Source organism: Miniopterus schreibersii (genome assembly GCF_964146895.1).
Source record: "Miniopterus schreibersii genome assembly, chromosome: 18".
NCBI classification, from domain to species: domain Eukaryota; kingdom Metazoa; phylum Chordata; class Mammalia; order Chiroptera; family Miniopteridae; genus Miniopterus; species Miniopterus schreibersii.
The window spans coordinates 20,581,993-20,726,171 of NC_138121.1; the positions used below are offsets into that span (position 1 = coordinate 20,581,993).

The 144,179-nt window shown below is 43.4% G+C and overlaps 1 protein-coding gene across 1 annotated transcript; it reads right to left on the reverse strand.

The window, feature by feature from the left end:
* Positions 1 to 1,687: 1,687 nt before the first annotated feature.
* Positions 1,688 to 115,939, reverse strand: ADAMTS18 (ADAM metallopeptidase with thrombospondin type 1 motif 18). The gene is made up of 21 exons (XM_081118571.1): positions 115,856 to 115,939; positions 68,391 to 68,677; positions 66,104 to 66,297; positions 65,757 to 65,840; positions 64,017 to 64,176; positions 62,559 to 62,664; positions 59,445 to 59,582; positions 56,644 to 56,797; positions 52,240 to 52,335; positions 44,274 to 44,422; positions 38,536 to 38,708; positions 34,498 to 34,628; positions 33,563 to 33,686; positions 32,376 to 32,620; positions 17,231 to 17,366; positions 14,740 to 14,866; positions 11,524 to 11,728; positions 10,068 to 10,253; positions 8,040 to 8,252; positions 5,668 to 5,815; positions 1,688 to 3,508 (listed from the first exon to the last, which is right to left on the reverse strand). The coding sequence occupies exons 2-21, from the start codon at positions 68,650 to 68,652 to the stop codon at positions 3,393 to 3,395; spliced, it is 3,147 nt and encodes a 1,048-aa protein (XP_080974697.1). The 5' UTR covers positions 68,653 to 68,677; positions 115,856 to 115,939; the 3' UTR covers positions 1,688 to 3,392.
* Between the last annotated feature and the right edge of the window lie 28,240 nt (positions 115,940 to 144,179).

The window sequence follows — 144,179 nt, forward strand, 5'->3', positions numbered from 1 at the left end:
TAAGTCTAGTGCCCACCTGACCCCATATGTCATTCTTATAGTTTTACTGACCACATTCCCTGTGCTGAACTTTAATCTCTGTGACTATTGAACTGCCACTTTACACTCCTTAACCCCTTCACCTTATTCATCCATTCTTCCACCCCCTCTCCCATCTGGCAACTATCAACTTTTTCTCTATCTATGAGCTTGTTTCTGTTTTGTTTGTTCATTTATTTAGTTTTTTAGATTCCACATATAAGTGAGATCATATGGTATTTGTCTTTCTGAGACTTATTTCACTTAGTGTAATATCCGCTAGGCTCATCCATTATTCTAAATGGTAAAACAGGATTCTTTTTTATGGCTGAGTAATATTCCATTGGACTGCTGCTTTATCCATTTGTCTGTCGGTGGACACTTAGGTAGCTTCCATATCTTGGCTATTGTAAATAATGCTGCAGTGAATATATAGGGGTGCACATATCTTTTCAAGTTGGTGCTTTGGGTTTCTTCCGATACCTAGAAGTGGAATTTCTGGATCATAGTTCTACTTTTAATTTTTGAGAACCTTCATACTGTTTTCCAGAGTGGCTGCACCAGTTTGCAACCCCACCAACAGTGCAGGAGGGTTCCCTTTTCTCCACATCCTTGTCAATGCTTGTTTTTCAATGACTTATTGATAGCTATTCTGACAGGTGTGAGGTGAGATCTAACTGAGGTTTCAATTTGCATTGCTCTGAGTCATGATGTTGGGCATCTTTTCATATGTCTCTTGGCCACCTGTATGTCCTCCTTGGGGCAGTGTCTATTTAGGTCCTTTGTCCATTTTTAGATCAAGTGGTTTTTTTATGGTGTTGTTTTTAAATATATTTTGGATGTTAACCCCTTATCAGATGCACCTCCTCCCATTTAGTAGGTTGTCTTTGTACAATGAAGGGAACCATCAAAAGAATGAAAAAACTTTTTAGTGTGATGTTGTCCCATCTGCTTATTATTTATTTGCCTGATGAGAAATACCCAAAAAATATTGCTAAGAGTGATGCCAAAGAATTTGCTGCCTATATTTTCTTCCAGTTTTATGGTTTGGGGTTTACATTTAAGTCATGGTAATCCATTTTGAGTTTACTTTTGTATATGGTGTGAGAGAGTGGTCTTTTTTTTTTTTCCATACATCTGTCTAGTTTTCTCAACACTATTTATTGAAGAGAATGTCTTTACTCCATTGTATAATCTTGCCCCCTTTGTCACAGATTGACCATATAGGCATGGGTTTAGTTTTGGGCTTATTTAGTTTTTTTTCTCTCTCTCTTTTTTGCAAAACAATTTTATCGGAATGACTTTCAACTAGGAAAAAAATAAAATAAAACCAACTACGTTTGTGGTAAGTTTATCTAACTAACTTGGATGATTTCCATAAATATTTACATGACCATTAGAGTAGAAAAAAATTTAGTATCCTCCTAAGGTGGCAAATATCATCTATTTCACCCCATTGTTTGATAGTTTCTGATTTTCTCAGACACAGAAAAAATCATCTCTAAATATTTCTCAACTTTTCACTGAAAAATTAACATTTATACAGTTAAATCACCTTGAAAATAGCTGACTTCTCACTAATTTATTCAAGAACGTAACAAGCTTCAAAGATAAACAGAACACTTTATTATAAAACTTATAAAATAATTAAATATTACACATATTACACATATATTTTGACTTTTCTCTATAACCCATGGTTCTATTCAACACTTTTCCTCAGAATTAATATCACTCAGAGAAGCAAGTGAGAATAACAATAGGCTATTAATTAATAAATTAATTTTTCCATAAAATAAAATGATAATTATATAAAGAAACAAATAACTTGTAAATTTTCAGAGGGTGGTGATGTAGAACTCTTTTTTTCTGATAAAATGACCACTACTCTAGGCCAAGAGAGTTGAGAGAATATGCTAATCATTTCTCTGATTTGCGAATGCATGTTTTTAATTAGAATGGGAACAAAGGATGCTCTAAATTTAATAAACCACTGTCTAGTTGGTTGTGCTGAGCTAGCAAATCCCTGTTTGAACTGCGACCGTTTAAAGCAGTAAAACTGGGTTACATTCATCAAAAAACTGAGGAATGGAGGAGAATGATATAAATACGTCTTTTATAACCACATCTCAAAAAAATTACAGAAGGACCCAGTCTTGTAAGTTACTTTGGTTTTGGCAAAATAGTATGGTGTTTTTGCAATTGAGAACAATTTTAAGCTCATTAGTGCCAACCAACAGCTGGCTTTTGAAGACTGAAAATATCATCTGAAAGACTGTAAAATACTCTTATTCATTGACTGGTTTTGTCATATTATGATTTATTAATATTAACATAGCAGGAAGACAGATGAATTTCTCTATTGCCACTATTACTTTTTTCTTGTTAACTAAATCCTCGGGCAGATTTGAACATGTCAGTTGGTAGGGAAAAAACCCACAAGTGGCCTTTAATTTTCCAAGCAGCTCTGGTAATAAGTAGGGAGCATTACAAATAATGGTCTCCTCTCCTTCAACACTGCTATTTCGCTATTTAACTCCTCCTACATTTTTACCAGAAATGAACATTTCACCAATTCTGATTCCCAAAGAGCAGACTCGAGGATCCTGTCTAGCACCAAAAAGTTACGAGGTTGATATAATGTGTAGGGCATCACTATTTACCTTTCTTATGAGCTTTTTTTCAGAGCGTGCATTTCAATTAAGTGGAGATCTTAAATAGCCCATGTTGCCCTGTTTTTAGAATATTCCTTGGAATACTTTTCAAGTTGTGAATTTTAGTCTTGGAGACTATAGGCAGAATATACTTTAAACAAAATAATAAAAACAACACACACACACTAAATAAACATAGCACGAAGCTTGCTAGTCCAGCAGCAAGCACTGTCATGAGCACCATTTGGCTTCTTGAGTAACTCCTGGTTTGGGGTGTCCAGTTGCAGTCGAACTGTGAGCTCCAAGTAAACGTTCCATCCGTGTTCAATTCCTCCAGCTCTGTCTGTGACCCGAAGTCTTGAAGGTCTTTCTTAACCAGATGTCTTTGGGACACATCCCCCTTTGAATTTAAAAGGGTGCTATGACAGAGTTGACCAGATTCTCACTTTGACAAAATTAAGACGCTATCAGTGTGATTCATCACTTCTTTCATGGAGCAGTGCAAATCAACATGGTTTTTATTTTTTGTTTGTGAGTCAGATTTGTCGTCGCTTCCCATTTTCAAGTGCTTCAGAGTACCATGTGCTTTGGGGAACTGAAAAACAGGCCTCTGTTCTTCAGAGCTGGCCCCTCAACACTGCAAACCTCTTGTTAGCTGCTGCAGTCCTCGGCCTTTGACCTGAAAGGTGAGACCCTGGCCCTCAGGGGCTGGGGAGGGCGTCAGCTCTTCCTTGTGCATGCCTTACAGCACTGTTTGCCGTAAAATTTGTGGTTGCAGACTCCGTGTTGAGGGACTAGATTACACCAGTTGAAGAAATCTACACAGGATGGATCCTCTAAAATGAGAAAACGTATTTAGCATGTTAGGGAAAGGCTCAGTCTCTTTTCTTACGGGGAAGGCCTGCAGCTCAAAGGCCTTGGATTGACCTGGCTGTGCTTCTGAGTGGTTCTTCTTATCCATTAGGGCTTGGTAGGAGGGTGGGGGGAACAGGATTGAGACATTAAAAGGGACTATTGGTAAAATTTAAACAAGTGGGGGAAAAGTGGATGTTAAGAAAAAAAGTCATATCTAGCTAGAGATTATCTGATTCTCCCCAAATAGCCTGGGAGGTAGCATTTTGCACCCAAGGGAAATCCCTAGAACAGCACATTCAGAATCGCCTAAGGATCTTGTGAAACCACTGGTTCTGACTTAGAGGGTCTATGCTGCGTGCTGGGGTTCTATATTTCTAACAAGCATGCAGGCAATGCTGCTGCTGGTCCATGCAAGTTACTTTGGGGAACAAGGAGCCTAATTATGGGGAGTTGGGACACCTGGTTTGGAGGCCCAGCTGCAACACTGTAGGTTTAAGTAAATCCCATAGCCAATCTGCAACTAAGTGGGTTTAAGTCAACACCAGTCCTTTCTAACTTTTGTTTAAGTAGGAGAACGGATGTGATTATTGACTAGAAGCAGGACATTGTACACCAGGGCTTCCTCCCCAGAAGGGCCTCATGAGATACAGAATGCACATGATTCTGTAAGTAAGATGTTATTTATGTAAACATACATACATGTCTGAGGAGTTAGGGCCAGTCATTTTATGGGATTCTCAAGGAGTTTTGACTTCAATAATATTTAGGGTCTACCCTCGACATGGATATTCTCATTCAAGGCCGGGATGGTTTCCCCCCCCTCTATGCAAGCCTTAAGTTGCCTTTACCTTCAGCTCACCTAAAACCACACACATGTGGCTCTCCACTCTGCCTCTGGTCACAGCATGCAAAGCTCACAACTTGTAGCCTTTCTATGATTCAGCACTGCCTAAAATTCCCTTTTATACACACATCCCACCTAATAGTGACCCCAGTGATCCTTGGAAAAAATTAAGCCAGTTTCTGTAATGCTTCTGCCCCAAACTCTCCCATCAGCTCTCAGAGTAAAAGGTAGTTCTTGCATTGGGGGACAGAGCTCCAGGATCTGGTTCCCTCAGTCATGAGTAGTTGCGTCTGGAGCCATCTGACTGAAGGGTGGAAATTTGAAATCGCTGATAGTGAAGAAAGATGGTCTGGGAAAATGTGACCATTTGCTCAAAATGTGTGTAGTTTCCCCCCATAAGCTTTCTGCTGAGAAAGGCTGCAGGTTTGTAGAATTCCAGCATTGCCAAGAGGTGACCCGACTGAGCAACTGCTATATCACTAGCATTTTGGTCTTGTGCAAGCCTCAGATAAGATAGGGGAGAGAGCAGAGGAAGAGACGTGATGCTAGAGCCTGGAGCTAAGGCTCTCTAAGAAGTAGATAAACAACACTGTAGACAGAGATGGGAAGTGAGGACTTGCCACAGTCTGATGAGCTTAAGCCAAGAGACTAGAGAGTCTTGGAAAAAGCTGTGATTACATGAAAACTCAGCAGGTACATGATTCTTTAGCCCAAGGAAATCTGGTTAGGCTGAAAAATATTTCGTGATGTTTGAAATAAGTTGGGATAGTTCATTGAAAGGATTTCCCATGAGCACTCACTGCACTTCGTTTGAACTAAGAAAGCATTCCAGCTGTAGTCCTAGGACAATACATAGTCACTGTAATGGACTGTAATGTATCTGTCTTCTCAGTTAAAATGTGAGCTCCTCGAGGGCAATTCTTGTTCACTCTTGCAAGCCCCCTGATTACTATAGCCTCTGGCACACGTATTTCCTTTTTCATGTGTTTGTTCAATTAAACTTTAGTTTAGAAAAATGGGCTCACAAGATTACCATTTCTCCCTTTCGAAGTAAGTTAATAACTAAAAAGCCTCATCATAGAACAAAATGTTCCCTGCACAGAGATCATGTTGAAGGGGAACTGCCTGGATTTGATTTGTCCCCTGTGTGCCTCCAAGGAGTGCTGCTCACATAGACTTTGATGCGAATGGCACCCCCTAGAGGTGTGGAATATACAAGCTGCACAACCAAATATGACGGGGTTTTGAAATCTCTTAAGACTAGTAAAATTGACAGGAGTGTCTGGTCCTTTTTACCTCTCTTTTCAGGAGCTGGGCAAAAGTTAGTATTACAGGCTCGTATCACTGGAGGTTTCTGCCGGAGCAGACAACTTGAGGAAGGCCGGCCCTGCTGAACACAGTGGACGGATCGGGTCTGGATCCCTCCTCCACAGGTCACCGTGCACTACAGAAGAGGGACAAGAGGGAGGAGTCAGAAACACTCAGCTGGACGGTATCCGTTTAATGTCAGTGATATCGAAGAAAGAATCTCCATGGCATTTCCAAGGTGCCTGTTGATAACATGAATCGTCTAGAGCCAGGTACACGTGCTTGCGGTCCACAGTCTTTCTAACATGTGGGATCCATCTGACCCGATTAGAAAGGTCTTAGGCTGATATGATCTATCTCACCCAAGAGTGTGTGTCTCCCAGTTAAGTGACTCGTAAACAAGAGAGCTTCCAGAAACACTGAAGCTGCCGTAAGAATGCAGAAACAAATGCAGACACATCTAGGCAATTAATCACAGCAGTTAAAGAATTCTGAGTAATCTCTGCAGATGCCGTCGTGGAGGGGATGGTTCAAAACTAGGACAGCAGGAGAAACGGTGCTCAGACAGCCCTGTCATGCCAGCCAAGTTCCTGGCTAGCATGGTGGGTAGGGTGCTTCCCAGGAGTCAGTGCTATTGCTGTGCAATTGGAATTATTTTTAAAAATAGATGACTAACAAGGACTGTTAGTGTTCTTTAATTTTCATGTGTCTGAGAAACATTTTCTTATTAAGTAATATGTTATCAGGGGAAAAGACAGCTCTTTAAATTGATTTTGTTTTTTATAATTCACTGTATTATCATTTTTATTTTGTTGCAGACAGGTGAAGACTTCATCTTGGACAACCATTACTATATAGACTGGTATTTGGGATGAAAAACTATGTTCGGGTGGAAAGAACATGTATGATTGTCATCACATCATCTAAACCAGGAGTTGGCAAACTTTTAGGCATTATGGGCCATTTGTTGCAATGGTTCAACTTTGTAGGACAAACAGGCAGGGGTCAAGGAAGCAGATTTGGCATGCTGGCAGCTCTTTACTGACCTAAATAATCTTATAAGAATCAATTTCCAAATCTGTAAAATAATACAAATTTTAAAAAGCAATCCATAGCAATAGGTATTGCACCTAGTACATAGGTAACCACATAGGTCTAGTGCCTAGCCAATTAAAGATATCAAAATCATGTCAACTTCCTTTTCTCCATGTTTTACTTCTCAGATCCTCCCAAACACACACAGTTGACTCTTGAACATGGGTTAGGGGTGTTGACGTGCTCTGCAGTTGGAAATCCCCATATAATTTTGACTCCTCCAAAACTTAACTAGTAATAGCCAATTGCTGACCAGAAGCCTTACCAATAATATAGTAGATTAACACATACTTTGTGTTATTTGTATTCTTATGATAAAGTCAGCTAGAAAAAAAAATGTTATGAGGAATATCGTAAAGAGAAAATAGACCTAGTGTTTATTGAAAAAAATCTGCATATAAGTGGACCTGCTCAATTCAAACCCATGTTGTTCAAGGGTCAACTGCAGACATACTTGTACCCACACGCACCCCTATGTTTCAGGGTGAGGCGTGGGCAGCACCCCTCGAGCCAGTGAGTTCTTTGGAGAGCTGTGCCCAGCCTGTTGGTTGGAATGCTGCAGGGGCCCAAACAGAGCTTCGAGTTCCTGAGGACATGCTGCTCTCTCAGGCTTAGCATCACGTACTCCTACCAATGAGAACCAAACCAATGTGACCAAAATGTCATCTAACATCTGCTGAGCTGAAAGAGCTGCGGGTCCTTGGCTGAAATGCCTGACTCTGAGCTTTGCCTGCGTCATCCACAAAGTAGGGCCAAGAATACCCACCAATAAGACCATTGAAGAGATGCAGTGAGAGAACAGCAAATGCATGTAAGGTATTTACAGCACCGTGCATAGCAATGGTTTGACAAACGTTAGCCATTTATATTATTCGGAAACAAAATAAGTACCAAACAAGTCAAGACTGTGTGCAGCATTTCTAGAATGTAGAAGATGCTAGCGGTGGATTTAACAGCAACCGCAAACACTAGCACTATGTCACGAGCCAGGTACTAAGTGCTTGATATCTTATTTACTCATGAAAACAACAACAAACCTTGCAAGATGTTATCCTCTCAATTTTTTGAGATGTGAAAATTTGCGGCTCACAGATTATACATAACCAGCCCGGGCCCCACAGGGGGTAAAGCTGGCCCAAGAACGTGAGCCCTTTGTTCCTGATGTGTGGACAGGTCTCGAACAGCGGCCTGTGGTGGCCTGCCTCTTACTTTGCCTCTTACTTTGACCGCGCTTAAATGCAAGCCTTGTAAGTGTGCGTGCTCACCTGTTGCCATGGCGATGAATACCATCCAGCTGCCACATTGTACACCGGCCGGGCTGGGCAGGCCCCTCGGTTGCAGGTTTCTTCCAAGTCCAGGTTTGGTTTCTTAATATTGCGGCACCTTCGCTCTGGGAAAGTTATCAGCTTTCCCTGGAAGGCCTTCTCGCTGCACTTCATTTCCCTCTTCCTCACACCCAAACCACAGGTCACGGAGCACTAGGAGCCAAGAAAGCAGGCGTCAGTGTGCAGAGCTCCAGCCGAGTCTGCTGAGCAGATGTGTTCCAGCTAAGGCCGCGCGGTCCACGTGGAATTAGGGGGACTGGGTGACGGCAGGTCAGCCACACGCACGCAAGGATCCCACGGACATGGCACCAAGTCCCTCGTGTTACAGGTGAGAAAAGCAGCCACAGGGCTCATCAGCGCCATAAAACAAAACCAGGCCCTGCCCCTTTGGAGGTCAGTGAGGCAAAGTCCAGACAAAGACAAGATGGCAGAGGATGGGATCAGGGTCTCTGGGAGGCGTTTATTTGTATGTCCAGGTCTACCTGATGCCTAAAAAGCTGGGAGTCTGTGCCAGGGAGGCAGGACACAAAGATGACTTAGGGCTGTTCTCACTCAGGAGCCTCTATTTTATTTCTCCTGCTGCTCTCGCTGAGAGAGAACCTGGTGTCGTGTTATGGCAGGAAAGAGAGAGAAAGAAGGGTGGAGACTGATGAAATCAGTATGAGAAAACTTGTTTCTGTTTTAAACATTATTTTGGGATAAAGGGCAGGGCCTTGATTAACTGAATCAATAAGAATGGGTGTCAGTGTAACAATCATAAGCAGTAAAGGATGGCGCTGAGCCTCCTATTTACAGCAGCCCTATGAGGCAGGGCAAGTGTCGGCTCCATTGTACAGACGAGCAAACTGAGGCTTAGCCGTGGTACGTGCTAAGCCCGAGCCCACAGTAAATCCTGAAAGCTGCCTTCCAATGGGGTAAGCTTGATTCCAACCCAAGCATTTAGCCAGTAGGACTTTAAATGCCTCTTAAAGAAAGAGAGATGGATATATTGCCCTATCCTTGTCACTCAGGCAGGGTAAAAGGGCCTCGGCAGAAAAGAGCCGGTTGAGATAGATAGAAACCCCTCCTGTGTTGAGCCCCACTATTGACTTTTATTTCTCAGCATCTGTCTTCCTCCGCAGACTGAATCCGAGAGCAGAGACCTCGTCTCACAGGTCGCCGGAGCCCACTTCTGGCTTCGCTCCTGCCCTCGTGTTTCCCACGCCAGCAATCTCGGGGGCATCTTCGCCTTGCCCACGTATCCTGAAGGTACCAAATGGCCTCCCTCGGATCCCTCAGAGGTATCCCTTCTCCCCATCGCTGAAACGCATTCCCCTTTGGTCTTAATGACCCCAATGCCCATGCAAACGCCTATCCTGCCTCTGCCCATTTTGCATCGATTCCCCTTTTCTCTGAAATGAAAACCTGCTTGTTCCACTTCGTCAACATCTTAATTGGCTCCCCGATGTTTAAAGGATATGTTTTTAGTCTGTTCCCCGAGGCCCTCATGCTCTGTCCCCGATGTCGTTTCTGGCTCCCCACACCCGGTTCCCTTCTTATGGAGTGTGGATAGTCTCTCCCTGTGAGGGGCAACCTTCCCCCAAGCCCACCTCCACCTGATTCCTCCTTGTCCTCCAGGCTCTCACTCCCTGGAAAGTCCCTTCTGACAAGGATCCCTCCTGACGTCGGGTTAGGCACTTCTCAAGCTGAGCCATGGGGTGACAGACCCCATGCCAGCTCTCTGCGTCCCTTACCCATGTTCCATCCCAGTGCTCTATGGAGTCTGGGACCTCCGCTGCCTGATCAGCGCGAGGGGTGCTTTATCAATATTTGATGATGAAATCAGGTGGGAAGAACAAATAATTAGAAGGTACCTGGTATATGTGTGTCGAACAGGAAGAAGCTTTGAGCATCCGGATGCTGGTGGGTAAGCTGAGCGTTAAAAACACACCCAAGACCCAGCCCCCAGCAGCGCATTCGAACTCCTACCTCGCTCCATGAAGAGACGACCCACTGCAGCCGGCTGTTCTTGGGGCACCGTCCCAGGACGCAGCCCTCCTGCGAGTCCGGCCTCGGGCTGCTGGAGCACAGGCTCTCGGGGAGGCCCTCTGCCGCGGAGGGGCTTTTGCACAGGACTGCCCGTTTCCTCACCCCTCGCCCGCAGGTCTTGGAACACTTGAGATGAAAGCAAAACGCCATTGGCGTGCTAGTTTCAAATGGCTTTCAAGTTCTCAGATATACTTGGTTTTTGTAGTCAAGAAACAAAAATAAAATACTCTCAAAATCTTTCCGTGTGAAATCTGGGGTAAACTCCATAAACGAAGGCTTCTTTTCATGAAGAACCCCCCCATTTCCTCTATCCATGCACAGCACACACACTTGGCTAAAACAGGCCTTTGAATTCTCCCTTTTGTAAGTTATAACTCCTAATCGCGAAGAAAGAGCGCAGACTCAGCCCCACGCACTACTTAGATTTACCCTCTGCGATAAATGAACGTTTGCCCTCATTTTAAAAGTGCACCTAAGCATGCTCAAAGACGTTCTCTCCCCCCAACATCAGAAAACATTTTCCATAATGTCCTATCATTAAGAACACAAAACCTTTTTCTGACCTCTGTTGGGGACATGCTAGTGCACTGCTGCATTTACCCTCCACAATACAATGTGCCCTAAAGGGAAGCATGGCAGAAATGTGCTCAGGGGCTGCTACCTGGCTTCCTACTTCAGGCGGTAAAACCTGAATTTTTTTTATTGCCTAAAATTGGCTCACCATCTGTGGTTTAGCAGAGGTTGGGCTATTATGCAGCAGAGTTCTCACCCTGGGCACAATTGGGGGAGCTGTCCAGTCCATTGTAGGATGTTTATCTCACCAGTAGTACCCCCGTTGTGACGATGGAAAATGTCCCCTGACATTGCCAAATGCCCCGCCCCAGTTGAGAACCTCTGAGCTGTGAATGACAGGTGGTTCTACGTTTCTTGCACCTTTACAACCTTGGACCTTTCACTGGGAGTTTGTGACAACAGCAAACTTTAGGCCCAGCTCCTCTCTGTAGTCCTTTAACCCGCCTCTGTCATGGAGGCAAGAGTTAAGTACCTTTTTAGGCCTCAGTTTTCGTATTTCTTTTTTCCATTTGCTTTGGAGAATTCAGTAGCCAGTTTCATCTGCCAGTCCTCTGACTCTTGAATCCTGTCTAGCTGGGCTCACTAGTCTAGCTTAACTGTCCCCCACATTCTAAATTCTGGACTTCTGAGGGTCCCAAACTGCAGGTTGCATAAGAATTACTAAAAACGTTCATTAAAAGGCCCATCGCATTAACTCAGTGTGGTTCTCTTGAAGGTGTAAACAGCTGAGAGCCTCTTGGGAAGCAAAGATACCACCTATATTTTTGTCACCTTCGTTTTCCATGGGGAACAAGACCAAAGACTCGACGTCTGTCCCAGTTACCTGAGACCAGGGCCCGAGGCTCCACTCGGGAGGGCAGGCGTGGCTGTTGCAGACTTGAACTTGAGTGGGCGTGCTCACTGGGCAGAGGGAGTGCAACACTGCCGCCTCCTTCTGGAAGGGCTTCTTCTGCACACACTGGATTTTCCGGCTCTGTTGGCCCCCTGCACATGGCCTGCTGCACACGCTCCACTCGCCTGGCTTCCAACTGCCAGTGAAAAGCAAAAATTACTTCCAACGAAGCTGAGACTTTGGCTCATCACTTCCAAAGCAGTTACCACAGAGGATTAACCACCTGATGAAAGCCTTAGGCCAATTTTAGAACCAATAAGGGCAATTCACGCTAACTCTTCTTCTATAGATTTTGAAGCCCACATAAGTATGGTCCAGTTAGAGGGAGTCACTTAGTCACCACACAGTGCCGGGGAAAAACGCATTCCTGCCCTCTGCAGGGGAAGAAGCGTGTGCCATTTGGAAATCTGAGCAATCCAGCCATTCGGCCAAATTTCTTGGGATCCTAACTCTGTGCCAGGGACTCTCCTAGGCATTAGGGTTGGAAAAAGGAATGATGCAATGTTCTTTCCGTTAAGGAGCCTACAGCACAGCGAAGAGGCAGATATGGGAACAAAGACAATGCTTTCTGATAATTGCCACAATATTAGTTGATATATAAACTACAATGCTGATTAATGGAAGTGATCAATGAGAGGGGTGCGTGTGTGTCTGTACGTACCCGTGTGCACATGCAGGAGAGAGGGGTGCATTCAGAGGTCTCACGGAAGAAATTTCTAAGTAGGCAACTCTCCCAACTATTTTCTGCTTAGTCTTAAAACTTACTGATGGGTCTTTATTCAAAAATTACCAGACCAGCCTTTTCACAGCCGTCTGAGGCTTGGTTTATATTTGAACGGTAATCAACAGAAACTATTAATCCTTTTCAACAACTACTTTTGATTAATTGAAAGTCTATGATTTGAAGGCCTAGCATTAAAAAGATCTATCAGATAGGACATTTAATACATTTGAGTCAGAGCAGCGATGTCTAAAACTCGGCTTGTTCTACCCGTGTTCGAAGAATCATTTTAAGAAATATAACATCACAAATACGTTCTTGTTACATCCTTGCATTTCTCTCACCTTTCCTAGTCCTATAAATTTTATCTCTAGCTTCCCCACAAGCCTCACGTGGGAAATGAAAGACCTTTAGCCTGGAGAGTTTACCACATGGGGTCTAGGATTATATGTATTCTAAAACATTACATAGTCCATATTATCTTATTAAAGGAAGATTGCATCAAATAAAAATTCCTTATTTTGCACAATTATTTGTATCGTATACTAAGATGTAAAGAAGACATATGTTACAACATTAGTAGCTTCAACATCTGTCTATAAAGATGGCATTTTAATGTCTACCAAATTCAAGTTTCTTTCCTTTATGTGGCAGAGATGATGATTTTATAAAAGTGCTAGAAGAAGCATAACACACATAGACTTTCTGCATGACCTGTGTGGTTCCCCACATCTGGACCCCAGGCTGACTTCCCACCTATCCTCCTACCCTATGAACCCCGACCTCAGATCCCAGACCCCACGAAGTCCATTCTTCCTTTACTGCTTTCTTATGTAACTTTTGTAATAGCATGTATCTCACTGCATCTTATTACTTCTTTACACTCCCATCTCGTCCATTTGGCTGGGGGTTCACTGATGGCAAGAACTACAAGTCATTCGTCTCCATACCCCAGTCCTCGCTCGGGGCTGGCGTACAGTAAGTACACACATGACACGACTGCTACGTGGGGAAAGAGTGGAGTTACTGCAGATTAATTTCTTTTTCCTTCTAGCTCTAACAGTCGGAATCTGAACTTTATTTCTAGTATATCCCTAAGGACGAATAGTCCCTGAGAGTCTCCATGATTACACCAGAAAATAATGAGAAATAAATAATGGGGTGAAGAAAGAAGGCAACGAGATCCTGCCCGTGTCACTGCTCCAACTTGGCTACTTTTCAAGAGCCAGTGAACCTGTTACTGCACAGAGTATCGTTTCTACATGGAGCCATTGGGGAAGTCCTAGGAGTTCGACAGGACCGAGGCTCTCCCCCTTTTCTTGGATGTGTATGTGCATGGAGTCCCTTTCGTTGGCTGGCTGAGCTAACTAATGATGGGAAGGCGCCTTACAGTAAGAAAGCAGCAGCTTGTATTCAAGCATACAATTCCTACAGGTACATAAACACACACACCTCCCACCCACAGGAGAGAGGACTCCACAGGGGTCAATAATACTGTCTGGTAATTGCATCTTAGAACCAGGTATTTCTTAGCAAAAGGGAAAAATCCATAAAAGCTCCAAGTTTGTTTCTTTTTTTGTGTTTAGGATACAGCTGGTTCCAGATTCTAAGAGAAAAACTGGGCTGACTGTTGGGCACATGGGATTGGTAGAGAGCTAAAGCCCCAAACAATGATGACAAATACATGTTATGTGTATAAAAAGATTGTGTAAAATCATTGCATTACCACAAAGCAAACACTACTTATTAAGATGACCCGAAACACTGGTGAACACAACCTTGCTTTGGAAGAAACTCTGTTGATTCTATATAAATACATTTGGCAGAAGATAAATCACACAAGAAAAGACTCCATTTGGTTGGGAAGATGACTTAAAATTATTGTTCAAACAATAGTGTGGCTAAAATCCATCCAGAAACAAACCCACTGGGCTCCCCATCGGTTACCACCATCAGAAGCGGATGACCGCTTGGGCTCTTACCCCTTTCCTTTTACTGTGTCTTGCTACTGTGTAATTTGCATTTGGGGTTTCATGGCCTGCACAATATTATGCTTTTTAAATTCTTAGACAACTATATAAAAGTTAAGCACACAACCACATGTAAATTTTAACTAATATACAAATCTGTGTCAAATATCTTAGTGCAGAGAAGAGGCGTCTCTATGTAAAGTCATAAAAAACACACCACCACCCGTATCCTAAGGTTAGGTTTGCAGAGCCAGAGTTAAATGAATGTCTAAAGCAAATTTGTTTTTCAAGTTTTATATTTTAAACTCAACTACCTTCTATTACTTTTTTGGGCATTCTATCTATCTTAAGATCACTTTTGATCAGAAGCATTGAGCTGTGGGCTTTAATTATCTCGTACCAACAATAAAGGCAGAATAAAGAATATAACCAGAAAGACATTTCCAGATGACTTACTAGGCAGGGCAGGAGAAAGCGTTGCATACTTTGGGTTCAGTTGCTGGCTTGGTTCTCGCATTGCAGAATGAGGAATTGACTTGAGTATTTTGATCTCGTAAGCAAATGGCCTTTACACTTACGTAACCTAGTAAGACATCAAAAAGTTACAAAGTAAAAATCACAGATAACCAGCTCAATTTCGCTTCCAAATTTAGCTTCTGATTTGCCAGGGTTCTGATATTTTAACTAAGTTACAGAGTCCATATATTGTGCAAGACCGCCTCCTTTGGGTAAAATCTGCAACTAATTTGAATCCCATTTCCCCCCAAGGTAATAGTTTTCCTATCTTAATAATTTTAATGTGTAGGTTCTTCATTTTCAAGACTGCTGTGGGTTCCAGAACCACACAGTGAGACACACGACTCTTTGAAAACAGGGCAGCTGGAAGGGAAACACCCCACACACTGTAACTCGCACTGCACACATCAAATGGAAATGCTCTTCAAAGGAAAACCATTGGTGAGCTACGCGTGGAAACTAAGATTCTGCTTTTCCATGAAGCATCTTCTACTTTCATAGAGTATGATGCATATTTAAAAAAAAAAAAAAAAAAAGCGGAGCTCACCGAGTATGTACCTATTTGTACCTGTCAGCTAGGCCTTTGGGTTTGTCCTAGTGGCAGCCTGCGCCTCGCCTGCCGTGTTCATTTCAGGACCGCTGTTCATTTTGTGAGCAGCTATCTCTGCCAGCTCCCCAAATAGGAATTCTGCCTCCTCTTTGAATTGTTTGTTAATATTTCCACGGTTCTTTTCCTTACAATGAATCTGAGAAGCAATGCGAAGTCACTCCTGCTGTTCCGAGCAGGTTGAAGTAGACCTGCCTTCAGGAGGCACATGACAGAACCACCCTGGGGTCCCCTGAAGTTGAGAGCTTACTTCCCCAGGACTCATTCATTTGAAGGCTCCTGCTCCGTGCCTCAGGCACCGCACGGCCTGGGAGTCACGCAAGGGGCTGCTAAATGGAGGCAAGTGGGACCCCACAGTGCACTTCTCCAGCACCCTCCCCTCGGCTGGATTTGCTCCCTGTAAATGGAAAATGGATCCAATTCCTCTCCTTCCCAAGGAACTGTGCTCTCTCTGGAACCTCAGGGAGTTACTGCAAATGATCTCAAAGAACATGTGATGTCTGAAAAACCGCTCATGCTCCAAAACTAAGCAAAAGAAATGCAAAGGTGCATGTCCACAGCAGTGATGTTCAGCTGCTGCGCTGCAAGAATTTCTAAAACATGCCCTACCTGACTCTTCAGTCAGGGGCACTGACCTCGGTTCCCTTAGATTGTCAAATAAAAAAATGACAACAGCCAACACAATACAGCTGTCTGGTGTGAATGAATCAAGATTATAACTTTTTTTTTCTGTCAGATCGGCAAAAAAATGAGATATATTTTTTGGTGTGCCGCAGAATTTTAGTAATTAGTTTATGTGTGCGGTGAGATGAAAAAGGTTGAAAATCACTGGTCTGAGGCATGGTTTCTGTTCTGTAAAAATAACAAACAGAAAGGTACATACGGCACGTGTCCGAGGAGGTCAAACACATGTTTTTTATGTTTGTATAATAGAGTAGAATAATATAGACCAAAGTATTTAACATTGGCTGTTGATGACTAAGAGGTTATGGGAAATTATTTTTATTCTTTATAACATATTGCCTTTAAAAATGTTTCTTAATAAAAACATCTTTTAGTATTTTTTGAAAAAGTATTTCCTCCTATTTTGTTAGCACGAGCACCTGAAGATCAGGCCTTCCAGACATAAGAATCTCTTCACGTTCTACATTTCAGCTCTGTCTTGGGTTCCCAGGAACCCACTTTACTAAGTGGGATGGCAGAGTTAGGAGACCCAGTCACCAGGCGCTCTGAGCATGAGGAAATGAGTGAACAAACAGGTGACGTTTTTGGATCTCGATAAAATGCCAGCCTTCTACTTGCCGAGGGCATAACTTGTTTTCTCTTCCCTCCCGAGAGACAGCCGACCTCCCCGCCGAGGCGATGGACGGGCACAGCACCCGCACTGCGGAGCTGCCTGGAGTCCGCCTCGCGTGGGCTCTCGCCTGTCACCACCCTACCTTCTGTAAGTCCCAGGGGGAGGTTTGTAACAACAGAAAAGTCATGGCAGGGAGCAACTAAACTGTAAGCTGAGAAATTTTAAAAACATACAAACACATATAGCTGTTCTTATATTTATAAATAAACAGATTTTGTATCTTTCCCCCTGCAAGTGTCTGATGTATAACTTTTGAGTCCTGGTTGCGGCTGACTTGAATTTCTGAGATCCGTTCCTTTCCGCACGGGAAATCCTCAGGTAGTACAGTAACATTTGCTCTCTGCGGTGATGGTTCCCATAGAAGACAGTTCTGCTGCTTATTCGAACCACGCAATTGAAAGAGGCCCGCGGTGAAAGAACCTGCTTTAAGGTGGGACGTGGCAGATGGGAGGGAGAGAGCAACCTACCTCCCCCGCAGGAGGCGGAGCACGGGGACTGCACCGTGCCCCAGGCGTGCGTGGGCCGGGCTGGTGGTGGCCCACTCGCGGCCTTGGGAAGCGCGTACCTCCAGGCGATGCCGGGGTTTTGGCCTTGCATCAGGACCTGGGCGGGAGAGACAGGCGGAGATCAGGACAGGGCGCCTGCAACTCCAGGGAGCTCGCCCAACATGCTCAAGATGTTTGTGCGACATTCGGACCTTAAAGTTGGTTCACATCATGGTTCCCAAGTATGTTTTATGTTGATTTAAAGTTTCCCCGTGACACTTAAAAATGTGTATACCATATCATCAAAACTTTGACTAAGATAAATGCTGCATAGGGAAACATGACTTGACATTTGCCATAAGCCTGCAGCCTTCAACTCTACGTAAACATTTAATAAAAAATAATTACATTAATAAAACAAAAAAAGTTTACATTATACTGAAGAAGGCTATATTATGAAGTCTTAATCAAAGAGAATGTGTCTGTTAACTACGTACCAGAATGAGCAGCAGATAAGACAAAAAGAAATATGAGAAGTAGGGATTGGTCATATATATACATATATACATATATATACATGTATGTATATATACACATACACACACACACACACATATATATATGCTTTCTCCAGTGATAGTTCCCATATATATGGATGTAACCTTAAAAGGGCAAGAACTTTGGCTAAATCTGATCCTATAAGACCTGACTACTAAAATAAGAACAATCATTTACTGGCACATTCTAGGTGCCAGGCACCCTGCTGAACTTTTTTCAAAATATGCATTATTTCAAAATATCCCTCTAACCACTTTATAATGTAGCTGCCTATTTTTTCATTGGGGAAAAAACACACCAACAAAACCTTGTGGAAGTCACATGGGTGACTAGTGAATGAGCTTAAAACAGAACAACTTGGGACCTCCAACAAGGTGTATCTAAATACTGCCACATATCACCGTGTTTTTGGTGTGGACAAAACCACCAAAATTATTTGCCTCCCTTCCTGATTCTCTTTTCTTAACTATTCCTCTCGTCTCTTCTTTCAAGCTCAAAGCATGAATATAAATAGCTGCTCGTCTCCCCCATGAGTCTTGTGGAAAATGCTTTACCACCAGAACTGGGCATTCATGCCCAAGAAGCAAAGCAGATTTCCAGTTAAAAATAGAAACCTCTGGCTCTATCTCTGTCTGGTGGGATCCCACCTCAATTTAAAGTTGGGTGGGTGGCCGCTGTTCAAGGACCTCCATTAACCCAGACCACTCCTTAGGATGCTACAACATGGTTTCTACATTGCTATTAGCTTAAGTGTATCCAGGAATACAATGGCTTACTGGAGAGATTCCATGGCGTGGACATAATTTGTTACACAACAAAACAAATCTTGGTGCCTCCCAGAAACAACCAAAATGGGCCTTTGTTCCCCTCACCCCCATCCGAAACCAAAACCAAAACCAACAGGTAGTACCATTAAAATAGACAAATGCCAAATTCTCATTAGTGACCAGTGAAAGCCTTCTTAAAGTCGAGATCCTAGGAGAATTTTAGTCCTGAGGACCTTTTTAGTCTCTGCTTTTCTTATTTTTGCAGCTAAATCATACAACTGTTCTTAGAACCATGTGTTTAATTGTGTTATAGCATTTCATATATTTTGAATACATAGCATGCTCTCCTTATTTGAGATTTTTGCAGTGGTTCTGTAAATGTCTTTGTGTGCTATTAAGTAAATAGACACTTGAGGGGTTTTTCACGATCAAACTGGAATTTTGAGAAAAGTTTTACCTTCAGAAGATAATCTTGATGCTCACTGATTTCTCAACTCAGTTTCTCCTTCAATTAAAGTGGTTATCTCAAATGCAACACTGTGGATTGCTACTTTCTTTATGCAATAGGAATGCGGAGATCTTGTAGGGAAGAAAATAATGCAGTGGACCACGTGTACACATAGTAAAATGCAGGAATTGCCTGAGAGTAATAGTGAGCTAAGGCTCATGAGGCAGGATGATATTACAATACAGTGGAGTTGCATCGCACATGCATGTAAGGTAGGCATATTCAAGTGTAAGTGAGATCAAGAAATCCACTCACGTATCTCCCCTTCCTAGGACCACACATCTCACCCATTCAAACTAGATCCTGACCTCTACTGCCATAGGGGAAAGTGACCCCTAATGGAAATGCAAAGAAAATCAAACATTAGTTCTTGCTTTTGGGATTTCAAGGATTTACATTCTGGTGGTTTAATAGTGGCTTAACACATTTTCAAAGGGCATTTAAAATATATTCTACTTCCATCTTTTAGATAGATTGTAGAACTTAAGCCATACATGGCATGTGGTTTTACTGTAAAACATTTTTAAATGTTCCTGTGAACAGCAGGATGAGTTTAAGAAAAACAAACAAACAAACAAGACTGTGAAGATCAAAGTGTCATTGCTACTGAACAAACAAAACCAACCAAGATGTCAAGTGTCCCCAGATCTCCAGGAAAGCCAACCATAAAAAAAGTATAAAAATTATCTTGCTACTAACAAGAGAACTTAGACAATCTCTCCCTGTAGGACCTGCTTCTGCATCTGTACCCACAGACTCCTCCTCTCCTGTTGCCCAGGATGCTCAGTCCTGACTCTGGGTTAGTCCAGGTTGGCCTTCACCTTCTTAAGGACATCACTACTACAGTTGCCCACTCTTTCTTGAGCCTTAATTAAGTTTCCCTGTCAATCGGATCATTCCCGTAATGCATCCAAATGTGCTAATATATCATCTCTCATCTTAAGAAAAAAATGATCTCCATATATCCCTCTGGCTCTTATCCCATTTTTTCCCTTTATAGCAAAAATTCCTCCAAGAGGTGCCTTTACTCTCAGTCTCCACATCTTTCCTCACTAGTCCATGATTTTCTGCCAGGTGTCCCTCCCCGCCACACCGCTGAAACTGCTCTTTCGAGAACACCTTGTTACATTGGGAGTCCATAGGCCTCGTCTTACTCAACCGATTACCAGCATTGGACACAGTTGATCGCTTCCTGTCTTTGGCCCCAGAACCCCATTTTCTCAGTCTTTTTCCTGACTCACTGACCTGCATTTCTAGTCTCCTTTGCTGAATCCTCCTTACCTCCTAACTATTCAATATCAAAGTGCCCTCCGACCTCTTGACCGCTGCTCTTACTTACCTATACTCGCCTCTCTAGGTGACTGCACCTAGGCCTGTGATTTTTAAATAAAATCTACACGTTGACCACTCTCAGATCTGTGCCACCACACCAGTGCCTTCCAATCGAGCATTCTGCAATGATGATAATACACTATAATCCTGCGTTGCTCCCTATGGCAGCCACAAGCCACATGTGGCTATTGGGCACTAGTATGCTAGTGTCGTTGAAGAACAAAACTTTACATTTAAATCATTTAAAATGTAAATTTAACACGTGTGGGCAGTGGCTACCGTACTGGACAGTAGAGCTGTCGACGAAACCCGCTTTCTGACTTCCCTATTTATAGATTCAAGGCCTACTTGGTATCTGTCCCTGAATGTTTAAAAGGTGCATCAGCCCGGCCAGGCGTGGCTCAGCGGTTGAGTGGCGACCTAGGATCCAGGAGATCAGGGTTCGATTCCCGGGCAGGGCACGTGGCCGGGTTGCAGGCTCGATCCCCAGTCGGGGGCGTGCAGGAGGCAGCCAATGACTCTCTCATCACTGATGTTTCTATCTATCTCTCTCCCTCTCCTTTCCTCTCTCTGAAATCAATAAAGACATATAAATAAATAAATAAATAAATAAATAAATAAATAAATAAATAAATAAATAAATAAAAGGTACATCAACGTCCAACACTGAATTCTTGATTTCTCCCCCGTCTTCCGAATCTCACAGAATGGCAGCCCAATCCTTCTTATTGTTCGGGCCAAACCTAAAAGTCAGAGGCACCTGGATCTCCTCTCTCCCTCTCACACTCCACAGCGAATCAATCAGGAAACGGTGTTACCTTCACTTTCAACAAACCTCAGGTCTGACCATGTCACCTTTTGTCTAGGCTACTGTGGCTGCCCAGATCTAAGGTTCTGTCACCTCTTCCGATTTCCACAGTCATGGCACTCACTAGATAGGAGAGGCCTCGTCTGCAGTGGAAGACATGAGGCAGGTACACACAGAAAGGACACAGTGACAGTTACTTACGAGGCCGAAAACAAAGTGCCACACTCCTGCCAAGAAAAACCCACCGTTGCTGTGAAATTGGGGGCGGGGATCACAGGAGTGAAGCTTTGTAGCTGTCATTTAATTAATAAAGCATGCTGGTGGGTGATTTTGGCAAACACACAAACAAACAAACAAAAAACCCCACAAAACAACAAAAGAGAGCTTAAGTTTTCTTTGAGGATTTCTAGTCACCTCAATAGGACAAACTTTTATGATGAATTTCCCATGTGCCTTCTCTCACAGCTTGAACAAAACTATGTAAAGATGGCCTGAAAAATAAAATTATTGAGCAAAAATCAAGAATAGTAGCAAACAAAAAGAGAGACAGCCTCATAGATGGAGAGTAAGCAGACAGCTCTGGTGGGGAGAGGGTGTTGGGGGTGGGGATTGAGCAAAAAAGGAAAGAGAGAGGGAGGGAGAGAGAGAGAAAGCACATGGGCATGGGTAGGAGGGGCGCGGGCCGAGGTGGCAGAGGGCACAGAGGGGACAAATGGTGATGAAAAAGAAAGTATAGTAGCAAACAGAGTATTTAATAGCAAGAAGGCAACGGATCCATTCTGCACTATGAAGGTAATAAGGAGTTTACTTTCCCAGCCAGAGCCAGAGAAATAACTCACACAATTTACTGTAATTGTTCAAAGGATCATGCGACTTTAAATCACTAACTCACAACACTCGTAGAGCTATCGCTGCATTACTACTATAGTTTTGTAGCCAATGGCATAAAGGATCTGTTGTTTATCGTTTGTTTGTTGAACGTATCAATGCATGCAGTGAACGCACAGTGGCTGCGAGGCTCTCCACTTTAAAATTCAAACGGCTCGAGGCCTGACTAACGTCTGCGCAGCTGTAAATTCACGTCGGGAGCTGTACGGATGATCGTGTACGCGAGAAGACAATATTTGTATAAACCGGCAGAATGCCGACTTCAGAATTTATTTAGCAGCCCCTCCTACAAGCCCCTTAAAGGTAGCGATTATTGAAACGAATAGATGCGGAGACCAAATTATAAAAGATGAGCATTTGCCGATTGTAACATATTATTTGCTTCTTGGTGGTAATTAAGGTGTATTGAGGGGAAAAAGTGACAAAGAACAGGACACGCAGCAGTAATCTTCTCTTACTTTTTCCTATTTCTCCTATTTCCTTTGGAAGCAGACTGTCCATTTGGCTAATAGAACAGAGATTCTCAAAAAGACTGGACTTTAAAAAATTATGAAGAATTTCAAGTTGGTGACAGCAGAGCATTAAACCAGGCACAGGGCCCTTCTGGGCATGAGGTCCTGTGTGACTTTGCAGGTCCCACATCTGTGCAGCCAGCTCTGTCCAACCTTAAGGTGGAGGTTTCCTCACCTGCTGCAGTTTGCAGACACAATTTAAAGGCTTCCAAATGCCAAATGGCCCTGTGGTCGAACGACGGCTTCGCCTGCTCTTCCTAGAGGAAGGCTATGGCCCCAATTTGCTGTGTGTGTTTATACTTCAGAATGACCATGACCATCATCTTGACCACAGACAGTTGGTCCCACCAAGAATTTGGGAAGTGGGAGGACCTTGGGACGGTGCGTGATAACCGCGTAGCTGAGGTTCTAACCGCCTCTGTGAATGCCGAGGAACACATCTGGGACAATACGTAACTTGAAAATAATTCCCATCACTCATATCGATTTTAAAACATTTTCAGCGACCTTGTCAGGAGCAGTCCATAACTTTTCTCAGTACTAGGGGAGAAGACGAATGCCCTGCAGGCCACGGGAATGCCACACCGCCCCTCCCCAACCTCCGTCCCGGCCCCACGTGGCAGGAGCCCTGCTCCCGAGCCACCCCTCGCTGCATGTCAGACCGAAGCCGCTCTGCTCAACGCACAGCCTTGGAAAGACCGCCAGCGATTCAGTCTACTTAACTGGTCTTAGTCCAGAGAATTTTCCAGCCAACTGGCATTGGGTCTCTAATTTACAGCTGGCAAGCAACCTCCTTAAATGCTTCCAGGTCCTCAGTAGAACTGTTTAATGTCTACCTTTAACACACGAACCACCTGACTTCAGACACAACGCTCAGCAGCTTTGACCACAGGGTGCAGAGTTATAAAATTTACAGCCTCTTAAGTTGGAAAACCACAGAGGGGGGGCTGGACTCTACCAACTGCCCTCTGAAGGAAGGGGTGCAGCTTCTGCTCTGGGCACACGGAGCTAAAACAAAGGACACATTGAGTAATCTTGGGTAGACAGCCTTCTTTCTTCTGCCCTCATGTTTAATTTTTAGTGTTAAAACTATAAATGACTTCGACCAGCTTTGTGCTTGTTTCATTATTGAGGCCTTTAAAACAAAAAAGAGGTTATCCCAATCCTCCCACGGAAATCAGAGTTAGGCACAGGCAGGAAAGGCCGGCTTTTTATTTAATGCATGCTCGGAAGCTTGCCCCTTCAGTCATGCATCTGATTGCTTACAAACTACTACTAGCAGTGCTTATTGTGTGCTAGGCAAAGTACTGCACATGTGTTTTCTCATTTAGAGTTGATAACATTAGGAGGAAAGGACAGTGCTACTAATATTCCAATACTGTAGATCAATAAACCAATAAACCAATACATGGCATCATGAAGCCAGTTAACAGAAGCACCGGACTCAAGTCTCTAATACTGCCTGACTCCAAAACTCAGCATCTTAACTCCGGGACACTGCCTCCCCAGCTATGAAACAGTGTCTAGGGCTCTAACTTAAAATTCTAAAACCTGTATCCGCTGTTGAAAAGATTTTATCTCTAGGATTCAAGGCATACTGTGCCCTGGGCGTTGTGCTACTGGCTTTCAACCCAGAGCAGTTTATTTCTTGAACATGCTAATATCTGACTCAAGCATCCAGGATTTTTAATCTCCTAAATCCATTTCCCCCTGGGCTTATTTAGATCTGTTATTTAACCACTGTTTGAACAACTGAAACACAACACACGTTATAGATCGGCCCTTCCCGGGAAGTCACGAACTGCACCGTCCTTTACATGCGGACCGACGCTCCGGAAGGGACACGTCCGTGGTGCGGGTTCGTGGCCGCGCACGTTCCTGTCATTGTTGGACGCCCCCGCGACGCGACAAGCCAGCCAGCTGTCTTAGCCTTCCCGTTTGCGTCAAGGCTTGAAGAGCACGGCCGGGTGTCATCATTGCTATGAGGTGTGAGTGAGCCAGATTTGACAAGAGACGGCAACACAGACACGCAGACGGGGACTTGCAAACGCATCTGTCAGGCAGCTTCAAAGGTGCGGTGGACACGCCGAGCCCCGACGGCGGCCCTGATTCAACTCCTCAGCATTCCTCAGAGTTCAGCGAGGAGCGAGGCGGTCCCCCCACCCGCCACAGGAGTATGTGCCTGAATTCACCGGAGCCTGCCCTTCTAATAGCAAATGGCACCCTCCCGACAAGTGACGTGGCGTCGCCAGAGCGCCTCTGAAGTGTCCCCCGGAGCCCGAGTTTTAGCTCATCTGCTCTGAATTATTCCTCCGTCTTGTTTCTCTGCCCCTTTTGTGCGGTGTCTGCGCTCAGTCCAGGCTGCTTGGCTAACCTGCTTTCCCTTCCAACCGGGCTTATCTAAAGGCTCATCTTCACTCCTTTCAGCTCCCTTCCCCGGGGGGGAATTCAGACGGCAGGGTCGGGAAGAGCTCAATGAGAGGGCAGTGCTGCTCACACACTGTCATCTGGCTGATCTATGTGCCCGTCCACCTGGTCCCCGCCACTCCATCATCCCCGTTTGCCGAAGAGCGGAGGAAGTTGTTTATTATAGTAATTTTCTTTAGATGTCTTTTTCTGCCTTGAAACTGGCCTGTCGTTAACCTATTTCTCACTTGCTGTCATTACAAAGGCTGCTTGTCCTTTTCAGCCTCAGGATTCTCCCTTGGAACACTATTAATTGGGAAGGGAGTTTCAAAGAGTTAAACACCCCTTTTGTCACCAGAGAGGAGAAAAAAAATCCTTAAAGGAGAGCTTTTATTTTTAAGACTTTTTTTTTTTTTAAAAGAATACTGTAAAAACAGATGATCACATTTCAGTCTTAGAATAGCAACCTGTGTTACCATGTCACTCTGAATCACCGCTGATCACACAGAGGTGAAGTTAGTTTATAACGAAACGCTCCTGATGAATTCCCTCACCGGCCCTCCCGCTGCGAGGCCCTTGGATAGAGAAGGTGACTCATGCCGGGTTTTGGGTGTGCGAGAGACAGAAACAGAGAGAGATGGAGCTGGGGGAGAGAGAGGGAGAGAGAGGCGGTGGAAGGAGAGAGCGTGTGGGAAAGAAGCTGGACAGGGATATGGGGATGAAAGGGGGGATCAGCTAGCAAAAGGGCCCATCTAGTCCCTGCCAAAGAATGCAGCATCTCTAAGTGGACACCTTTGCTAGTTGTGAAAAAAAGAATGTGTTTTTAATTATTATTGTCAAGGCCCCCTAAAAGTACATATTAAACAGGCCTTTTGCATGGTGCTTAAACAAAAAAAGAGCCAGTGACCTTATATGACTATATCTTATCCCCAAATAGAAAAAAAATTAACTTTTCAGCCACACTCAAAAGCCCAGCACATATATGTCGACTTCAGAGTAAATAATTTTTCAACAAGACGTGTATGTTTCAACTCTGATCTTCAGTTTTCACATTTCTACCACTTCAAAATTTAAGTCCAACACACACACACACACACACACACACACACACACACACACACACATTAAGTGTGGGGTGTGGAAGTAACATAGATTTAGTTTTCCTTGGTCTTCCCAAACCCAATAGAATAAACAATGCACTGGTCTATACATGATATCCTACAGACAATTGAAACACAAACTGCCTTTGAAATCTTTCAGATGACTGACAAGTGCACTAGTTCAATGAGAAATTCCTTAGACTTTATCCAGGCTTATGTTGCGTGGAATGAGTCGAATAAAATATGTGGCGCCTGGCCCGTGTGCCTCAGTTGGCTGAGCATTCATCCCAGGCACCAAAAGGTCGCTGGCTCCATTCTCAGCCAGGGCACATGCCTGAGTTTCGGGCTTGATCCCCAGTAGGGGGCGTGCAGGAGGCAGCCCATGGATGGTTCTCTCTCACTGATGTTTCTCTCTCCCTTCCTCTCCCTGAATTAATTTTAAAAATGTGGAAATTATCTAGTTTATAACAATGTATCTGCAGTGACCTCAGAATGTGTATGATTGCCAGGTCAATATTGACTTCTTTTGGTGCTGGGGTGTGCACGTGCCTGGGCAATGAAGAAATATAATACAGGTTCTTTAAAATTAGCTCTTTTCCTTCAACTCATTTACATATATATGTGTATTTCCAAATGAGAATTTGATTGATGGACTTAAATGCACAAACATTTTAAGATCTAAGATAATCATATAAATCCCTGATGATCCTTACGAATTTCCCCTGGCAACCGAGGAAACCAACGGGGCCAGCACTGTTTCAATTGACATGCACCTCTTGCAAATGTGGAAACACGTAGAGCCAAGGTTCCGAGAAGAACGGATGCTTGTAAGGGAGGCTACATTTTAAAACTGGGCGGGCGCATGACTCAGGGATAAAAGTAATGGTCTGTTTTCCATTTAGACTGAGCTTCCCTATGAAGACGTTCTGCACAGCTTTGACATATAAACATAACCAGAAGCAGAAGACCCTTGTATTTGGTGTCAGGCCATGTGCTTTTCTCTTGGGGTTAACTGACAGCCATCAATTATTCCCAGGGTTGCATCACTCTGCCTTGTACTAGAAAACAATCAGAAATAAGCAAAAGGATCTTGGAAAACCACCACCCTGGGAGGGCAAGTTGCTCTTCTCTCAGACTGGGGTGAGTCTATTGTGAACCAACTGGTCAGCAACTTCTGTGCAAATTATTCATTTTGGGAAAGGCAAGCATTTTAGCAACCATATTGATTCCTCAAATGCAATTTAGGAGATCAAATTTCATATACTTTAAATGCTGTTCACTGTACTTAACTTTAAACTCTACCCAGTTCTAAGACTAGTCCTAAGAGATGATGAAATCCAGTGGTTTTTTAAAATGTGTCCTTTAGAAGTCTGGGCCTTTCAGAGAACTCCAGATTTTAACTGTGGTTTTGGGACTAGGAAAGAAATGGGGTAAGAAGAGGCTGGCCTCTGGGCCTGTCGCTCCTGACTTTGGTCAGAGAAACTCCTGTCACTTATTTATTGCCTCTATGTATGATTTTTCAACTTGGAAAGAAGATTCTACTTTTAAAATGTATAAGTGAATTTTATCATTGGATGTCCTTCATCCAGTAAGTATTTTTATGAGCACCTACGATGTCCCAGGTACTAAGCCAGCCCTGGAAGCTGCAAAGATAAGTCTTTTTGCTAACCTGGGGTCTCGGGTGCTATTAAAGTGCACAAGGACAGTGCTGTAGGATATAGTGGAAGACATTCGTTTACTATGAGTTTGGGGAAATCATTTCACAAATGAGAAAACTGGGACCCAAATAGTTTAAGTGACTCATGCAAAGTGACACAGGGAGGAGGTGCACGGTAACCCATATTGCCAACTATTTATTTATTTTTAAATCCTCACCAGAGGATATTTTTTCCATTGCTTTTCAGAGAGAATGGAAGGAAGGGAGGAAGGAAGGGAGGGAGGGAGGGAGAGGGGGAAGGGGAGAGAGAGAGAGAGATGGAAGGGGAGAGAGATGGGGGAGGGAGAGAGAAGGGGGAGGGAGAGGGGGAGGGAGAGAGAAGGGGGAGGGAGAGAGAAGGGGGAGGGAGAGAGAAGGGGGAGGGAGAGAGAAGGGGGAAGGAGAGGGGGTGGGAGAGAGAGGGAGGAGGGGAGGTGGGAAGAGGGCGAGGGAGGAAGGGAAATATCGATATGAGAGACATATTGATTGGTTGCCTCCCGAATGCACCCTGATGGGCCAGGGATCGAGCCTGCAACTGAGGTATGTGCCCTTGGCTGGAACGGAACCCAAAACCCTTTGGTCCGTGGGTCAATGCTCTAACCACTGAGCCAAACCAGTTAGGGCAACTGTCACCTATTTATACAGATGCTCCCTGCTCTAGACCATGTGCTTCCAAAACGTATGGGATCCACATTCCAAAACTCACTCTTTACATCCGTTAAAGACCTGAGGCATGATCTATGTCTTAGCCACTGTGTATTTCCAATGTCCAGTGCAAGGCATCCAACAAATGCTCAATTTTTTTTCCCCCAGGCATCGAGAGGAAGTAAGCAGAGGAAAATTACTTTGGAGGTAGTTACCTAAATCAATACAGACCAAGATGGTTGAAGATGGAAACTAGCGAAGATATTGGGAGGGTCTGACCAAGATATATCAACGAGACAAAAATAGGGACATGGTCCGTAAAATGCCATCCTCGCGTGTTTTGGCAAACACACCCTTCTGCTGAATTTCACACTATAATGAGAACTTTGTGAACACACAGATACTTTAAGTGCTTTCTTTCACAGGCTTATACTTTCTGTGGATGGAACAGCATTTTTTATTTTGGTAGGTTCCCACACTTTGATTTTCAGCATCCCACAGGATTGTAAAATGCATTCAACATTTTTATATTGGAGTGAACATATTTTTGGCTCTGAAAGTATTCATTTTGGTTCAGTTCACAGTTGTATGGGAAGGCGTATGAACTTGAACCTCTTTTAAAGAACACAGCCACGGATCACTTGGATACTGATATACAGTCTAGTTTTGGAAAAAATGTAATTTATTGCTTACTGTGATTTTAACTTTTTAAAATCACTGTGTTATATCGATTTAGGAGAGGTCTGAACACATGATAAAAACTGGCCTGAAATCTGATGTTCTCCCGAGAGGAATAAAGTGTAATTTAAATATTAAAGTCATTAACCCCAATATTTTTAAAAGATAAAATAGATGTAATACTAGGTCACTGGATTTGATTTTTTTAAAGCTCCTAACATATTCGCAAGTTTTGAATGAAACCATAACTCCTTTAAAAATACCAGTAATTCATGTCCAATTAATCAAATAAGTTTCCCTCTAGATTCCCTTTCAGACAGGTCACATTCCTAGGACATTAACTTAAGCTTTCATTGATTCTGTAAGTGGAGTGAGTACAGAAACTGTGGCTTTGTAAAGCAATAGCTAAGCAACTGTGACCTTACTCCATTGCAGTGAAACTATGATTTTTGTATCAATAGAGATAGTATTATAGTTCTTATTTCTATTCATATAGTAGTAAAAAAAATATTTAAAAAAATATATTACACGTATCCAGTTGGGACTGGGGAAGATTTTATGTTTTTATAACTTTATTTAGATCTACCCAATATTTTCCCTTATAATTTTTTCCCCCTAAGGCGCTGCTTATATTTGCAAGCAGATTGACGAACTTGACGAATTTTGGAGAACTCCATCATCAACTGGGGTCATTCTTCTAGTTCTCAAAAATAGCTACTAAACATCAGAAAAAAAAAATTGGATCTAATGAACAACCCAAAGATTTAATTTTCGCCAGGGCTGAATAATATAGCTGAATACGATATGGAGCTACACTTAGATTAAACAAAGCACAAGGGGAAATTCTCAGCCTGAAGCGGGGACGACCCTGAGTGACAACGTGTCGATCACCTGGTTAATCTGGTGGGCGCAGACAGCGCCTGGGGATATTTGGGCTCTGAAGATGAAAGCACCAAGCAACCCTGCCGCTCTGCTCTGCACTTTCCACCACTCCTGTCCTGCCCTTTGTTGTGGTTTCCCTACGGGTGACATGCGTTTAATGGCAAACCTGAAATTACCCACAGCACTGTCCACACCCACTGGCACGGCTCTGTGTTTATGAACAAAACTGGAGAAACAACAACAAAGAAGGGTTGCTGGTCACAAGGGAGCAAAACACACATTTCTCATGAGGCATGATCTACGCGTGGTTGTGAGTGCACATGGCTGAAGCCAGGAGAGGCACCTCACCCCACTTCTCCTAATATGTTATTTTTCAGCCACGAAACTTGTGTGAGCATTTGCTTAGAGATGGATCAAAGGCCTCCTAGCAAAACAAATGGAGCCACGTTGCTCTCAAACTTCAACCTTGCAAGCTCAGTATACCCCCCTAAAGAAAATATACCTTTTCTAGAGAAAAGTGAAAGATGTTTGTGGCCTAGATGCTGAATAGAGAAGATATAGAACAAACACACACATCTGAAAAACAGTTTGAAAAAAAAGTCCAGAAATCCTTAATCAGAGTGTTTGATTCTTGTCCCATAGGTCTAATGAATGTATAATTTCAGGGGCTGGCCTCTCTGTGGAGTTCCACCCACCCTAACTTTAACCCAATCTGACTAGGGGTTCCTAGGCTCATCCTCTGAAAGCCCTGACAGGGCAGCAAGAATGTTTTGTATGGATGGCTTCTCTCAGAGTTAGTGTTGTGAAATCTTTGAGGGACCTTCTATCAGAAGTGACAGGACCCAGTACCCCAAGTTCATAAGATAATGGGAAGTGAACGCATGGTCAGGATCTAGGGCCTGTGTTGCAAACTCAAATGCTGTACCCACTGGGGCTATAAGTTCTTTTTTCTTAAGAGATGTCAAAAATCTATATTTAAAAAAAAAAAAAGAAATCACCTTATATTAAAGCATTGACCCATTTTGTTTTAATATGCATATCTGGGAGCTGAAGCTGGCTTGTGGTCAGCAGATTGCTAACCACAGTCTGAGGTTTAGGTTTTAAAAACATATATGTGATATGCTCAGAAGGCGAAATGATGATCATGGTTACAAACATGTGCCAAGTACTCTGTAAGCATTGAATTTATCTGAAATAATCCTCACAACAGCCCTAATAATTAGCTAGTATTGTCTGCCCATTTTTTAAATGTGGGTATTAAGTGACACAGAGGTTAAGAAACTTACCCAAGTTTATAGCTAGTTAAGACTCAGAATCCAACGTTACAGGTGGTCATTTTTTAAAGCTGTCTTCTGCTCACTTTCCTTAGTAAATGCTTAAGGCTAGTGCCTTTAATAATAATTATTAGTAGTATTATTATAATTATTATAATTATTATTACTGAATTAAGCTACCATTTCCTTTAACTGAGAAGAGCAGTATGCTTGGACCGAGCTGGAAAACATTTGGGCTACGGTTCTGCTCTGCTTCTTTCCTCGCTGCGTGAGTTACGCAAATCTTTTAAGCTTTCTTCACACTTCATTGCTTGTTTTTCTGGCAAGTCGGTGAGGTAGGTTTCCTATCCCAATTTTATGGGTGAGAAACTGAAGCTCAAAATGACTAACACAAGTGCCTGGCTGTGTCCGCCCTCAGGACGTGGGAGCCGGTGTGACTTCCTCACAACCTCAGGCAAGTCACTTGCCTCGGAAAGCCAGTGAGCAGCCCGGTCTTGAAAAGTAAACACGTGGACCAAAGAAAATGTACCTGTGAGAACAGTCCTCAGAGCCACTTGCAGATGTGTCGGCTGTTTTCATGATCATCATTGCCCATTAATTCGTTTTCTTTTCTTACCTCTAAGAAAGCGACAGCCTCCAGAGGTAAGGTGGTGTGCTATGATTAAAACTTTCTTGTCGCTCAAGCAAGGGTTCTTTCTGCTCTACCCTGTGCCCGCTGGGCCAGTGGGCCCAGGTGGTGAACGCCACCATGGACTATCCAAATGACACAGACACGCTGGAACAATGTAGAACGTATTCCTACTCTGTGGACCCCTTAGCATTCGGGACAGCCGAGTGCAAGAGCAAAAGGCCGGCACCTACAGGTGAAGCTCACACATTCCCTTGGGGACCCACTGGATCCTTGCCCTTTCCCCACACATGGAGCTGCAGCCTCCTCCCCTTTGCACCCTGACATTTAGCCTGCTGGAAACATGCACCAGAAGGACTGGGGTTCTTTAAGCCAGCTCAAAGTGGGGTCATGATTATAAATTTGGCAAGAGGCACTGAGAAGGGAAGGACCAGAAGGGGCTTACTTCGAAGACCAGTGTCTCATTGGTGGGTCCTGGCGCGTACAGACGTTCGGGGTGGTTGAAGGGGCGCTGGTACTCAAACACCGTCCCCCCGAAGAGGAAGTCCCCGGGCCAGTCGATGCTCCAGCCCCCCGTTAGGTAATACTGCTGGTGGAGGCTTCGGACGGCGAGGTAACTGGAGGACATCTGCAGCTCCTGGACCTCGATGCTCCAGGCCCCTGCCGGAATGACGACCACTGGATAGTACTCTAAGTGGAGAGAACAGAACAGTCCTGTTTCCACTGAAAGTGACCAGAGAGATGCAGAGACATGTCGTGGCCATTTTTACAGAGTGAGGTTTTGAAATCATTAGCTGACATTCACTTCTACTCTTATGAAGTAAATGATCAATGATTTCATTTTCCAAGTGGTAGGAACACGAGAGAGAAGGTATATGTGTGGCTTTCCCAAACGGCCGCGTGTGGGCAGAAGTCAGTCTTCAAGGCCAAGGAACTCAAGAATGCTTTTTTATTTTTCATCTCCCTACAAGAAAGCGAGAGTCATGTATTCTCACGGTGATATTCAAAACACAGGGCCCCAAGTTTAATCTTACTCATGACATTCAGATAATTGCTTCAAATATTCGTCAAGCATGGTGAGGAGGTATTGTCTAAGTTTCACAGTAAGTTCTCTGTTTAACAAGTGAATGTGGGGCGTATAGCAGCCTGGTCAGCATATTAAAACTGCCAAGTAGAAGGGCATTTGGTTTTGTTTTTTTAAAAATATGTTTTTATTGATTTCAGAGAGAGGAAGGGAGAGGGAAAGAGAGGCAGAAACATCAATGATGAGAGAAAGTCATCAATCTGCACACCCCCTACTGGGGATCGAGCCCACAACCCGGGCCTGTGCCCTGACCGGGAATGGAACCGTGACCTCCTGGTTCATAGGTCGATGCTCAACCACTGAGCCACATCCGCCGGGCAGAAGGACACTTGTTTAACACAGCTCTGAGATGTGTGTATTGATAAAAGTCTTCACGTTAAAAAACCCATCTTTCCTCCCCAGCTCTTGCAGACGTGTCGAAAGCCATCATTTGCTGTGTGTCAGGTGAGCCAGCTAAAGGCTCAGCCACATTTAGCATCACTTGAACTTATTCAGTGACAAAAGACATGTCCCACCAGTGACAGCAATGAAACAGCAGCAAGTCTTACCATTTGCTTTATGCTGGTTGAGGTACAGGCCTTTGTAAAACTTGCAAGTGGAATTATCACCTTTGCAAACACCGCATGCATCAGAAACGGCTTTAGAGCCGAGTTCATGATCGCATCCCACTGGCTGTGACAAAAAGGGGGGGGGGGGTGAGAAAGATCACAGGTCAGAGAAGCCGGTGCCTACGAACAACCCAGAGGTTTATGGTTTTCTCTGTTTCCAGGACATTAGGGAGGAGGCTCGCTTTATGATTAAAAACACAGGGTCAAGCTTTGACTGACTCGGGGTTCAGATCCTTCCTCTGCCGTTACCAGAATGCACACCCAGGCAGCTGTTTAACTCATCTAGGCTTAGACTTTTCATCTATAAAACCAAAATAAAAATTCACCATTGTTACCAACGGCAGGGGAGCTTATTTGGGCCAGCTCTGCTACTGAAACCTGAAAATGCTGGACAACACCACCCTCCCCACCCAAGAGATCAAAGATCTCACAGTCAACTTAAGAAAGAAAGTAGATACCCAAGAAGAAAGGACAACTAACAGAAATAAATAGTAGCACTATTTCAAACACATTTGTGAGATCCTAATCACATGGTGAGTGTACTCAGTGAATACACTAAGTTTACTATTACACACGCTCTTTTGTCATTTTTATCGCTGCTAGGTAAAGTGGGCGATATCATCATCTCTATTCTATATACGTAAAAATGGAGGGGACAGGAAACTGAGAAATCAGATGGGGGCCACGCAGCAAGTAAGTGGGGAATTTGGGGAATTTGGAGACGGTGCTCACATCCAATGTGAGACTGTTGCCCTTTAACCCTGCGCCACCTGCTCGTCTGCAGACAGAATCTCTTGCCACACTTCTCACATTTGCATTTGATATGAGGAAACACACACATGACCAGACATCCCAAAGCAGAAAGGTTCTCTTACTTCACAAATCCCATCAATACAAACATCATTTTTGTTTGGGGAGCAAGGAGTTCCGTCTTTCACCTTGCTGGACATTGCGAAAAAAAAGTCAAAGTTCTCGGCCTTGCAGTACAGCCTACATCGGTCTTCCTCTAGAGGCAAAGAGAGCAAGATAGGACACGGTCACGAGGAAATCGTAGGTAAATGGCATGCCCGCGAGGATGGGTGGGATGGACTCAGAACGCTAGCGTGGTCAAAATGCAAAACGTTATTTACACAGTTTTGTGTGTACGTGTGTGTGTGCATGTTGGCGCATGTGTGCTTATGCATGTGGCTTTTAAAAATATAAATACCATTTATTAATCCATATAAAGCTGCTTTAAAATTAATATATAACAATTTTATTTTTCTAATCCTTAGTAATAGCCATGATACACACATGGGCTGTTGTAGCTACTCCCCTTGGATAGTAAATATCTGAGGCTTCGCAGGCCCTGTGGTCTGACAACTGACAATATGTAAATAAAGGAGTGTTTAAAGTTCCAATAACACTTTCTATTTATTTTTAAATTTCATTTTTCAACTGCAGTTGACATTCAATGTTATTTTATATCAGTTTCAGGTATGCTGAATAGTGCTTAAACAATTATATAATTTACAAAGTGATCCCCCCCCCCGATAATTCAGGTATCCACCTGGCAACATACATAGTTATCACAATATTATTGATTATGTTCCATATGCTGAACTTTACATCCCTGTGGCTATTTTGTAACTATCAATCTGTACCTCCTAATCCCTTCACCTTTTTCACCCAGCCTCCCAGGGCCCCCCACCTCTGGCAACCATCAGTCTGTTCTGTATCTGTGAGTCTGTTTCCGTTTTGTTTGCTCACTTATTTTGTTCTTTAGATTCCACATATAAGTGAAATGATATGGTATCTGTCCTTTACTAATAAAACTTTATGTTTTTTTTGTTGTTTTTTTTTTAAAGCAGGTCAGATTTGGCCCACGGGCCATAGTGTGCTGACCTATGATTTAGGACATGGCTTACTTTAGATATTTATTCAATCAATTAGGAAAAAAAAATTTAGGCGTGTCTGAAAAAAAGGCATATGGTGAATGATGTTTGTAAAACATACAGAGAAGAATCATACCATGAAAAGGAAGCCAATAAACTGAACCTAAAGGCTAAAACAATGTAACTTTCATTGACCATTAAGTTTCTGAGAAGTTTCTGGTATCAAAGGCAAAAAGAAAAAGTATTATACTTATAGAGCTCTTATTATCGGAAAGAAGTTATTATACTAATTTCTCCAATAGAAAGAGTTCTAGGCCAGGAACTCCAGACGACATTTCTCACGAGGCCTGAAGTGGGCAACGCTGCGTGATATCCCTGACAACAGCCTTACAACAAATATGTAAACAGTTTGCAAACAGTTGTGCTTCATAAAACCTCTCAATACAGGACTAAGCCAAAAATGAGAGAGAAGTTCAGTTATTATGTCCCAAATATGCAGATGTGTGCATGGATTTTTTTTTCTCCCACCTAGGGTTTTTGTTTTTTTTTTTAATCAGCTTTAACACCGGCTGATTTTTGCATATGAGATTAGGGAGCTGGAATTAACAAGTAAGTTTTCCCAGCACAGGTTCCTGAGCAAGTTAAGAATTAGTCGATTAGAAACACAGAAGAAAAGCTCACTACTGTAAGACAAAGGTGGTCTACGTTTATGCGTAAGCCACTGCTTGTTTTTCGCAAACAGAAGGAAAGTCACAAGATCTTCAAATCATGGTCAGCCCTTTCTGATTCTAAGTATTGGAAGAAGAGGGGCCCGGCCAGCGTGGAGCAGTGGTTGTGTGCTGACCCATGAACCCAGGAGCCGAGGTTTGATTCCCGGTCAGGGCACGTGCCCGGGTTGTGGGCTCGATCCCCAGTCGGGGCCGTGCAGGAGGCAGCCGATGAATGACTCTCATCATTGATGTTTCCCCCTCTCTCTCTCTCCCTTCCTCTCTCTGAAATAAATAAAAATCTATTTTAAAAAATAAATAAAAAAGAAGAGGGAAGGACAAGGCAGCCTTCACTTTTTGTCTCCCTCCATTGGATTTGAGATCCTAAGGCTGGGGTCTCTGTTTTACTCAGTGCAGTTTCCTCTGCATCGGGCAGGGCGTCTGCCATGCTCTGTAAACGTCTGTCAAGTGAATGAATGAAATGGCATGCTCCTTACTTAGTAAAAACTCCAGCAAAATTAGTGGAAGGACTTTGAAACCCCCCCAAATCTTCCAAGTTGCAAAACTTATTTGCTTAAGTTCTTCCTTATGTATTCAAGATGGGGCCTATTTAAAGATCCATTAACAGATCCCATAAACACTATATTTGAATGAAAGATGTAATGTGGGAAAGGCCAAGGGATATCCAAGGAGACAAAGCCAAGAGCAGAAGGGGAAACGAAAGGAAGGACGACAGAGTCTTGGAGAAAGAACCGTGGATAAGAAACACGGAATTACGGGAGAGTACGACCAAGAGAAAATAACCCTTCAAATGTCAGAACTGAAAGCAACTGCAGCTGTTCTACTTAACTGTCCACTGAAACTGTTGGACAGTATCCTTTGCAGGTAATTACTTCTTTCTCCATAGAATGCCTCTAGCGATGGAGAGCTTACAACTCACTGCAAAAGTTACAGTATGTGCTGAGTGCTGTTCTAAGATGCTGGAGATGCAAGCGTGCTCTAAATGGACAGTGGCTCCATCGAAACAGGTAATAAATGGCTAATATAAACTCATGCACTGGTAAGAACTATGAAGAATAAAGCAGATGAAGGGTTCCAAGAATGATAAAGAGAGGAGGACATTTTGCGTAGCCTGGCAAGCAGAGTCTCTCTGAGGAGGTGATATGGCTAGAAAGTTCTCAGACCTTGAGTTAATGCTATTTGCTGAAAGCAACTGCAAATTAATCTAAATCCCCTTCTACTCAATCACCCTTTGAATTTCTGAAGGTAACTAATTTCTGTTCTATAGGAAATATCTACATAGATTCCTCATTGCTTCCTCCAAGACACAGATTTCAGGCTTTTCATGCCTGTCTTTATCTGTGCTTTGGATACTTATGACCCGGAGACAGGCCAATGCTTCGGCAACGGCTGAGCAAAGTGGCACCACATCTCTGAGGGGAGGTGTTCCCTGTTACAATGATGCCTCTAAGTACATTAGCTGCTCTGTGGGAATTGGTAATCTAGGTTCCTTCTCAACTTTTGTACAGGAATAACCCTCGTTCTGATTCCCCATGAGTAGTCTCTTTCCATTTTACACATGTGTGTTTCGGACTCCCATTTATCGTTTCTCAAGGGAGCATGGATGAGTTCAGATTAATTCAGTGAACGAAAAAAATGAAACGGAAGCAACTGGAACAGTGACAGCTTATTCTGCACAGGTAATAGGAAGCACATCAAAATTGGATATTACAACTAAAAGAAATGTTTTGATGCTTAACCAAAATAAAAACAAATTTATTTAAAAGTAAAATACAAGCCATTACTTTAAGTTACAATAAGTACTAAGAACCTAGTATGGAGACATTTTTTATTTGAGTGTGTGTGTGTGTGTGTGTGTGTGTGTGTGTGTGTGGACATACTCTGCAGATAGACCTTCCCATGCTTGTAATCATCTAACATGTCAGTTACTGAGTATGGTGTCTCTATGGGGTATATATGGTTTCATGAGTTTTTGGTCTGGATAATTCATACCAATTTCAATTAACATCCCTGGGAGACTTATTTGCTGAAAAGGCAAAGGTAAGTTTAGAAATATAAGTGCATTCCAAACACATGAATACTTTGGCTTACAGATGTGGGACACAAGGGGTGTCTTGTGGGGGAAAAAAAGTGTGGAAAAATAAACAAAATCTTTGGAATTGAATAAAAAATATGAGCCAGGATGGGTCTGGGGAACAAAAGATAAAAATTGAAACTCTTTCATATAGGCAGCAATTTCTTCTGGGGTGTTCATTCACATTACCATCCACATAGAGACACATTTATTTGAGGGGCACGGGGACCAAATTACCTTCCACTTTCGTATAGGGTTTCCACTGGTAGAACCATCCACGGAAAGGTTTGCTGTTATATTCTGCACACTGCTGGGCTCGAAAATCCAAGCTATTTTCATTACAAGGGTTAATGTTGCACAGCTGATAAATGCGGCTAGAACCTGGACAGAACTTGCCACCATACTGAGGCCTAAAAATAAAATTAAAGAACTTTAATGCTAGCAGTCAAAGGGCCCACTATGTCACAGAGAGTAGTATATGGAGGAATAACCCAGATGGGCGTTGTAGCAGTGTATACAGCCTGTTATGAGAATGGAAGCATGTAGCATACAATGTGTCCCAGCCCTTCTTGTATCCATGGCAGACATAACTAATCAATCAGATTTTTTTTTTTTTTTTTTTTAAGCAGAAACTGATATGTCCTTAAACTCCCTCTCAACATAGCCCCCAGGTAGCCCCTACCACTGCTCATCAATTGGAACTGACCGGTTAGATCAAACTTATTTGCCATCTCTGATCCAATTTTTACATTCTGAAAATTTCCTTAAAGACGGATGAAGGCATAGCCTTGACACTCGCCTTATCACCTTATATATTAGGAAATCTATAAGTACACCTCAATGTTTTATTAATATAGATGTGTGCCCCCCGCATACATACACTCTATGTTGGCATCGAAGCTCTTCAAATGCAAACCCAACCAACTCCCCAGCCTCTCTCCCATTTCTAAACACTCACCATCTTTCCACAGTTCGCCCTGCCCCTGCTGCTATGCAGAAATTGGGGACACTGGGGAGAAAGAGCAGGAAGCCCCATCTGCCATGTTTTCCGTTCCAGCTTTGTCAGTCATTGAGCTGATGCTTTGATTACTGACTCTCGTGCGTTTTACTCTAATTGCTCCTAAACTCCAAGGCAAAACACTCCCTCTTTTTCATCTGCACAATCACTTTTTAACTTTGCAGGTGGCCTACTCTTTTCCTGCCAAGCGTGATGGGAAATGGATTTCGAGAGTAGGGGATCCCATTAGAACATAAATAATTAGGATCTAATGGCAAACTAAGATCTGGGTAGGCAGGCGGCAAAACCCAGAAAGCAAAGGAGAGAGTAAAAGGAGCACAAACCACACTGAAAAATCACCGCTAGCATCTTATCCCGCCTAGTCCGGGCATGAAGCGATCGCCTCTTTTCATTCCCACTTTTTTTTTTGGTAGTTTTCTACAAAGGCTAAAACCCAACGATGGATCGTCTCACACCAAAGCTCAATGCAAACATGTAACATGAAAGAAGGCTCCAGGTTAATAAATTTATGTGATTAAAATTCCTTGTCTCTTTAGGAAGCACAAGAATGCTATAAAACACCCCTGGGTTTGCTTCAGCATATTTTACCAAGTCCTCCTCTAACTGCATGCTAAAATGGATTCAACAGAAACGGGAAGTGTCATGCTGCCAGAATGAGATTTTTCTGCTATTTCAAAACATTCTGGAGTAACTACTTAAACATCCAGCAGTCACTGTGCTACATCAAATCCCCGAGGACTTCTTAAATCATTATCTAAAAAGCATTCAGGAAAACTTGAAAGTGCCATCTGACAGCCTTCCTGTTGCTGGTCATCTTTACGAAGCACATGCCAAACTTTCTCAGCGTGAGACGCTCTGTCTGAGATTTTACAAATAACCTTCATTTAGGCGAGTTAAATGCAATAAAGTCAAAGAGGACCGTGCGTGTTACTTTTTCAATTCAGGAAAGAGGAACGTGGAAAAGACTTCAGAACTCTTGTAGCCATCTGCTCCCTTGACAGATGAAGAGACAAGTGGCTGGGAGAGCTCACAAAACTTGCAGAGAGGTCACAGGGCCGCAAGAGAGCAGGGCCAGCCCCCCGTCGCGGGCTCAGCTCCACTCCGCCCGCACTTCGCTGGGTTAGGCACCGGGACCGTGCGTGGAAGGGGGAGAGAGTCTCCAATGAGGCAGATCTGGATTTCAATACGCTCTGCTTCCTCCCAGCTTATCTTCAGGCAATCTTATTTAACTTCCTAATCTGCAAAGTGGGGGCAACTGTGACAATGAACTGAGATAGCATTTGGAAAGAAATTTTAGGGCAGAGTCTAGGGCCCAGTAAGCGCAAATCAATTGTAACTATTTTTAAATGCTTTCTACTTTTAATGACAGGCAAGAATTTGGATTTTTACATCAAATCTTCAAATACAGGTACATTTTTTTTTTTTCTGCAGCTATGAACATGCATGTTAGGGTAAATTAACAGAAAATTCTACTATGGCATCCCTTGGTATATAATAAGTTCTTTAAGACTAAAAACAAAAATATAAACAGTCAGAAAACAAATGTCCAGGCACATGATTCTGTGTTTATACTGGACTATTACGAAGTATACCCGTAATTTGCTTCTGCATAATTTATCAGGTCCTCCCTATAAATGGCTATCATATTGGCTGGCTGGCTGATACTAGAACCAATTGGGGAGCTTTGCTAAATACACACACACATTCCCGGGCCCCTCCCCAGACACTCCATAAGCATACGTGATGGGGAAGACCCAGACATCAGTTTCTGTAAAGCACGCTGGGGACTCTGATCCTCAGCTGAGCCTGGAAATTACTGGCTGGGAAAAGAGCCAGAGAGTTGATTCAATTATTAATCTGGAGCTATGACCCTAGTGGCCTGTTATTATTTCTCAACTAGACTAGCATTTTAGGAAAGTTCTAGGATACCTTAGCAGGTTTAATTTTCACTGTTTTTAATTTCACTGTTTTCTTAAACAGAGTTTATAGGAATTTTACCAGGCTGTTAGGTGTTATGATTTAATAGTCAGGGACCCAGGAAAAATGTCAAAGGACTAAGACTGTGGCCTCTTGGTCTGACTCTAACATGACCAGCTTGGTGACCTGAGTGAGAATTGCTGCCACCCCTGTTACCTCCTTGTAAAATAACCGGATTAGACAATGGGTTGCAACTCATGTATCTGTTCTAACCTGATTAGGAGCAAATGCCCAGAGAAGTGTTTGGAGAAGGTTCCCAAGGGCTCCGAGTAGAACATAGGGCTCCGATCAATTACAAATGTCTGCCACAGATATGGGAGAAATAAAAACGGTCCTATGTCCCTGGCACTGGCCATTCCAGGACCAGATATCCTGTAAAGCCTTATGAAGCTGAAAAAGCTTAATATACATCCCTGAATCAGCCAGGAATCATTCATTTTTTATGAAACAAAAATATGTTCTGGGAAAACCATCATCATGTGAAATAAAAAGCTCACACTGCATTCACATGAAAAAATAAAAATGGTCAGGCTGAGTGATGGGAACAGACCAAATGTTTAAGCTGAAGGAAGAAAGAAATCGGGAACCCGAAATAGGGAAGGAAAAACAGCTGTACCACAACCAAGTGAAATAGGAACAGAGAACAACTAATTCAATTGCCTTGGGATAGCCGGTCACTTGCTTGTTTTATTTATGACTTCAAACTTAATTAAAGCAAACAGTACCCTGATTAGACTTAATCTCGTTTAAAATTAAAACTGCACCAAGTGGAACTACTTTAGTGATTAATTCTTCTATTAGGCACCTCTAACATTACAATATGATATTTCCATGAACAATGCCCTATTATAACGAGAGCTCTCAATCCCACAGATATGGGAGAGGTTCTCGTTTAAATCTCAGGGGCGTCATTCATACACTTTACCAGCAGGGCTATTAAATTAGGCGATCGATTTTTTTCCTTGGGAAAATATCAAGATTGTAAAATGTTGCGATGTATGAAAACCAGATCCATGAAATCTGTTGCAAAAAATGAAAAGTAATATGATGAACTTGAAAATTCTATCCAAGACACGGGCCATGTTCAAAGTAGACAAGAGTGGTTTTAATAATCTGATATAAATTGTACATGTATCATAAACCTCCCTACCATTGTACATAGTGACTGGGTCTGATTAGAGTAGTTAGTCTCAACTGGAGATGACTTTGCCCCTGCAGGACATTTGGCAAGGTCGGGAGAGATTTTGGGTTGTCACAGCTTGGAGGCTGGGGGGCGTGGGAGGGGGCAGAGGGAGGGAGAGTCATTCTACCGGCTTCTAGCGGGTAGAGGCTAGGGATACTGCTAAACAGCCTGCCACGGACAGGACCAACCCCCACACCAAAATAATTTTCAGGCTTAAAATGTCAATAGTGCCCTAGCTCAGCTGGTTAGACCTTTGTCTCGATACGCCAAGGTTGTGGGTTCGATCCCTGGTCAGGGCACATACAAGAATCAACCAATGAATGTATAAATAAGTGGAACAACAAATCTCAATCGCTCTCTCTTCCTCTCTCTAAAATCAATCAATAAAAAAAAATTAAAATTAAATATCAATAGTGCCAAAGATGAGAAATCCTACATTAGCCTGAGATATCCTAAGAATACCTAACAAACCATGGTTAATGAATCTCCCAATCCTTCCTTGTGTTTTGGAACAAATTGGCCTTTTGGTCCAGCTCAGCCTGCTCACTCACATGAAGTATCATTTGTTTCTTTAAAATTTTGCTTGGTGGGCCCTGAGGCAGACCCGGATTATTGGGATTAAATCTGTATCCTCACACCCCATGCTATGCCACCACTCAAATCATGTAAAATCAACTCCACTATTTTCCAGAGTCCCATCACGTCCTCACTCCATAGCATCCTCCAAAGTCCAATTTCATTAGTAAGGCCCCTCCCCACTGCTTCTGAGGGCTGGCCCTCTGTTACCCTGTGTTCCTAAGATGAAATGACGAAAACCACATGGACCCCCGAACCTTTGTTGAATGCCCATTGGATGCACCTCCATGGGTCAGACATTCTACAGATGCAATTTTTAATCTTCCCCAAACCTCCAGAGGCGAGTATCATTATCTCCATCCTATATGCATAAACCCAAGCTCGAAGTTCACACGACCTTCCCAAAGCCACGCAGTGAGTAAGTGCAGGCCAAACACTTGGAGTGGAGTCATATCTTTCTGTCTCCTGAACCTGGGCTCTTTCCACATAACCATGCCAATCAGGAAACACACACGTGCTTCTTGCGGGAATTAGAGCTGATAAAAGTAACATTAAACCACCTTCTCCGCACGGCACCACCTATGGTTCAGAATCCCAGTCCTAGACCAGAGGACCGCACAGGTGATCACCGCCAAGTTCAATCCACAGATACTCTGACTAATCCTCATAATGTTTGGTTGTGTTTTGTTTTGTTTTTTTTTTAAAGAAAATTGAATTTGTTATCAATATTTTAGAAATTAGGAAAATGTCACATGCAACATTCTTTTAGATTTCTGGTTTCTCTTGAAAAGTCAGGCAGATCTGGCAACACGAGCTGACGTACATTCCTGAGAGGCAAAAATCAGCGCACTGCTTTCCCCAGGTCATCAGTCTGAGAGAGACACGTGTCCCCCCAGGCAAGCCTCCCTGCTCCAGTCGCACAGGCCCTCGGGTGTGTGACTGTGTAGCCCTAACTTCGATTCAGAAAGTGGCTCGGACCATGACCACCGTGACTGGAGCCGTGATCATCACGCTCCCAGGTGGAATAACGCCTTTGCCGTTTCTGCATCTGCTCACAGTGCCTCCCCGCAGGGCGCACAACCTTTACGCGCAATAGCCAGACCCTCGCTGATTGCTATGAACCCGAGAGAAGAAAACTGCCCTTAAAAACATAGCCAAACAGGTAGGTTCCCCGCTGAAGGTCAGCGCCTTACAAACCCCAACCTCCTGCTGGAGCCTTACCTGGGGCTGTTGCAGTGTCTCTCCTGGTACCTGACTCCTCCGCCACAGGTGCGGGAACACTCCGACCACTTGGACCAGGCCGACCACTGGCCGTGGATGGGCCGGGGCCCGTGCTCCCCGAACTTGACACACTGGCCTTGACGACACCACTGTGGAGAGAATACGGGACATGTTCCCTGTAAGAAGCCACCTGGGAAAGGGCAAGGAGATGCAAACACCTGCACAGGAACAGGAAAAGCGAGTCTGCTGGCAAAGGGGAGAGCGCGGGACACCCCGACGGGATTCCTTCGCTGGCGGTGCTGTGCAAACAGGGGGTTTAGTCTGCGTTTTGAAAAGCTGAGGTCTGGAGAGAAGAGGCATCTGTCACCCACAGATGCTTTCTGAGCTGTGGAGGTGAACTGTGCAGACGAGATCCCATCCAACAGCCAAGGGAGTCAGAGCAGAAAAGTGACAGCAGGGCCTCCCCGGACGTACAGAAACAGCACAGTGTGGAGAGCATTTGGATCACGCACTCACCAAGAACCAGTTGTTAAGAAACAAAATTCATTATTCCAGATGGTTATCTCATAAAAACAGAGACAACTATGCATGCATTGCTGTGTATCCCACCTATACTGCATGTCTTATATAAAACTGAATAGCTTTCCGTTGACACACACAGTGCTTTTAAGTAACACCTCTCTGCGTACAAAAGGCCCCGACTTAAGTCCCTCGGACGACTTGGAACTGAGGGTCTTCTGTGATTAGCTTTTGGTCTTCCGCTTGCCAATGACTGTCCAAGCCGGGGGGAGAAGGGTTTTCTGCGCTAACCTTTTCGTCTCAGTTTTCCTCTGGAACACAGTCCAGGCGCTGCCGGTCATCTCTGTCCCGGGGGGCTGCGTGAGCCTCTGGTAGTGGTGTCTTTCCTGGGGTGCTCTTCTGATGAGCAAGCTCTGCCCGACTTAGATCAGTGCACACTTCTCCGAAAGCCTCTGAGATCAGATCCAGAGGGCTGGGGCCTGCACTGCGCCAGGTTCAGCCGGGGAGTGGGGTTCGCTTACAGAATTACGGGGAGGTCTGACTTTCAAATCTTCACTCTTCCCCCGTGAAGCATTTGGCTTGTGGCTATTTACTGTGTTGCGAGTGCACTTTGTCTAGGTCAGGATACTGCTTCCTGTCTTCAATTTTTTTGCCATGAACTGATTAACTCTTCTGTTTATAATTTTTCTTTCCCTTGGACTAACTGCCATTTCAGAGTTTGCACGAAATCATAAAACACAGTTGAGGACTTAGGGGGCGGGGAGCAGTCCGTCATTTGAGGAGTTCGTCTACCATAAGCAGGAATCTCTGGCTCTTCCCTAGCAGGAGTCCCCGCAACGCTCCGGGACAGAGCTCAGTGGCTGAGACAAAACAGCAACGGCGGCAGCCACAACAGCAACAACAGCTACAGCTACAGCTTATTAAGTTCCATCTATGTGCCCCAATGGTGCAGACGGGAGGAAGGGAGGGCTTCACACGCAGTGTCTAACGTAACCGTCACAAAGTGCTTAGGGGCCAATAACTCGAGCAAAGAGGTACTAACTTGCCCAAGTAGCTACACAACTAGCTGGGGCTGGATTTAAACTCAGCAGCCACAACTCCTGAACCTCTGATCTAAATTCTTTTTTAGGAATGTGGTTTTTAGATCTGTTCCAACCCTTCAATTATTTTGACTTCCTTTAATGCCAGTATTCATCCTAGGACTGACAGTCTCCTCGGTTTTTTCTATGAGTATAGGAATCAGGAACATACAGGAATATACGCCCATACATGCACAATCCATGTGTGTATATAAAATTCCACATATAACATGTAAATATTAAATAGACACACACAGAACTGTATCTAGTCACACGGATGCATTTCTAGCACTGCTTTCTAATTTCAAATGGAATGGCCAACTGGGCAAATGTCTTTAATGATAGACAGCGAGCACAGACCTTTCTTTCCTTGCACATGTACTCTTAGATAAAACAATGGGGCTTTCACACCCTCGCACATTTACTGAACATTCATGGCACAGCTCTCACTGAATGACAAGGGAGGGACTGAACGATGGGGAAGGATTCAGCTGGGTTCCAGTTATAGAGAAATAAAATGTGGAGCAACTGCTACTCCCCACAAGACCCTCGAGATAAAGCATGAGTGAGAATGGCCCTGGCCTCACGGAGTTTACAGTCTAATAAATAGCCCATTGCATCCCACCCTGAGGAGGGAGACTCAGAGAACCATCTACATGAATGAATAATAATTATACTGGAGTGACGATGGAAGAAACTTACCAGAATATTTCCTACTGAGGGTGGCTTTACAATTAAGGGCTTTCCCCCAGTATATACATCCACAGTGTGGTCTTTCAAAATAATGAGGTGTTTTCTAGCTGCTGGTTTCATGTGTCACATGTTATATTGGTTGAAGTATAGCCCAGGGGCATTTTTGCCCCCCTGGAACTAGCTCCAGGGTGTATTTATGTACTAAACCTTAGACCTATGCCATGCTGCACGTATTTTCCTCATTTATTATATAAATCTTTTCTTGTACATGCCTCTTATGTCTAATACTGTTGCTTTCTTAATGACAAAAATATCTATGAATCCTCAAGTTGCAAGTTCTAAGCTTTGATGCTTTAACAATACAAATGACTTGAGAAGTCTCTATATTGTCAATCATTTAATTCATTCATTGTTTTGTGCCATCACAACTAGAACAATCCTGGTCATGCTTTCATAAGAATCCTTATTGGGATTTCCTAAGACAGGTGCATCTGACTAAAAATTGAATGTAATGCCTCAACTTATTTTTACTGTTCAAAATATTACAGATGTCCTCTCTTCTCCCCATTGACCCCTTGCACCCTGCACCCACACTCCTCCCGGGTCCCTCACCACACTATTGTCTGTGTCCTTGGGTTATGCATATAAATTCTTTGGTTAATCTCTCCCCACCCACCCACACCTTCCCTTCCCTCTAAGATCTGTCAGTCTGTTTCATGCTTCCATGTCTGTGGTCCTATCTTGTTTGTCAATTTATTTTGTTCCTTAGATTCCATATATTAGTGAGATCATGTGATGTTTGTCTTTCTCTGCCTGGCTTATTTTGCTTAGCATAATGCTCTCCAGGTCCATCCATGCTGTCCCAAAGGGTAAGAGGTCCTTTTTTATGCCTGAGTAGTATTCCATGGTATATATGTCCCACAGCTTTTTTATCCACTCATCTACTGATGGGCACTTGGGCTGTTTCCAGATCTTAGCTATTGTAAATTGTGCTGCTATGAACATAGGGGTGCATAAGTTCTTTCTGATTAGTGTTTCAGGATTCTGAGGATATATTCCTAGGAGTGGAATCACTGGGTCAAACGGCAGCTCCATTTTTAATTTTTTGAGGAACCTCCACACCATTTTCCATAGTGGCTGCACCAGTCTGCATTCCCACCAGCAGTGTACTAGGGTTCCCTTTTCTCCACACCCTCGCCAGCAGGAGTCATTTGTTGGTTTCTTGATGGTAGCCATTCTGACAGGTGCGAAGTGATACCTCTTTGCGGTTTTAATTTGCATCTCTCTGATGATTAGTGATGTTGAGCATTTTTTCATATGTCTCTTGGCCATCTGTATGTCCTCTTTGGAGAAGAGTCTATTCAGGTCCTTTGCCCATTTTTTAATTGGATTGTTTTGTTTTCCTCGTGCTGAGTTGTATGAGTTCTTTGTACACTTTGGAAATTAGCCCCTTATCAGATGCATCCTTGGCACATATGTTCTCCTCTACCTTATCTTCTAAGTCACTTATTCTACTCTCTGCTTCATTGAGCCTGCTTTTAATTCCTTCCAGCGTGTTCTTGATATCAGATATAGTACTCTTCACTTCTGCCTGGTTCTTATTTATGATATCTAGCTCTTTTTTCATATTTTCAGCAAGTTCCTGGACCTTTCCATTAAGTGTCTTGTGGTTCTCATTAATTTCCTTGCACATGTTTATAACCACTACTCTGAACTCTGTTTCTGATAACTCCTTCTCATCAAGGTCTTTTTCTGGAGATTTTTCCTTTTCTTTAGTTTGGGGGGGGGGGTATTTCTTTGTCTCCCTATTTTAGTTTCTCTTAGTGTTTGTATCTGTGTATTAGATATATTTGCTGTCTCCCAGTCTTGTGGGGTGGGATTTTGTAGTGTGTGTCCAGTGGAACCCAGAGGTGTGTTTTCCTTATACTTCTGAGCTCTCTGCTGTAGGTATGTCCGTTTTGTGGGTGTCCCTTTTGTGGGTTCTTTGTACTCTCCTGTTGTGATCGGGTCTAGAGTATTATCGACGCATCCTTGGGCGCACTCTCCTCTCAAGTTGGCTAACTGTGGGGTTCAGCCCCAACCATGTCGTGTGAGCTGTTGTACGGGTGCTGGCAAAGCTGGACAATACACAACCAGACTGCCAGGAAACAAGTAGTATCTTATAAAACATCCTTCCAACCACAATGAAAACATCCCAAGAGAAAACAGAATTGGGAGAGCGAAGTGAGAACACAAATACTAAAAGGCAAAAAAAAAAAAAAAGAGAGAGAGAAAAAAGGATATTATTGCTAATAGTAAAGAAAAATAAAAAATAAAAAAATAAAATAAAAAGTAAAAAATAGAGATGCTGCTGGGAAATAAAAGGGGCAGAGGAAAGATTCTGAAAGAAGGGCAAGCAAAAAATTAAGGGTAGAGAGAAGGATAGAAAAATAGTTGAAAAATAAAAAATAAAAATACAATAGAGACAAACAGAAACAACCAACCAAACAAAAAGGCAGGAAGACAGAGAATAAAAGGGTAGAAAAAGGAAAAAAAAAAAGTTATGCCAATGGATCAAAAGAGAGAGAAAGAGGGACGGGGTAAAGCAGGGGCAGGGAGGGAGGCCAATAGGAGATATGGGGGAAACAATAGAGAAAAGCAGTAAACGTATTGGTTATCATGATAATATCCCAGCAATTAAGCGGGGACTAGGAAGAAAATCTTGATAATAGAACAAAAAACAAAACAAGCAAAGCAAAACAAAATTTTAAAAAATTAATTAAAAAATTAAAGACAAAAAATTAAAAAAAGAAATGTTTCCCCTTTTTTTTTTTTTTTTTTATAAAAAGTCCATCAGGTGAGTTTTGTCTGGGCAGCTTATGTTGTCTGTGGCTCACTGTTTTGTGGGCTGATTTCAGGTCTCCAGGGAGGTACCTGTGTGTCAGCCAATGTGAGGAGCAGTCTAGGTTTGGCTCTGGTGTCCTTAGGTAGATGGTTGATCTGAGGCTCTCCGTGGGCCACCTCCTCTTGTCAGCTATTTTGCCTCTCCCTTGTGGTTGCCTGGTCTTGCTCCAGAGTCTTCTGTAGACTCTTTAGGGTGCAGGGTGGCTAGTGTAGCTCAGGGTGTCACTCCCCGTAGAGGTGTCGCTGTCAGGCACTCACTGTGCAGGAGTTAGTCTCTGCTCCACCGCCAGCTCCTCAGTCCCTCCCCTGTCCTCTGATTCTAGTTCCCCAGGCTCTGGCCTGCTGCAGCTTCAGATTGATTTCAGCCTGTTGTCTTTTCTGTCTGGGCCGTTTCAGCAGCCTGGGCTCAGTGGGTTTGATTAAAGAACATTCCAGTGAGCCCTCTGCCTGCCCAGCCCCCAGCAGGGGTGTTCAGCGTTTCCTCCAGTTCCCAAACAACAGTCCCCGAGAGTCTTAGTCCTATGATGTCCTCCTGTGAGCTGCTCTCCCCTCCCCCTCAGGACTGTGCCCTGCGGGGTGTCTGGGGCCTCAGTGAGCAGGACCTGCCCCTGTCCTGTTGGGGGCGGTGCTCCCGGCTGCGGGAGCGGCCGGCGGCTCCACCCCTCCCTGCTCAGCTCTGGTTGGCTGGTTGCTCTGGACGCATATTTCAAACTCTCTGCTCTGCGCACAAATCCCAGCCTCCGCTGGTCTGCCTGCCCAGTGCAAGGCAGGAAGGTGGGGGCCAGTTCAGGGATCAGAAACTCAAAACCGCACAAAGCAACACACAGGCAGAGAGTCGGCCCAGCAAGGCCCCCCGCCCTCCTGCCAAGGCCCCCAGCGGGAGGGGACCCAAAGTCAGCTCCCCGCAGCTCCCCGCACTCCCGACCTCAATAAAGCTGGGGCAGCCCCATGCCCGCTATCCCGGCTCCCCTCAGACAGGGTCAGAAATCTCAGATTCACCCCACCAGCAGCTCCGGGGTCACCCCGCTGGCGGCCCTGGTCCCTCTCTAGCGGCGGGAGGGCTCTCTTCCCCTTCCACTCGCCACACAGCTCAAATGCTTTCTGGGGTTCTACACAGTGCCCGCAGGAAAGCAGGGGGTCCCTGTAGGTGGCTGCTCAGCGCAGCCCTCTGGCCCCTTTATATCTGGAAGCCACACACTGTGGGACAGCCTTTCCTGTGGTCACCTGGGGTCAAAGACTCCTGTCCCGGCTGCTGCCATTAGACGTGTTGTTTCACTGGGAAGGCGTGGTCCCCTCCTCACACCTCAACTTTTAAAACATTTATTTTCTTTAAAATAAAAGGAGCTAAGCCCTGGCAGGTATGGCTCAGTTGGTTGAGCACCGTCCCATGCACTGAGAGGTTGCAGGTTTGATTCCTGGGTTGCAGGCATGATCCCCAGCAGGAGGTGTGCAGGAGGCAGTGGATCGATGTTTCTCTCTCATCAATGTTTCTCTTCCTTTCCCTTCCTCTCTCTCTCTAAAATCAATAAAAACATTAAAAAAAAAAAATAGTTAAAAATTGCAAATCTTTGAAGAGATGCTGAATGACTTAACAAATGTCGGAAAGCATTTTCTGAACATTTATTTTCATGTTTCTGTCCTTGCCTTTATTGTTACTCTGTCACTGTAGGTCTCTCATCCGACCGAAGAGCTTCAATTCAAATTCCAGCATCCACCTTGGTGCACCCACTCATTGTAGTTTATTCTAAGTGCACACCTGATCCCCAGCAAGATTCATTTCTCATTCATTTGGGCCTCGAAAGCAATTCCGTGCTTCAAGAAGGTGTGTTTATAAAGAAAGTTAGAGTTACTGGTTTCCCCACTAGATGGTAAGTTCTTGAAGAGATATCCATCTGTAAGTTTTATCCATCTGGGCATCCCCAGAGCTTTCTGTCTCTGATGTTTAGTACACAGTCAGGAAATTATTGTGGAACTGAATTCACTTTCAATGACTAATTCTTCTACGAAGCCTGGTGCTGTCTCGGGAGAGCCAAAAGCGGAGATAAAAAATCCTGTAACATCATATGCTCTTTCATTGTTCTGCACTCCCCTCTCTCGGTCTTTCAAAGGAACACCCCAAATCTGGATGATTTCCTGTACTTCAAGTGTACCTTTCCCTCCAGATTCTACTGGGAAAGGTGAAGAAAAGGAGAAACGAATATGTGAGAGTTCTTCATTCAAAACGCAAAAATCTCCCATAATCTTCCACAATGGAAGTGGTTCTTAGGGTTGAAGACACTGGCTAGCAAAAGGGTTTTCTGATACAACGTAGATGGAGACGTGGCTTACCCTTCAGCAGGAGTCGCTATATGTGATGGGAGTCTACTGGGCCTAACACAAGCTCTGTGACGGGTCCTGTGAGGGATTAGTAGAGGCCTTGTAGGGAGGGACAGTCTTGTCTTTGTTACTCAAAGGGCCGGCTGCTCCCTGAGGCCTTTCTATGCCAAATCAAGTTTAAAAGACAAACAGCATACAATGATACGTACCGGCTCATTGAAAGAGAAATATTTTGACCCAAACCTCCATTTAAAATTAAAAATAAACATAAAATGCAAAGTAAAAATCATCTTCATAAACAACTGAGCCAACTGGCTTATGTTAGTGCTGAGTTTCATAATAGCTGCTAGATAATGCTGGTTAATTTACAGAGAAGTCAGAAAATACATGCATCCTGAGGTCACACAGCACAAAGAGTTTGGGTTCTATACTTCATCAAGTTTCTAGAACTAAAAACTAACAAGTACGCAGTTTACCATACTCAAGCCACACGCGGTCCCTTCCGCTGCAGGCATGAACTTGGTCTCACACCTGTGACCCACCCGATGGCACCAAAGTGACTTGCAAATGTCCTGAAAGGAAAGGGGGAAGTGGTCAGGGTGATGATACAATAAAAACAAAAATAGTCAAAGCTTTTGTACACATATTATATTCTGAGGTGGCTGAAATGAGACATTATTCAGAAAGTAGAGGCAAGAGAAGTTGGTTGTAGCAAGGTAACCAGTGCTATGTTCCACCCAATGAAATTTCTACACTACCCACATATTCATGTATGTTTAGGAGTGACTGGGGCATAACAATAGTTAATTTAGAGACCATTCGGCTTGAAGCTATGAGGTCTGTTTTCTAGTAACAACAGAAACAACAACAATATAACAAGCAGTGAGGCAGAAGAGGCCAAGACTGGAATAAGGCCTGATTCAAAGCTTTGTCCTGGAACTCCAGGTTGCATGTCCTATGGATGTGTTATAGAAGCCTTTTATTATTTTTATCTTCACAGGACTGAGAAAAGAAAACACAGGGGACCAGAGATACATGTAGTGAGTCTGCTCTCATAAACCATAAAATCCCGTCTCCCCTTCCCCCGAAGAGACTGGAAGGATGTTCAGGACACTGCTTGGAAACGGCCCTGCCACCAACAGGCCCAGACAGGTGCCACGTACACCATTTCCAAACCTCCCAACAGCTCAGAAGACACAACATGCAAATGTTTCCCACGGAGATGGACCTGCCGCTGACATTAGCAGACAGTGGAAGGCAGCCTTCCAGGGACGTGAATGAGGTTCCTGCCTGCCAGCCGCCTTACTGTGTCACCCTGGGCCTGAGGCGGCCCAGATAATGTGGGAAAAGGGGAGATGACATCAAAACGAAAGAATGGGATGGAACCATCGAAACAATAAAAGCCACAGTGAGAAAGCCTTTCAGAATTAAACTGTTTTCCTTCTTACAGCCAGGGGAAAGCCCTAACGCACACCCATCACCTATGTGGCAGCCACCGAAGTGACCCCGGGGCAGACCAAAGCAGAGAGGCCCAGTCTCCACGGCCAATGCCAAGCCACAGGGCTAAGGGGAAGGGGCAGCTGGAGAAGCCAGGGAAATAAAGCAAACACTCCAAAACACAGGGATTCCAGACTGAAGGAAGGCAGGCCGCGCGAACATGTTATTTCTCTCGTGGTGAAGTCCAGAAGGCCAGCGTAATTACAGCCAGCCGCACGCCTCGGCCACCATGCGCCTCTGAGAACGCTCCCTTCAAAGCGAGCAGAAAGGGGAGCTTGCACTTTTTTTTAATTCATTCCCCCGGCATATTCGACTAACTTTTCCTTATCTGTAATTCCCTAGGCTTAAGTCATAATTTAAGGGAAAAAGAAAGAACCAGAGACTTCCAGGACTCCTGTTGCCTGGATGTGACTTTTGAGAAGAGTCCCAATGCCTTCTGTCGCGTCACTCAGGGGCCACTTCTCCAGCTGTATTCCAAAGGACAGATGTCCCTCCCAATAAGTCCCGACATGCTAAAAAATGTTCACGGTCCTTGCAAATCAAAGTTCATAAAGCATCTCAAACTTAACACCTTTAAAACGGGATTCCCCGTCGGTCCCCCCAAACCTCCTCCAGGTTCAGCCCCTCCCAGCTCACTTTATGACACCTCCACACTGCTAGGTGCTCAATTGATAAATCCCAGCCTCGTCTTTGACTTTCTTCTTTCTCCCAGATAAGTCACTCCTGTCTCCTTGAGATGAGACAGGGACAGGGGCAAAACCCCTCCACTTCATGAAAATGGGAGTGCTAGAAAACGTTTTCTTTGGTTATCACTGAGAATCCAATGAATAACTACTGAGCATTTGCTAATCCGTCAGGTGCATGCTAGGCATTGCAGGGACTGTCCACCTACTGGGGCAAGGGGTCTGCACAGACGGGTATAATACAGTATCACAAGGTTCCCACGGTGACATACAGGGTGGAGATGGAGCCCAGAGAAAGGAGTGTTTAAGTCTCCTTTGGGGGGCGGGGGGAGAAGAGGTAACACTTGAGCTGAATCTTTAACGACGACAACAAACGATTAGATATTTGTCACGTGGATGACTGTGCAGCTTTCAAGGATGGGAAGTAAATATGCAAAGGCTTGTAGATATGAGAGCAGGAAATGTTTGAAAAACATACCAGGACATCAATACAGTTGGAACATAAGTCCATGGGGAAAGATAATGGAACTTGAAATATGATGTAGTAAATTTAGCAGATTACAAAGTAGGTGTGATTTAGATACTAGGAAGTTCCTCTTGACTCTCCATTCTTTGATGCCAAAGTCAAATTCTCGAAAGAAGAAAAACATGCCCATCCTATTTTATTTGGCATGCCTTTGCCTTCGAAGAGAATGCTCTCTAAAGTGACGAGCCTGAAACTATTTAGGATAATTCAAATACTTTTCCCATAATTCCTAGTCTTCTTCAAATCCTCTTGGTGTGTCTATAAGTGATCATTTACTATAAATGATCATTTACTGAGCTCCTGCCATGTGACAGTAACTGCTGGTTACTGAGGCACAGAGTATGAGCTGAGCATTTCTAACACAGTAAAATAACCAGCATGGAAGCATGGATCAGTCTTTTGAGAGGCTGGGGCACTCTGGCAGGAAGCACTGACTCATTCACTGAGTCAGTAAGCATTTAATATGTACATAATAATCCAATGCAAGTGCTCCCTCCTTCAGGCCTGTCCAAAAAATGTGCAACCATTCGCCAGATTCACTCATTTTCCTGAACACTTTGAAAGGGAACAGATATCCAGCTTAATATGAGGCTGGGAGAGGCGGGGAGACAAGATAAGTGATAAAAATAGCCAGCCCCAGGCCCTTTGACAAGGAAGCCACTGTGAGGGAACAACCAGATGTGATGGTGATGATGCTACTGGAGATCTGGGAGGAGCGCAAGAGGAAAGCCCTTATTATTTATGGAGTGCTGAAAATGTACTAAAAGATTAATCCTCACAATGACCAGGATAGAGCTGTTATCCTCGCCTTACAAATGTGGACATGAAAGCCGAGAAGTCAAGTCACTTGCCCAGGGTTCTAGGAAGTGGTGGAATAAGATTGTAAACTCAGGTCTATCTCACTGCAAAAGCCGGGGTGGGGGGTGGGGAGGTGGTGGTGTGTGTGTGTGTGTGTGTGTGTGTGTGTGTGTGTGTGTAAAGTTTAAGACTGTCCAATTCAGTAGCTCCCCAGCTTGAGTGTGCGTGTGTGTGTGTGTATGTGTGTGTGTAAAGTTTAAAACTGTCCAATTCAGTAGCTCCTGAGCTTGAGCATGCATCAGACTCAACTAAGAGTCCCTGTTCAAACACAGATCGCCAGGCCCCACCCCAAAGGTTCTCACTCTCTAGGCCTGGATGAGACCTGAGCGTCCGCATTTCTACCAAGTTCCAGGTGATGCTGATACACTGCACCTGCTGGTTTGACAGGACACTTTGAAAACACCCTCTTATTTTTTCCCTCTTGTTGCTTCTAAACACTATGCAAAACTGCCTTTCTAGGAGGCACAGAGGAAAAAATAGGCTGCAAGGAGAAAAGGTCAGAAAGGGACCATAATGGTAAGACGATGAAGAACCTGAACAGAAACGCACCCTTTTCTTGTGTTGTTGGAGCTGGTCCGACCCACTGCAGCCAGCAGGAGGAACAGGAGACGGCTATTTTGAAAACCCCTCCTCCTCAGGGCCTGGCAGGCACCTATTTATGATCCTCAGAGAGGCAGTCATGGCTCAAGTTATAAACAGGTTTGGGAACAATACCGAAAGGTCGGCTGTGGATTGGGGGGAATATTCCACATTCAGGGTCCACCTACCATTTCTACATCCTCAGCTTGCTTTTGCCCATCTATTTTTCTCACAATGCTGAATGAAAGACTTGACACAAATATCTTAAGACGGCTCAAGATACACCTTGAATTTTTACGTATCAAAAAAAGTTGGCTATCGTCAAGAGTTTTTGTGTAATATAAGAGGCACATGTATGTATTTTGGGTGGTGACTGTTTCAAATAGATCATATTGAAAGGGAATGTGAACACATTCAAAAGCAGAGATGAGCAGTAGGTAAAAGCTATTGTACCCAGATTTACTATTTGTGATAAAAATCTTGGTCTACTGCAGAGGAATGTTCTTTCAAGGATGCAGTCAGATGGTATGAAAACCAGGCATGGTCTATGGGGGATAAGACTGGATAATTCATTGACGGCAAAATTGCCACTTAATTATCATGCCAAACAACTGACAGTTTGGAGATAACCCAGACTCTAACCCTTGGCCTTAGCAAACTAAATGTTTATACTTCGGTTAGGTACACAGACACATTGCAGGATCTTAATGTAAGTTTCGAATCACAAGCAAACATACCTTCACAAAACCAAGGCTGCATAACTTGGCTTTTGCTCCAAATTGCCACTTGCACTGTGTGTCAGCATCATAAATCTGTCCTGGTAGTTTGTCCGGATATTTATACTGTCCTGTTTGCTTGGGCTCATCCACCAGACACCCAGCCTGAGGTGTACTGCAGTGATAACAAATCTTTATTAATGACCTTGTTTATCTGTGATCTGCCACTTAAAATCAGACACCTCTGAATGCATTCATGCAGAGAAAAATATAACATGGATAAAAAAAACAGGAATATGCTTAAAGTTAAAATGCATATTTATTCCAAATAGTGAGTTTTGCCCTTGTCTAAGAAGATGAAATTTATACAGTCATAAATTCACCTGGTACTGAAGTTATAGCCATCCGAGTGACCTGGTTGGCCCACTAAGAGATGGGAAAGGTCTACATATTTGAAAACTCTCCCCAACGGTCTGGTTCAACAATATTCAACGAATTTTTATTGAGTGCCTACTATGTGGACAGCATTAGGCTAAGTCCTAAAGGTACAGAGTAAACCAAACACAGAGAGAGTGCCTGTCTTCATGGAGTTGAAAGTCATGCTACCTTTTTTCACAGATAATGGGGCAGTAGTCGAAGATGTACTTTACCTCAAAGGATCTTTAGAAGTAAAAAAAATGAATCGGTTTTTTGAAAGGAATCAGGAGAAAGGACACATGGGAGCATAAGGCAGAAGAGTTTCCTAAGGCATGTTTAACTGGGATGAGCTGAGATTAAAAAAAAAATCAGTCTTGATGGCATGGATAGTCTTAGAAAGAGCCTTATGTCCATTGACTTACTTAAACTATTTACCAATGAGAGGTAAAATGGCATGGTGGCTAAGTGTGACTTTGGAGTCAGACAGACAGGGTCCTAAGTCAACCATGCAACTCTTATACATCTCATTTCTGACAATGACGCCCATAAAATCTGTTATAGAGATAAAACAAGAAAATGGAAAGCACTCAACACAGCATAGTAAGCATTCAAAGTTAGCTGCTGCTGCTATTAATATCATCTAAAAGCATGTAACTGTATCATATAAATGATGGAAATTCAATCTACAGGGTGGGGCAAAAGTAGGCTAACAGTTGTGAGTACCCGAAACAGAGCTTATTCTTGTATTCTTGTATTATTATTTATTAATTATTGTATTATTTTCCATATGAACTGTAAACTTACTTTTGCCCCACTCTGTATATTCAGTTGACCTTGATATATAATATTTATTCTCACATGAGATAGAAAAGGTAATTCCAGGCCCCAAGTCATGGACTTAAAACTAAAAAGAAAATTTTCCATGTGACAAAGCTTATTATTAGCAAAAGGTTTGTCAGTTTTTCACTGCCTTTTGGGACATCATTTGTCAGACACCTTAACATTGAATCAGCCTTGCCTGTGCTGTGAATATTGATAATTCTGTAAATATTTGTAAGTAATATGCAGTGGTAGAGGTAAAAAAAAAAAAAAAAGTAGACACCCCTTATCTGCAGGAGGTACATCCCAAGACCCCCAGTGGATGCCTAAAACCGTGGTTAGCACTGAACCCTTTATATACTATGCTTTTTCCTATGCATACATACCCCTGGTAAAGTTTATAAATTAGGCACCATAAGAGATGAACAACAGTAACTAGTAATAAAATAAAATAATAACAACAATACACTACAATAAGTTATGTGAACGTGGTTTCTCGCTCGCTCTGATAACTGACCTGATGACTCAGGCAGCTGCTAAATAACTGACGGGTGGGTAGCGTGTATGGTGTGAATACACTGGACAGAGGGAAGGTTCGCACCCCGAGCAGGATGGAGTGGATTTCATCACGCTACTCACAGTGATGAGCAATTTAAAACTTCTGAATTGTTTATTTCTGAATTTTTCCACTTACTATTTTTGGACCATGGTTGACCATACGTCTTTGAAACCTCAGAGAAGGAGACTAGTGCTTCAATATCAATTCCCAGAGAAACTTTGTTAGTTCCCCTAACATCTGGTCAAAGGGAGATGGGATTAGAACCTGACAGTTCTTATGAGTCAACACAGATTAATGAGCTAGAGCTACATGCATGTAAAATTACATATATTTATATATGTAACAGCTATAGTGCTGTTACAACGGTCAAATAGTCAAATACAGATCATAGCTAAATAAAATTAAAGGAAACTTCAAAGAGTTTCAACTTTGGGTTCATCAGTTAAGATGAATCAAGTAGCACTACCTTTCTAATTCACACTTTACTAATGTAACCTAAGAGTTCATTAGTAAAATAAAATTTTACATCGCTATCACCCCTTTGGATAGCTTTTGGACATACAGCTAGCTCCCCGCCATTCCAAACAAAATAGCCAATCAAGACCATCTCCATTCATTAAAATCCAGCACATCACGTTAGCATTTTTTACTCCTCTTACCGCCCGATCGATCAATCAGGTTAAAAATAACTAGTCACAGTAAAAATGCAACATATCTCGCAATCTCTGGAGATTACAGAGTAATAGTTATAGTCACACATCCTGGGGTCATAGCAGACCTAAGTGTGAGTCTTATGTGTGCAGTCCACCAGCTGCGGGACCTTGCACACACAGCCCCCTCTCTTTCTGGGGAAAAGGGTTGCTGCGAGGATCGAAGGCGGCATCGTGTGGAGCGCGCAGAGCGCCACACCAGGCCTTCCCTCTGGCTTTTCAACAGTGACACCGTCCCCCATCCGCGTCCCCGTCGGGGGCGGGGGCTCCCCGGCGGGTGTTCGCGCCTCTGGAGCACTGTTCGCGGCCTGTCTCACCTGAGGAATTTCTTGAGATACTGCCGGCTGCACGAAGACCAGGAAAACACCCCGTTATTGCCGGTCAGCGTGGGGGACATGATGTTGCCTTCGGCCTTCCTGCAGGGGTTGCCTTCGCCGTCGTGGATCATGCCGAAGCTGAAGCACAAGGCAAAGCGACAGAGCCTGCGCTGAGCACCCCGTTTCCCTGACCGCGGCCGGGGGGGGGGGGGGGGGGGGACGCGCTAAGGAGGGACGGGCCCAAGGATGGGAGCTGACCAAGGGTGCAAGGAAAGGGAAAGGCACAAACGGACGACTGCTTACAGCGCTGTGCAGCCCATGGAGAACATTTTAAAGGCTGCCCGGGGCTTTGTTACAGTATGTCTTGGCTGCAGAAATAAGAGGATGGCATATCTGCTAGCTATTTTAAGAGAGAAAATTTAGGTCAAGAATTTGAAGCTAAACTGAAGTGATGAGAGAGTCAAATTCTTTTTTTTTCAAATAGCAAAATTTTTTCTTTCTTGCCACCAATCACAGAAGTGTGGTAAGGAAGTTCAGAGCGAGGAGGAGGTAGGGACGGAGAGGAGCCAATTTTAAGTTGTTTGTGGTCTGTTCACGCGTAAAGCGAGCGCAACATACACACTTCTAACCGTGAGCCATTTATGAGCTGAAATCGCCAACGCTGATCATAATGAAACTCCCTTAAGTCACAAACATCTTTAAAGATTAGTGGTGGAACCCCCCTATTGAAGGCATATAAAGGACTTTTTTGGAATGCACTTTATGAGAAAGCTTTGATTTGTCCCATTTCACCACAGAAGGTCCTAGCAATCACAGAGTAAAACTAATTTTAGGTGCTTTACTCTCTAGAGATCATGTGCATGACCCCTAGATGGTTCCCAAATGTCCTGACTGGCAGAGTAAGTAGCGGGTACACCACATGCGACACCCTCGCCGGAAAGACGCGCTATGTTCCAGTGGTGAAGAGGAGAAGAGCTAGCTTAATCATCTCTAGAAAGTTCAGTACACAAAAGAGCTGTTTGTGGTTTTTCTAAGGAGGCAGAGGGTAGACAGATATCAATTTTACCATTAATTTAGATTATTCTTAACCTACTTAGGAGAAGGAGCATAATTTGCCTCTGAAGAACATATTTTTATGAGGCAGATAGGATTCCTGCGGAAATAAACGTGTCATTCTGATATAACCTTGTTAACACGGTTAGCCCTTGAAGGTAGCCTACACCAAATAATATATTACAATATAATATAAATTCATAATTATGTGATAACCACGGATGGGATTCTATTGCGACTCGTGCCTAGAACTAGCCAGGTTTCTAACATTCCTCTCGATGTATCAAGCAGGTAATACCAGATGACTGTATCCTGTGATAGTATCAGTGAATGCCCCAGCTATTTAGAGGCGACAGATTCACAAATAGGTATTTAGTAACTTGCAACATATACTCAGGGAAAGCATCTTCTCTTCCTCAGCTTTGCCTAATTCAATTCTTCTTTATACCGAACCAAGAAGCTAAGGGGGTTAGTCTGGGAGATGCCCCCTTCTAAGTATATTTGTGAAAGTCAAAAACAGAAGGAAATTTATATGTGAAGTACCAGAGGAAAGGGTAAGAATCAGACGTATGGGGATGGGGTGAGGAGAGATTAAAGCCTTTACTCAAAGAAGAAATGGTAATTAAATGAGCATTTCACTGGAGTTTTATGAACATAATAAAACCAAGTTTGAACTAAATTGAACTTAAAAAGGTTCCATTTTCTAATTTATTTTGATTCAACAGCTTTTTAGAAAATAATATACATTTTCCTTAGCACATGTCAAAAGTCATATCAAAATCTCATGAAATGTCCGTTTCAAAGTTTACCTCTATAAGGCTATGTTATTTAGAGTGTGAGTATGTATATTTTATTTTATATCTTTTCTTTCTTCTAATTCTGGCCATTCTCTCCTCACCCCATCTGCAGAATGTCTTTGTTTTTCCTTACGTTGGATTTCAATTTTGGTAACTTTAACTCATAACCAAGAATAATTAGTTTTTAATAACCAGTATTTTGAAATGTGAGAGACCTGTTAATTTGGATTTCACGCTGGTGAAACAAATTTAGACACACGTTTGACATTCATAGATATTTTATTTCCTGCTCTGTACAAAGGGGTCTTGTGCCTAATGGGCATTTTTGCACCACCACCAATCATAGTAAAATTGATTCATTCATACCTTGCTTAGAAAGCAGATGTGTACATACTTAAAATTCTGGAAAAGTGTTAGATAACAGTAATGGTCAAGATTCAAGTTTCCTAGAGATAATAAATTTAGCTCATGAGATACTAACACCAAAGTATCAAATATAAATTATAGTTGTGGAATAGGTGACATTTGCTTTTATTTTTTAAGTCAGAAGTTAATTGGATGCTCTGAAAATGAGCATTCAATATAAATGTTGAATATAAGGCACACACATAAACAATCCTGAACTCATACATCTAAAGAGCTTGCCCTTGAAATAGACATTTTTGCAAAACGGTATGCTTTTTTAATGTAGATGCTGTTGCTCAAATAGTGTTTGAAAATTCTCTGTAGAATTGTATCCATATGAGATTATATGCCTCGTAAAGTACATTCATATTCTTTCTCTTAGGCTTCTGATTCCTCATCTCTAACTATACTCTCACAAAAGGAAGATTTGCTGGCAGCAATTAAAATAATATTAAGTGCATCAATGAAGCCAACTAAAAGAATCTCTACAATATGCATCAAAAGTTTTAAAATAATTAACATGTCATTAACATTCTTGGAATTTACATGTCTCCATGATTATTTCCTTAGTATAATAAACTAAAAGTCTCTTCAGTAAAACATGAAAGAAAATAAACAAATGCCTAAGTTACCAGAGGATCCATTGAACAACCTGCAGTTCATTGTTGCAACTGTAATACTGTGTGGCTACTAAACGTTGTTGTTTAAAAAGCACAACATCAACAATGACCTTTATTGAGCCCTTCTTATAGTCAGGCACTACTCTAAGCTCCACACAAGATTTATCCTAATTATTCTACTTAGATCAATAGTAATCAATACAGGAATGCCAATGAATGAACCAACTGTTTTCACTTACTTGTGCCCTGACTCATGAGCAATGGTGAATGCCAGACCAAGCCCTGTGTCCTCATTGATGGTACAACTTCGGTACTTACTACACATTCCACTGATGGGGGCAAAGCCTATTGAAAGATCAATTTCAAACGTTAGTCCAAAGGGAACACACACAAATACTTCATCATTTCTTATGTCCTCTAAATGTTCTGCACAGTTTTAATTTAATGGACTCAAGGGTTTGGGGTTTTCTTTGGCAGTAAAACACTAGAGATATATGGTTCTCTCTCGTGTCCAAATAGATAAATGCAGTATTTAATATTTTCTTTCTTCTTAAGATAGTATCATCAATTGAAACTCCTAGCAACCTTGTGAAGTTGGTCTGAATATTGCAATTCTTGCTTTACACGTTGGATAGTAAATCACAGAACATTCATATACCTTATCTAAGTTTATTATTTGGGTCAAAGGAGCTGCTGAAACAATAGCTAAACCAATGCAAAAATGCTCACACAACAGTAATATTATCAAAGCTCAAGGTTTGTTTTCTAAGAGGACACACATTCTGGTCTATTTTTAAAGCATATAACATGAAAATGCCTGAACAATGTGAGTAGATTAAATTCAATTTTCTCCTGTTCACTGTAATGTGATAAATATTCCTGTTCCAAAAATGACTTCCTTCCGAGAGCAGTTATAAAATCATTCCAGCCAGTCCTTGATTGCATCTTGAACTACATGATAGTGGTGAATGTCTTTCTTCCCAGTTTTGAGTCCTTGTAACTAGAACAAGGCTGTGGACCCAGTTAGTATTAAATGCACACTTGTGAACTGACTGCACCCACCTTGCAGTCATGGTGTGAGATCTTCTAGGGAACCCAATGCACGTATCATGGGTGGCACCATCACCACCACCACCACCACCACCACCACCACCACCACCACCAATACTGATCTAGGGGACCATTAAGTCATTAAAAAATTGTTGAGTTCCTACTATCTGTGGCAAAATACACTAGAACATATAGTAGAGATGCAAAAGATTCAGTGCCTACACACTATCGTGTACAAATATAGAAGACCTGAGACCTTCAAAGGTCAAGTGACTTTCTAAAGGAGATGTTCCTACCTAGGAGTACAGGTAAGAACCATGGAGACCAATCAAATTCTCTTCAGCTACCCAGTTCTGCAGCCATGATGCTTACAAAATAAACCACAGCTTGTCTAGTTAAACAATTGATCTCGTGCCTCAGTGAGCATCCATAGAGTTAAACAAAAAAATACAGAAAGGGGCTCCCCATTGCAAGCTGAGCTCAGTTAAATAGAACGACACTCACAAGAGGCTACAGTGAGGATACGTCACAATGTGAATATTAAGTCTCCTTATTAACGAGCTTAAGGGCCACCCACCCAGCAGAAAAATTCCATACTGTGTTTTCAGTGAACAGGGGTGTGCGCAAAGCATCTGTTCATGCCGTACCTAAAGTGTCGCATGGCTCATTCTTCCAGGAACAAATGTCAAATCCCGTGAGTAAGATGGCATGGTCATGCCTCTTGCCATTCTTTCCAACGAGGGCAGACTGCCACTGACAAAAACTGTTCAGAGACTGGTCCGCATGATGGTTGATCGATAATCCTCCCTGCGGGAAAGCCACACAAATCAGAGGGTGAATTTGTCACAGCGATGAGAATGCGGAGTCAGTCCATTTCCACAGGCAAACACAGAAGCAGCATGTTTCCAGGGAGGAAGGTGAGTAGAGGAAAAAACTTGAGCTAAGGTTGATGACAATTGGTTAAAAAGAAAGAAAAAAAAGAGAGAAAAACCTAAAAGCTATTTTGGGTAAATGCTCACAATATTTAAAGTGAATATAGAGTTTCAGTAGTGTAGTTTATGACCAATTATATTTCTACAAGTAACCTGACGTTGGACTGGAACATCCTTGTGCATCTCTTGCTGGTACCACCTTTACAAAAGTACTTTGTTAGAACATAATGATAAATTAATGGTGATAAAGTTCAATGCCTCTTCAATAGAGCATGGGAAAGGTAGTGAGTACCTTAGCTACCCCTATGTCAAAATTTCCAGCAAAGGGCTTGGTATATCATAGGTTACAGTCAATCAATCAATCAATCAATCAACCGACCAACCAACCGAGCAATCAAATGAAAGCTCACTGAATGGATGAAGGAACACGGTTACAAGATTCGAAAGGGTAAGGTAGAACCTACCCTTAAAATAATTATTTATCAAAACGTTTCCTTACAATTATTGAGTTGGGTCAGGTTGAGGGTTTTTGGAGAAGATCTTCAGTTATGAGTGGGTTAGGATGCCGCTGGCTTCAATGTCCTTGAGCAAAGTGTAAGGGGTAGGTTAAGACAAAAGCGTCTCCCAAACAGCACCCTCCCCCCCTTTCTACCTTTCTAAAATTCCAAGAATCACTGGACAAGTTGTTAACCTCTGCAGCTCTACACAGCTGGGCAATTAGGTTCTTTTTGCCTTGTCTCTGCCTCCCTGCTTTATACATTCATTATTGAGCTAGAGATAAAGATAAAAAGCCACAGCGGACTTTAAAAATAGTCTCTTTAATTGGTAATCCCCAACTCAGAAAAATACAGCTTTAACATCAAAACAGCACAAAGCAGTGAGTGTCGTGCACTTTAACATTTTATTATATGTTCTGATTTTATAATTTACCCTGTGTCTTTGTCTTGCACCTCACTGTAATTAATTCAGAGCAGTTAAATATTCCTCGTTTATTCTCTGTAAGTACCCAAGATGCTGCTGGGGAGACAGGAGGTTTCCTACAAGAATTTTCTGATGGCTTATTTTCAAATTATCCGTTTGCATATACTTGCTATTACCCAGCCTATCCAACTTTCAGAATCCAATTAACCCTTAAATCTATATAATATTTATATTTTTGGATATAATGTAAAATTTATATTTTACAGTTGCATTTATATTATACATGCATATTCAATCTTATTTTATGTGTCATTGTGTATATATGCATATATATTATACACATGTAATAGATAATTATTTTATAATGTTTCAGTTATTTGAATACACAATCCTATTAGAATGTACTTTTCTAGAGGTTAGGGTCAGCATATTTTCAAATGGGAATTTTTATTGACCAGAAAGTACATGATTGGTACATAGTAGGTGTTTAATAAGCGTATCCGAACGAAGAAATAGATTCAGTTTTTCACTTACAGGGTCCTGTTCCAGGAGGATGAGGCTCACTACTACAATGTTTATATCACTTCCAATGGTTCCATCTTTAAATAGGCTGGAAACCTGTTGGAACAATTGAAGTAAAAAATAAACAGAATCTGAAAATTTCCAAAACTGGGGAAGGGGGAAACCAATGAGAAATATTTGTACGTATAAAGGCTTTAATTTTACCAAATATATGTACGATGAAGCCAATTTCCTCAAAACTCAATCTTTTTCAATAAAAACACATGGCTGCGTCTACTAATCAACCCACCCAAGAGAATTCTAGGCTTTCGAGCTGTTTTGGAGAGTCAGAGGGTTGGAGCCCTGACAGCCTCCCTTACCATGTTCATGACTGTGAGAATGTAAGTGGTGACGTTTGCCTTGCCATGCTTTTCCACCATTTTCCTGTCTGCTACCACAAGGGTTTCCACGTTGAGGCCCCTTTGTAACTTCCCAGCTGATCTTCTGGGCCGCCCCGTGCTCCCGTATTCATCAAACCTGAGATAGGTGTCCTCTGCAGGAGGCTTGGGGGCATCTACAATGAACACAAGAGCATTTGGAAGGGATATCAGTACAGAACATTTGGGTGAGACAGAAATCTAAATGAGGGGAGCAGGACTATGTAACCAACACTTCACTCATCTACTGATCGGTGACTGTCATTGCCTGTCCTGGGGCTTGGCACCTAGGTTGTGGTCAAGAAAGATTCATTCAATAGGAGATTGGATGGATGAATAGAAGAATGGGTGGGTGGCTGGCTGGGTTCAATAACTCAAAATGCTCTAATGAGTAAAAGAAAAGCTACAATTCTAATGGGTCAAGAAAAATTAATTTTGTGAGAATAGTCTTTAAAAACAGAAAATGCTCATTTTATTGCTAAAAAACCCCTGCAGAAAGACATCATTCTTTGCATGTGAATTCATGATAACCCTTTATGTATTACTTCCTAAATAAAATTTAGAAATATATATCCTGTAGAACATTGCTTAAGTCTTATACTCTTGTTTCGTCAACACAAACTTTGATGTAGCACAAAATAAGCGGTCAATCAGGTCTTTGGCCTGATACTGATTTAGTTATGGGGAAACAGCAAAGTCAGGTGGATATTTAAAAGTATAAATACTTCCTAACAGGTAAGGTGTGGACACCACCTTAACAGAATGGTTACTGGCCATAGCCTTTGAGCAGAGCCCTGAACGTGCCCGTTGGGCCAGGCACGATCCCTTTAGTGAATGGACAGTGACAGTCCAAGGGTGGCTGGGAAGGTAAAGGGCATCTGGAAAGCTCAGGACAATGACTATGTAGACTAATATAGAATTATTTTAGTATTTAACAACTGGTATATTTAAAATAGTGACGTCCACTCTCTACAGAGTGAAATTAAAAGAGCAAGCCATTTAGAGGTGGACTTAAAACCTCAGGTTGGCCATGTTGGTGAGTGACCTTGAGTTCAGTTTTCATATCTCATTGCCACTATGATTATCATTAAAATTATTACTACTACTATTACTATAGATCCATGCCAAATGGGTGTCTCTAAAAGAGAATGTTTCAATAACACTTCAAATGCAAAAACCAATTAAAATGGTAAAACACTGTCTTTCGTTATTGCTCCCGGTCAACATCTCAGTGACAGAAGCTTCCCTGCTCGGGGGTGGAACCATCACTTGGTTGCCTGTCCAACTCACTTGCCACTTGTGGCCACTGAGCCTTTGAAATGTGGTTGGTGACAACGGAGGACGTTAATTTTAAATTTAATTCACATTTATATTTAAAAAAACAACACTTGATTCAGTTATTAAAAATGTAAGTATATTTGGAACAACTTGAATATGTAAATCTACTTTTTCAACCTTAAATTTTATGAAATCTTACAGATTAAGCATTTCTGATGACAGTTTATCATCTCAGTTAAAACTGTCTTCTAAGTGCAAAATAAATACTAGATTTCCAAAACCTAATATAAAAATAATAAGTTATTACATTGATGACATGTCAACATGATATTTTATGTATATACTGGGTTAAACAAAATATCTTATTAACTCTATATTACTAAAATTAACTATTTTTAATTTTTTAAAAATGAGGATATTAGGACATTTTAAAATTACAGTTGAGGCTGGCATTATATTTCTACTGAACACTGCTGGTCTAGAAAATGCAGAAGGCTGTGCCTGGTTCAGCAAACCATGCCCATGGGTCCAGCTAATTCACTGCCACCTCCACTCAGGTGCCAATGTTCTTGTTTCCTGGGAAGTGTCTCCTTCAAATCCTTAAAAGGAACACCCAGCCACCCCTGAGGGTTCACCTCTGACTTCTTTAGTTATTGGGAGACTGGGAACTTCTCTCATGAGCCCAGAGATAACATTGGAATCTGTGCCTAAAATGTAGGAGATGCTAAAAGAACAACAACAAAAAAAACCATTAAAATCTTCTCTAGTTTACCCAAGAAAAACTGAGAACTGATCACCTAGTGTTTGCTGATGTCTGTCTCATCTCCAAGGCTAAAATCTGGGGGTGCTCCGTGTAGCCCCAACTTAACCTGCAAAGTCAGCATACCCGCTGGCAACCAAGGAAAGCTATCGAGGGCCCACGTAAGAACAGAACGAGAAAAAGTTTCCTTACATACATTTCTTGCGTCGTCCACAAAAATGCTGCTTTTGCCCCCTTGGACGGGGCTGCGCTCTTTCTTGACTCCGCTCCGTGGGGGGCGCCTGACCTGGGGGTCGGCCAGGGTGGCTGCGGCTGGAGCCCGGGGAGCCACGGTAGCGCTGGACGGTCCCCTCGGCGGTCCTCTTGTACAGTACGTGAGGGTGGTGGCCTGCAGGTGGCCTGTAGTTGTGCTCCCGGGCCAGCAGCTGAGGTAATGGCGAGATGAGGAATTCATTTTTTCGTGTCCTTATGAGACCTGACTAAAAAGCCAAACACAAAGAGACCGTTAACGGCGCCAGGGGTGCTGCTTCCCGCAGCTGTTCAGCGGCTGCTTGCCGTGTGCAGGCCCTGCGCTCACTCCGCACGGAGCACCTCATTTTACCTGCACCATCGGCAGCTGCAGCTCCTGTCACCCCCAGCTTGCGGATGAGGAAACCGGGGCTAAGACAGTAAGTGGGAAAGCGAATACTGGCGCTAGGGGGAAGGAAAAAATAATTTCCCCTCTATCCTTCTAGGTTCTTGGCTGAGAACCCCCTGCAATAAAAAAAGAAAAACGAAATTAACAGGGGAAAAACAAACAGATGCTTAATAACATGGATACCTCCTGTATGCATGGGAGATGCTCAGGAAAGCTGAGCAAGTCCTGGAAATGGGCCAAGCCATCACCTTAAATCTGTTCTATTACAGGCGTATCTCAGCCAAGATCCTAGGAGGTGTGAAAGGTTGGCACAGTGGAGCCATTCCAGAGGAAACGCTCGAGTGTCTTGCTCCCTGAATCTTTGGAAAGTTTGAACTAGACGACATAACCTTTGGACTGAGCCAAAGCAACGTCGTCTTATACTATATAATTGTTTGCAAAACCAACAGGAAAGCAGACATCCTGGCCGCAAGGACTGTGATCGTGGACTCTCTGAAGATAGAATCAGTAATCAGCGTGTACAGCTAAAGATTAACAACTTGTTAGCGCCGACAGAAATGCCTTCCCTTGATTCAGGCAGCCGTTTCCCTTGCACGGCTCACAAATGCCCCTCTCTTCACCCTGTAATCAGGACACAACTTGGGCTTCTGCACGACTCTGGGCCCCGGGACTGCAATTTTAGGATCTTAAATAAATGCTCGTGGCCTCTCACTTTGCTTTGCATGTTTAGGTTAATAGGGGGTCAAGACAAAGTGACGTTTCCTCCCCCACACACGCTTAAGAGAGGTTGCACACACCTCCTTCCCCGCCACCTTCTTCCCCCTCAAACTGGCTTGGCTTCCTGGGGCCCATCGCCTGCGCCCCAGCTTAAACACCATGGTCCTCAGGGCGGCTGCACCCAGGACCCCGTTTCACACTACCCTCCCCCACTTCAAATCACCTCGTGCCACAGGCTACTTGCTTCAGTCTATTTTGCAGCCTTTCCCAGGCCACCTCTGATGTGCAATTTCAAGGGACGCTCTGCCACTGCGGGAGCTGCGCTGGTGTCCCTGGTGTGTGCCACACAGCAGCAGCCGATCAATAGCTATTAGCCGACAAACGTGTGTTGAATAAGTGAGTTGAAGGAACGCGGAGTGGCGGGGATGCTGAGGACATGCCACCACCACTGGGATGTGACATGTTCACGTCCATAGACACCAGGAGCCCTCCCACCCTGCGGCTGGGAAGAGCGCTGCATGCGTCCTGCGACCCTCCAGACCCCTCAGCCACTGTGAGCCAAGCTCCACTGGGGGCACGGGTGGGACTCAGGCCCCTGTCCCCTGAACAGGGCCCTCGCCTCTCCCCAGCTGCACCACTCCAAGGGACACCATTTACAGTCCCCAACACAGTGGACAGATTTAACTGTTTGGAAAAAAAAAAAAAAAAGTGAATTATTCTTGAAAGCCCTCCAGCCTTAGTAACTTCCTAACTTGGTTAAACTCATATCAAAGGCTTAAACCACTTAAGTGCCTTAACTGGACTAACCAGTTTGGAAGCTTTCTTTTTTCTTCCATTTCAAGAGAATTGCAGGCAACTCAAATACAGAGCGAAAACTTCTGTTCTGAGAAAGCAATACAAAAAAATCATTCTCAGCCTATGTTGGGACACACACGGGACCCACGCGGCCCTCTGTTTTTCAGTTCAGAGTGACATGGACAAAAATCTAGAACAATAGAACAATTCTTTGTAACAAAACTAGGATTTTACAGTGCTGGATATTAAAGAAAAAAATATTCTTTGGGGGGAGGGGTTTAGCTTGATTGAAAACCATGGAGTGTAACCAAATAAACACATTGTATGGTTTAAAAATATAAACCCAGTACATCCAAAAAGGAGTCGTCTGTGTATTTGTAGGACGTGTGAAGCATTTGGAGTTACTGAGCACAGGTGATGTTCTGACGGATTGGTGCTCTCCTGTGGCTTCTGATTAAATGGGTGAAGCAGGAATTAAATGAAGATCATGAATGGGTATGAAATACTCTTTGGTGTAAAGTATAAAGAAAAAAAAGCAGGGTTCTATGAGAGAAAGTAACGGAAAGGGTTAGGAGAATGGGGAAACTAATTCGAGAGCGGGAGGTGATGGGCGGCTTTGCTGAGGATGGGCACTGTCCCCGAGAAGAAGCCCTTTCCTGGTGGGTGCAGGGGAAGCCTTGATGGAATTAAGAGATGGGCAACTCAGAACTCAGGAGGGAAGAGGTTGGTGAGGGAGAGGAGGGAATCAGAGACCCAGTGACCTGCTGAGGAGGGGAATGAGCATGAGGACACACTTAGGTTTCCCCTAGGCGAGAGAAGGACAGGAAAGGCCCCAAGTCCATGGGTGACGTTAGCTGAGAGCCGACCCCAACTCCCCACCCAAGGGGACTCCTTTCCTCAGAAGACCAAGGGAGCCAGAGATAAAGAACTGGCTGTGTCCCCTCTGGACCAAAAGGTCTGCTCATAATACTGTTCACTTCTTATGTGTTCAATCTTTTCTTGTTTGAAAGACCTAGCTAGAAACTCAGTCATATAATTTAACTGCTAAGTTTAAAAATTAAATGGATATTGACCAAGAGTCAGTATTCTATTCAGATTATATTTTACCATTTATACTTTTGAAAAGGAGATACTATAAGATAAAATGTTTTATTTATTAGCAGTTGTTTCTTCTTTTAGATTTCAGTGGACAGGATAATTCCCAAAGGACTCGTGTCAGGTGTAAAGCACGCTTCAAGAAATTCCCTCAGTTTCCCTTTTAAACACCCCCCCCCCCCCATAGGTCATATTTAAACTCTATCAAAGGCTTTAGAATTAACAGAAAAAGGGAGAGTGCAGATTCCAGAAACAGATTAATTCAGTGGTGGTATGAACGCACAATTTTTTTCTAAGTTTAGAGTGAACAGCCTTTAAGATCAATGAAAATTAGGAGGCGACAAGCTCTCCGAAGGCAGGGTCCATGTCTTAGGTGACTTGTATCCCAGCACTTATACCTGTTAAATAATCAAGAACTAAAAGACTTAATGGATTAATGTTGTTTGCTGAAAGTGAACCAGAGCTTCAAGCGAGATAATATATCTCAGAGAAATACCTTGAACTAATACTGAAAAGGATCCCCGCGGCCAGTATCAATATTCTATTTCTAATTTTAGTAAGGGTTAACTGACAGAATAACAAAGTAGCCCCCATGAAGCTGGCCGGGGAAATACTGGCAAAGACATATATTTGTGGTTATCAATAAATTTAAAGTGCTATAATCAAATAATGTCAATTAAGTTTCACTTTGTAATTTTTAACCTATCTCCAATCAGCAGCACCAAAAAATACTGTGACTCTGGTCAAGAGATCACATTTTTTGAAAAAAACAAAACACGATTATCCTGTCCAAACAGCAGCACTAAAGAATAACTGATTTGTTGTCCAACATGTATGAGGCCACCCAGAGGAGAAACCTCAATTCAGACTCAACGGAAGCTTAAGAAAGTGTAGCTGCTATGAAACAAGTCTGCGGTCCCGGGTTTGGGGGCGGGGGAAGAAAGCATCCACGAAGTGAAAAGGCAGGCCGAGGAAATGTTTGAGAAAAACCATCGCATGATGATATTTTAGGATTTTGGGAAGAAGCAACCAAAATTAAGATAAATGGAACAGCAGAAAGACAACGAATGAAGGAAAATGCTCAATATAAGAGTGAGATGGCACGTTGGAAGGAAGTTGCTAGACTGCTCCTCTTCAAGGACCCTATTTGGATCCATAATGTTCACGGGTCAAAATGTTTAAATCCCACTTTGGTCCACTCTGAACACCAGATCTCTTATCCACCTGCACTCCACTGAAAAGAGGCAGGAGCGCGGGGCAAACAGTACTTTTGATCGGCCTTCCAGGAATAAATGGATGGTTACTGCTGGGAGACAGAAAGTGGACTTTCTGGGGCATATGGCAGAACACCCCACGACTGTGGACTAGAGCTCCTGAGCCACATGCTGGCCATCAGTTTAGATGGGACAGGCGAAGGCCCACCTCCTCCCAGTGAACACGTGGGCAGATCGCTCCAAGGCTGCTCCACAGGTGCTCACCGAGCACCCTGCCCGTGGTACAAGCAGCTACATCACTGGCCGAGGTGTTGATGCAGGTGACCCCTGACCTCAGCTGGGCAGGTAGAGTCTCCGTGCACTCTCCGTCTCCATGGCTTTCTGAGTCACACTGATAGTGATGGACTAGGGGGGAAAAAGTCCAAAATTCTTGCTTTTCAGAAGTTCTCAGAAATGCTTGCCTCTTTGCTCTTTCCTAGCTTGGGATGTTCAGCTCCTTCAAATACTCCAGTAGGCTCAAAACAAATTATCCCTTTCTTTCACTTATACTAATGAATTTTGGCTCCAAAATAGTATCAGCCAACATTGTTTTGACCATATGCAATGGTTTATGCTACTGACACAAAGATAAATTGTCTCAGTCCCTTCTTCAAAGCACTTAAACTATAAACTGTCTCTACTGGTATAGATTATGCCATTCTAGTGGCTCTTAAAGAGATATTAATAACATAGTGATGAAAATTACTTATTTGGCTAATTAACAATATTTCTATTGAAATAACTACTTGATGACTTCAACAGCCCAAATCTCATGAGGCCAGAATACAGTGGCTTACAATTCAACATTGGGTTGAGACTTGTGAGCTGATTCTGTCCAACACATGGCTATGCCTATTCTCAGAAGGGCATATACATCTAAAAAGCTTTTATTTTTTAAACAATGTATTAATAGAAAAATGGCTGGCATGTTTACCATAGCTTATTGTATAAATTTTAGTATTAATTTAAAAAAAAAGGGTAAATCCACAAATGCTCATAAATACACACAGTTTTAATGAGCAGCCAAAATCTATATTTGAACATCTGTCAACTAATCCAAGCAGTTTGAGCCTGACCAATAGATGTCTCTCTCCTTTTCTCCCCACCTACCTTTACCGGCCCCACCTGGAGGAACAGTTGTTCACTGTTTCCTACGTCCTGGACACTGTGCGCAACATCCTATCTGCAAAATCGCATCTGCCTCTCACAGCAGTCCTATTCGATGGACACTTTTAGTAAACTTTCTGTATCACACAGCCTTCCCTCGCCCTTCAACGCACATCCCATTAGGATGCAGGAAAAGTTCCAGAAATACTGCATTGTATAACTAAAATGTACTAAGAGAGAACTTGAATGCATTTGTAAAAATAAAAAATAAAAAAAAGGGTAAATCTATGAGATGAAGAACATGTTCATTAGCTCAATAGGAAACTCTTTTCATTATGTAGATGTAGTCAAATCATCACGTTATAGGCCTTAAATATCTTACAATTTTATCAGTTATACCCCAATAAAGCTCAAAAAGAAAAGAAGGGTTCCAGAGAGTAGGCTAGCAGCCCAAATAACTGACTCATAAGGTCTGACTCTTAAGAACAAAACACTTCTGGGCTGGCTTAACATAAGTGCTAACCTCCTGCCAACTACCCTTTACTGCCACTTCATATGGAATAGGACACTGAGAGACACCCATAAACCCAGATCTTCTAGAAATGAAGGCTGGGGTTAAGTGATGCTAAAACCAGAGTCATCCTTCTGGCTTCCCCTCTCGATTTTCACACCAATGGTGTCACTGAGAAAGCTCCACGGATCTGGAGATGACTGGCTCGCCTCCTCTCTGGAATGTGGCCTTTCTGGACATTACTAAGCTAGTTCAGGTTCACCCTACAATGCTCTTGTGTTCCCCCTTCTACTGTATTGCAAGTACTTGCAGGGCACAGCTGGGCTGCTCTGCTTTGCAACAGCCATGGCATATCCTGTATGCCAGAGGTACACCACATACCTTTGGGAGGGTGATAAGTGACATCCCATCTTCTCTGTCGCTCCAATAGCTAAACATGCCCTGACAACCAAAAAGGCCACGTGTTAAAGCTGCATGGTCGTACCAGCAGCTTGGTCATGAAGACTTTCTCATCGAGGGAAGACTAAGGAAGGAGGTCTCTGACAGTCTTGTGTCACACAATCCTCTTTGCTCCAGTCTTTCCTTGAGAATCATTTCAAAGGAAGGATTCCATTTGGAAAACACATGACGACCATCATGGCTGTTGGTTAATTGTGAGGGACCAAGTTGAGAGAGCTAGTATGTCTGGATTTAACAGAAACCAGACTTTCCACCAACTTCACATGGGACCACGCAGCCAGCCTTCCCCCCTAGATCTTTCCAGGTTTTAGTGCTGTGTCTGCTAATAACAGGCCTCCTCCACATGTCACGTCAACGTCCTCTGGAAGAGGGGGTGCATGCTAGAGGTCTGGAAGGAGACAGTCATAACTCATACCCATCAGAGTTGTGTGTTTTTAATGTCAATTTCAGTATTCAAATTTGTGCTCCCAACCTCAAATTTCCATTTTCTCTAAATAACATCCTACCAAATGCAGTATTATGCGGTTAACAACGTTGACAAATTTCAACATCCAACTGATCTCTGGAGCTCCTAACTCTGTCCTTCCCTGTGTTCTGATTCCAGTTTTGTCATGTATCATCCCAAGCCTAGAATAAAGCAGTGGCTTCCTCTCCCATCTCCCTGTGGGCAGTGCCTACCCTCTCTTGCTCCAAAGTCATTTTTCTAAAGCATCGCTTTGAACAGGCCACATTCACGCCATATTATTACAAGATGAGTAATAACAGAACAAGAAATATGGATTTCAAACAACTTTGCAGTCCAGTTCAATCTAAATCCAGCCCCTGGTCGCCTCTCTACCCATCTTCTACCCCTTTTGACTGAAGGGTACACTGGCTCCATTGCTGTTCCATCAACAGGACAGCCAAGCTCCCACCTCAGGACTTTTGTGATTGCTGTTTCTTGTGTCTAGAACAGCGATTTTCAACCGGTGTGCCAAAAGAATGTTGAAAACATGCAATACCTGACTAATTCAGCCAGGGGCACTGACCTCTTTTTTCCCTTAGATTGTCAAATTTAAAAATGGCAACAGCCAACAGAACAATAGCCATTCAGTGTGAATAAATCAGAATTATATCTATTTTTTTGCCAGATCGACAAAAAACATATTTTGTGGTGTGCCGCAGAATTTTAGTAATTAGTTTATGTGTGCCGTGAGGTGAAAAAGATTGAAAACTGCTGGTCTAGAATGTCCTTTCTCCAGATACCTCACTGCATTTAGGTTTTTGCCCAACGGCCACCTCTTCAAACCACCCTATGAACAAAGCAAACCTGGTCATTCTCCATGTCAGTCAGCTTTACTTTTCTGTAGAGCCTTCATCATTACTTGATGGTATATTGTGTAGCTGTCTGCTTACTGCCCATGGCTCCTATTCACTCCGTAAACCTGGGGCTTGTGTCTATGTTGCTCGTTTTTGTATACCCAGTGTTTGGCACATGGTAGGTGTTCTGTAAATCTTTGTGGAATTAATGAATGAGCTAGAGAGAAGGCAACATGTTTGGAATTAAGGAAGACATAGAGCAAGCAACACATTGGTGCCTGCACTTAAGGACACTTCTACTATGGCAGACCACCTCTGAGGATAATATTCAAAGCTCTTGTATAGTGAGGAACACAGAAGGTTTTGAAGGGAAAAGCTGTAAGAGCCAATCTGTTATAGAAAACTAGCTGAACCCAAGTTGTAGGGACTCTCTGTCTCCTGTAACAGTGAAGGATAAACTATTTTGATACGTTATATTATGCCTGGTATTATCGTGAAATATGTCAAAAAATTTAGACAAGACTCGAAAATTATATAATGAGCACACATTAGCTAACATCCAGTTTGTCAACTCTTACTAGGCCGTCTTTGCTTCAAATTTCTTTTTTAAAGAGCCTAAGTATTACAGATATAGGTATTCAAGTATGGAAATCTAAACTCTCAATATACAAATAAATGAAAGCATACGTTGTGCTAATGGATAGGAAGAATTAGCATCACTAAAATGTCCATACTACCCAAAACAATCTATAGATTCAATACAATTCCTGTCAAAATACCAATGGCGTATTTCACAGAACTAGAACAAATAATCCAAAATTTTATATAGAACCACAAAAGACCCCAAACAGCCTTAGTAAGCCTGAGAAAAAGAACATGTTGGGGGTATCACACTATTTGATATCAAACTATACTACAAGGCCATAGTAATCCAAATAGCATGGCATTGGCATAAAAACAGATAAATAGATCAATGGAACAGGACAGAGAGCCCAGAAATAAACCCACACCTATATGATCAATTAATATTTAACAAAGGAGGCAAGAACATACAATGAGGTAAATACAGTCTCTTCAATAAATGGTGCTGGGAAAATTGGAGAGATACAAGCAAAAGATGAAACTAGACCACCTTCCTACACCATATACAACGGTAAACTCAAAATGGGTTAAAGTCTTCAATGTAAGACTCAAAACCATAAAACTCCTAGGAAAAAACATAGGCAGTAAACTCTGACATTTCTCTTAGCAATATTTTTTTCTGATATATCTCATCAGGCAAGGGAAACAAACAAAAAAAAATGTGACTACATCAAACTAAAAAGGTTTTGCACAGCAAAGGGAACCATCAACAAAACCAAAGGACAACCTACCAAATGGGAGAAGATATTTGCCAATGATACATTAGATAAGGGGTTAATATCTAAAATTTTTAAAGAATTCATATAAATGAACACTGAAAAAACCAAACAATCCAATTACCAAATGGACAGGACCTGAATAAACACTTCTCCAAAGAAGACATACAGATGGCCAAGAGAACCATGAAAAGATGCTCAATGTTATTCATCATCAGGGAGATGCAAATTAAAACCACAATGAGAACACCTCATACCTGTCAGAATAACTACCATCAATAAAACAACAAACAACAAATGCTGGTGAGGGTGTGGAGAAAGGGGAGCCCTCGTGCACTACTGATGGGAATGCAGATTGGTGCAGCCACTATGGAAAACAGTATGGAGGGCCCTCAGAAAATGAAACTGCCTTATAACAGAGTGATTCCACTTCTGAGTATATATCCAAAGAAACCCTAGTCACTAATTCGAAAAAATACATGCACCCCTATGTTCACTGCAGTATTATTTACAATAGCCAAGATATAAAAGCAACCCAAGTGCCCATCAAAAGACGAGTGGATAAAAAATGCTGTGGTACATCTATACAATGGAATATTACTCAGCCACAAAAAAGAATAAAATCTTATCATTTGTGACAGCATGGGGTATTATGTTAAGTGAAATAAATCAGTCAGAGAAAGACAAAAGCCATATGATTTCACTTACATGTGAAATCTAAAGAACAAAATAAACAAAATTGAAACAGATTCAGACACAGAGAACAGACTGATGGTTGCCAGAGGGGAGGGAGGTTGGGGACTGGGTGAAAAAGGTGACGGGATTAAGAAGTACAAATTGGTAGCTACAAAACAGTCATGGGGATATAAAGTATAGCATAGGGAATATAGTCAATAATACTCTAATAACTATGTATGGTGCCAGATGGGTTCTGGAAACATTGGGGGAAACACTTTTAAAGTGTAACTACTATGCTGTATGCTTGAAACTAATACAAAATAATACTGAATGTAAACTATAATTGAAAAATAAAATTAAAAGAAAAAATTAACTCTCAGTATCAAATCAATTACAGTGAATATTTTCAAGATTAGTACCCCTTGCTATCAAAACTCTAACTCCTTGCCATCTGAAAATCAATAATCACTACATTATTGTTGTCCCTTGCTATTTAAATTTTCTCACTATCCAAATTTATTTGGTTCCTAAGTTTGGACAGGAAGGAATTTACGTAGTTGATGCTTAATATACACTTGCTGAAAATAGTGATTTTCCTAGGAGGAACAGCTGACACGGGTCCTGTAACTCAGCTGGCGCTGCATGAATAGTGTCTGTTCTACTTGCAAGATACTGGAGCCATCAGCTTGGAAATAAATGGTGCTCCTGCATTCCCAAGGCGGCTGCCTGCTGATGCAGAGCATCAGGAAGACATATGTTTATACTTGTTACTGTAGTGCTGATGGGTTATGTCAAGCCCTCCACCCTACCTTGCCCTGCCCACCTTGGAACTAACAGCATTCATTTTTTAAAAAGACAGCTGGAGCTGGAAGCCATGCCAGTAACCAGCTGTTACAGAGGTGATGAAGTACACACCACGTGGCGTCAACCCATTGGGTAGCTGCACCGAGGGCTGGGTGACTGACTGGACCTTCCAAGGTCTCCCAGGGGTGGTGTGGAAGAGCCAGAGATGAACACCATGTTGGAAACTGCTGTTCCCAATTTTCCTCTGTTATTTATCTTCTCCTGCCCCTCCTCACTCCCTGCCTTAAGGTAAAACCAAGGAAAATAATCACAGGATTATGGGATGTTAGCAATTATGTACTTCATCCCCCTGATTTTACAGAGAAAGGAAATAGGATCCAGAAAGAACAAAGAAATTGCCCAAAGTCTCACAACTGCTTAGCAGCCAATCATTCTTGCCTAGCATTTTGTTTTCTCACCTACTTATTAAGAGATTGGACTTGATCATTTAAGGGCCCTTCTACTTCTGTAATTCTATTCTTTTTATGAGTTGGGATGACATACAGGTTATTTATTGTGATGCAGAATACAATTTCTTGTGTAGAAAGACAGCAAGCTTGTGTAAGAGCCTGGTACATACGTAGCAATAAACATGTTTCTTGACGGTGCTGCACAGCATCGGAACCCAGTTAGGCGCCTTGGAGCCCATCTTCAACCTGGCTGAGTATCAGGCTTAAAGGTGTAGACACCTGTACCAAACTCAGACCTTCAGTCTCAATTTATAGAGTTTGACAACCAGTCTTCTAGAATAGACTACAAACTGGTGCCTGTAGGCACAACCTGGCCTTTGATAGGGTTTCCCTCCCCACCTTTTATTGAGGTATAATTAACAATTAAAAATTGTATATATTTATTTTGATATATGTTCACACTGTGAAATGATTACCAAAACCAAGCTAATTAATATATCTATCATTTCACATAGTTGCCATATATTTTGCATATGTAGTGAGGACATTTAAGACCTAGTCTCCTGGCAAATTTCAAGTATACAATACAGTACTATTAACTATAGTCACCATGCTGCACCTGAGACCTCCAGAACTTATTCATCCCGCATAACTGAAAGTTTGTACCCTTTAACCAACATCTCTCCATTTCCCCCACCCTTTAGTCCCTGGCAATTACTATTCTACTCTCTGATTCTTATGAGTATGATTTTTTTTCCACATATAAGTGAAATCATGCATTATCTGTCCTTCTGTGCCTAGCTTATTTCACTTAGCAAAATGCTCATCCTTGCTGTTGCAAAGGACAGGATCCCCTCCTTTTTAATGGCTGAATAATATTCCACTGTATGTGTATACCACATTTTCTTTATCCACTCATCCGCTGATGGGCACTTCAGTTGTTTCCATAGCTTGGCTGTTGTGAATGATGCTGCAATGAACATGGGAGTGTGCAGCTATCTTTGTGAGACCCTGATTTCCTTTCCTTTGGATATATACCCAGAAGGGAAATTGTTGGGTTAGATGGCAGTTCTATTTTTTTTTTTTTTTTTTTTTGAGAAACCTCCACATTGTTTTGAGTAATGACTGTACATTCTCACCAAGTGTACAAGCGTCCTTCCCAATACTTATCTCCCCATCTCTTTTATATCTGTTCTAACAGGTGTCAGGTGATACCTCATTGTGGTTTTGCCGTGCATTTCCTTGATGATTAGTGATGGTGAGCATTTTTTCATATCCTTGTTGGCCATTTGCATGCCTTCTTTCGAGAAATGCCTAATCAGGTCCTTTGGACATTTTAAAATCAGGGTATTTGTTTTCTTGCTATTGAATTCCTTCTATATTTTGGATATTAACCACTTATCAGATGTACAGTGTGCAAATATGTTCTTTCATTCTGTACGTTGTCTTTTCATTTTGTTCATTCTTTCCTTTGCTGTGTAGATGCTTTTTAGTTAGATGCAATTCCATTTGTCTATTTTTGATTTTGTTGCCTGTGCTTTTGGGGTCATATCCAGAAATTCATTGCTCAGACCAATGTCAAGCAGCATTTCCCCTATAGTCTCTTCTTATATTTTTACAATGTCCACTATTACATTTAAGTCTTTAGTTCACTTAGCTTAGCTGTTGTGAAGGTTTATTCATGCATGAATGGTGGTTCGAATTGATGTTTCTACGAGGGGACAAGCACTGGAAACTTCTACTCCACCATCTTGCTGAAAACTTTCCTATCAGCAGGTTTTGTTGTACAACTCTGTTAACACTTTTTTTCCCTGTAGGAATTTGAACCCAATTTTGTCATTTCATTCCATTTTTCAAAAGAAGTCGGAAATTGTTTTGTTTATACAACTATTGGTCACCAGCTATGGCTGCCCCCTGAGGATATGATAGCACTGTAATTAGTTAATAATAGGAAAGAAGCAAAGGGGAAAGCCAAACATTATAGGTGTGTCATCTGGGCAGCTTCACCAGGAAGCTGCAACTTCACACTCCCCAGGAAACCACTGGCCCATTATCTGTAGAGCAGCGGGGGAAGGAACTGGACAAACAGGAGATGGACTCATGTGCAGTGAAGTCAGGGTGATGCAGGAAAGGTACCTGTCAGTCAAAACTGGGAACAGAGATCATTGGCCAGAATGGGTGGGGCCACTGCAAGCCCTCGAAAAGTTGGGAATATATATAAATCCCCTAAATAAAGGAATTCTCTCTTCTGGCTCTTGGCTCTGGACTCTCTCTTGGCTCTGTTGCATTTGCCCATATGGCCCATGGCCATGTGGTCCCTACACGCAATGGACTGATGGGCTGCAGTGGGAAACACAAACTAAGCTAGCCTGATGCTGGATTGGACTATGCCCTAACATGGAAAGGAAACTCTAGACACTGGCTCTGATGTTAGCCCTGCTAAAGGCAAAATGGGACTTCTTTCTTGGCAGGACAAAGGGAAATGAGACCTTGGAAACTCAAGGGTTTGATTCCATGCAAATAAAAACCTCTTGTTCTCCTGTGCAAGTCTCAGAAAATTCTTTTTCTTGGGATACTGCAAGAAATGCACCCCCACTAGCAACAGGTGGAGATGAGGATCCCTCCCTATAGGCAACAGGTATGGTATATGCTCTTTAGTTCATCGCAGTGCCCACCCTTCCCTACTGTCCACGTCCCTCATTACATTGTTAGTCTAGTGGCTGTGGACATTTGGGTTTGTGACCTCTGCCCTAATTCAACCCTGTATTTGATGTATTGGTTATATAAGAGCGATGTCTTATTATCAGAGACATTTCTTTTTCCTTCCATTTTTATCTGCAGGATCACCGAGCACAGTGCTAACTCTACAAGTGTAATTACTGACTCAAAAGTATCTGGTTATGAATGAAGAGTCTATGTGGAGCAAAGGGAAAAAGAGCTGGAATTTGGAGTCTGACTCCACACCTTAAAATCTTTGCAACCTTGAACCATTTGCATTCCCTTCCTTCCCCCCTTAGCCTTAGTTTCTTCACCAGTAAAATGAGAATGACCTAGAAGTCTACTTTTTAGCATTGCTTGGGATTATATCAGGTAAATCACACTGCTTGGTGACAGGCATTCATTAAGAGATCAATAAATGATCACTGTTTGCATGAGGCGGGCAGATAAACACGGCTTTCTTAGAAGGCTGCAACAGCAGCATAGTTTATTTACCTTGTAAAGTCTGAGTTTGCAAATATTTGGTGCCTTCATGCAGAAACAAACTACAGAAGCCTGCAAATGGGTAAACATTTCTGTTCTGTGAACCAAACTTGCCTTCTGTAGCATCCAAGTTACTACTCCAAACAGATGCTGGGGGTGGAGGAGGGGAGCCTGGGGGCAAAAATAGCAAAGGACCATTTGTGTTAAATTAGAGCAAGGCCCTCCATCCAGATTCAGCTTCAGAATGACACAAATAAGATAGGATGTCAGGCAAATGCATTCGCTGTTAACTCGTTAACATCTAACAGAGGGATTAATTAAATATGTGCGGTGATTTCCAAGTTTTTCCTCGGCTCTCATAGTTTCCTTGGCTTATCCAACTGTCGTGCAAGCTCGCTTCCTGTTGCAAGCACCGTGTGGCAGGAAGGCGAGAAGGGGCTCCCTCGCCAAATGTTGGGTCACTTCCATCCCATGTCAATAGTCACATATTAGTCTGTCATGGGTCACAGATCAGTTTACAAAGTTACTCAGAATGTCAGACGGCTCTGGCCACTCTTGTCCTCGGGTGAGTTGTGCTTCCAACCAAGTATGTGCAGGCTTCCTGATGACCGAGGAAAACAGGCGACGAGGTGCTTGGCCGCGATCTCGAAGTGCACCGGGCGCGAAGGCGGCTCTCACGGCTCGGCGCTTGTGCTTCACACACCGGCTGCAGTTTACTCCCAGCCCGTTCTTCTCTCGGAGTGTAAAGCATTTTAAAGCGAACTGCTTTTGCTGTCATGTCTCCCCTTTAATCAGAGATTACAGGCTGCGTATCAGTGGTTTACCATGATCACAGTAAGAAAATCAGCAGCAGGATGCTGAGTTCTTTAGCTTCTGCCAAGAAGAGTTTTGTTTGTTTCTACAACCATAGCTAAGATAACGCATGTGCTGAGATTACAGCTAATATCTTACACTTATCCGTCAACAACCGAGACTGTGAGCAGAACTGTACCTTTGCTACGCAATAGTTGCTTTATTTACCTGCTGACTGCGGCCCTCATTTGGGTGCTGTGGACCCACCTACACAGCTCCAGTAGGGAAGACAGTGCCTGCTCTGATGGCCCTGAGTCCATCTCTCACCACTGCACCCAGCCCCAGCCCCCCTTTAATACGTCCTAAGCAGGCAGGCCTGGCTGCTGTTCTTTAAACTTGCCAAACCTGTTTGGGACTTTCTCTAGTAGGAATGCTGTAAAGCCCAAGCTCTCTGTAAGGCTGAATTCACCTTCTCAGAAAAGTCTTCCCCGAGCATCTAATTAAAAACACCCCTCCTGACACCACGACTGTGGGCAACATTGTTGTCATGCCACAGACTGGAACCAAATATCGGGGTTCAAGTTCTGGCTCCACTCCTTGTGACCTTGATTGAGTTACTTGACCCCTTGTGCCTGTTTCCTGAGGATAAATGAAAGACATAGGCTTGTGAAGACATTAATACATGTAAACCACTTAGAACGGTCTCTGACATACAGTGAGTGTCTGAACGGTCTGTTTCATTTGCTGTTTCACCACCTGAAAGTATTATGTTTCTCGGCTGACTGATTATTTTTTCCTAGTAGCAAGTGGGGTAGCAGAGAGGAGGAACCTTGTCCCTTTTTGTGTGTCCCTAAGTTCTCGGAACCAGGAGTAGTGTCTGATGATGCTTTTGTGACAAGATAGCAGCTACTAATGATGTTGGTGGCAGTCGGCTAAGTAAAGAAGTCATTAGGTGCAGATCCAGGGATGTGAGTCAATACAAATAAAAACAAGAATATCCCAAACTTTGCATCATCTAGTTCCACAAAAAGTACACAAAATGACAACCTATATATAAAAAGCTTGGTTTTAATTTGTTACTTTGGGGTGGGGGTTCTGGAAAACTCCCCACATGATAGCATGTGACTGTTAGATTAACTCATTCAATAAATATTGAGCCTTTATAATGGACTAGGCACAGACCTGAGCCCTGGGGATGGGGAATGAAACAGTTCTGGCCCCTGCACCTCAGGGTGCCGAGATTCTGACCACGGAGACCAAGCAGACATCACAAGGCAGCCTCCCAAGGAGCTTGGGAGATCATGAAGGGGCACCTAACAAATTCTTAGAAAGGCTCCTTAGAAGAGGGAATATCTAAACTCAGTCTTTGATGAGGCTGGTGTCAGCCGGGCGAAGGGGCGGGGGTAGGTATCCAGGTGAGGGAGCAAAGGTGAAAGAGAAGGAGCCGCGCAGTTGCCTGCAGCTACTTGATTTGCTGAGCACAGGATGGTTATGTGCACTGGCACGCACATGCTTCTTTGGAGAGTGGAAAGGGGCAGGTTTTTAAAAGCCCTAAATACTAGTAAGATACTGTGTACCCGCATGTAATTCCAAATTAAAGCATCTTTCATAAAACTTACATTCAGCTGATGTCCAAATAGCCAGAATTTTACTGTCTGATACAGTAGCTAGCAGCTACATGAGGCTATTTATGCTTAAATTAAATCAAGTTAAAATAAAATAAAAAGTGCAGTTCCTTAGCTACACTAGCCACATTCCAAGTGCTCATTAGTCACATGCTGCTAGCGGCTACCGCACCAGACAGAACAGAAAGTTGCACTGGCTGAACCACGCCACCAGCCTCCCATCAACTTTAATAAATTGTCCATTACCCCATACATTTATATTTTGTTCTCCTTTTTAAACTAAAAGATGTCAAACTATTTCTAAAGACAGGGATAATCTTTATTCAGATCCCTCAAAAAAAAAAAAAAGTTTCCAAATAAAATCAGAAATGAAAGGGAAGTAGTGACAGCTGAATAAAAAGGATTCTAAGAAAATATGACAAACAATTATATGCTAACAGATTGGACAACCTAGAAAAATGGATAACTTCCTAGAAACAAAAACTGAATCAGGAAGAGAAAAATCTAAACAGCTTGATAACTGCAAACTAAATCCAATCAGTAATCAAAAAAACTCCCAACAAACAAAAGTTCTGGATGAGATGACTTCACAGGTGAAGTTTACCAAACATTCAAAGAAGAATTAATTCCTATTCTCCTTAAACTATTCCAAATAATTGAGGAGGAAGAAAGCTCCCAAACTGTTTTTACATGGCCGGGATTACTACAAAAAAAGAAAATTATAGGCCAATATACCTGATGAACATAGACACAAAAATCCTCAAACCATTAGCAAACCAAATTCAGCAATACACTAAAAAAGGCCATACCCCATGATCAAATGGGATTTATTCCTAGGACACAAGGTTGGTTTGACATCCACAAATCAATTAACACGATACACCACATAACAAAATAAAGGATAAAAATCACATGATCCTATCAGTACTTACAGAAAAAGCATTCCACAAAATCCAACAGTTATTTACGATAAAAACTCTCATCAGAGGCAATAGAGGGAACATACCTCAACATAATAAAGGCCGTATATCATAAACCCATAAGTAACATCATACTCGGTGAAAGCTAAAAGCTTTTTATTTGAGATCATTAACAATACAAGGATGTCTACTTTCACAACTTTTATTCAACATAGTATTGGAAGTCCTAGCCACAGCAATCAGACAAGAAAAAAAATGAGAGGTATCCAAATTGCAAAAGAGGAAGTAAAACTACTATTATTTGCAGATGACATGATACTACAGAGAGAGAACCCTAAAGATTTCACACACAAAAAAACTATAAGAGCTAATAAATGAATTCAGCAAAGTAGTATACAAACTAAATATTCAGAATTCAGTTGCATTTTTATACACCAATAACAAACTCTCAGAAAGAAAAAATTAAGAAAACAATCCCATTCACAATTGCACCGAAAACAATAAAATCCCTAGTAATAAATTTAACCAAGGAGGTAAAAGACCTATACACAGAAAACGATAAGACACTGAAGAAAATAACTGAAAAAGATACAAATAAATGGAACAATAAGCCATGCTCATGATAGAAAAAATTAGCATTGTTAAAATGTCCATACTACTCAAAGAAATCTACAGATTCAGTGTAATCCCTATTAAATACCAATGGCATTTTTCATAGAAGTAGAACAAAGAATTCTGAAGTTTATACATAACCACAAAATACCCAGAATAGCCAAAGCAATATTGAGAAAGAACAAAGTTGGAGTTATCACACTGCCTGATATCAAACTATACTACAAGGCTATTGAAATCAAAATAGCATGGTTTTGGCATACAAACAGACACATAGATCACTGCAGCCAAACAGAGTCTGGAGAAAAACCCACACCTAATGGTCAATCTATGACAAAGGAGGCAGGAATATACAATGGGGTAAAGGCAGTCTCTTCAATAAATGATGTTGGGAGAACTGAACAGGTACATAAACAAATGAAACTGGATCACTTTCTTATACTTTATATAAAGAAACTAAAAATGGATTAAAGACTTAAAAGTAAGATGCCAAACCATAAAACTCATAGAAGAAAACATAGGCAGTAAACTCTTGGACATTGCTTGTAGCAATATTTTTTTGGATATGTCTCCTTGGGCAAGGGAAACAAAAGAAATAAATGAGTAAATAAATAAATAAATGGGTCTACACCAAACTAAAAAGTTCTTTCATTCTGAAGGAAGCCATCAATAAAATGAAAATACAACATAATGAATGGGAGAAGTTATTCACCAATGATACATCCAGTAAGGGGTCAGTATCCTAATTACAAAAGAATTCATACAACTTAACACCAACAAAACAATCAGATTGAAAAACGGGCCGAGGACCTGAACAGACATTTCTCCAAAGAATACATACAGATGGCCAATATATACGCATGAAAAGATGTCAAACATCACCAATCATTAGGGAAATGCAAATTAAGACCACAATATAAAGCCACCTCAAACCTGTCAGAATGGCTATCATCAATAAATCAACCATGAGTGCTGGTGAGGATTTGGAGAAAAATAACCCTTACATACTATTAGTAGGACAGTAAATGGTGCAGCCAGTAGGGAGGGTCCTCAAAAAATTAATACTACTACTACCATATGACCCAGCAACTCCACTTCTGGGTATTTATCGAAAGAAATCCAAAACATTAAATTGAAAACATATATGCATCCCTATGTTCATTACCAGCATTATTTACAACAGCCAAGATATGGAAGCAACCTAAGCGTCCATTGATAGACAACTGGATAATGCTATGGTACATTTATACAATGGAATATTACTCAGCCATAACAAAGAATGAAATCTTGTCATTTGTGACAACATGTATGGACTTAGAGGGTATTATGGTAAGCTTAATAAATCATACAGAGAAAGAGAAATACCATATGTGATCTCACTTATATGTGGAATCTAAAAACGGAAATAAATGAACAAACAAAACAGGAACAAACTCATAGATACAGAGAACTAATTAATGGTTTCCAGATGTGAAGTGGTTCAAGGGATAGATAAGAAAGGTGAATGAATTAAGGAGTATAAATTGCCAGTTATAAAAACAGTCTCAAGGATGTAAAGTATAGTATAGAGAATATAGTTAGTAATATTGTAATATCTATATATGGTGACAGATGGGCACTAGACCTATGGGGATGATCACTTTGTGAGATGTATGAATGTGTAATTACTATGTTGTACACGTGAACTAATATAATATTATATGTCAATTGTAATTTAAAAATATATAAAACTAAAAGGGCTCCCAATGGCCATCTGGTCACCCTTGAGGTGAAAATAGTTGTCCAGAGGCTGGTGTAGCTTGTATGAGGTCATAGAGTGGCTAAGGTCTGCGTACAACCCAATGAGCAGCCCTCCCAAGTTAGTCACCAGTTCAGCACAGCCTCTACTGCACCGTGGGCTTAATGCAGGGGTCTCAACATGAAAGGCTCCCTGGGGGTGTGCAGTTCACCCCAAACAGGGAGCCAGGCAGGTTTGAGCCAGCATGGGCTCAGCAGTTTTCACTGACATCATGCATAGCCCAATGGACAGTCTTCTAAACCCCAAGCTGCCATAAAAACCAGCCTGAAAAAACACCTCCAATGGGCCGGGCCCGTTATGGTCCAGTGGCCTCTAATGTGACTCTCACTCCAGGTCCATTCTTTCTTCCAATAACTTCTGACACTGACAAATGTCCTGGCTATGAACCCTGCATGTAGCCCAATGGGATTACTGCTGCTGAGATATTTGATTCACGTTAACAGGGCTTCACATGATTAATGATAATTTTGTTTGTTTTTTTCAAGACCATCAACTTTGTTATAAAGATTTATCCCCTAGAATCCATTAAACTTGATATCACTGTCCATTAATATACAACCCTCGAAGCCACTTGGGTGGAGTAGGGGGTGGGGAGGATACTGGTCTCACTTCCAAGAGATTTTTGAACCTAACTTCACAAATAGGTTCCTGCGCTTAAGTGTCTGTTTACAAACTATGCATTGCTTTGTATGTGGGGACAGCCCACGGTCGCAGGACAGGCAAGGGCTTAGTTAGCCTAGTTTCAAATCCTGGTCACAGGTGGCCTTTCTCGGGTTGTTTAACCTCTCTGAAATTCAGTAGTCTCATTTAAAAAAATTAGAAAACAAAAGCTTTCTTTGGGGGGGCTGACGTGAGAATTAGGTATTTATCCAATACCTGGTACACAGACAAACGTTAATTAGTGTTATTTTGAGAAGAAAGGTTTGGAAGAAAGCAAATGTGACATAGGCATTAGAAATTTGAGTCAAAGGGAACTGAATGGTATTTTATAATATCCTAATAAACAGAAAGGAAAAAAGATCCACCAGAGAGTAAGATAAAGTGAATTTGATTTACCTCATGAATAAGAATAAAAAAACTTCCCCTTCCTACAAAAGACAAGAAATAAAAAACGTTGGCAAGGCCGTGAAGAAAAGGGAACCCTCGCGCAGAACTGGTGGGAATGTAAACTGGTGCAGCCGCTATGGAAGATAGTAGGAAAGTTCCTCAAAAAAATTACAATCGAACTACCATGTAATCCAGCATAAACATTCACTTCTGGGTATTTATTCTAAGAAAACGAAAACACTAATCTGAAAAGATGCATGGTCTTCCACGTTCGCCACAGCATTATTTACATTAGCAGAGATATGGAAGCAGCCTCCGTGTCCCTCGGTGGATGAATAAAGAAGAATGTGGTACATTTACACAATGGAATAGTATTCGGCCATAAAAAGAAGGAAATCTCGCCATTTGCAAAGTCATGGATGGACCATGAGGGCCTTATACTAAGTGAAATGAGCCAGACAAAGACAAATATCGTATAATTTCATTTATAAGTGGTATCTAAGAAGAAAAAAAACCCCAAAAGCCAACTCATAGATACAGAGAACAGATTGGTGGTTACCAGAGGCTGGGGTGGGGTGGTGGGGTAGTGGGTAAGGGGTAAGGGGGTAGGGGGTAGGGGGGTGGGGGACAGATGAAAGGGTGACAGGAGTCAAAAGGTATAAACTTCCAGTTATAAAAGAAATAATCCATGGGGGTATAATGTACAGCATGGTGACTATATTGCATATTTGAAAGCCGGTAAGAGTAAATCTTAAAAGTCCTCATCACAAGAAAGAAAAGCTTAACTACCGATGGATAATCTTTCCTTCTCAGCCCAGCTGCCCACCAATCTCACTACTGGTCCCAGTAGGTGTGAGGGGAGAGAGAGTAAGCTACAGTAAGTACCAAAGGAGACCTCAGGCCGGCTGGGCTGGTGCAACCTACCTCTGGAGAAACTAGAAACCATACCCACATCTTCTTTCCGACTCGATTATCAGTTAGTGCGTGTGCTTAGAGATGGGCTTAGAAGGTGGGTGAGGTGGGTCGGGAGAGTGCTTGGTAGACAGGAGGCCACAGCGCTCTGAAAGCCCACCGAGGTCCCCGGGGTCCGGGCCCTGCCCACCGCTGCAGCCTCACCAAAGTTCTAGTTGCCTGTTTCTACGGTTCGTTGAAGGACACATCTGCCCCCACAAGGTGCTAAGCTACACACTCCACAAGGGCAGGCGCATTCCTTTTAAAAAGGCAATCACTCCATCTCTAGCACCTACCAAAGGCTCTGATATCCAGTGGGAGTTTAAAAAAATCAATAAAAGGGTGGAATGGACAATCTCAAACAGGACTCTGGAGAAACCCGAATTGAAACCAGCCTTTAGGCTACTTTAGATCCACTCTAGAGAAATGTGACTGACGGTGGCTACTATTGCTGCTGCCCTAGTGACTCAAGTACCAGCGTCAGGAGGAGCGCTTTCCATCGCTTACGAAGCATTTCCCACTATGAGCAGGGCTGGGTGCCAAGCTGCTTCATCTCATTTCGTTCTCATAACGGTTTTCCTACTCTAGAGTAGGAAAAATGCTATTAATATTTTGTAGATGAGGAAACCGAGACTCAGCAGAAGTGAAGCAACTTGCCCAGGGCCACCCAGCTGGTGTGGGAAACCGGGAAAGCCAGGATGTTCACTAACCATTTGGCTACCAAGCTGGAGCTCTAGACCACAGCCTTCTGTACATAGCTCCCCGCCACACTCCGCCCGAGTCTTCCATTGGGTCAAAGGATTTTTAATCTCTAGACATTCCAATTGGGTAAATAAAGCTATTGCCACTTGACTGCAAGGGAAGTCAAGAGGTTAATCGACTTACTGTGTTTGCCATAAAGGGAAATTTGAAATATCAGCAGAAAAAAAAAAATCAATATGGCTTCAAACTGCTGCAAATTAAAAACAGATCACAGCCTTTTTACAAAAATATGACTACATTTCAGCATAAAGTCATTTAAAAATAACTATTTCCAGATACCATATGGGTTATGTACCAGTTTCACATGATTAGTATAATTTTTGAAGGAAGTTGTTATCAGAACCACAAGGTTGAAAAATCATTTTAGACCAAAACCGCAGGAAATATTCAAAGGTAAAAACCTTAATGGAAAAACAAATGTTGAAGGTAGGATGACTGGTCAAGAGAAAACCTGCAAAGAGTAAGATCTAAATACCAGCATACAGAGGAAATCTAGATTCCAAGAAAGCATATGAGAAACAGGGATTGGTTTATTTTGTAAACCAAAGTCACAGACCAGGTGAATTCCAAAAACATTATTGTTTTCAGAGAGTTTGCATTAAACAATATCCCAGTTTTGTCCATTAAACATGTGCCAATCTGCATTGCTTTTCAATACACTCATATTATCCCAAATCTAATACTACTGTTACCACAAGTAGAACAAAGAATAAAAAATAGTTTTAGAATCTGTTTAGATGTGGGATTGAAGAAAAGTCAACCATATAGAAAAGAGGAACTCTTTTCTGATTTATTGATTCCTATGTAAGTGAAATATATAGAAAAAAGGGGCAGGACACGCATTTTTCCAAATTTACCTAGGTACAAAGGTAAGAGGATGTCAGACTTCCCAACTGCTGTGGCAACACGTTAACTTTTCCTCTCTGTGATCGGTTTCATCACCACCATCATCCAGCAGATATTACATTAAAAAATGCATAATTAACTCCATTCCAATGAGTGCCCTTCTGTGAACAAGCTTAATAGACCCTCTTGACTAGATACGTAGACCTTGTAGAATTTAGTCATTAGCATATTGATATTTATTCCAAGGAACTGAGTAAACCTGCCACTATACAGAGCATGGGAAGAAAACTGGGTTCATTAAAAAAGATGCCCAGGAAATTCTGATAGTTAAGGCAGACATGGCTACACACTGCTAACACAGAGATGTGCTTGTTTTGTCCACCTAGAGCTTCTTCCGAAAATGTTGAATCAGTCGCTCACATTAAACTTCACAGGCTGTCCAGGTATATGGCTTGTCTGGGAAACTCAGAGACGCTGTTGACACTGTGTCTCATTCCTGAGAAATCGGAGGTGACAAGCAGCTTCCCTGGTTCGAGGAGGACCCTGCCCCTGCATGACACCGACCCCTCTGTGCCCCTCCCTCACCCCACGTGCATCAAGATTGCTTTATTTCCTCATGTATCCTGCCTGGCCGCAGGACTTGAACTTGGGACACCTGATAAAAAGAATGGTTAGCGTAGGATACCAGGAAGCAGCAGTCAAAAGGACAGCAGAAAACCAGGGGTGTAACAATCACACATTCCAAGGAAATGCAGGGTTTCCAGAAGGCCATGATCAAAACTGTCAAATGCTTCTAACAGGCCAGGTTGCCTAAGGGCTATCAGCAACGTGCCAGCTTCGGTCGAAAGGAGGGCATGGTAATTTCGGTCACAGCAGTTCTAAGGCATGGATCTAGACCTTGGCTTCTTAGGGCCTGCACTATTGATACCTTGGCCCAAGTAAGACTTTGTGGTGTTGGGCTGTCCTGTGTGTTACTGGATATTTAGTAGCATCCCTGGCCTCGACCCACGAGATGCCAGCAGCTGGTTCCCCACTCCTAGATGTGACAACCAAAAATGTCTCTCAACACTGCCCAATGTCCCATCACCTATGGTTGAGAACTGTTGTTCTAGGTAGAAAACAGATAGAGATGGGCTAAGAAGTAAAAAATTCAAAAACTGAACAAATACAGGAAGGATTTAAAATATGTGGGATCTAGAAGTTTAGGTTTGATGAGGAAAGGCCATAGAGTGACTGTTCTGGAGATGTACAGATAGCTTGGCTACCTACGACCTAGCATCTTCCATGGGTCTGTCTTTAAGAAGATAGTGGCTTATGTGAACACCTGCCCAGGCACCTGTCTCTTTATAATAACTACAAAGACTTTCTGGTACCAAGAAGCACAGGGCGGCACTGGTTAGAGTGACCCAGTGCTTGCAGCCAGGTCTCTCGAATAAGCTAATAAAGTGGAAAGCGGACCCTTTGACCCTGCACAGTGGAAAGCCCCCCCCCCCCCCGATCCAGGACCTCACAGCAGCCCTCTGCGGTGCTTGCATCGCAGCCCCCGCAGCCCCCTGTGGCTTTAGCCCCAACCACCGTGGCCAGTTGAGAGTGAGCTCCGGCTACGTGCAGCGGGCCACGGCCCTCCCAAGCCAGCGCCAGCGCTCACACGCTGCATGCTGCCTCATGGCCTTCTGTCACCGCGCACTCAGCTCCGGCCCCGCACTGAGCATGGAGTGCGTGAAGGGCCCTGGGACAACCCTCCACCAGTGAAGGATGGGACTCAGGGAAAGTCACCCTCAGGGAGAGATCAGGGGGCACATTTGCGCTTCTCAAGATATCCTGGCAGAATACAGCTCACTGGGCCCCCAGAAGAATCCTCTAGAAAGCACCCCAATACTGTTGTTTTTCTTTGCTTATCACCTTCTCCCTGCCTTCCCACTTCTGGGATCATCTCCCAAATAAACTACCCAAAATAGAAAGCACCCAAATCCTCGCCTCAGGTTTTACTTTGGGAGAAACCAAATGAAGACAGAGTTAAGGCACATAGTCCAAGAAGTCACAGCAAACACGTTTACCGCATACCAGGTGCCATTTCCGGAGCTTTATTTAAATTAATTCATCAGTCCTTGGGCGTAAGTCATATTACTGACCCTGCTTTAGATACATGGAAACTGAGGTACAGAGCACTTAAGGAACTTTCCACTAAATGGCGGAAGCAGGATTCGAACCTGGTCTGGCTCCAGACAGAGCCTTAATCACTGTTGTCCTGTCCTCCTCAGACACTAGAATTCGCAAGCTCCGTCCCCTTCTAGAACAGTGGAGAAAGCATAACTATAGAAGAACTTTAGTTATATAATGATATATTAAAGTTCCTAAGTTTCAGCACAAAATATGAACCACCAAAGAGTGGGCCATTCTGTTGAGAGGTGCCCAGTCCCCTACGTCTCATCACTGTTGTCCTCTCCATGGAGGCAACCCCAGGGGCCAGCAGTGTTCATTATGCTGACAGTCCCGGGACATCCTTCTAAGCAGAGATTCTAACACAGAGGGGGCTCTTCCAGGCTCCTGAAAATCCCAGAGTGTGGCCCGGGAGATTCGTGCATGAGAAGTGAGAAGGAGTCCACTTCTGAGTGCTGGCTGAGATTACTAATGGGACCTTAAACTCAGAGAGTCAATTTTTAAGCTCCAGATTTAAATAGAATATAAACAACTTTAAAAATCAACCTTAAGTTGGAGAATGTTTATATGCCTTCTCTTCCTTTGGATATATGAACTTGCATTTGATCAACATGGATAATTAATCTAAAAACTAACAGTGGAAAATACATTTTTACAAAACAAAGAAGACTGGATTAGCATTTGTTGCCCCCCCCCCAAAAAAAAACAACACAAAGCTTTTCCTTTCCAGTTCTTATTTTTACAAAAGTATCCTAACTTAGGAGATGCCTGGCTCAAGACCAAGAACTCTGGCCATGGTTGAATGCCCTGAATTCTTTACCTCTGCATCTGGCTTCCCTGTGGGAAATGCCCCACAATGTCATAAAAATACAGTCTTTATCAAATACACATGAAGCAATTACTGGGCAATCACATGGTGGTACAGCATTAATAATTACTACTTTTATAATCATCACTATAAATCATAACAAAGAAAGCTAATATGTTAACTTCTTATGATGTGCCAAGTACTGTTTAAACCTCTCTGCATGCATTAACCCAATTTCATGCTCATTGTAACTATGAGGCCCATATTAACAATGTCAACTTTATAGTTAAGACAACTGATGGACAAAGAGGTTAAGTAGGTTGCCCAATATCATATAGATAAGAGGAAAATACAGGAATTTATCATAAGAGGATGTTGGTATCTGTTAAGAGGTGGAATGATATAAGTGAAGAGAGACTTTATCCTGGGGCTAAGATTTGGTATTACTGGAAATAATAATGCATGAATACATTGAGAATGCTTTCTTTGAGTCACCTCATTTAATCCACATAATGATTTTTGAATGTGGGGAATATTTTATCCATATTTGGAAGACGGTGTAAAGAAATGAAGGTTTAAGCAATTTTAGCAATGTTACATGCTATTAAGTGTCGGAGACAGGGTTTGAACTTAGGATTGTCTATGTTTAGAGCCTGTGCTTTCATCCCACTACAGTATGACATATGAGGCTGGGAAAGAGCAGTGGGAGGTCTCTGGGACCCATATGGTTAAAAGTCAACAGTCTCCTTGCTTCTGAACATCCAAGTCCCTCTGCCTGGAATACAGCCTGTTGCTGAGTTAGGTCCTTTGAACATCCATCTAAATGATCTTCCCGTCTCAGCCAGCTTAACTATTAGGGGAGACAGAGTCATTCATGTCATCCAAAATATTTATATGTGGAGTACTTGTATATGTCAGATATTGTGAGCGAAATCAGACAGAGTCCTGCCTCACAGATCTTATGGTCTAGTGGGAGAGATAAACAATACCCAAAAGAACCACGCAATTAAGTGTACAACTACAAATAGAGACGTGCACTCTGAAAAGAAGGGACATGGTGCTGTGAACCATGTGAACCAAAAGGACTTGAATAGATCCACTTTGGGGGGAGGGTTTTCCTAAGGGTGGAACAGAGACCTGAGGACAACTGGAGTTACACGGGGCAAGCTTTCTTCAGGGCATGACCTCTGAAAAGTTTTCAGATGCTGATTTTTATAAATCAAAAGCCTTGGCCTTTAAGAATCCTCTGTCTGCTTGCAGAGGAGGAAGCAGAAAAGAAAAAGCTATGAATGAACGAATCGAGAGCTTGAACTGAGTTCTGCATTCCTGGTGTAACATCATAAAACTCCACGAGGCAATGGACACCTGTGACCAGAGAAGAGGGTGTTTCTCAGAGAGGTAAGAAAGTAGATTTTGAGGATAACGTCTCAGGGTTACAAAATAATAGGCTTGAGAGAAAATGGATTTTGAGTGTGAACCTCAATTCCACTCTACTATATTACCACATGGATCCAAAGCTTCTTTACAAGTTGATAACCAAACCAATGAGAGTAATAAAACAAAAAAATAAGAAATAAAATCATTGCCCTGGCTGGTCTGGCTCAGTTGGTAAGCACAGTCCTGTGCACCGAAAGGTCGCTGGTTCAATTCCCGGTCCGGGCACATGCCTGTTGGTTGCAGGCTCGATCCTTGGTAGGGGGCATGCAGGAGGCAGCTGATCACATCGACTTTTCTCTCGATTCTTCCTCCTGCTCCCTCCCTCTCTTTCTAAAAATCAAATTTTAAAAATCTTTAAAAAGAAATAAAATCATTGAAAACTGACTGTAAACACCATGGCTAGTGGTTTCTGTTTTTTTTAAATCAACATGGGAAACAACAGCGAACATGGCAACTCTCAAACACATGGCAGACAGGGTAGTTAATAATGCTCTAGTTCTCTGTTTGCTTGTTCTGTTTGTATAATGAAAGGCTATAAATTCTCAAAGCCCAGTCCAGGTCATTTTGTCCATGTAGATTTGTATTGTGTTTCTGACCCAGGCCACCCGGTGGTCCTTTGCATCTAGTGTGACTGATTCGATGCCAGCTTCTGAGACTGGCGAAGATTATAATCTGGTCTCTTTCCTCAAGGAGTTACCTATCTCGTGGGGATGACAGCTAAGTAAATGGGTCACTGCAACGCAGCAAGAGGATAAAGGTAAGCCCCGAGGGCACAAAGCACGAGTCCTTAACTCAGCGTGGGAGCATCAGGGGAAGATTTCCCTGGTGAAAGGATGTTTGAACAAAATCTTAAGAACAAGGCAGGAGCCTCCAGAAAAATGTGTTTAGCGCTGCTGTTAACCACCTTAGCCACTGGTGAGGAAAAAAATTCCAAGTGATCTTAGGCAGGTCAGCTCTGACTAGAAGGCAAGGGGAATGCAAAGGAGAGACTCAACTTAAGACTTTGTCTTGAAGCAACATTTGGCCACCCCTGTGCAGGTACAGGGAGAGAAAATCTAGATGCCTCAGTGGTATGTTGACAGCTAAGTGAACCCGTTCAGGTCCAGATAAGCAGCTCTTGGTCAAATGTATCCCAAAGTTAAACCATGGATGAAAAACTGAAACAATGGAATTCTTTTCAATATCTTGAGCACCTTTCCAACCCACATGGGAGAATATCTTGCAATGTCCAATTCATTCAGTTCATAATGCCTCTCTAGTACTTAGTTTCTTCTTCTGTAAAATGGTGATAATAATGAACCTCTATCGTGTGATTATTATAAGACATAGCTGAATTACAAAGTGAAGCACTCAGAACATATTTGAAAAAATAAGAAAACACTGTTATTATCAATTGAAAGGTAGTACAGCATAGTGCTCAAAATATTAGGCCCTGGACAAAAAAAAAATATTAAGACTTACTATATGTGGAAGGAATCCTAATAAGGGAATGAATTATTCCATTACCTTCTTAAGTACAACTCTTCATAAAAAATAAAGTGCACTATGGTCTGTGGTAATACTTTCAGCAATAAAGATAAATTAAAAAAGAAAGGAAAGAAATAGGACAAAGAGAAACATGACCCTGCTTAGGAAGAGCTCACAGTGTTAGTAGGGCTTATAATAAATAAGTAAGTAAATAAATAAAGTGGCATTACATGCAAAATGATGACTCCTCTTTGTCAATACCTTTGTGGCTGGTCTCTCAGTTCCTCACAGTGCCAACCACAAAACAGGTGTGCAATGGAAGTTTATGTTGGCCGTTCCCATCATTCTCAAATTTTACTTTTCTTTCTTTTCTATATGTCCTTAATAAAGACATATAAGTTGAGACTATCTTATAGATTATCCTTGATAACAACTACATAAGCTTTATAAGATTTCCACCCCCATAGCCCAAACACATCTATTTGAAGACATTAAATAACTATTAAAACATTCAGGACCCTAAGGGTCAATATCTCAGAGGGAAGGGAAACACAATTAGGTCATCTGCATGTTCCACAGCATTTTCCCCTCGAGGCATTCATTGAAGAAGCCAAAAAGACTGATTTAAAGCAAATGCAGAGACAGAAACCTCAGCATAATTTTCTGCTGAGTCAAGAAACTAGGAAGACAGAAAATTGTATTTCAGACTACCAAACTATCCAGGACTTGGAAGAGCCGACATCCTAGAGAGAAGTACAAAGAAATGAACCCAATAGTCTGAAACACTTATCTCTTGGAGGAATTTTCCACTTAATAAATGGTGCCAATTCAGAGAAGCTGAGCAGCAAGTGACAACCAACCCAACATGTGAGGGGGCTAAACCAAGATATTGGCAGTTTCATGGGGAGACAAAAAGAAAATGGAGTTCAGTAACTACCGAGGAAGAAGAAAATTGGTAAACACCTCCAGTCTTCAGCTGAGCCCACCTGAAGGAGTGCAGCCTAGGTATAACAGAAAATGGAAAGTAGGCTAGACTCTACAAAAACTGAAGTTCATCCTCGAAACAGCTGATTGTATTAAATCGATCTACCTGATAGATTCTACCCTTACCTGCCTCAGAAGCTAAAAGCCCATCTGGAATCCCTATCATTTTTCATACATAAAGTTCACCATGTAATTAAAATCACAAGGCATAACAATAAACAGGACCAAAGTGGGGGTGAACCCCAGAAACTATGAAGAGAGCCTCAGGTGAAGCTAATATTGATGTTACTAGCCACTTTAAAGTACTTGTGGTTAACACGCTCAGGAAAATAAGGAGATGAGAAAAATTTCACTCAAAAACCAAAATTTATTTTAAAAGTCAGGTTTTAGAATGGAAGTTATAATAATTGAAATGAAGAACTCAAGAAGATTTCGCAAAAATGTAGACTCTGTTGAAGGGAGAATTAATGTTTTGGAAAACAGGTCAGTAGAAAATGTATAATATACATGCTCTGGGTAATTTGAAGATATATGTGTGATACATGTGCAATTGAAGTCTCAGAAGAGGAGATGAAATAACACAAAGCAGACAAAATATCGGAAAATATAATGTCCAAGAATTTTCCAAAACTAATAATGACTTTAAGCCACATATCCAGGAAGCATTAAAACCCCCAAGAAGTTTCAATAAAAAAGAACATACCTAGGCACATCTACCAGTGATAGAAGTCATTGTAATGGTTATGTCTGAGGAGTAGAGGTGGCACAGGAACTGAGAGAAGGCACAGAAGGGCTTCTGGGGGGCTGGTGACGTTCTATATTCTGATCCAGTGGCAGTTACACGAGTGTGGCTACTTTGTAAAAATTAATTGAGCTTTATACTTATTATTTGTGCATCTTTTAATATTTATGCTATTTCAATTAACTTTTTAGAGCAAGAAATCGAAACAGTCTTTAAAGGAGCGAAGTGGTATGCACGATTTCAGAAGCACCTTGTAAATTGAGTGGCCACATTTTAGTCAAGAGCTAGACTAAAGCTACATTGCCTGAAGCCCTGTCCCACTGAAACAGACGGTGCAGAAAGTAGAGATAAGAGACTGCATTAGAGTCAAAAGTAGCATTTAACAGGGAGAGCAACAAAAAACTGTTCACCTAAGCTGATATGACAGGATAAATAGTATCACAGACATTCTGCTCTCAGTAGCTGACTCAACAGCCGAGGCTGACAGATTTACAATGGAGAACTGAATCCTCAGATCAAAAACCATGTGCTCTGTTTGGGGCTTGATGACCTACAGTGTACACTGAAACCCTTAAATCAACAGGTTTATGGCATTTACGGCGAAGCACTCTGACAGGTCTGCTTCGTCAAACAAGCCTTGTCTTGAATCTGAGCTCAGCTAAAAGCTGGGCTATCAAAGGCAAGCATTTGCTAACATGGGAGGGGAAATGCTCCGTTTCTGTTCAAATACTTAATGGAAACCTTTCTGGTGTTTTGGGGGTAAAGAAAAAAGTAATGGCACAAATGTACAGAGATATACATAATCTTTAAGACCTACCAGTGATAGTGAAGACATTTATTCAATGACTCCATAGCTCCTGCTAATGTTACCACAGTACAACCCTCAGTGTTTGTCTGGGTCGGGTCTGAGTGGCCCATACAATACCCCTTTCTTGAGGGACAATTACACAAACCACACTGCATAGCTGTTAAACACAGATGCTCTATAATAGTGTCCCTTAAACAGTTTTGGCTAAAAGCCATGTCTAAAATATTAGCATACATGCCTCCCCACACTTTATAACATGGCTTAGTGAACACACACACACATACCCACATTGAAAAACTTCATTCAATGCTCTTCCTAGACAATAATCCAGCGTTGTCTAGTCTAGTGTACTTAATGCTACCTATAATATTTCCCGTTACTAATGGTCATCATAACTGACTAATGCACATATGGAATTACATATGTGTATATATTTATATTTGAATATATATATTTGAAGACTAAGTAAACAAGTGTCAGGCACTGTGACAGGTCCTTGAGCTACAATGACTCTTGCCGTCTAGCTCGGGAGACAGGCATTATTAAAATAACCACATTACTAACTATAAAAGCACAACTGGAGTATGTTATGAGAAGAAAAGACTCCACATTAACTTTATCAAAGGATGGTAAAAATACCCTGCAATGGCTGTTTTGTTAAATCAACCACAAGGGGTGCCCAGATAGCTGGTTAAATATTCAGGGTGTGTCCTGTGAGAGTGTTTCTGGATGAGATGAACATTTGAATCAGTAGACAGAGTAAAGCAGATTGCCCTCCCCAGTAAGAGTGGACCTCATCCAAATGTTGAAGGCCTGAAGAGAACAAAAAGGCTGAGTAAGGTTGCATTTGCTCTCTCTGTCTTTGAGCTGGGACCTTGGTCATCTACTGCGTTCAGACTATGACTGGACCTTACACCAAGGGCTCTCCTGAGTCTCCCACTGCTAACTGCAGATCTTGGGACTTCTCAGCCTCCATAATACACGAGTCAATTCCTTATATTTATATATGTAATGTTATATATTATATTGATGTATTATATATGAATAATGTATTATATAATAATTACATGTTAATATATAATACACATGCATTTCTCTGGAGAACCCTAATACAGCCCCACCCACACTGAGCCCACCACCACAAATAGAAAGAGAAAGGGGGTGCACCTGAAAAGCAGCCACTGCCATTTCCCTGGACCAAGAATGTCTCCTTTCTTTCTGTAGAATAAAGGCCACCTGCTCCTCACTTCAAATCTTTCTGAGAAAACCCTTTTCTTTTCTGGCCTAAGAAAGTCAGACTCGGCAAAGGATTATAACATTAGAATCAAAGCCAGGCGCTTGAACTCTCCAGCTGGGGCAGACACCACTTCAGGGTTGGCACAGAGAAAACCTCCTATCCGCTGACTTCTCCTGCCAGCCTCAGTTAGCATTGCTACCAGCCAGGGAAATTTGCTCGGATATCCATTGGGGCAGAAATACAATGAGTTAACTAAATATTCTGATACATTAAATGTAATCCTAAATCAGATACCATATATTTTTAAATGCTCACTGATTTCAATTATTTTTGCCACTGAATCCCTGTTAGAGAGAGAATTTTGAAATACTGTACCTTTAGCTTTTAATGTCCTGAACCTGGATATTTTAAAAACTATACTTTGCTTTGCTTCTGCAATCTGTCAATTAGCATAACTATTAAAACAAACCAGAAAGATGAGACTTACTAAAGTTTCCATTTTTTTAGAAAAGTGAAAGTTAAACTGGCAAGATATGATCAAATATATAATTAGAAGAAAATCCATGTGCATATTCTGAAAATTTCCAAGACAGCTCTTTCATTTATTTGCAAGGGAAATATTCAATTTAGCATTATCAAAATTGTACAATTATCTTTGTAACTGTATAAATGTGATGCCTCCAGACAAAAACATCAGAATGTCCATAGCAGAGAGTATTAAAAAAGAAACCTGAAGATGCTGTTAAAGTTCTGTTTGGAAAACAGGCAGTTTTAACAAGCTAGTCAATCAAAAGTTGAATCTTTTCGCCTGGTTGGCGTGGCTCAGTGGTTAACCGTCAACCCATGAACCAGGAGGTCATGGCTTGATTCTCTGTCGGGGCACATGCCCGGGTTTCGGGCTCGATCCCCAGTCAGGGGCATGCAGGAGGCAGCCGATCAATGATTCTCTCTCATCATTCATGTTTCTCTCTCTCTCTCTCCCCCTCTCCCTTCCTCTCTCTGAAATCAATAAAAACATATATATTTTTTAAAAAATGAATCTTTTCTGCCTGTTTGCTTTCACTGTACATGTTAGGGAACTTCAGGATAGAAGATGACTAGACTTGTACTGGCCAATAACTGTAATTGTAATACTCACACTGGATTACATAAGATAAAAGTAGCTCGTTAATAATTTTGTATAGGTTATATCTTGAAATAATATTTTCGATATATTGGATTAAATAAAACATACAGTTGACTCTTGAACAAAGCAGGGGTTAGAGGGGCCAACCCACCGCTCAGTCTAAAATCCATGTGCAGCTATGTAATACCAGCATGAATTTCACCTGTCTTTTTCCTCACCTTTTAAAATGACCACTAGAAAATTTAAAATTACATATGCTAGCTTGCATTACATTCTACCAGAAAGCACTGTGCCAGAGCAAAGAGGAGATGGAATTCCATGCATCATAAAAAGAAAATAGAGGATTGTATGGGGGAGGGGTACATTTTTTAAATGTTGTCATTACTTAAAAATAAAAATCTACTGCACACTAAAATTAGATCCATTAAAATAAACATCTTCAAAGACACAAATGAACTGCATATGAATGTTGAGCAATGTAACCCATCAATAAGCATTCTTGGTTTACAACACTGCCCCACATGTCACTGTCCAAACAAATCAAAGAAGTCAATTAAAAGTGGATACAGCGTGTGAAGTCATCCTCTAAGCCAACCACCGCGTCTCCATCTCCCTCCAACTGCGCACTGACAGGCATAAAATGCGCTCGCTTGTATTTGCTGCTTTAAAGTCATCTGCAGTTATTGTTGGCAGACATAGTGAGGTGTGTAACAGCAAGACAGACGACTGACAGAGCAGTGAACCAACCAGACAGACAATGCATCCAAGATGCGCTGGTAGGGACAAATATTGACAAGGCTAGCTTCAGTGAGCCCTCACAGTGGGGCACCGCACCCAATAAACGCTGCTTCGCGACGCGTGCAGGCCAACCGCCACTGCGTTGACCTGTCGGCCACTCTGTGCCAAGGGCCCTTACCGCATTATGCTTGCCCGTGTCCTCTGTGAGACTATGAGCACTTTGCAGAAAGTGTCCCTAACTTGCTCATCTCTCTCACAGTGAGGACTTTCATTTCAAAATGACAGAAACTAAAGTTAAACTGGGTTAACCAAAAAAGGCCCTCCTGGAGCAGATATTCAAGAGGGGAAGGTGGCATGTACAAGAAAATATAAACAAGTAAATAGTATGAAGAAAAATATAACAGGGCAACGGGATGGGGAGTGACAGGTGTCAGAGAGGAACTTTTTGCAATGGTGACATTTGCACAGAGAACTGAAGAGCACAGGAAGTGAAGGAAGGAACCGGTTGAGTATCTTGGGGAAGAGCCTTCAATGGGCAAAGTCACTAGAGGAGGGGCACCTGGGGACACTGAAAGGCAGCGGAGGTCAGAAGGGCCGGGGTGTAGTGTGTGATGGTAAAAAGGGTAGAAACTAGGCCAAAGGGGCTGGATCACACAGGGCCTTGCAGTCCATGGTAAGAAACTTGGATTACAGGCTACGGATAATGGAAAAGCCATTAGATGGTCGAGAAGAAAGTGAAATTTACTGTGGGAAGGATAGATTATGGGGACACAGGAGGTGAGAGAGAATCATCAGACAGGAGGCTATGGCAGGAATCAGGTGAGAGGGGGACGGTGGCTTAGGTCACAGCGGTCGCGGTGGAGGTGATAAGAAGTGGTCAGAATCGGGGGTATTTTGAGTTGACCTATAAGCACTGAAATCGACACAGATGTGTGCGTAAGATCGCCAGGCATCTACATATCTTCACAGGCTGATGCAATCATTGAAATTGCCTGCCCATCGTGTTAAAAATTGGTCTCATCACTCCCTCAGTTGTGCTCTCATGGTGCTTTAAACATACCTTAACCATAATATTGATTTTGTCACACTGTCTTTATGTGTTTATATTCCGATCACTATTACTCCCCACTCTCCCACTGGAATATCCTAGAATTTAGGAACCACATTATCAATTTTGAATTCCCATAGTCTATCATAGTACTAAGGTGCATAGTGACCTGGGAATAAATGTTTTGGGTTAGAAGGATGGGTGGATGGGTGAGGAGGTGAATAGGTGGGTGGGTGGATGTGTGGGTGAATGAATGGGAGGGTGAAAGCATGGGTGGGTAGGAAAGAGGAAGGAATAAAGGGAAAACAAAGAAGAAATGTCAAGTAATTAGCTGCTGACAGCGAGTAATATAAGCCCTAAAGTTACCTGCTATTTAGTATGAGTAGCTGATGGATGATTTAAGATGACCGATTCCAGAAAGAGAAGAGACTCATTAGGTGTTCATACCTGCTACAGAGTAAGCACTATAGAAATTTTCTATATTAGCTTTTTTTTATTGCTGTGTAACAAATTACCACATGTATACAGCAGCTTAAAACAACACTCATTTATGAGCTCACAGTTCTGCAAGTCAGAAGTCTGGGCACAGTGTGACTGGGTTCTCTGCTCAGGGTTTTCTAAGGCTAAAATCAGGATGATCGCCAGGCTGCATTCCTCTCTGGAAGCTCTGGGAAAGAATCCACCCTCGAGTTCATTCAGACTGTTGGCAGAATTCGGTTCCTTTCAGTTGTCGGGCTAAGGCCCTGTTTCCTTGCTGGCTGTCGGCTAGAGGCCACTCGGCTCCGAGAGGCCACCTGCATGCCTTGCCACGTGGCCCCCTCAAGCTCTGAGAAACAGAGACTTTCTCACATGTAAATCCCTCCAGCTATGAACCTCTCTGACTCTTCCTGACTCTCTATGATTAGGTCAAACCTACCTGGAAAATCCCCCTTTCTTAAGGTCAACTGATTTGAAGCCTTGATTCTACCTGTAAAAGCCCTCCCCGGCAGGACCTGAGTTAGTGATTGACTGAATCCTTAAGAGAGCATAGTGTATACCAGGGGCCCAGAAGCTTGGGGCCAACTTAGAATTCTACCTACCACAATGTGTATACGGTATCGTCATCTCATTGAATTCTCACAGCAGCCCTCTGAAGTTGTCCTTCCATCTCCACTTTATGGAAGAAGAAACTAGATTCTCAGATAATTTGATAATGTCCCAACGCTGGGCGAAGGGTACATGGGAACCCTCTGTATTATCTTCACAACTTCTTGTGACTCTAAAATTATTTCAAAATAAAATGCCTCAAAAAGAGTAATTTCATCAGGATCATGTAACTAGTAAGTGAAAGAGAGAGGCTTCTAAAATCCCATGCATTATAACATCCTGCCTTCTGAAATTATTGCATTTCTAAAGTGATAGTGTCTCTAAAGTTCCTGACATTTATCTAGCCCAGGGGTTCTCAATCTTTTCTCTGCATTAGAACCAACTGGGGACCCTTTAAAGAACACAGATGCCTGGGCCCTGCCCTTGGACCCTTGCTTTCATTGGTCAGGAGTGGGATCTGGGCCTCTATTTTTTAAAGCCATGTATGTTACAAATCACTGATCTAGACACTATAAATGACAGTGTTAAATATGTCTGTTAAACAGAAATTAGTATTTACTTTACACACCAAAGGAATCCTTTTGAAAGAATGAAATTCATCTTACTTCAATGCATTTTACTGGAAAGCAAGGACTGCAAAAGCCAGAGATGGTAAAACTAAGAAGTAGGAAAACACACTCACAAATTGAGAGAATGCATTTCGCTAATATTTTCTTTCCCCCATCTCTGTGCTGCATAAAATAGACCTAAACTCAACTATTACGGTGGAACAAAAAATTGAGTTTGTTATTTATTCACAGAGAAATTCCTGTTGGGTAACTCTCTGCTGCCCTGGAAATGGCCAAGTAAAATATAAAAGAGGGATGAGGAGCTGTAAAGTCACAGAATGAACCCACAGACACCAGCCGGCCCTCGGCTGGAGGAGAGCTCAGTAAATCGTCGGAAAGATAACCTCCCTTGACTAGCTTATCTCAAACCCTTTCAAGGGCTGCCTCTCCAAGAAGGGCTGTGCACACAGCCGACGTCTAGTAAATTAGTGATGTGCACTAGATAATTTATATTAGAAGGCATCCCCCTTGACGTGTAGTGGGAACAGGGGCAGATAAAACATTCCCCAGCTAAGCATGAATAAGCAATGAAAAGAATTCAGCTGAAAATGAAATCCTTAGATACATCAAAGGCAGCCCTTCAGGAGAGGTGAGCCTGCCGTCCAAACAGACCCCTCTCGCCAGACTCGCCGGGTGGTATCTGAGCGTGGCCCGCCCTGTAACTGGAGAGAAAACCGTGGGAACCGGCTGCGACGGGAATAACTCGATGTAACGGAGGAAGAACTCCTGGGCTCGCGGGCTGAGAGCTGCGGGAAGCCCAGGCAAATATTTTGGGTTATGAAAGATTTAATGTGCATGGCTATCACTGGGCCTGTAAATAGTTGGACTTCAGTATGATTTTTCTCTTAAGTTGTTTATTTCCGATGGTGGAACAGCATGCGGTTTTACCGACACGTATGCTCCGTGGGACAGAACTACTCTTCGAATTGACTCCGTCGTAGGCTCAGGGAAAACAAAGATGAAATGAGCTCTCAGTAACGTTGCATGTTATACAACCAAGATGATAGCTACAGCCATACTGGGTGACTAACATCAGTATCAGCAAGCAAATTTCTGGCCACAGCTCATGTCCCATATGTGTTTGGCACCTCAGCTTCTCACAAAGGAGGTCTCTCAGTCTCTTCTCTCTCTCTTCCCTCCCCCCCATAAAATACAGAACTGCATTCAACCCATATACATGCATGCTCTTTTCAGCAACAGCAAAAAAACAAAAAACAAACGTGAATCAGAAGGTAATGATTAAAAATGCAGCAGTTAAAAGAACAAGATAGGTGCATATGTAGCAATGAGGAAGGAACTCCAAGGGACATATTATTCTAAAGCACTCCTCCTTCCCCAAAATGCTTCAGGAAAAGTATTGACTAATGCAATTTATGTGCATTTCAAATGCATGGGTGCACACACACAACAGAAATAAGAAACTCTGGTTTCAAAAAGAGCTCAAGCTGACAGATAACTGTGGAGCTCCTGGCTTGCTGTGCAACAGGCCAGACATCCTTCTGTGTATTAATTCACACAGCCACACATAAATTAAAATATAAGGTAGCCTTAGTCAGATACACAGATGAATTGAGTGTGACTCTCTGGGGTTTACAGACAGGTGAGAGATCAAAGAAAGCCCCAAGTCCCACATTCTTGTTGTCAGGTACAATATAGGTGACAGCTGTGGCATTATTGCTGAATAAGTCTCATGAGATACCAGCCACTTGAGGAAATGTTTGAATGATCTCTGGAGCTCAGGATGTCCTGTATGCTAAAGGAAGTCTAGCAACGGCCAATTGCTGAGAGGCCCCAAAACAAAACAAAACAAAACACCCAAACAGTGATAACATCATTGGGTACCTTGGATCCAACCTTGCTAACAGCCAGCCATCCTAGCCCAGGGAGGGATGAGTTTGAAGGATTACTTCAGAGCCAAAAAAGCCCCATTTTTAAAAATGCTGAGCCTAGTTGCAGATGGAACTGGTCTACTTGCAAATGAAAAGTCCTATAATATATAAATAAGAATAATCTCTACATTTCGATTTACCCTGGCCACCCAACCTGCCCACCTTAGCATATATACTGGCTAACGCTAGTCAGAGCATCGGTAGCCACACTTACACAGTGTGATGCCTTCCACCAAGAAAAGCAATCTTCCAGAAGAGGTTCCAGTAGTGCTCCACTGCCATGAGATGGTCCTTTGCAGACGCCTGTAGGACACTGATTCACAGTCCCCAGTGGCTGCTGGGACTACTTGAGGCTTTTCTCTCCTTTACTCAAATGGACATCAGGCCCTACCCAGGGCCTCCTGAATTTGCAGGGGTGGGGGCCAACTGTATGTTGTTTTTTGTTTTTTCCAAAGTGTCCAGTTCTTTTTGAAGTGTACAGAGAAAAGAAAAAAATATGTTACTGCAGACCTTGAATACCCATATGCTGAGTGGAGGGAAAATATTATAAAGGCCAAGGTCTGGGTCTCAGCTGATTCTTCTCTCCACGGCTCCAATTTTATTAGCCCAGTAAGTGCTCATAAATAGAAATGATTCTTATTGTCTGGGCTAAAACTTCCCTGCCTGTGGGTGGTAAGGAGGACTGACATTAGCCAGTTTTGAAAACTCCTTTATGGAAGAAGGTTTGCAATCAGGACATTACTCTCCCATTACCATGACCAATATTACTACTAGGTGCCAGGTACTAGTTTAAGCATTGTACATGGAGTATTTTTCTTTCAGTTAAGCATCCATAAACCCCATGGGAGAGGTACTACTATGATCCTCATCTTACCAATGAGGAAATCAAGCCCAGAGAGGGTAAGTGACTGGACATGGGTCATGCAGTTAAGAAAGGCCAGAGCTGGGACCTGGGAGTCGGCCCTCAAAGCCGTTACACTGACCTGCTCTAGCGCACATGCGTGCAGCTGTATCTTTATCTACTTGTGGATCCTTCCTCTTTGATTCTTTATCTTTCTCCCATTTTATTTCTTTAGAGTTGATTAAATAAAAGGGTTAGTTTCCCCGCCCCCCCAACAAAACCCCAAACGTTCTCAGTGGGATGGTGGCTAACGCCCAAGTGCTCTCTTCCTGTCTGAACCGGCTGGGAGAGAATCCAGGATGGGAGCCTCCACTGTCATTTGCTTCCCGGACGCTCTCCTCGTCCAAAGTCAAGATCAATCAAGAGCGACCCAGGCTCAGTGCACATCGTGAAGTGTCACAGTCTCATGCGACAGACAGCGTTACCATGGCCACTTCACAGATGTGAAAACCAAGGCATGGAGCTCTGGGAGCTGTGAAGGCAGCTTGGGGAGTCTGAAGCTTTGGTGGCCTCATAAACAGGAAGATAGCCGGGGGGAAAGGATCAGTCCTGCTGCCTCCCTCCCATGTGAGCACCCCTCAACTCAGCCTTGGGGTCCAGCTCTCAGGCTAAAACTTTGGCTATTTTTTTAAAAAAGAGATTGGGTGGAATTTTGCTAAAAATGTTGCTATGGGCAAACAACTGTCTTCACAAACCATGTCAAAAGAAGGCACACAAAAGAGAGGCAAAAAAAAAAAAAAATTTTTTTTTTTTTTACCCTTGATGAATCAAGTAATAAACCCAAGAAAATCTCTCTGATTTGGGTCAGCCTGCACCCAAAAACTTGTAAATACAACCCAGGCTAATCCTTAATTTCACATGATCCTCTCAAGTGACTGGAAAGTTCCAAAGGGGTCTATGTAATTCCGCAAACCCCTGCTAGCTAACAAGGCCTCACAAAGCAGCAGAGCTGCCTGTCTGGACCAAGGTCATTTAACTTCAGCCCTTTTATGAATGGAAATCGGCTTTCTAAAGACTACTGGGCAGGCAGTGACCAGCAAAAGACAACTCAATGGCTGAGCCTTCTGAGTCATAAAATACTTCTGAAAAGGGGAGATCAAAAGGCCCTGCCACCCACTGAAACCTAACTGCTTCCAAAGTTCCTCGCAGGGACCCAGGCTCTCTGGAGAATGGGTCCCTGCCGTCAGGCTACAAAGGCCACCACTAAGAAAGATACAATGAGGACATTAGGGCAGCCAGCCATGGAGGAGAAATGCCACTTACAGTTTAATTGTTGGGGACAAAGGAAAGAGAAAGGAAGGAAAGCCAAGTGACAAAATTGGACAGTGCATCCGAGTCGAGGCTGGAGGGATCCGGTGGCAGTCTTGATCCCAGCACACATTTCACACTGAGCTCCTGATGCCGTGCTCAGGCTGGACCGAATCAGAGACTGGACCGAAAATGCCAAGAGGAGCAGCACAGCAGCCTACCCCTCTCCCCAAGTGAGGTCATGAATCACAGGTAAAGTTCTGATTTATTACAGATCTGGGCACAAATGCAATAGGGGTGACAGTTTTTGCGTGTCTTTTCACTTGGTCCTCATGTTGTGAATGGTGTTTGGTGTTAAGAGTTTCTTAAGCAAAGGGTGCATTTGCCCAACTGGAACACATGGATATTTGATTTATCAGGTACCAGTAAAGTGCAAATAATCTTAGACCTAGATGTTGTTCCTTTATACTAGACCACAGAACCCTGGACAAATTGTTGATGGAAGCATGGCTTAAAAAGGGAGGAGGTAGTTAAATTTGTATCAAAATTCCACCTTTTGGAGCTTCACAATGCACACTGGCATATTAAAAGGTATGAAATGTATTACACAAAACACATTTGCCTAATTATATTTATATTTAATGTTTCCCCAACTACATGGGAATATATAGCCAAGAAACCACTTATATGGTCATGAAACCCTTTTTCCCCCCTGAAGCATCACTTAACAGTTGGAAATCAATACATAATATTATAATATCTCTTTGGGGAATCATTGATTTGATGGTTTTCTTACTACAACAAGACTGCAAAGAGAAGCTCCTTGAAAAAAATTTTCATGACCAAATAAATTAGGGAAACTCTAGGTTTAAACAGAGTTAAACCAATGTCTTTAATGTAGGACATTTCTGGTTACTATATGCTAACGCGCGTGGTCAAACTCCAAAAGGTAGCACTGGCACTAATTTGACAGTGTTGCCCCCTTTTCTAAAACTAGATCCCATGAACTCTTTGTTCCAGGGTTCTGTTGAATCATTGCTTGGTTCAAAATAAAATATCAATTTCTAGGTCTAAAATTACCATAGAGTGAAATTCCTAGTTTTACTCACTGTGCTCTGAACAGTGCCTGACATAACAGAAGCTCATCAATAGTTGTTGGAAAAAAGAATAATCCTTCAATGTGTCTTTCTGGCCGCTTCTCAAAATACACTTGCACTAAGTTTCTAAAGTGGGATCGATCTGTCAAAACAACAAATCAGATTGAAACAATCTTCCTATATGTCCAAAGTCTTAATCCAATGGTTCTCTACTGTTAGTGTGCATTCAAATCACTTGGAGAATTAAAAATATCCTTCCTGGGCCCAGCTTCCCTGACATTCTGTTGGGGGTAAAGAAATCCAAATTTTTAACACCTCAGGTAAAGGTAATGCATCGGATTGTACTGAAAATCGCTGTCCTGATAAAAAGGATCACTAAGGGGGAACATTTCTGGGAAGAAAGGTCTTTTGGATCTCCCAGTGTGCAAGAAGAAAGATACAGGGTTTTTCCTATCATACCAGAAAACAAAATTAAGAAATATTAGTGAAAGTTATAAAAAGGTAGGTGGAAGTTCAACAGCAAGATTAAGAGTCTCAACAACAGCACGGACTTCCTGGATCTAATGGCCTTCGCATCACTGTGATAGTCAAGAAGAGGCTGGAGATGGTAGGAAGGACATGCACGGCAGATGGTGACATGGATGAAATTAATCTGCAACTCGGAGATTCTGGGACAACGCTGCAAACCCAAATACCTTCACAGAGTGCAAGGCAGCCAGGTGTAGGGGGCAGTGGTGAGCTGGAGAGGACTTGCTCCTCGATGAAGGCATTTGAAATTTAAAAAAACAATCACCCCAGACATAAAGGGAGGCAAAATTCACTCAGGGAAGTTCGCAACTCCTGTTTTATGAATTATTCCAAGTCAATAACTGCCTACGCATCTCCTGAATAAAGTGAGACCTGTCAGTTTAGGGGAGTGCCTTTTCAGATAATATTCTAAGTAGAGTTTAATTCTGAATTATTGAGGGAAATTCCCTGCCAGAGAAACCCTAGCTGGAGTAGGCACATAACCATGTAAGTGCTTATATTTCACTATTGTAACCCTTCCAGCCATTCTCACTCTCTCCTGGGGTTTCCCTGGCAGTCAGGATAATGGTTAGCTTCCCTACTGGTACTTTGTCATCCAAAGGTGACTTATGACTTTCCTACTGCACACTGCACGCACACTAGGAGATTGCTCTGATCCCTAAAGGCATTCCAATGCCAAGTCACCCAGCCCCACTCTTACAGATACACTAGTGTAGAGACATCAAGTGGAAGAAGCTTCATCTCTTGGTCTCATTCATCTCATGTCAGTTTCTGTATTAAGAAGAGTTGCTCTTCTCTTCTAGCATGTGGACTTTGATGAGACTCTCCAACAAGCATGTTAGAGGTATGTTGTCTTTCTCCTGAACTCTCAAATCATTCACTATTCTGAGTCTATTACAGTAGTTGCTAATTAACTTTAGAGAAAGTATTAACCTCTTGTTTGGCCAAAGAAGTTGGGCAATGTCTATGGTTTCCAAGTAGCAGAAAGGATGAACAAATTCCTTCTCCCAACATAATTATGTCCCTCCATCCTCATTTCTCAAAGTCCCTAGTGAACAGTCCCCTCAATGTGGTGCCTCATGTGATCTCACAGGGGTCACTGCTCCTATTTGATAGGATTTCATATGCAGGTCAACTCATCGTTGGAGACTCAAAGACATAATAACAATGATGTTAAGCTGACAAAGGTGTTTTTGCTCAGAATTCCTGTTTCCATTCACTGAGAAAGGAAAAACCACTACAGTTTAGGCTGAAAATAGTTATACTATTTCTTGTCCATGTATGATATAGATAGATCACCAAAGAGAATATACAAATGGCCAAAAAGCATAAAAAATTATACTCAACTTCAACACCCATCAGGACAATACAAACTAAACCCATAACTACTTTACAGCCATGAGAGTGGCTAAAATGGAAAAGATAGACAATAGCAAGTGTTGGTGAGGATGTGGAGCAACTGGAACTTTCACACACTGCTGATGGGAGTGTAAATACGTGCAATCACTTTGGAAAGCTGTTTGGTAGAATCTGTTAAAGCTGAATATACACATAACCTGTCACCCAGAAACTTCATTCTTAGAATGTCTCTATAAGTTCACCAAACGGCATACACAAGAATGGTCAGCAGTACTGAAAACTGAAAACAATCTGAATGTCCACTAATAATTAAATGGAAGCATTGTGAAATGTTCATACAGAGGAATACTGTATGGTTCTATTTATGTAAAATATTAAAATAGGCAAAATTAAGCAATGTTAGAAGTTGAAACAGTGGTTACCTATGACGGGTAGTGACTGGGAAGGGGACATGACGTATCTGCTGGGGCACTGGTAATGTCTTGTTTGATCTGGTTGGTAGTTACATGGGTGTGAACCTTTCCAAAATTCATTAAGCTGTACTCTATGATTTTTCTACATATACATTATATTTCAATACAAGGTTACACAAATTAATACAGCGTGGTGTCTCAGCTTCTCCGTGGTGGCTCTGTGCCCTTTCTTGTTTTATTTTCTTATTGTTGAATAGAGTCTGGGTGTATGTTTTTTGTAGGGTCATGGGGAGGTGGGTAATGCAAATGAGATAAGCTTGATTCTCTCCCTACCGCATGCCAAATGGGTCCTGCCAGGACCAATGAATTGGATAATCAGAGGCAGATGCCTAGAAATGGCAGTGGTTATAGAAATCATCTTACATGTTTCAGGAGAGTAAACTGAGGTCTACAGAAATAAATATAATTAAGAATGTGTTGGACAACGGTGGGATAGAATCTGAATTTCATGATTATACAGATGCAGATGTGATTACCCACTACCTCTTTCACAACCATCACATTAACTCGCTTCATTCTTATGTGTTAAGTGAGCATTTGCTCCCTGTTCCAAAGAAAATCTCCTCCTTAGGACATATAACCCAACATCTATTCATATGAGACAACTGATCAGATTTCCTATCACTCACAGAGAGTGGAATCCTGAGAGCACTAAATGTGAGGCACCTACGTTCTACAGGAACCAGAACACACATAGAGCAATGATTCCTTTCTAGGAACAGCTGTAAGAAGTCGCAGCTTCTCCCCATGTAAGAAGTCGCTTCATCCCCACAGCACTATCACCTAAACTCCTGCCATCCCATTTTAGAGATGAAGAAACTAAGACACAGAGACCAGTAACTTGCCCAAGGTCCTACTAGTAAGTGCTGGTGTGAGAATGACCCTGGACAGGCTGCTCTTAACCACTGTTTTATGGAATGGGGTCATCTAAACCACTATAGTGGGGTGCCTACACTCCACTGAGACATCAGGACACTGGAATAGACAGGAGAGAGGGAAATGTGGGAGGATGCCCCCCCCAAAGAGCAGGAAACTCATGACAAAACAAAAAAGGTATTTGTGTTTGTGCACACACATGTACATGTATATAGCCATGTTATAATATACAGGTTATTAGAGAGCCACCTTGATCATTTAAATGGATCAAGCTTAGTTGGGAACTGGTAAGTCTTTGTTTCACTCTATGCCTTCAAGGCTATACGAAGGAATAGCATAGCTCTGATGGTGATGATTTTAGCTAAATTTCAAAGCACAATACGGGGCTGGTGGTGGTTGTTAAATAGCAAAGTTTCAACTAGCCAGGAACATGGGGGTTCCCATTCACCGGCACCCAAGTGACCCTTGCTTTGTGTCATCATGTACCGTGTGCATTATTACCAAGCACACATGCAGCTGGGCTTTCTCACATTCCCCTCCTTCTAGCCATCCCAGAGCATGTCCAGCATGTGTCTCCACCCCCCCCCCCCCAGTTCTGTCAGTTCAAGGCACTTCTCAATTGCAAGACAGAATGAAATCAACCCCAAAGGCCATTTACCGCCTCATATATTTGATTGGATTCCGAGACAAGTACATTTACACGAAGATTCTAGGCCCGGAGCTCAGCAGATGAAGATCACGCGGAGGGGGAAGCTTGTCCCAAACACTTCTAAGCTCTCTGCGGCCCTGGACGGCACCCTCGAAGCCCTGCCAGCCCTCGAACACACCACACTCTAAGAGGACATTTTACACGAGCAGGACAACAAGAAAAGATCAAAGAGGACCAAAGGCCTCCCTTCTACGTGGAGGTCGGGCTTAGCAGGGCTGCTGAACGCAATTCTGCACGGAACTAGTCTTCCCATTTCAAAGCAACGTGGAGGCGTGCGGCTTGTTAGATTTATATAAAGCCTGGTCTCTCAAGACTTCCCAATGCGAACAGCATCCATCAAATTAATTTCCTTGGGGACTGTCTCAACCATGGAGCATGAAGACCATTAAACATCAAAAGAAAAGCTCTAAATGGTAATTAAAGTTCTATTATATTTTCTCTTTCTGGGAGCAGATTAGAGTAATCCAATTGAGAATATTATAAGTATCAAAGCTGACAGTGTGGATGGGTCGAGCTGGCGGGAAGAGCACTTAATATTGCAGACATCTGTTCATTCAAGTTATACAAAATGCACGCGACACAGGGAGCGGATGCCAAGTGTGGGGTACTTACCAGGCCGGCGCAAGTAGACACGGCCACGGAGGAGGAGCTGTCATTCCTGATAAATCCCTGATAGAAACATCGCTGCACCCTGGGTCCCCGAGTCTCTGAAGCACCATCTTTTCCAAGTACCTGGACTATAAAGTGACTGCTCAAAATCGCCGAGGGCTTAAGTTCTAAATGGAGTTCCTGTCCAAATGCTGAAAATCGGTAATGCAGGGAGCTGCTGGCACTCTGCGCAGATCGCTTCCTCCTGCCGCTGTGCAAAATGTCGTGTGAAATATATGACCCGCCCGCGTCCACTTCTACCGGTGTGACAAAGACGTAATCTGCAAGGGGAAGGGGTTAGCTGTCAGCACCCAGGGCCCGCACTGCCGATCCATCACTTCTCAGCAAGCTGGCAGAGCGCCGCACAGCTCAAAGATACCTTTGTTCCTATGGCCATGCGTCTACATGGACTATCATTCGGAGGAGGGCCCTGTGGTCTTGAAGCTTAGCTCTGCCTCAGCAGTTCCTATAAACACTAAACACCAAGCATGACCTTGATGAAGGTCAAGAATGTTTGTGGAAAAGGCCACAAACTCTCCTGGTCTGGGGAGAGAGAGAGATGGGCTTTTTATATATTCGTCACAGAGCCGTTCATTCATAAAAAATGATGGTTTTGGAGACAAAAATGAATAAATATAAAACTACTAAAGTAAGGAAAGGAAAATTTTTTTCAAGGAGATTACTATCTTTGTGTTTAACCAGAATTGGGAGCATACTGGGGATGGGGGGTGGGGGGCAGAATTTAAATTTCAAATGATAACTCACAGCGCAGGAGTAACTTGAGAGGATACCTCAAAAACGTACAAGTAACCACAGTTTCCTACTTCCAACATTAATTATATGTGGCAATAAAATTCCAGAACTTGTAGCCCTTTTAACGTTTTACTATGAGCTTTCACAGGGACAATCCTATTTCACTGTAAGCACCCAATACAGTGGATGCATTAAAATGCCTCAGCATTGTCAGAACTTTTCCTACACAGCCTGATGTTTAAAACTGCTCAGACATGTTGTCAGATCAGGGACACCTGGAGAGGCATGTTTAGAAATACCTTCCCCACTGCTCCCCAGAGCAGCACTAATTGCTGCTTGTTCCAGAGAGGAGGAGCTAAGAAAACAATTTGCTGCTTGAAAAAAACATGAAGCCAGCACACTGCTTTCTATCACAAAACATTGAAACTGAAAAGTAGCATCCCGCAAAAATGATGTGGAATATGCCCCCTGAGCATTACAAAGCGCTTTGCACTTCCACGTCCTGGGCGCAGAATGGGAAACTAATTTGGAAAGTGTTTAGAAAGATTCTGAGTAACTAAGAGGCATGTTTGAGTCACTTGGGCCCTTGGTTATAGGAGGAAAAGAGGAATTTCCCTTTTCCCAAAATAGTCAACAACCTAAAACATTTTTAAAAAAAGATAAAGAAGCCCTGTAGCTAACAGGAATCATTAAGTATTATTATGTTTGGAAAAACACACCCACCCATATGACAATTTAAAAATGTTTTCTCTGTATGACCATCTGTGACTCTTATTGCTTGAGCAACTCTCATTCCTACACTATTCTTGAGGTCCTGCCTCTCTCACTCTCTCTTGACTCTAAGTAGAAATACTATTGAATTGACATATATATTTTAAAAAAATGATTGGGAAAAACATGTTTTTCTCCTCTCTTAAGAAACAGAGCAGGTGTACACGATTTCTCTTCTTTTAAAAAATCTCTATTATGATGCTTTACAGGTGTGTGGTTTTCAATGAACTGCAGCTTTTTCTTAGTGAAAATCCACTTCCTCCCTCACTAAAACCTAACTGTGAAAACCATCCCTGGCACATGCAAAGGAGTTCTCCGCAATAAGCTGTGTCTTACCTCCCTTGTCCAGAACCATCTGACACCCTGCCTGCTCCTAGCTGGGAGGCCACGTAGGAGCCTTATCCAGCCAGCCTTGAACGGAATCAGCCCCCAAAGCTGCCCCCCCAACCCCACCCGCTCAGACACCAACACCTGCTACTAGTTTGTTTCCAAGGGGAGAGTCAGCGGGCTGATGGTAACACAGTCCTGGATGGAAGAGGGGCAGTGAGTCCCCTGCGGAGACCGATCTGATCAGCCAGCTTCAGGGCTGACCCGAGATGAGGTCCTTACAGGTGGTCGCCGGGACAGAGCGGACCTGCGGCCATTTGACCAGATGGGACGCCGGCAGGTTGTTCTAGACGCTGCAGCTGGCCTATCTGGTTGGACCAAAGATGAACTGAAGAGCTCATTCCTGACGCTGTCCTGTTCCCTCACCCACCCCCTGGCACAGCCCCTCTCCGTGAACTCTGCCAGGATCCCTCCTCCCCTGACAGGAGAGAGAGAGGACCCTGCAAGGCTAAAAAATTAGAGAATCTCGCCGGACATCAAGGTCCTGCTAGACACCTTGGATCGGGGATCAGCTGCTCTCGGGCTGGTGGCAACACAGAAACAAGGATTTTCCTTCTGGGCGCCACCAGAAGTTAATAAATGACAGAAGTGAAGGGTGTTCTGGAGGTTTTCGGCTGGGGAACCTCGGCAGAGAGAAAGACCCCGGAGACCTCAAGCTTTCATCTTCCCTCTAAGTGGCCTTTGGGAACCCAGGACACACTGGCAAAGAAATGGAGAGAGGAGAGGAAAGGGGAAACAAGGAAGTGAAGTGGAGAGGAAAGGTGCGGGGAAGGAAATGGGTTCATGCTCTTTCATCCCCAGCAAGACTGAGTCCCCGCCGGCTTTCCCAGAAGAGGAAGGAGCGGAGGAAGGTGCCTTAGACATCAACCGCCTGGCCCAGACCCACTTCCTTTCTCATTCCTCACCGCGGTACGGTTTTATTTCTTAAGCCATCTGTGAACAAGGGGAAGTATTGTTTTCTCACCTATGTGACTTGGAGCTTGAGGCACTGATTCTCTCGATAAGTGCAGCGTCCTTGCCACATCCCCCTCCCTTTCCAAACAGGAACCATTCCCGAGACGCGCGCACACCTGCCGCGCTGGGGGGCGGGAGGGTGAGTGTGAGTGTGTGAGCCTTTCTACCTTCTCCCTCTTTTGGGGGGGAAGAAGGGGCCGAGCGCCTGGACAGGCTGCTGGGGTGGGGGTGGGGGTCAAATACGAACCGTCGTTTAATCCGCTGCCGCCGCTGTTGCTGTCAGTGGCTAAGGCTGCAGCGACCGACGCGCAGCAGAGGCAGCACAGCTGGAGCGCCTGCAAGAGAAAAGGGGACGCCGCGCGTGAGGGGCGCGGCGGGCTTTGCACCTGGCGCCCCCTGCCCCCCGCTCTCAGCGCGCCCCTCGGCGGGCACCTGCCTTGGCCACGCGCCCCAGGCCCGCCGGAGCCCACTTCGGGCCAGAGCCGGCGGCGGGGAGGGTGCACGCGAGCAGGAGGGCGCACTCCATGGTCAGGTGCGGGCGCGGCGGCTGCGGGTGGCGCGCATTCTCCCCGCCGCCCCCGGAGCGCGGCGCTCCAGGTGCGGCGCCAGGTGGGAGCCGCCGCCGCTGTTGCCGCCGCTCACATCCCGGGCCGGGCGCGCCGGGGCCTCCCCGCCTCCGCCCGCCCGCGCGCCCTCCCTCCTGCCGGCGCCGGGCTGCGGCGCTGCCGCCTGCGGCTGTCCGCGGGCAACGGGGGGCTCCCCGGGCCGGGGCTGGCGCGCGCCTCCGAGCGCAAACGGCCTGGGGACTCTGTCGGTGCCTGCCCGCGCGCTTGCCCGCCAGTCTGTGCGTCTGTCTGGGGCTGTGCGAGCGTCTGAGGCTCCGGGGGAAAGCAGCGCCAGCTGGCTCCCCCAGCGCGCCGAGCCGAGCGCCCGCCTCTCCACCGCACGGTGATTGGCGACCAGCGGCTCCCGGGCTCGTCCGAGCCCCCGGGCTGGTGCAAGGGCGTGGGATTCCCGGCTCCGGCTCCGAGGGAGGGGGCGGGGGGAGGGGAGGCTGGGTGGGGGCGAGGGGGAGGGAGGGACCCACCGCCGAGAGAGAGCGCGCTGCGCGCCCTGGGTCAGGCTTGGAAAACGTCATTTAAGCGCACGGAGAGATGAGCCGAGAAAGGGGGCGGCTCAGGTACGCGGCGCGGCTTCGCTGCCTGCGCCGACTTCTCTCCTGCAAGTTTCCTGGGTGGTGGGAGAGACAAGGTGGTGAGCACCCTCAACACCTCCCAAGTGCCAGGTGCTGTCCCCTGCCTTGCCTCATTTACCCTGGGCCCTATCCTCGCAAAGGTGGGAATTATTAACTCCTGGATAAAGATGAAGAAACTGGGCTCAGCTGGGCTCAAGGTAGGCGAACGTTAGTTTCGAACTTCACAAACCCAGGCAACCTAGAGGGCTGGAGCCCTGAGCCTGGTCACTGCCTGCAGCGTGACTGCAGGAGACCAGGGTGGTGAGCACACGGTGGCCTGCACGGATGTCGTATTGCAAAGTTGTACGCCTGAAATATAATGACATTATATAGTCTTATTAACTAATGTTATCCCAATAAATTAACACACACACACACAGCCAGCTGGCAGTGGCCTCACCTCTTCTGGATCTTTCTCTCTTCTCCAAGAGACCATGCTTCCAACTCAAGATATAATCCTGGCCCCAAACACACCAATGTGCAGAAATCGACGGTAACAAACAGTGCCGCCATCACCAGGGATGTGCATCCCATTTGCGGTGTGCCTGCTCATTTACTCAATACACTTATTTCATCCCTACTGTTTGCAGTGATGAACAAAATATATTCTCACAGGCTGCCGTGACAGAAAAGGTGCGGGCCAGAGCAAGAGCAGAGACAGATGGCCAGGTCAACAGGACTTTGAAGGCTCGGGTGAAGCATGTAGGAATCAGTTAGATTTAAAGTGTGTGTGTGTGAGAGAGAGAGGAGAGAGAGAGAAAATGTGTAGGAGGCAATACATGGATCATGTGTGGATATCGGTTGGAAGTGCTGAGCAGAGGGGAACAGGAAGGAAGCTGTTGCTGGAATCGGGATGAACAATAGGCAGTGGCAGTGAAGTGCTCCAGTCCTCAGGGTACTGAGGTGGTTAAGTTGAGGTCCAGGTCCCAGCTTAGAACAAGCGACAGCTCAACAGGCATAGTCTGTTTCGTGGAATCCAGCGCTGGAGAGGTAACCCTGGGCTGTAGAGGCAGGGAAAGTGGCACGACTTCCCAGGGAAACGCTTTTTGGAGTGACCTCACAGTGAGAAAAATCCAGATTGAACAAAACACTTAGCTTTCCCTACATAATCTATTTAAGCTCTGTGGCCTCTATAATATGTAAAATAAGAATAAAAGGAACACATTAAAAGAATATCCCAAGGATTAAGCGAATATATTTTTCTGAGCTTTATCAACGGGCTATTAAAGTCAGAAGAGAGGACATCCCGAAATTCTGTTACTTTATAGATCCTCTGTCAAACTTTAATATGCACAAAATTCACCTGTGCTGCTGGCTTAAAACGCAGATTCCTGAACCATGAACCATGGAAATTCTGACTCGGTAGATTTGGTGTAGGCCCCAAATATGCATTTGTAGCAAGCACCTGTGTGGGTGATTCTGACACAGGTGACTTCAGCGCTTTATGTGATTTCAGTAAATAACTGAACACTAAGGGAAACTGGACATGAAGGACATGCAGTAAAAAGTGCTTGAAGCCATGGCACCAAGCAACAGACTAGACAGAAAAGGAGACTGGGGTAGGCAGCACTGTATTATATCACCAGCTAAACACTGAAGGAAACTGGCGGGGTAAACGGCTTGTTCAGGGTCCACTTAAAGCAGCCCTGTCCCTCATTTGCATCTCTCCATTGAGATACATTTGCATGAAGTCATTGATACCCCTTGGGTCTCCCTTTTTTGCAGCCAGTAATAGAGCTTGCTTACAACGGTCAGGTCCAGAGTCTCAGAGACCCACTCTTACCATGCTCTGTGCTGTACTGGGGTGTTTTTCAACCTCAGCACCACTGACATTTGGGGCTGGGTCATTCTTTGTCCTGTGCCTTGTAGGGGGTTTAGGGGCATCTCTTGCCTCTCCCCACTAGATGCCAGTGGCACCCCCCACAATTGTGACAGAATGTTGTGACATTGCCAGATGTCCTTGAGGAGCAAAATCACCCCTGGTGAGGACCTGGGCGAATGGTGTGGATACCAATCCTATTCTGTGGTCTTTTTCTCCATCAGCCTGGAGCCTCATAGCCTCTCATTCAGCTGAACAGATATTTGTTGTGTTCACCCTTTGAGGGACTAGAGGCCTCCTCCTGAACCTAATAATGTAAGAGCCCCATCCCCCACTAATTTTGCAGGTCTTCTCCCACACCCCAGTAAACCTTTGCACTTGGTAGACCCCAGTCCTCCATGATTTGGTATAGAAACCAAGACCTATTTCTCACATACTAGTAAATTCAGAGATTGAAACTTCCAATTCCATTCATTGCAGATAACCAGGTCCAATTTCTCCTTTTGGGCTGATGCACAAACACTGGGTAGCTGTAACTTCCTGAATGATTTCCTACCTTCAATATTCCTGGGACTGGCCCTGCAATATGTATAAATTGTCTCTAGATGGTGACAGAGAGTCATGAGCCAACAGTCCAGCCTTGCAGTTATGAGTTGCAAAGCAGCACCCGCTTCTAAGTTACTTGGAAATACAAATCTTAGGTGATTTTAAAACTATACATCTAAGACACTATCATGAATATCACAGTAATCTGTCTCAGTCCGTCTGGGGTGCTATAACAAAATACCATGGACTGAGTGGCATGTAAAGAACAGAAATTTATTTTTCACAGCTCTGGAGGCTGGGAAGTCCTAGATCAAGGCTCCTGGAGATAGCTGCCTGGGGAGAGCACGCTCTCATGCTCTTAGAGAACCTCCTTTCCACTCTGTCCTCACAAGGTGGAAGGGGCAAGGGCACTCTCTGAGGTCTCTTTTATAAGGTCCCAATCATGAGGGGGCTCAGCCCCAAATACCATCACATTGGGGATTATGTTTCAACATATGAGGGGGGGGAAGGGGCACAACTATTCAGTCCATTGCATAAAGCAAATGGGGAGACAGAAGAAGGGGGGGGGAGTCCCTGTTGTGCTGTATTCTGTCAAACAGAGCCCAGAGTCTGGCACACAGCAGGCATTCAGTAAATATTTGTTAGAAGGAAGGGAGGGAGGGAGGGAGAAAGAAAAGAAGGAAGGAAATTGGAAATTTTGAGATGGAGAGATCACACCATTCCCTCTTCACTATGTAAAAAATTTTCCTCTTTTCCCCTCTAAAATCGATGGTACATTGGCTATTCTTCTTTTTACAGTTTAACCGTTTTCCCCTCCGAAATAATATGCCTCAAGTTCCTCCTCCTGGCCACAGCAAGAAGTAAATGGCAATCCCCGTTATTTATTCCCTTTTCCCTTAATCTCTGCTCCACGAAGATCAGGTGTCCCTTCCGTGGAAAGGAAGAAACACTGAGCCCCTCTCCCGCCACGGCTGACGTTCTTTCCTCTGATAACCAACCTCTATTCTCTCCTTTCCACGCAGAGAGCAGGGGACACTGCCCTTCCTCGGGTGTTTTAAAGCTGCATTGATTGACTGGTTTGTCAGGTTTTATTTACAGGCTTCTAACAGTTTCCTGTATAAAGTATTCTCATGTCCAGTGAGAAAGCTATCCAAAGCCATGCGCATCCAGACCTAGCACAGGGTAAAACAGAAACAGCACACAAGGCTGAACTTATTTCAGCACAGGAGCCAATAAAGAGATGGAACTGCACCAACATCCTTGAAGCCCTGAGAAGCAAGGGCTGCCTCGTGGCCAACGTCTCGGAAACAGGTGCAGTTAGCCACAGAGCCCTCCACATCGGGGGGGGGGGGGGGGGGGGGGGACAGGGACGGGGCAGGTGACGGAGCCGCAGGTCCCAACGTTTTCTGTCTTCTTTAGAGATAACCATTCAGAAAGATAAGCTGTTCGCTTTATCACACAAAACAGAGCAAAATTCAAACAAGTTCACATGCAGCACCTTTTTGGTTTTTTATTTGTCAGGGACAATATAGGAAGCAGGACCTCTTACCAACGAGCTTTGGAAATAGTGTCATCAAACACAATTCAGGAATTATCAACTGCTCTCCCTCCGGGAACTGTCCTCGGTCTCTCACTGCGCTTGCTTACAATGCATTTATTCCTTCCTTTTGCAACCTGCGCTTGTCCGACTGGTCTGTAGGAGGAGGCTCCCTCTTCTGACTTACCTGTAGGCCGGGGCTCCTCCCTCCGCTCATCTCAGCTTCCCTCTGTGGCTCATGCTCTGGCCACCAACTGCTGCCCTGTTCTATTTTTAGTGCTTCTGTTAGGAGTAGTTTATTTGCCTGAGGCAAGAGGCACTATTAGAACTAGACTGCTTATTTCCACAAAGGAACCCAAGGCCAAGTTCTGAGCTCTCTGCACGGCGGAAGAGTGGAACACGGACCTTGCAAGAGCTCTGGAAATGACCAAGGAAGGGAAATGACCTTCGTTCACATGAGGTCTCCTCCTCCCGCCCCATCGTGATGTCATCGAACGCAAGCTTAGACACCTGCCCCAGTGATTCCCCAGCTCCCGTCCTAACACCTGGGACAGCCAGGACTGGGAACGCCTGCTGCTAATCGAAGCCAGCTGGGGGATTGTTAGAACTATGTTCTTGGGCATCCCTATGAATATTCCAACTAAGTGGGTCTGGGATGAGACCCAGACATCTGTCTTTTAACTAACACCTGGGTGTTTTTGATGTAACTAAATATATTACCACCCAGTAATTGTGGCCCTCTGTACTTATGCCTCCACTTGAATGCCAGAACTACTTCCTAGTCAGTAGGATTTAAAGCTTCTGAGATGCCTTCGACTCATTTTTTTATTCATGGAGAAAGCAATGTATAATAGAAAGAATAAAGGACAGGCCTGGGATTGAATCCTTGCTACAGTGATGAGCTGTAAGTACTTGTTGCTTAGGTTTTTGGGTAGCAGAGGGTAGTTTGCCTTCTAAGTGTTTCTATCTCTCTTCCATCTCCCTCTTTTTCTGGTTTAATCCACGATAGAGACTTGCCCAGACACATAATAACACTTTCTTTTTGGCAAAAATTATTGGCCAAGCGGTGAGACCTGGACCTGGACTCAAGTGTGGCCTGTTAGAATCATTCACTGGTGTTGATCTGCAAAAGCCGGGGGAATGAGCCCATCTTTCAGCTGAGGTCGTCATAATGCATGACTAAGACCTGGACTTGTCAGCAGCCATCCTCCCGGGCTGCAAAAAGAAATATGCCCGAAAAGTACGAAAGGAGGAGGAAAACCCACAGGTTTCTGTCTGAAGCCACGATTTTTATACCGTCTCCTGTAATCCTTGAAATCGGTACCACTGAAGACAAGAAACCTCTCCAACTCGCTGCCCCTTTAAGCTGGTCTGTACTGGGTTGCCATCACTTTCACCAAAGCAATCCCAGTATTTTTTTTCCTAAGTGACCTTGAACACAAAGTCTTAGGGTGCTCATCTCTCACACAGGGAGGATAATCCTTACTTCATGCATTTTTATTTTCATGAGGGTTGACTGAAGCAACGTCTGTAAAACGTCTGATGCACAACCCAGAGCCAAGGGTGCTCAATAAATGGTCACGGTCCTCCCCTTGTATGACCTTCCTTGACCAGTATTCTTAAAGCGGTTCCACTTCCCGAGGCTGTGAGCTCTTGCTTAAAGACGGACTCTATCTGTAAGTTCTTTCACCCCAACGCCAGGCTGGGCCCTGATAATTTCCCATGTGATTTCGGGGCTGCAACTCCCAGACGCAGCACCTACGTGCGCATTAGAAAATGGGGCTCCCTTCCGCCCAGGCACAAGAAAGTGGCCAAAGGTCAGAGGCGATGCTAATTAGGACAAGAGGGAGTGCCTGCTTTGGGCTGATGACACCTCTGGGGGACAGGATTTAGAACTCATGCCCAGAATGGGCACATTCAGTGAGTCTGGCTTGGGCGGCAACCTCCTCTTAGGCTTTTTCTTATTGGACCAGACAACTGACCAGGAGCAAAGATGCGCCCCACCTACTGCGAAGCGCTGCGTTAGTATTTCTAAAGGACCAATTGCATCGTTTCCCCCCTTTCACTTGGCATCCTTCCCATGGGTTCCCACTATCTCGGGACCCTCTTTCCAAGGGTGGGGCTGTGCAGGGGAAGGTAAACGCACGATGTCCTTAGTCACTCACCCTTCCCTACCACCCCCAATTCCCTGAAACCGTCCCCACCAAGGCCAGACTGCAAAAAATAATTTCATAATCATGAAAGGACAATAAAGCTATTTAACAATAAATACAGAGAATTACAACGATGCAGACACTGCTCCTTTCGCTCGGAGAAAACCATTACGAATGTCTGAGAGAGAGGCAGAGTGCTCAGCAGTGTTTACCTTCTTTAAACAGCTGTAGCCTTTGAAACTAACCACCACTTATTCCTCCTCAAAACCCTCTCACCTCCTCAGCTGCCCGGTGGTTGCATTGTCCTGCTTTTTTTACTCTTCTGTGTTTACTTTTTAGTTATCAGTTATTTCCCAGTCCGTTTTTATATCCCTTAAACGCTAGTGCTTCCCAGGCTGCCGTCCTTGTGTGTTATCTTTTCTCATAAAAAGGACCTCCATCCCTGCGCATTCAGATCCCATCTGATCGGCTGACGACTCTCAGATCTGCTGTCCCAGCATGTGGATCTGTGTCCCAAGCTCTAGACACATATTCCAACCACTTACAGGGCATTTTTAACTGGATGTGTCAGAGACACCTTAAACTCAAGAAAGCATAAGCCAACCATAATGTATCTGCATCTCATCTGCCCCCATCTGCCCCGAATCCAAAGCTGGGAAGCTTTGGAGCCTCCCCCCTGCATATGGGAAGTGAAGGGGAGCACAGAGGGGTCATTTGGTCATCAAATCTACTTTTAAAATGCCTTGGGGTCAGTCCCTCTCCTCCCCATCTCATTGCCTTAATTCATGCCTTGATTCAAGCTCTTGGCATTATCACCATTTAGGACTAGAAAAGGGAACATCTCACCCTGGACAAACCTCTCATCACCCTGCCTGGGTTCCCACAACAACCTGCCGTTTCCTCCAGCCTCTGTTAGGAGGCAAGTATAGTAGAGACCGTGGCCCCACCCAACCACTGGGCTCCTCAGCTGCCTCGAGCAGAGGGTGCCACTGTCATCTTTGTTTCCAGTACCAAGAACAGGGTTATCGCACTCACCTTTGGAAAGATGTTGAATGGAAACCTCACGGCCCAGGAGGAACCAGATCCAGACGCCGAGACGGGCACTTTGGATGTCTTATGAGCTCCCGGGGGATGTGGCCAGCCCCACCTATGGAACCTTATTACTACTGCCTCCTGTAAGGAACAAATTCCACAGCCAAACAGGTTCCACACCTGCCGTGAGCCAGCTCCAGCTGTTTGTATTTGTTTTTACTTTCTTGCATCCCCCAGCTTGCCCTTATTTCCATTCCTTCCCACACCCCCTCACACACAGTGGTCTTTTTCTCCTTCCCTTCCTAATTAAACCATTGTTTTTGTTGTTAAAATAAGTCTAAGCACCTCAAGGCTTGCCTGGCCATTTTAGCTGTGCAATTCCCCGCCTCAGCACGTGTTCTCTACCTGGGTGCAGAGTGGCCAAGTTTCACTCCCCTCTCCCAAGATTCTGAGTTGATGGGTGTGCCCACCCACTGGGAATATTTCTAAAGCTCCGTGGCTCCAGGTGACTCTAATGTGCAGCCAGTTGGACCATACCATCGTCTAGAGTCTCCTTACCAGTGCAGTCCCCAGACCAGCAGCATCCACCCCTCTCCCCTGGGAGCTCATAAGACATGCAGAGTCTCAGGCCCTGCCCGACCTGCTGAATCAGGACCTGCATCAGATCAGGTGACTGCCAGCAATTAACTTTTCAGACGTGCTGCAGTGGAGTCAAACAGACAGGACTTGGACACTAACTGGGTGAACTTAGATAGTTAGTCTCCTGCCCTCAGTTTACCCATCTCAGATGGTGCTAATAACAGAACAGTCTCACAGGGGTGCAGGGAGGACTAAAGGAGCTCATCGTGGTCAGCCGGTTAAGTGCTAGACTAAGCACTTGATAAGTGGGGGCCTCATTATCTGCCTATCCTCTCTCTTCACCCCCCTGCCCACTATGGTCGCGGCGGGCAGAGCAAGTATACTCGTGATCCCCAGGATGCTGACTGTGTCATCCTGGAAAGCACAGACAATAGGAAGCTTGCAGATGCCACCTCTCACGTCCAAATTCAACACCCGATTTTAAGCATGCAGAGGGGCAGCGGCTCCCCTGATGTATCTGAAGCCCCTGAAGCGCCACGGAGATCTGGCCTTCTAGACACCCTGTCTCCCGGTTACACGACCACCGCCCTCCTGAGAGTGCTGCACAGAGCCTGCACCCCTGCACCCCGCTACGCAGGCAGCTTGTTTCCAGAAGCTGCATAGCGACTTGGCCCCACCGCGCTGGAGGCTGGCGTTTCCACGAGGCTGCGAGGCCCAGTTTCAAGAGGCAGATCATTTAAAAACAATTATTGGAACTCCAGCGGCTTTTGCAAGGAATTAATTTAAGGAATCCGAGGTGCCAGAGGGATACTAGTAAAAGGGCTGGGAGGGGAGTATTTCTTATTTTTGAAGCAGTCTGGGATCTATTTAGAGAGGTTCCAAACATCAGGGGTTGTGTCCAGACTGCAACCTAATACTCTGTATTGCTCTCTTTCTGTAGAGTCCTAGCTCCCCGGTGATTGGACAGAGTCTCTGAAAAGCTAACGTGGAGCTGGGATAATAACAGCCTCGGGACATCAGAGCGCCTGTGCCTGCCCTGCAGTGCTGGACGTTTTTATGTGCATTACATTAAGAGCTTCCATCTCTCCGGACAAAGGGGGGAAGCGCTTCCATGGTGGGTGGCCCCAATTAAACCCTGTGCCTAGCGAGTTTCCGCCGAGGCTGACTGGACGGCAGCCAGGCTGCTTAGGGAGCAGGTACCTCAAATGGCCCCGCGCTGCCATAATGAAAAAGCCCTGGAAAACTGCTAAGTGACACCGAGGAAAATCATTACAATTGAAACTGCCCCCCCCCCCCCGCTCTCTCGCGTTGAAAAACCATCTACTTCTGCAGAATTGCCTAAATATTGCTTTGTCCAACGCATTCACCGTACAGTAAGTGAAAGATCTCTCACAAAGACACAGCTTTGAACACCGTGATTTAATTATTAAACACGTGTTTGCTTTAAAAGCATGCAAGGAGAGTGCAATCAAAACCAAACCAAAACAAGGCCCTGGCTGGGTAGCTCAGTTGATTAGAGCATCGTCCCGATGCACTAAGGTTGCAGGTTTGATCCCTGGTCAGGGCACATGCAATGAACGCACAGTGGAACAACAAGTCAATGTTCCTCTCTCTAAAAATCAATCAATAAATAGAAAACCAAACCAAACAAAAGCAAACCCACCTCTTCCAAAAAGGCAGATAAATGGCCACATGTACTATAGAGCTGACAAGTAGGTTTAACATGGAGGTTTGCAGATATTATGTAATTTTAAAATAGTAATAGGTATTTATGATGACAAAACCAATAAAGCTCTTTTTGAAAACACTGCAAAAAAAGTGTAATGAGAGAATAAGAGTAATTCACCATCCACCCATCAGAGATGACCACAGATAACATGGCATCTTCCATCTGTAAGCACTATTTGACGTAGTGGAGATTGCACTGTATATACCTACATGTGCTGCTTCGTTTAGTATTATGACATGGAATATGTTGCAGGTATTAAACTTTCTGGTGCCATCATTGTTAACGGCTGGGACATAATCCACCAAAGGAGTGTAACATAACACTCTCTGGAAGCTCCCTTGGGTGGACAGCTGAGCTGTAACGTAACAGCAGCAGCAGGGACATATGCACCTTCGCCTACAATGAGGAAGGGAGGTGGGGGCTAATACTCCCTGAGCTACTCTGGGCCAAACGCTGTGCCAGGGGACATTCGGTAGGGTGCCTCATTCAATCCTCCAACAACTCTGGGAGGGAGTTATTAGTAAGCCCCTTTAACAGGTAAGGAAATTGGGGTCCACTGATAGGTGAGGTCACTGGCCAGGGTCACAGAGTTAGTGAGGCAGGGCCAGGGTGAAGACCCAGATCTCCATTCTTACTCCCCAGCCATTTGTAGACACATAGCAGGGCAGTCCAAAGAGCACGAATTTGGAGTCCAAGTGTTTGTCTCATACCATGCAAACAGTAAGTGCCCAATGAATACATGTTGCATAAATACCTTTTCTTCTTTAAATTGCATGGGTGCTATCACTCACAGACCTGGTGGTTGCACCCACAAAACATTAGATGTGCAAGGCTGTGCCTTTTCCCAAGAGCTACTATTTTGAATTCAAGTTTTCATGTGCAGAATATCATAGGTTTAGTTAATAATGCAGAAGCACAAAGCATGTGTCTCAGAAAGTTCTGCTGCAGGAGAGAGAGACTCCAGTTGGGTTGAGAAAGGGACAGCAGTAACAATAATAACAAAGAGAGGAGTTACTCCCACTAATTAATTGCTGGCTTGGTACTGGGCCAAGCACTGTGAACATTTAGAGAAAAAGCATCAAAGTACTCTGCAAAAATAGTTTCCTAATCTGAAAAATGAAAGTAAGAATGTCTAACACATAAAGAAACGTTAACTAATTACCAGCTGACATAATTGGGATGAGAGGCAGGAGGAGAATTTGAACTGAGTCTGCTGTTTTCCAGAAATACATCCTTCGCTGGGTACCAGGATGCATGAGGCCGGGGGTACAACCCAGCCCTAGTCATGCCAGCAGTAGTTTCAGGTTTCCAAGGAGTCTTAATATAGGAAGGAAAAAACCCTTGTACCCTTGGAGTCACCAGCCGAGGTCTGTGTAGCCATCCCTGAAGGCTTGACTAGAACAAGACCTCAGCTGGGAATGGGCAATGTTTGGAATTCATCCTGACTTTCAGAAAGGACCTCCGTAATTCACACGGGTTATGCCTGGCTATCAGAAAACTCACCCAGGCCAGTCACAGGCCTGACCCAAATGGCATTTATATGCTTAAGTTATAGGGGGGAAATCAGAGAAGCAAAAACCAGGTCATGTACTGGAGAGAGGTGGAAATTTAGACGGCCAAAAGCTTAGAGAAAAAGACCAATGGCAATGACTATCAAATGAATGGAACATAATATAAACATTTAACAGGTGCAAAAAGGGAATAGTCTATGAAAAAGTAGCATCAGATAATAAAAATTGGTATGTATTCCATTTGTATAACCGTTTAACTGCTTTGACACAACAGCCCTAAACATAGGTAGTATAAACAGCAATTAATAAACTCTAAGCCAGGGCACAGATTACAGTCCTTTGGAACCTTTTTACTCCCATCTTTATATAAGCTCAGTTCACCCTGTCCCTTAAATGTGGACACAGTCAGTGTGATCCTTAGATCCCTTATAGTATTGCAAGTCCAGTGGCCTTGCCGGAATTTGAGTGACTTCCTAGACATCTGCTTTCTCACATTCCTCCTGGTTCCCAGCATCTCCTCTGTCCTTCATCAATCCAGACATAGAGGACAATCTCTTTTGTTTGCCCCAAACCATTTGAGAAAGGCATTTTTGTATATAGCAGTTGTCACTAAACTTTGGGGATTCAAATGTTCTGGGGGTTTTTAATAGTGATAAAACACTGTATTAGTCAGAAACCTGTATATATATAATGGATGTTGGCAAATCCACAAATCCCACTATCTGCCATCTGCAAGCTGGAGGCCCAGGAGAAGTAGTGGTTTAGCTCAGTCCATACCCAAAGGCCTGAAAACCAGCAGAGCCAATGGTCTAAGTCCTAGTCTGAGCCCAAAGGCCCAAGAAGCAGAAGCCGTAATGTCCAATTCAGGAGAAGATGAGATGTTCCAGCTCAGCAGAGAGCAGGAATTCACCCTTCCTCTAACGTTTTGTTCTATCCAGGCCCTCTGGATTGGATGATGCCCACAGGCATTGGTGGGGGTGATCTTTACTCAGTCTACCTATTCAAATGCTAATCTCTTTCATAAACACTCTTGTAGACACCCAGAAATAATGCTTTGCCAGCTAACTGGGCATCCCTTAGCCCAGTCAAGTTGACACCTAAGATTAACCATCACAAGTACATGTAACATAAAATTTACCAGCTGAACCATTTCAGTGGCATCAAGTGCATCCACAGTGTTTTGCAGCCACCCCCACCATCAAATGGGTTTACAGCTCAGAGGTCCAGACTGATTAAAGTTATCAGACAGCTTTTTCTTACAAGCCATTTGCCCACCCGCCATGTTGCTCGAGGTCTTCAGAAACCCAAAGACTCTCCCTTCCTCTCTTCTCCTGCCTTTGTGCACAACAGTTTAGCCTTGACACCCTGTCCTGTTCCAGGCCTACCTCAGCATATCAAACAACTCATTAATGTGCTCTTTACTCCTGCCTGACTCTTCAGGAGAACAACTAGCAGAAGGGCTGATGTTTCAGGCTCCTTTCTGCATACTCGGTCTCCACAGGTGAGAGGAAGCTGGAAAGAGACTGATTTCCTCGTGACTGGAAGGAGTGCCTGCCCTCAGAAAGCAAAAACATTAATCATCCGTTTAGGCTTAATAAAAAACACTGTTTTTGTCAATTTCTAAAATATAAAAGTGTATCTTCTCATCACCATTTCAGGTTGACATAATGGGTCCATTTACAAAGGTCAACCCAACAGGCCATAATTGGCCTGAGCTTGGATTTCTCCATGGGAAGTTTTCAAACTATCCCAACCCCTCCAAAATGGGTTGATGACCTTCCTCTGTGCTCTCTCACTTTACCAGGATCCAATGAGGGAGAGTAAATATGCAAGGATCTGAGGGGTCTGTCTGCGAGAAGTGGAGAGGAGCCAAGGCTGGGAAACCCATCAAACCATGATGTGAGTCTGACCCCAAGTAAAGGAGATGGTTGAGTGGAAGCATCTGAGGCTTTCATGTAGGATAAGGAATGTTCCGGAAGGCCACTGAAGAGGTCTTTAGGGGTCCCATGTCTCCTAGGAATGGGCCTGCCTCGGTATGGCTGCTATGCTCACTCACTGGCTGGGAGCAGCCCACAGAAAGCGTGGCCTTGGCACCAATGCAGCAGTGGAATTCAGCGCACGGCAACTGGGCACTTGGTTACCCTCCCTGCAGCTGAAAGCCTGTGAGGCACTTTCTCATGACCAACACACTAGGCACTTTTTAATGTTTAATAAAACATGTACAAATCCTCTGCCTTCAATTCAGCTAGACACGCATGTACCCAAACACACGCCACTTTGGGCAAACAGCTGTCATCCGCCTGCCCTCTGATTGCACTTGAGCATCAGTTTGTGGGACTAGCTTAAAAGCAGTGAGCTCACCTGCTTGCGGGACATGTTATACACACCCTTCTTTGGGTACAGTTGACCTGCTCCCAATCCACCCTTCCCTCGCCTCCAAAGTCCTATTGTTTTGCTTTGTTTCGTATTAAAACCTGTATCTCAGCTTTGATTGTCTGGCCCTCCTGTTTCTTTCTGCAGCCACTGTGCCTGGGATAATAAACTATAAACACTGTAATCATGTGTCAACAATACCTCTCTGAGGTGAGCTCTAAGCCAAGGAGGCAGCTCAATAGGCATTCTTCTCCGCAGAGTCCTGCCTGTCTTTCCCAGGGCAGTGAGGATGGTGTGAGGGGCCAGCCTGTGCTACCGGGCCCTGGCCAGCCAGCTGGGAGTCCTTCGTGGGCCCTGACATAGTCATCAAGCAGGACAGACGGAGGTGAGAGGCTTTCAGGAGCCTACCTGAGTGCTCCGTAGGTGGCCGCAGGGCACTTGACTCACATCCAAGAGAGGCACCTGGCTCCAGGCTGGCGTGGAGCCAGCTTCGGAGGGTGAGCTCGCTGTGAGTGACGGTGTCTGGACTGAGTTCATGCTTTACTGTTGTGTGTCTCTTTAAAACTAATTCCTCAGTGAAAGACGTTTGAAACCTAAGCCTCCCCGCCCTCCCTCCCCACTTTCCTTTCAGTTGCAGGCACTTGTTCCTGCTGAAGATCAGGAGAGTCCTGCTAGTGAGCAAATCCCCCCTGGAAATTGCATCCCTGGGCGATGCCTGGCACAGCTGTTAAAATTTGGAAGCTTCTCCCGGGTCTAGAAAAGCACAAACTCGTCCATCTCCCGCAGCATCGGAGGCCGTTCCTAGTGCAGTAAGTAGAGAAGGGGCGACTTCTCAAAAATGTTTGGAACACACGGATGTAAGGACACTTTTCCAAAAATATGTATGGGCCAGCTCAGGGGTTCTCAAAGCCTGGTCCCCACCAGCAGCAGCAGCACCAGGAAACGCATGAGAAATGCACATTTTGGACACACCCACACCTACTGATTCAGAAACTCTGGAGGCAGGGCCCCAGCACTCTGTTTTAACAAGCCCTCCAGGCGACTGTGATCCTCACTAAAGTTGGAGAACCCCTGCCCTGTGGAGATTGTTTTTCACCAATAACTAGAATACGCGTCAGTTTGTTTAACTATGTAATAATCCTATCGTGCTTCATCACAGTGTATTTGATCAAATATTTATTGAACTACTACTATGTACAAAAGGCTTATCTGACCCCAGACTAAGCTCTCTTATCACGAACCAGGAGGCAGTTTGGTAAGTCTTTCTCCCTCCAGCCAACAAACAATAATTCCTCCTCCTTGCTGGGGGGAAAAAAGTCAAGAAAGATTATATAGGCATGTAGATAGATAGGAAAAGTTTGTGAACTTGAAGGACAATACAGTGTTAGCTATCATTACCACTGTTGCTAAGGAAATTTAAAAATTATAAAAATAGAAAAACTAGAACGGTAGGAATTTTAGAAATCAAGTCCAATTTTTTCTGTGCCATCCTTCTAATCTTCCTTCCTTCCCCTCCCTCCTTCCCCCCTCCCTCCTTCCTTCCTTTTGTCAAACCTGTGTCCCACCTGAACTATTTACTTATTTTTATGTCACTTGATGCAGTTTACGAACTTTAAAATGATGTTATCTAATGTGAATATATTAATAGTTTAACACACTGGGCTATAATTTTTTAGATTCCATGTGCCCCCAAGAGCCTTCTGGAGGGCCAGCCCTGGGACGCATTCCCTGCACCGGCGACTCCGGCTCGGATGCTGGGGATGCGGGGGAGACAGAAAAACACAGACAATGGCTTGGAGACACGGTGGCTCCAGGCCTCTCATCTCCAACATCTTTTCCTGACTTCCCAAGGAGTCCCCATAGGGCATGACTCGGTTGCCTGGGAAACTCCGGTCTGCATAACCTGACCACATGTCATCCTGCGACATATGGAAGGGCTCCCCAGTCACACCGAGGATCTGTCATAGACATGTCACCCCACGTCGGAATATTTTATGTACAACGAGCTCTGAATTTAAGGTTCAAAAAAGTTACCCATCAGGAAGAGAAGGTATCACAAAATAAAATGTGAAAAACTCTAAATTCAGCTGGATTTAAGAACATAGAACACTGTGGTCTCATGTATACGGGCAAAAAAAAAAAAAAAAAAAAAATGCAGCAAAGCCCAAATGTTTAGCTTCAAAAAAACGGGAAACATCTAGTCAGCTCTGCTCCAATGTCTTCTCTGTGGTCCAATTAATCAAATCAGAATGGATTCAAAACTGGTAGCCACTTGCCAAGCCTGCAAAAAAAAAAAAATGTCTGATTCTGATTATTAAGTAAACAACTCCCAAAAAGGGAAGCGCTACAGAGAAAGACAAACATTTTCTCCCCCCGAGTGGCAGCACTGTGAACTCCTCTCCCGAGCCGGTGGTAGGAAAAGACTAAACTAGCTAGAAATTGAGGCTCTATCGAAATATTTTATTCCAAACATAAAATATCAAAGTGTCTAAACTGCCTCTTAAAAGTTTAAGTGTTGCTGCTCTGTCTTACATTGTAGAGAACATGGTTATGACACATTCTTGGACGGTACAGGTTTCGGTTATCTGTTTCTTTACAGAGTTTTATAAGCTGGTTTCCTCTTCAATGCAAAAGCTTCAAAGCAAATGCTAATGAATTCGATTTTGATTTCACAATCTTGCTCACGATTCTTCGTGCCATACGCCGGGAGGCTGGTTGAGCCACCTCGAGGCAGCTGGCGCTGGGATGGGCACCACCCGCTGTAGAGCAGACTGCCAACCCCGACGGCTCCTTACTACCTGCAGGAGGACCGGCCCCTCTCGCTCTCATCTTTGGAGCCATCACATGTAGGGAGACTAAAGGGGCCCAGAGATGGGGTTCTCGGGCCTTGGCCTGCATCCTGAGCCTTGCCCCGAATGGCTGGCACTCGGCCAAGGGCCGGCTTGTCCTCCGGTAGCTGGGCAGTGGAGCAATAGGAAAGGAAGCGCAGATATTCGGGTCTGGTCAAGCCGCCAATGCCTCGGTCAGCTTGAAGCATTAAAAAAAAAAAAGTAAGTCACTCTGTTTACCGTAACTATGGTCAGCATGTTCTTGCTATCAATCGTTAATATTTACTGATATTTTGCTATGATCTGGGAACGGTGCCTAGTATTTTTTTTAAAGCAAATGTCTCATTCAACGTTTGCACATCCGTTTGAAGAAGGCATGATTATCACTCCCATTTTGCACATGGGAAAAATGATGCTAGACAGGTGAGGTACCTTGTCTATGGTCGCAGGGCTCACACTTCGTAGAGCTGGAAACTAAACCCCAAGAATCTCGGATGCGCATGGGATTAAACGGCAGGAACTCAAAAGTACCAAAGCAGAGAAGTTGGCCAATTGGTCCTTTCTGAATGTGCTTGAATTTCTTGTGCGCTTGGCTTTTAGATTCAGAAATTTTAGTGTTGGAAGAGATGGTGCAGGTCTTTGAGCTCCGCCTCTTTCTCATAAAAAGTGTAAGGAGCCCTGGCAGGTTTTGCTCAGTGGTTAGAGCGTCGGCCTGCGGACTGAAGGGCTTGTGTGGGAGACAACTAGTCAATGTGTTTCTCTCACATCGATGTTTCTCTCTCTCTCTCTTTCTCCCTTCCACTCTCTCTGAAAAGCAATGGAAAAAATATCCTCAGGTGAGGATTTTAAGAAAAAAGTAAGGAATATTTTTCACATATCTATGATAGACGACGGATTCTCTGCTTTCATCGCTTCAGCAAAAGGAAATTTGAGATTTATGTGGATAGATCTGTGTCCTGTTGAATAATCCTACTTACAACTTCTAATTTAAGCAGAAATCGGTTGCTCTGTGAAATTGCAGCAAATGCCTTAGCTCTTGTCTCTGGAAATCCACATGATTAAACCTGTTCCCTCTCCCGTACGCCAATGCTTGAAATATAAGAAGACAGTGCCTGTGTCCTCAACACGTGTCTCTGAAGGAGAAAGTAGGTTAGGTTTGGACAACTGAGTCCTACACTCAAATCTCAGCTTGGCCCTTTGCTAGTCATTCATCATCAAGCAACTTCCTTAAACTCTGAGTCTCAATCTGCCCATCGATAAATTGGGGAACACACTACCCTTGGCACAGGGCTTTTGGGAAAAAATAAAGTTCCCAGCATTCATAGTGCCAGCAGAGACGAAGAATCTCTGTTGGTTTTCTTTCCCCTGTCACTGTTTTGCTGACCTTCCTCTGATTTCTCTATAGTTGCTTGGTTGTTTTGTGTGGTGTGTTTTTTCCATGAACCCAGGCTCCCATCTAGACACAATCCTCCAGAAGTACTCCCATGCGAAGGAAGGTAGGACTGTCAGACCCCAAGACACAAACACTCTGATTTTTTCAATGTAAATGTCCTCACCATCCGAAAGGACCATATTTGCCTCGGAAATGGGTGAAAACACTCAGACCGCTTTTCCCTGCTGTCTGACCGCGTCTCGCGTCTCCCACGGTAACCTTGCTGACTTCACGGCTGGCCCCAGGAGGTTACGACTCCCTAGCCTCCCGGTCACGTCCCATTTTCGAGTGTTCAAGCCCACTGTTCCTGCCTGTCCACTTCATTGTGTCTCTCGGTCCTGTCATCTGTGCTATTAGCCATCCCACCCCACTGGGTGGCAGCTGAAAATGTGATAAGCATCCTTTCAACCCAAGTAGCCGATAAAAAATGACCCGCAGGCCGGGGCCGGGGAGTGATGCCCACGTCACTCTGCCGCAGACCTCCCACCAAGCGGACAAGAAGTCATCAATCAGCCCCCACAGTCAGCTAGGACTGTGCTCAGCGGTTCCCCCGTCTAAGACGTCCCCTCGTCACAATCCCGCAGACGTGACTCTCAGGGAAACCTGAGCAAATGCTTCCCTTAAACCAGGATGCATTTGTCCCCTGGTCCACCAGCCTCATAGTAAAGCCATCACTAACTACAGTGTGTGGAGTTATTTTGGCACAAAAACACAAAGCACATTCATATCAACAGGCATTGGTAGATGCTCATCTGCTTAGCAATCCTCATGAGGCTCTTTAAGGGAAGATTATTTCTCTTTAAATAGATGAAGTCACTTCTTTGGTTTATAGTCGTGACTTCAATAGACAGCTTCCTTTTTAGAACCTGTGGGTATTTCTGATCTCTGCGATTCTCTAATAAAATTCAACAGCTACAGAAAAGTATGCTAACGAATCTTCAGGCCTTAGAATTGTCTTCACAAGCCCTGGAGGAAGGTAACAGCTTTTATGCCTGTGATCGCTATCTCCTGTCCTATCCAGGAAAGTTTCCGCTGGTCAAAAATATATATTTGCTCTTTTCTTTGCGGTGAGAAGACAGTGTCACGCAGCCTTGGTTCAGACCAGCGGAGGGGAGGGATAGACATTATGTGGACAAGACCTCTTCTCTTATCAGACCGGTCTCAGCTCTTCTTCCTGTGCCATTTCTCATTTATTTGTTATCTTTTGAATTGAGAAAATTAGTTTACAAAGCTTTTCTGTGAATCGTTACATTAATAGAGTTACTTCAGTCCAATAACTGAAACAAATTAGCTTATGTTTATATGCATGCACAGCTCCTTTGGACCTATTCATAATCATTGTTATACTTTTTGCATTTGTATTTTTAAACTAGTATCAAAATATATTCTTGTTTGTGTTGTTACCTATTTTAGTGGTAACACTGAAGCGAAGTTTCATGTATCAACCGCCTGAACTATAATGTACATCTTAAAACACTGAAAGTCTAATTTTTTCAATTTAATTTTGTATAAATATAGAAAAACAATTTGTCTCTACTAGTAAAGTATTGCTTTTTATCTATTTGCATTAATTCCTTGATATAAATTCCCCTGAGACAGAGAACTGGGTCAAAGTAAATGCATACTTTCATTCCTCTCAATGCGTATTACCATTTACGCCTAAAATAATTTATAGTGCTACCACTCATACACGACTATGTTCTTCAAAACTATACTTGTGTTATATCTACTGTTAATTTTTCAAGTGTTTTGTTCCAATAGACACTTTTCTCCTTTGTATCTGTCCCACCAGGTCTTACATTCTTGGCTTGTGGCTATTTAGACAGTATACAAATGGCGACATTGGTTATATCCATTCCCCTTGTGGTAAATTAAAAAGAAAGTTGCACTGAGCAGTTTTATTCCTCTCCTTTTAAAATACTACAGCTATATTTTGTGCTATGGCAACTTACTTTACATCACTACTTGTATCATATGCACCTAGTGCATTTACCAGAGTTGCCTGCAATGCTGACTGCAGTTCAGCTATGAAACCAACAACAGCAGCTCTACCTTCGAGAAGCACGTGCTAAATATGCAACAGCTTTCAAAAGTCACTGAGTTTATCTGACATTAAAAAAATACTGAGAACACGTCGGTTCTAAGCATGATAGCTGCTGTGGTACCAGCGAAGAGGAGTGAGACATGCCTTTTATGTTCAGAGGCATGTAACTGCTGAGGTGTAATAAAGGGGAGAAGACAGAAAACACAGCCATAGGGAGCAGACTATGGAAAATGCCCCAAGTGCACAAAATGTGGTGGGCAAAGGCTGGAGAAGTGAATTCGGGATTTAAAACTCCCTCTTTGGGGCCTAAAGGGGTAGTGGAGTTTATGATGATGAAGGCCTATCAAAGCCCCAAAGAGATATTTTCTCTGCTGCTCAAGTTAGAAAAGACTGACAGACGAGCTGGTTTCCAGGGAATGGGACATAAACTCTCTCCCCAGAGAAGGGTCTTCTGGTTTGATTTTCTCAAAGCTGAGGCTGTTCTAAGACATGCAATGCTTCAGGAGTTGTGGGGGGGAGCACGCAGTGTGTTTGGGGGGGTGTTTGCTTCTTGGTGATGCTTTCCCAAGGAGGAGAGTTTGGTCTGGGGTCCAGAAGGACCTGGGACCTTGGCATGGCTCCGCGCAGTCCTGCAAGAGTGGAATGTGACTTGTGCACTGAGCCACCGCCGCTCTGTGCCATCCAGCTCTGGGGACTGTGGAAGCCCATTTGTCATTTCGATACTCCTCCGGCATGTCCACCAAGGCCCAAGCATTTGTGTCTTCTTGTTTTTAGTTGTCCACCCAGAAACCCCACTGTGGCCAGCCCTAGGACTGGAGACTGGAATGTACGCATCGCACTCCTACCCGGGATCGCGGATCAGGGTGCCTGCCACCTTACCCAGCAGGGAATGCTGTTTATTGATCTTAAGCGATTCTGGGAACCTGCATTCCAGGGCAGCTTATCAAAATACTGGTCAAATGAATATGTCATTTGATTACCCCCTCATGGCTGCCAAAGATTCCACAAATTTGATACATAAATAAATATAAATCACACCCCCTTTTTCACTCTCCCTTTTCTCCCACTAGTAATGAACTATTGAGTAGGTGAAGTTGCCCCATTAATCTTGAAATCTATAATACAGCTTGTGTCATAAGGAAGTTGGGAGACCTGGGTGTAAATCTTGACTCTGCCGCTATGAGCAAGTGGGCTGAATTCAAGTGTGTGGTTTCCTGTGCAATAAGATTGAATTTCCTCCTAGATCTTTAAATAACTGGTCCTTTCTAATGATTCAGGTGTCAACTAAAGTATCAGCTCCTCAGAGAGGGCATCCCTGATCATTCCATTGAAGTAGCCTCTCTCCCGCCAAGTCACTCTCTGTACTATTCTATTCTGGCATTTAATTTTTAAAATTTTACATTTCTTTTATTTTTCATCACAGGACTTGTTACTATCAAATATTATCGAATTTGTTGATTTATCTTCTGTCTCCTTTAACAAGAAAGTAAGCTTCGTGCGGGCAGGAGCCTCTTCTGTCTTACTCATTTAGTGCCTGGCACATTGGCTGCCCTATTGTATGCAGTCAGTTAAATATTTGTTAAAAGCAAAATGAAATAAATGGGATTTGGCGATGAATTCTTAGATATGACACTGTTGTGGGATGAACTGTGCCCCCCCCCCAAACATTCCTATGCTGATGCCCTAACTTCCTGTACCTCAAAATGTGACTATATTTGGAGACAAGATCTTTAAGGAAGTAATTAAGGTAATTAAGGCTACATGAGGTTGCAAAGCTGGGTCAGAAATCAATATGACTGGCATCCTTATAAAAAGAGAAAACTTGGACACACAAAGAGACACCAGGGATGTGGTGAGCAGAGAAAAGAGCATGTGAAGAGACAGCAGGAGGCAAGCCATCTGCAAGCCAATAAGAGAGGCCTCAGAGGAAACCAAAGGTATTTTTGTTATGGCAGCCCTAGCAAACTAATCCAGACTCCAAAAGCCCATGCAACACCAACCACAAATAGATAAATTGGACTCCAACAAAATCAAAAACTTCTGTACACCAAAGAACATTATTGAGAAAGTGAGAAGATAGTCTGCAAAATGGGGGACATTTGCAAGTCATGTATCTCATAAAGGTTTAATATCCACTTGCCAATTGAAAAAATGGGCAAAATACTCGAATAAGCATTTCTCAGAAGAAGATAAACAGATGGCCAAAAAGTACATGGAGAGATGCTCAAGATAATCTTTAGGGGAATGCAATTCAAAAACAAATAGGTATCGCTTCATGTCTACTAGAATAAATATAATCAAAAAATGAAAACATAACAAGTGTTGTTAGGGTGTAGAGAAATTGGAACCTGCATACATTGCTATGGGAATGTAAAATTCTGCAGCTGCTGTGGAAAACAGTGTAATAGTTCCTCAAAAAGCTAAACATAGAATTAAGTTCCAGCAATTCCACTATTAGTCACATATCCAAAAGAATTGAAAACACTCAAACATTTACTACTTGTACACCAATGTTCATTGCATAATTCTTCAACAATCAAAAGGTGAAAACAACCCAATTGTCCATTAACAGATTAATAGATGAACAAAAGTGGTATGTCCATACAGTGGAATATTATGCAGCCATAAAAAGGAACACGATTAAGATACATGCTACAATGTAAATGAACCTTGAAGACATCATGCCAAGTGAAATAAGCCAGGTATTGTATGATTCCATTGTATGAAATATCCACAATAGGCAAATCCACAGAGACAGAAAATAGATTAGAGGTTACCAGGAGATGGGGAAAGGGAGAATGGCGAGTTATTGCTTAATGGTTTACAGTTTCTCTTTGGGTGATGAAAAAATTTTAGAAACAGTGGTCATGGTTGCACAACACTGTTAATGCAATTGATGCCACTGAATTGCACACTTAAAAATAGGTAAAATGGCAAATTTTGTTATAACATGTTACCGCAAAATGGGGACAAATTAAGTGGATAAATGAGTTATAACACCACTTTCTATCTTCTCTCAGATTAGACTTTGATTATCAGCGGTTATAACTAATGCTCTATTTAAGATGCTTTTTTTTTTCCTACTGGGATTTTATTTTTAATATGAGTTTGGAGGTATATCAGTATACTTTTTGTGAGTTGGGGACTTCTGACCCTGCAAATATTCTTCCTCAGAAGCGAGCTTACAAAACAAGTGTTTTGGGGAAACCTCTCTATAACTGCAAACTAGGTTAGGCTTCCTGTGGAAAGCTTGGATTTTCCCCTACTGCTCATTCATTCACACCGGTGTCCCCAGTACAGTATGTGGCACATAGTAGGTGCTCAATAGAAACTTCATAAAGGGTGGAAGTAGTATAGATGTAACTGGAGCATCCTAACTCTTCCAGGGCATCATGACAAATTATACCAATTTAATTTCATATATAACATCCCACTCCCTCATTAAATCTTCAAGTTAGGGTGAGCTTTCTTTTTTTACCTCCAATGGGCATTCTCCACCAAAGATACCTCTGTCACTTTTTTAAGCTCCAAATCTTCTTCCAAATACCATGTATTTATTTGTGTTACTGTAAGTAGAAAAATGCCCCATATAATTTATTCAAAGTTCCATTAAGGAACTCTAGTAAACTCTTTTCCTCCAAACATATATAGTCTCAGGATTGTTTGTGTGTGTGTGTGTGTGTGTGTGCGCGTGTGTATGCATTTAAGGGGGATATAAATGTCTTCAAAACATAACATTTCTGCATTCAGAATGCTCTGTTTAGAGCTTCCACAGGACCAAAGCCTATGTGGCAGAGAATGAAGGGCATTCAGAGAGACAGGGACAGCAAAAGCATCCTGAGGAATAATAGGAGCTGAAGATTTCAGGGAACACACTGAAGCGAGCCTGACTGAAGATTAAGCTCCCTCCTCAAGAAGACTCCAAGGAGCTCTTCCTCTGGAACTGTGGGCATCTTAACCTCTTTGAGTTTTAGAGTCTTCTTTGCAAAAGTGGAATCATTAGACTTATATAATTGATCATGGCAAGGGTTAAATGAGATGAGTAAAATAGCTCCTGAATGCAGGTAGTTAATGAAGCTAATCTTACCACCACCACCACCACCACACACCATTTCCTCCCTGATAAAGTAAATGAAAAATCTGTGTTACACACAGAGGACTACAGCTCCCCATAACCAGGACCTTCAGGCCTCATCATGGGACTTAAGATCTTTGATCTGCTGGACAGAGCCTGGGCTGGGAGTGGCAGCCACATTCCTGGAGACCCGGTTCCTGAGAGTCACTGTTTATATGAAGCTCATTAACTATCAGCAGCATTTCCTCTCATATCAAGGCAGTTAACAGTATCTCAAGTGCCCACCAGCACGCTGGGATATTAAAATGGGCTATGTAAAAGGAAAAGCAGGGATTTTCCTACTAAATCTCTGTCCGTGCACAGTTTTTGACCTGTGTGGCCTTGCTCACAGCTGTCATGTGTGGCTAGGAAGAGCCTGACGTCAGTAGCTATGTACGAATATATACTTTGCCAGCTCTCAAGAAGCTTGCTTTTCCAGGGTGGCTTATGCAACGCTTGGTGCTACTTGCCGAGGCTTCTGTTTGTCACTGT

What these genes read in the sequence shown, in the direction of transcription:
- ADAMTS18 (XM_081118571.1), bottom strand. Translation starts at nt 68,652, where the DNA reads ATGAATTCCTCATCTCGCCATTACCTCAGCTGCTGGCCCGGGAGCACA. An exon ending in CTCCGCCTCCTGCGGGGGAG is followed by an intron (nt 14,867 to 17,230) that starts GTAGGTTGCTCT and finishes ATGTCTTACTAG; the next exon opens with GTTACGTAAGTGTAAAGGCC. An exon ending in TCGTCTCTTCATGGAGCGAG is followed by an intron (nt 8,253 to 10,067) that starts GTAGGAGTTCGA and finishes CTTGGCTCCTAG; the next exon opens with TGCTCCGTGACCTGTGGTTT.